Genomic DNA, 144,179 nt, shown 5'->3' on the forward strand with positions numbered 1-144,179 from the left:
CACACACACGTCACTGGGTCGTAGCATCGTCTCATGACTTTCATTAGTGCATCTTCATGTGTTGCAACCCTGAGAAACTGGGTTAGGAGGAACTGGCTGCGTTTCTAGTGGTTTCAGTCGGAGCGGCGCATCAACGGAGTGTTCATCTTTCACTTTGACATCTCGGTCAGTGAATGAATTGTAGCCGCCAGGTCTGATGTTTCACCCTGGAATCCAACTCGCACGCAACCAGGAGGGTGGAGGCCCTCGGATTACAGAAGTACAGTGCGGTAAATGTATTCTGCAATAAATGTTATTGATTTAAAATCATTGTTTGAGGTTTTTTTATGCGTTTTCATTCTTTCTTCTGCAGCTGCAACGTGATTACAGCGATGATAATATCGGCCTTCTCTCTCGACTATCAAGGCAACCCTTGAGCAAGGCACTCGTGTTGTGTGAGCCGATCGTTTCCTATGTGGATGAGGCCAAAGTTAAGAAGCACAAAAACCCATATTCTCCAATAATTTTATTCATAATTTTAATATAAACAGTTAATTGTTGAATAATTTACACACAGCAAGATTTTTATTTTCATATCATTGCAACATTTTTCTGTACATGTCACTACTTGGCTCTCCTTTGAAAACATAGAAAAAATAAATTGTCAAGCGTTCATTTAGTCATGGCACATTTTTGATCCTGTACAATATGCATGTATTTCTGTCTGTGTGAGTGTGTGTGTGTGTGTGTGTGTGTGTGTGTTCAACATGTTGATATCTGTGATACATAAAGATAATGGCACATTTGGATCCAGTGTGAGGGATGAAGCGATCTCTGTGGGTTTTTGCAGGGGGGGGGGGGGGGGGAGGATTTGGGTTTTTCTTTCTTTTTTTTTTCTTGACTGTACATACACACATATACCTGCTGTCTGCGTACGCACCGATGTCTCAACATAACGTATACACAACACATCCCCCAAAAAACAAATTAATACATATCAGCATATTCATCTGCAATAAAAACGACATTAATAAAAAGAGGTATCCTGCGAGACTACACACAGCATTCTGGGGGACCACCTATGTGCACTGAGGAGAGAAAAAGGCTTTGAAAGGACAGAGAGGAGGAGGAGGAGGAGGAGGAGGAGCAGCGGTCGGAGACGAAGGAAAAGCCGTGGCAAAGACTTCAACAGAGGACGACACGGACACAACTCCACGGATTAAAGACGACGTTCAGCACGGGGAGGACAGGATAAATATACGGTGTGTAAACTGGAGCAGACCACTGGACCGACAGGTGACGGGGGTCACCACACCTGCAGCAGCCCCACTGTCTCTCTCTCTCTCTCCCTAATCAATAACACATACGAACAGTTCATCATAACACGACTGGCAGACGGCGCTTCATTATTCATAGCCGTTTGGATGCAGAGACTCCTTACAGGGAAACGGTGGATGTTTTTTAGGAAACGTGCTCACTTGGTGGGAGAGAGCTTAGTGAGATCCTCGGCTAGCAGTCGGTTGGTAAGCAGCTGGGCTTAGCACGGAGGAGAAACAGCTGATCCTGGCTCTGTCCACGGATGACAAATAAATCTGCCTAACTCATGGAAAGCTCGTTCACTAACACGTTTGTTTTCTGACATAAAAAGGGGGGATCGCACACCGGGCAATATCTTAGCCAGGACCCGCCGGTCCAGCACATACCCCTCATGAAAGTAGATTTATTTTACTGGTGGACAGAGCCGAGCCGGTTCCTCTTTCCCACATTCTCCCCCATCAAGAAAGCAAATTTCCCAAAAATCAACCGCTCCTTTAACACCTCCAGCGTTACGTCTGAACCTCAAACATGTCTGGTTGTTGAATGATCACTAAAGTTCTCTCTCTCTATATAGATTTTTGTTTTGTTTAGCTTATTCAGGATTGTATCACTCATTCAAAAGGATGTGCAGTGGTCTTTTCCAGTTTTTCACATACACAAAAAAACAAAAAAAACAAACACATTTTGCAAACTAAACACGTTTCTTTGTCAGAAACGAGTTCGTACAACAACATCTGTGATAGGTGACATATTTGTGACAAAACAAGGCTTTATGGGTGACGTGCTGCTGTGGCTGGGCGGGGCGGCGGAGATGCACGACGACGTTCAGGACATGCATCGGATTAAGAGAGGGTTGTGAGGCGTTTTCAGGCCACGTACTGTTTGTTACACAGGGGAAAGCCCTCGGACCGGAGATGTGCTGCTCCTGGTAAATACTTCCACTCTGCTCTTTTTTTTACTGTGTAGTGGGTTGTGTCGTGAAAAAAAAAAATCTATCTCTTTAAATTTAGAAAAAAAAAAGTTATATACACATCGATAACCATGTTAAATTCATAATGTACAAGAAGTAGTAAAAGTTTACAGTCAGAAAAAGTAATTTGCCCTCCATACTTTGGCTAAAAAAAATAGAAATCAACATCTCTAAAATGTAATACTTTTTCTTTAAAAACAAAAACAATAATACATACAATGCTTTGTTCTCACCCTGCGCCGTGTCACTAGCATGCTCCGTCCAACCGCTTTTTTATAGGTCAGAGGTCAAAAAAGAAAAAAAGTCCCTAAAAAGATCAAGTGCTTTCGTTTTCGGGGGGGATCTCCTGCTATTTACAGTCGAGAGCTTATTAGTCAGCTTTGTTGTTTCGTTTTTTTGTCCAAAATCACAAAACAAATGGAAATCCTGAATTGTAACGCAAATCGCTTGTTGCTAATCGTGGGTTGTTGTTTTTTTGGCGTGTGCTTTGGAGCCTTGCTGTCCAAACGGACTGATGACGAAAAGGGAAATCAGTAAACATCAAATTATCCGTCGATAGAGATAATTCTTTTTTTTTTTTCATGCACAAAGCAAGCCAGCACTTAGCAGAGTAGAGACACAAGTTCAACTGTCATAAAATACAAATTACAGTATTTTTCCCCCACCGAGGGGGAGAATGTTAAGAACACAGAATGCATAAAAAGAGAACTCCTGTGTTTTCATATCGTGTTTGGAAGGTGGAAAAATCCTCTTTATTGATTGGTGGAGACATGTTTCTGCTCTGAGGGGAGTGAACCGGGTAGGGGGGGAGAGGGGGTCAGGTGGGCCGTTAGTCTGAGCAAGGCACTATGGGGTCGGGGGGCCCTGTTTGCTTCGCCACCCCCTGACCTGCAATGTTCCCGTCCAACCGCTAGAGGGCAGTCCAAACCACGTCACGCCAGAGACAGAGGAGGATTCCTGATTATCTTCAAAGGGGGGAGAAGGATTTTGGATGAATGAAAAGGGCGTTTTTTTGTTGTTGGAAACTCGTCCTTGGACTTATCGTCTCCACTTTGCTTTTCGCGAGGATGCTGAGAACTTCAGTCAGAGAAGATTCAAAAGGTAGGTAGGTCGCTCTTCTTCCTCCCCGTCCTCTTCATCCTCCAACCACAAAGCATCGGGCCGCGCCTCCCTGAGACGAAAAATTACAATCTAGATTTCTGTTAATAGTTCTTATGGCACACAGGATTGTCCCAGTCCAGCTTGTTTTTTTTTCTCCTTTCCTTTGCAGAGGGGGGGTTCCCCCTCTTTAAAACTTTTTAACCAGCCCAGACGCCAGTGTCGTGATCAGCCGAAAACAGACCCAATCCATGGCATTGACAGAAAATAAAGGTCATCTCTTGATATTCACAGTAGAAAAAATATACATACAAAACACAAATCAGAAACAGAGAAAACAGGACAAATAAACCGACGACGACCGGAGGAGACTTGGGATTTTGAACGCTAACGGTTTTGACCACAGAGACAGATTGACAGACTGAAGAAGAAGAAGAGTAGGGGCTTCCCGCCAGACAACAGGTTTAGTCCAGATGTGATTTATAAAATAAAAAAAGCATGAGGGCTGAGCTTGGTTAGCCTTGGCTACGTGTAGATGATCACAGATATGCATTCAGAGCCGAGACTCTCATGTCACATCCTCAGAAACCAGCAGAGCCGCTGCTACATACAGTCCAGAGGAAAAACGAGGGGAATACACACATGATAAAGCTACGCCGCTTCTTCCGGCGCCCAGAGGAAGCCTCTTCTGAGTCATTTCATAAAGTGGAGCAACAATGAAAGGGATAGATTTTCCATAAAGCCAATTTACTGCCTTATGTTTACACATTTAATAAGTGCTTTGGGGTAAAACAATTACAGGAGGGGGATAATAGTTCATGTATCCCTTAAACTCTAAAATCAAGACGTTTAAAAACAAAATAAAAAGGCCCAAAAACATGACGCTCCCAACAATATCAACACACTGGGCGGGATCTTCCGCTTCCTCCAGGATACAAGAGGAAGAGAAGAGGTGATGTACGATTAAGTGATAACATTTGAAATGACGGGATATTGTGAGACTGACAGGTGATTTAGGCTCTTTAGACTGATTCCTCCATATGCACTGAGGTAGACTCTGGCCAAACACAAAGACGACGACAATTACTTACTTACTTTACTAACTAACTAGCTAACTAACCACTCCCGCTGCTCGCCATCAGCTACTCCACCTGTATAACAATAACAAACTAGGCTTTTTTACATCGCTCCACTCTCAAACACCTTAAAAACGCTCGACTAAAAAGCTAACTGTGTTCTTCTTATACAATGACAATGATCATAATAAAATAAATATCTGGTATTTCAAAGATATGGGCACCATCTTAATTAAAAATTGCATATGCGTGTGAAAAAACCACCACAAGATAAGCAACCTAGGTCGAGATGGAGTTGAGAGCCGTGTCCCACTTCCAGACCACATACTGATCCTAACTAGGTTCTGAGTATGTAGTGTATACAAAGGTGTACTAACTGCTAATTAAGATAAGAATTCAGTATTAGTATAGAGTGAGGAGTTGCGACACAGCTGAGGTCCACCATTTTTTTCTGTCATGTACGCGAAACTGAGGGGCATCCGATTTTTTTTAATATATAAATCTTTTTTTTTTTGTTACGCTTTTATTTTCCAAACTATGTCACAGATTATTTACAAAGTACAAAAGCCCCAAGAATATGACTCCTCCAAAATAATGAGCTAAAATCTACATCATAACCTCAGGCGACTCCGAGTGCACGACAGCACAGACTCTGGCCGATCCACAGTGTCGCCGCTAAAAGTACGAGTCGAACGTTAGTGTTCAAACATTAGCAACGAGCTGCAAGGAAAAATACAACAGGAGAGAGGAAAAAAAAAACTGCCCCTAAGACTTCCAATTCTCTTCTAGCAAAGAACGTTGTAACTCTACGAAGAAAGACTGACGCAGCTTTGATTTCTCTGCCTCATGAGAAGAAATACAGAGAGAGCACAGAAGCCTGTGTGTGTGTGTGTGTGTGTGTGTTACTAGCTGACATAACTAGCCTGGACGTGGCTCTGGGTTGGAGAAGGCACTGGTAAAATATGGAAGCAGCTCCTCTGCTTTCTCTGACTGATTCTGTGGGTTCTCACTGTTGACAGAACGCTGCCAACACTTTGGCTATACTATAAGTGCTGAATGCTGTTCGGCTAGATTGGCAACCACACTGGTCTGTGTGTCCAGAGAGAAAAAGAAAAAAAAACCCTGCTGACTATCACCTCCCACGCCTGCTGTAGGTAGAGAGCGACAGAGGATGGGTTTATGATCGTAATGAGAGAGACTAACTTTTCTGTGGCTTTGCGTTCGGGTTGACAGGAATGTTTTTGGGATTCCCGGCAGGAGGGACTTCAGACGTTCGATTATTAAGAAGGAAAAACAGTCTTTCATGTGTTCTCTGAATGTGATGGGGTGTGGTGATGGTTTGGAGACAGGCAAAAAAAAAAAAAAAGGGGGGGTGGGGGGTGGTTTTCAACTAAATCCTGGAATGTCAGACCTGAGTGAAATAGCTGCTGCACACCGTGTACTGACTGCCTAACTGCATGTGATAGCAGAGAGAATAATAGGATTAACCATCACTCACACACTCCCTCCCTCCCTCTCAACGAGATAGAGAGACTGCCCCCCCCCCCCCCCCCCCCCCTCTCTCCGTTACCTGCTGTGGACTCTGAACACAGTTGGAACTTTCCGTACGTCTCTCCAGCCCCTCGACCACAAAACGTGGAAATTTCCAATAGCCTGATTTTTGAGCAGTGAGTTCGGCAGCCAATGGGAAGCCTCGGGGGGGGAAACTGAGGAGGGAGAGCATGCAGGAGGTCGTGTGTGGTGCAGAACCATGGGAGGGGAACGTAATGTGTGAATTGAATTTAAAAAAACACCTTCCATCCAACACAGAGGTCCTGGACCGAGTCAGAACCCAGGTCGGATGGGGAGGGAATGCTACCGATCTATTTAAAATTACGAGGGCGCTTAGTGCTGGTCATAGAACAGACAAAAAGATGGGGGGTGGGCCTCATCGCTCCACCTGCATTTGGCTGAGCTGGTGTTAATTCCCAACCCTCGTCGTTACGGCAACACGAGGAAGGAGTTCTCCTCAAGGACGACTCGCAACCACCTATCACAAAATAAACCTGCGATGAGGAACGCATCTAGACCAGATCTGACCAGAGAGACAGCAGACACAGAGACAAACACACATCAGGTGCACTTCCACCTAGAAAAGACCTCATCCCCGTTTATAAAGCTTTTTTTTTTTTTTTTTTTTTTGGTTCTTTCTCTTCTCTTTTTTTCCATTGTTGTAGTAAAATTGCCTCCTCAGCTTTCAGTGGAAACAAGGTTTGTAAAAAAAAAAAACGATGCAGTGAGTTGACAATATTTCAAGGCTTTCTCCTTTCCCATCCACACAGACAGAGTACTCAAGGGGGACTGGAGGCCTAAGACACAGAGAGCACTGATGGTAGATTAGTGTGATTTCTGGGGCTATAAAAATAAGAAAATTAAAAAAACCCAGAAAGAAAAAACCTGGCAAAACAAAAATACTAGCAAAGCTTCTGATGAAAAATATTACAAATATGAACTATTTACAAAAAACATCAATATGCCATATATTATATATGAAATATTAGTACAGAAATACCAATATTCCATATATACTATATATATATTATATATATTTATATATTTCTATACCCACTAAAATATATCAAAGCAGCAGCTATTGGTCAGTCTGAGGAACTCTTTTGTCCAATTCTTAACTGTTTAAATATCCTTCAGCCATATAGTGAGGACACAGAAATACAACTGAGAAAGAGAAGAGGAAAACAGAAGAGAAAATAACAATAAAAGCAAATAAATTAAAACAAAAAAAACTATTCACCAAACACCCGATGAACCTGTGTGTAGTTTGGAATTCTGCAGAACCAAAAAAAAAGAAAGCATTCCTCTAGGAATTGATGTTTGCTCTAGGATCAAGTCTTTGAAAAGTCATCCCACCGTTCCAAACTGATTAAGTCATTGTTCAAAAGGAAATTAGTATAAGCGCTGATAGACACTTCTCTTTGTTTATAGGCCACATACAAAAAGGCCACTATCTGAGTAACGAGATTTCACTTGGAGAAAGAAAATAAAACAACAAAGCACAGAAATGTGGAAATGCAGGTCGGTGGGGGGAGAAGGAGGGACAAGTCTTGAGGAGGTTGAGCATAAGCAGCCTTCTTGGTTGTCTAAGGTTTTGTTGTGTTCACAGTTTTGTTTTGTTTTTTTCCTCGGTTTCCATCACAAGGAGTCCTGGAAACGTGGCAATAGTGAAAAAAACAAAAAAAACAATAGATAGTTAAAATCTGTCCGATGTGTTTTGGAGGAAGTTAAAAAAAAAAGAGTTACACCATGTTTGCATCCCTTGCTTGCCTGTGAGTGGCAGCCATGAGGAAGAAAATAAAAAGTCCTGAGATCTGGGTTTTTTTTTTTTTTTTTTGAAGGGCTTCTCCAAGAATAAAAAAAAAATCATTTAGAAAATGATGAGAGGAACATGAAAGATACAGAAAAAATGTACTGGAAGAGAAAGAAGGATGGGAGGGGGGGTTAAACAAGTTCATTTAGGAAACAGGAAATGTTAGGAAGGGCTGGATCTGGGCAACGATAAGATTCGTCCGTTTTTCTTGCCACCGTTCATGTGTGTGTAGGGGACATGCTCCTCATAGTTCCCCCTGAGGGCCACCGAGGGCCCGCTGTCTCTGCCTAAGCTCTCCTCTCTCTGGGAGTAGGAGGATGGGTCCAGTGGGATGCTCTCCATGTTGTCCAGGTCCAGGTCGTACTCCTCGGTCTCGGGGACTTTGTTGTCCTCGCTGTAGAAGAAGGAGAAGTCCTGGAAGGACGGGTGCAGGTCCTCCCGCAGCATCTCGATGATCTCTTGGAACAGCGGCCGCATCTTGGGGTTGTACTGCCAGCACATCTGCATGAGGCTGTGCCTGGGAACCGGGATGACAGGACGCAAAGCATTATACCCCAGGACTATATTATACCCTTAACTCCCTGGGCACAATCAAATATAAGGTATAAAGATATTTGTGATTTTGGAACTAGTTTTCCCCGTATTAAGGTCCAGTAGCAGTCTTCCATGCAGTGATGAACATTAGGAAACCTCTCCAGATTTACTATACCGCACTATATTTGGTGTTCTGATGCAGAGGATTCAAATGTTTTTTAGTTAAGTTGGGAAAAAAAGCTACCTTAAAAACTTTGTAGGGATCAAATGGATCAATGTGTGCTTTTTCTCCAGTTATTTCCTGAATTAATCAATTCAATACCTGAATTTAAATATCCGCTGATACAGCGACCAATACCGGAGCTCATTTTGCATAACGTTTAAACATTTATTCCAAAGCAATTCATTCGAACTCGTAGCTCGTGCAAACTGCGATGTGCACGGCAATGCATTATTAACCACGGTTAAGTAGACTTCTATTCATGAGTTCAAAGGGTATCACAGAATTGCAAAGAGCGCAGTAGCAAATTGATAAGTGCTTCGTAAGGTGACTCTCGGCGTCTGTCTGAAGAGCTGGAGGACCGTCGCCCGAATAAAACAAACACTGCTCATATTTATGAGTCGGACTGTCCTCAACTCACCATGTTGAGCACTTTACCTCCATGCTAAATACATTCTATACCATTAATATGGATTTATATGATGATGTGATGTGATACCAACATCAGAACAATATAAAGCATAATCAGAATTATAATGGGTTCCCCCATAGCAGTCATCAAGAAGAACCTTCAATCTGAAAGGTAAATCACATAATCCAGACGAGATTAATGGATCAAGACTGCGAAGGTAGACGTGTTGACTCACATCCTCTCGGGGCAGTTGTCCGGCCGGTCCAGGTATCCCCCATCCATGACGAACTTTAGAACCTGTTCGTTGGATAAACCCTGGTACGGCTGCTCTGCTAGGGTACTGATCTCCCACAGCACGACGCCAAACGACCTGCGGACGCGAATGCAATGGGAGGTCATTGAAAGGGCACCAGTGACGTCATCATGACCCCCAAAGACCGGCACCACATCTGCACTTACCAGCAGTCAGAGTGGGCAGTGAAGACTCCGTCCTTCAGGGACTCTGGAGCCATCCACCTGACAGGAAGTAGTCCCTTCCCTCCTTTGCGGTAGTAGTCGGTCTCATAGATGTCTCGAGTCATACCAAAGTCTGAGAGAGAGAGATATTTTAACTTGTAGCACACAGTAAAACATATTCACTTCAACACACAGCTAAGTGAGATGAACTTTAGTCGCATTAAGAACAACAAGGAGACACAAGCAAACTCGTGCAGCAGTACCTCCGATCTTGACGGTGAAGTCTTCCGCCACCATGCAGTTCCTGGCCGCCAGATCTCTGTGGACAAACTTCTTGGCGTTGAGGTAGGCCATACCGTCTGCAATCTCTGCAGCCATCTGGATCATCTCCTTCAGTGTGGGTGGCGAACGGCCTGTGGGATTGTTCTACACAGACACAGTTATGAAGTCAGTCGGTGATTTTTTTAAACGTCAACGCTAAGCATCCTTGAGATGGGATTTATGTGCGACGTACCTCAGAGTCCGGCCTGAGGCAACGCAGGTAGCTCTTCAGGTCCCCGTGGGTCATGAGCTCCATCACTACCAGGGTGGGCTGACCTTTGGACACCACGCCCAACAGACGGACCTATACAGAGCAAAGTAAAGAAACAAACATCCACTTATAACAGGATTTAACCTTACTTTGACTGGAAACAGTAGTATAATAAATTGAATAATAAACAGAGATACATATAAAAAGGACAATTCCCACTATCTGATTTTCACAGCTGACAGCACAACACACGGCCATTTAATTGGTGCTTTTTGATGAAATTATATTTGTAGGCCCAATTGCTTGCCAAGTGTTAACTTTTGTTTTTGGAGTCAAACAGAGTCAATATGGCAGCGTCAACACAACCAGCGAGTCATGATTCTATGAGTCACGCGTGTTCACGCTGGTTTTCAACAAAACACGATGGGAAAGCTGTAGTGTGCTACTTCACAAGTGTATGGATAGCTGCTCCCAGTGGGCCCGTTAGTCAGCGAGGTGAAAACAAACAGTGTTGTGGAGTTGTCGTACCACGTGGTGACAGTTGAACGCCTTCATGACGGAGGCCTCGTTCAGGAACTCGATCCTCTCCCGCAGGCTCGCCGACTCGTTGACCGTCTTGACGGCGACGCGCGTGTCCGGGTCTCCCTTGATGATGTCCTTGGCGATGCCCTCGTACACCATGCCGAAGGAGCCCTGACCCAGCTCTCTGAGCACCTGGATCTTGTCCCGAGGCACCTCCCACTCATCGGGAACGTACACTGCAGGAGAACAAGACACAAATCGCCATTTCGATTAAGCAAACGCATCACGAGGCTACTTCCCAATGTGAGCTAGTTATGTAAACGCTCTTCTTACCATCGTTGGTGCTGATGTACTCAGGGTTGGAGGAGGCGATGAGAGGTCCTGTCGGGCCTTCTGTTTGCCTGGAACAAGACCACAGAAAGCATCTAAGATGCTGAAGGCTGCTAGAAGATGTTCACAATATCCCTCATCTTCAAATCCCACTATAGGTTTACAAATGCAATAAGCAACATTCCCTGTTTGATGTGATCAGTCAAAGATCTCACCTCTTCTTGAAGATCACAAAGACTCCACATCCCACGAACAGCAGCAGGATAAAGCAGATGACAGGCCCCATCACGATCCAGATTAAACCTGGATCCGCTGTAAGAAACATCAGTCATCGGTCACTTCACTTGGAAGATGCAGAGTAAAGACAGATCTCCATGAGAGAATGTGTAAAAACGGCAAAAACAAGCCTTGGTTTATTAAATAGCTTATGACTCCTCCTTACGATTGGGCATGAAGAAGTAAGTGGTTTCCGTAAAAGAGCCGTTTCCCGCCAAGGAGGTGGCGCGGACCTTCACGCTGTAGTTTCCAGGTTGCACGTGTGAAAGCTTCGTGCCACCTGACTTGAGGTAGGCTGGTCGCGACACACACGCTGCGTGAACCTGGAAAAAACATGGGGAAAAAATGGTATTATCCTAAAGAATGCTTTTACTTGAATCACAAACTGTTTTCGAGCAGTTTCTAGTTTTCTTACACTTCAAAACGCTTATTGACTTTTAATAAACTCCTACATGCCTGCCTGAGGATGCTACAATCTTTTGATATTTGTCCTCCAAAATCAACATAATTTAATCGAAATAAGAAATAACACTTGTACTTTTAAATTAATTCTAAATCAATACATCATTTTTGACGATTGGGATACAAAATATAATGTTCACCGAACCAACAACAGCATTGTTGTTAAACCTTTTTCATATTTTATGAAGCAGGATTCAAAGACGAAAACCAGCAAACTTGTGCGAGTATATTCACAACTTTGAGCACGTGGGACTTGTCTGTTTGTCGGATGCGTTTAGTCTCGCCATATGCAATAAATATCCAATAAACCAAATCAACCATTTAAACCCTGACATGCTCTAAATGTCAAATAATCCCAATCTGCTTGCTGCAGCTGCAGGGTGTGTTAGTGACTGGTGTGTTTTCAGTGCAGTGCAGGAGATGTCGTCTGAGATGCCAGTCCATCCCTGCCACTGCATTAGAGTCTTCCTTTCTGCCTCTGTCACTATGGTAACAGAGCTGCTGCTGGCTCCTAGGGTCAGGCAGTGCAGCAATGAATAGCAATGAGAGATGAATTCTCACATTTACAGCAAGTAAACAGCAACAACACACACACACTGTGAAAGTCGAGCCCTTCTGCACAAACACATAGAAATAATAATATGCAAACGCACACAGTGGTAGCATGGGGGAGTTTGTAAACAAATATTTCCTTTGTTCCTCTCTCCATATAAGGAATAGAGAGTGTGAGGGTATACAGCAAACCTTTCCTGCAGCCTCCACTCCCCAGAGTCCATCATCCAGATCCCTCCCGGTTCTCTCTGCATTTCTTCCTCCCTCCATCCACGTGTACTTATGCACCCGTCTCTGACCTTTTCTCCCTGCATCCTCACTCTCTAAAAGTTCGGCGAGAGTTGATACTGACCTCTGAGTCTCCAACCTTCCTGTAGAACACCTCATACAGGATAATGAGCCCGTTAGGGGAGCGAGGTGAATTCCATTTAATCAACACGTACGGAGCCTCGGCCGTCACTATCTCATGGGTCACGGGGCCCGGGATGTCGTCTGCTTTCTCTGTAGGGACCAGACAATGTCAAACTATTAAGAAACACTTCATTTTTTGGGGGGGGATGAAACATATGAAGTTCATTCATATTTTAACTTACCCTCTGGCATGGTTCGAGCACTGACATAAGTAGCCATGCTGCAGCGTTTGATGTCAGTTGCGTGGTTGCAGGCCATGATCTCTATCTTGTAACTTGTAAAGTGGTGAAGGTTGGAGATGACTGTGGACTCCTTTGAGAACACCTTCAGCTCCACCTGAGCAGAAAAAACAAGAGCGATCTGTGGTTAAACTCAAGTCATATCATATACAAAACGAAAAAATCAACCATTTTGAGGCTACACTGAACAGGAATATGCTCTTCCTTTACTTTCTGTCTGGTTGTGACAAAAACAATAAATATGTGATGTGCTTTCAGTGATTCGGTGTGTAAATTAGGAAACATTTGGGGGGGAAACAGCAAACACTGGCACGAGAATGACAAATCCGTATGGTATTGAAGATCTAAAGTGTGCGAGACCTTTGATCCCTCCTTGTTCTGGTCTCCAGGGGTGTCTGTGGTGGAGCCAAAAGCCAGACTGGCGACTGTGGTGAGGGAGAAATAGGGCAGGGTGGCGTTGGCGACTCCCACTGAGCGTCGGCGACGAGACGGTCTGTACAAACGGGGGAAAACAGGTAAAGCCGTTAACAAAAGTTGAGTAGAAATGCCACTGAACACCTGAAGGAGGCAATGTTTTAGATGAAATGGCTCTCGGATAAGTCAGAATCGTCAACACAAAAGTCAGAAGCATTTCATGTGAATGACGTCCTGGCAGATGGAGTAGTGGTGTGTAGGAGACCAGCGAGAACCTATGTCCACACTAACCTTTACAGCGTGCAGCAAGCCTGACTGCATGACATTTATCCACAAATACCACCTACTGCCCTGCAGGACGCGTTACCAACCCTCACCACTGGGTGGTGTCAGTGAGCAGCTCCACTGAGCATTATGAGAGTAAACCCACCACAAAAGGCCATGAACTTAAAACTAGCTGAGACAAAGAAGACCTGCAATGCACCTCTGTGTCAGGTAGAATCACTGTCAACGGATCTGAAAACCATCTTCCTTCCTACATGAGTTAAACCATGAAGCGTATTTGAGTGGTACGCTTCACCCCAGACCGCTGCAGGGAACCCTCTCCTTCACTGTACAGGGAAGTGTAGTTAATGTTGAACCAATAGGTAGGAGAAAAAACACGACAGCTTCCTGCATCCCTTCGCGTGATGGAAAAAGAGAGCACGAAAAGTTCTTTGTGTACTACACTGTACGGCGCTGACCTTGGTCAATTCATCAGCATGGGTTCAAAATCCAGCTGAGGTGTGTGTGTGTGTGTGTGTGTGTGTGTGTGTGTGTGTGTGTGTGTGTGTGTGTGTGTGTGTGTGTGTGTTTGTGTCCAAATGGCAATCTGCATGACTGCACCCCTGACTGGCATGAATGATAATGGGCACAGTAATCACTCCCCTAGGGAAGCGGAGGGAGAGACTGCGGGTGTTTGTGTGTGTGTGTGTGTGTGTGTGTGTGTATGTCAGAGGAGAGGGTAGGAGCACCGCGGCCCAGACAATCAGCACCTCCCACCCTGAGCCCCCCACAATAGTGCCCAGTACAAAAACAAGGCGTCTACATAAACCGCACAAACACACGCGGATGGAAAAGCCAGAGTTGGCACGGAGCCGCGTTGAGACCATCACAGTGGCGGGCACAAAAGAGGAGTGGTTGAGTGTGGCTGGATCGAGGGGCTACAGTCACGCTGCTGCACCGACACAAACAGCAACTAACAAAGCAAGAAGCTTCTGTAGGTGCTACACTCCTCAATGTACACAAGCTTTTTAAACACACGTAGTAGAGTGTTGTTTAATCACAACCCGGGAATGCGTACCTGCTCTCAAAGACTTCATTGTGGAGGTAGTTTTCGAAGGTCTTGCGGTACTCTATCTCCTCCTGTTCCTTCTTCAGCTGGTTGTCTGTCTTGGGGCAGGCGCAGCACCTTCCCCCTGAGGTGGGCTCATCGGTGTGGTTCCACTTCTGCACATCCTCGCTGTCCATGTGGGTCGGCGTGCGAGACGGCAGCTTCATTCCTGGCGGGAGTAAATAGGCGTGAGGGAAAGCCACACACATACAGGGGTCACCTGAGCAGATTTGTATGGATCAACCTGTGGATAAGGGCTGTCGACTCTGACTAGTGAAGTGACTTTATATAGAAAAATAGTAAAACCAACATTATTGAGCGATACACATTAATATCTAGCTGTTGATGATTGATAGACAGTTTCTCTGCTTGATTTTTGTTGTTGTAAAAATAACTTTCGGTTCCAATTTCATAGTGAGATGCAAGATTTTTAAATAGCCATGTTGGTATTCATCATTAAAAGTTTATTTCATAACCACATTTTCCCGTCACTACAACTTTTCCACTGTGAGATTGGCAGTCGAGTCAGGCTCCTTAGATGAAATCTTCGACTAGACGACCTTTCGGGGTCACCTCTACTGTGGATACTGACCTGGTAGGCAGTAGTCGAACTTGTAGAGGTCGCTGTCCTCGGACTGCTTCTGACAGATGACGCGGTAGTGGGTGATGTTGCCGTTGGGACTGGTGGGAGGCTTCCACTTCAGGATGATCTGAGAGGAGGAGTTGGAGGAGGAGATGGGGTCCAGAGGCACAGAGGGTTCTGAGGGGGGGATGGAGGAAGACAACGGTCAGGACTTTATTGGTGATGTATGACTTTAGGCATAAGAAATGCGGCCCCTCATTTATTTGGATTGGCGACCTAGCCAGTGCACCAGACCAGTCATAGGACCTATATGCAGTTAGCCTGCTGTTATCCAAGCTTACATATTTCACTAATGGATCATATATTTCATTACTTTGAAGCAATTTAGAGTTTCAATACTATATATTTATTACATTTCATAAATATGTTGACATCATCCTGTTGGGACTTTAATTTAATTCTAATTATAGGCTAATATAATTCAGAATTTATTCATTCAGCCTAACAATATTACCATTCATTTAAAGACATCGACTTTCTTACAACCCTCAGGTGACGCGGCTTAAACAGCACTCGTTAGTTTTCTCCATTCCTTGGCTTGTGCAGATCCATTAAACCACTACAGATGTTAAAAAATAGACTTCTCTTAATGGATCAGGACTTCAATTATAGGACATATGGGACAGCCCACGTTGCCTTTTATGGGGCTTACATGTACAATTCTCATAAATGTGTGCTCATTTACAGCACAGGTGGCATTCGTCATGTTTATTTATGATATTCACAGATCATATCTGAGGCTAGGATTACTGAATCCGACATGGCGCACGTAACTCACTGGAGGCATTGGTGCGGACATAGATGATCTCGCTCTTGGCTCCGTGAACCTCATGTTCATCAGATGCAGACAGTTGGGTTTTGACCATAATGGCGTACTGGGTCCAGGGCTTCAATGGTCGGATCAGGTGCCCCGGTTCATCCGCCTTCTTGCTGTCCGTGGAACGGGATGGAGGATCCACGTCGGCAATCGCCCAGCTGTTGGAGCCGCACGCGTCCTGTCCATCGAACTCTGTCACATTCCTATATGGCCTGGAGCAGATTAGAAAGAAAGAAATCAGATGTCATCCGCATATGAATGATTATATATGTACAAATTAAAAAGCAAAAGGTCCAAGAATCGACCCTTGTGGAACCCCTAAGAAAATCTTACTTTCAGCAGATTTAAAGATACTGACAGACTGACAGGAGGCAGGCAGTGAGATCAAGCAGGATCAATGATGTTGGTTTGTCATTGTTACTATCCGCTGTTATTGTATTTTGAAATACAGTTTGGTATGTTTTCTGCTATGGTAAGGTAAAAAATCAATGGATCGATGTCAGATACTTACGCTTCTTTGTAAAGAACCATAAAGCCCAGCAAGTCTCTGAAGTCCAAGGGCCAAAAGGGCTCCCACTTCAGCATAATCATATTTGATGTGGTTTTGATCACGGTGAATTTCAGCAGCTTGGTCTCACCTAAGGGTGGAAACAGACGATGCTCAGTACATGTGTTTGGCAAAATGAACAGTTTGAACAAAAAATGCACAGAGTAAGGATGTGTTATATATTATTTTTGAGAGAAGGATGTCTATATAGATACGTCTTTTTATTTAATTTGACTAATTTAATTTGATTTGGCTGCTATGATTTGCTGCTCTGCAGTCAATTTACTGACATCAATGTGCATTAGGAGTATTCCAGTGCAACAGTTTACTGCAATACATTCAGCAAATTGACAAATGAAGCATGTATTCTCAGCCTTAAGGGCTTAAAAAGAGCAATGTTGAGGTAGTAAAAAAATAAAGTTTCAACTACAAGCACAAATAAACCTGCAGCTGATTTAATAATAAATGTAAGGTGGTGAATGATGACAATATGACGATCTGGTTGTCTTACATGAGGCTTGGTCGCCGTTGGTGCGTACGGCGATGTCGTTCTTTTGGTTGCGCTCCTTGGTTCCCGTTATCTCCTCCATCTTTTTGATTTCAGACATGCAAAGTTTGGAGTTGTAGTGGAAGAACGTACGACCACGATGGATGGTCAGGTTGTGCTTGGACCAATCCCACAGCTCACGCAGGTTCTGGTTGTCCAGCGCGTAGAAGGCGAAGACACTAAGAGAGATGGAGGTCAGACGGATGGAGAATTTAAACACTATTTTTATTGAAGGAGGAGAGGAGAGGAGAGGAAACTTACTCGGACTCAAGATGATTCCCCCTAATGCTGCGTAGTTTGCGGAGGAAGGAGAGGGAGACCAAGGCGTAGGCCCTGCGGACAGTCAGGTAGCCCGTGATTTCCTCAAGCTGTCCCAAACTAGCCTCCAACTCAGCAGCAATATTATCTGCAAAAAGATGGCAATGTGGTTATATAGATAGCCGGTAGATAATGGCAGAAAACCGGCCGATGGCCATACGGTTGAACGAACACACATTTGGACACACGTAAACTGTATGGCTAGAAGTCCTGGTAAAGACAGCGACACAGACTGAGAAACCTGAACGACGCAGGGGGAAGAGGACAGACGTGAGAACCGGAGCCTCCGCAGGAGGCCCAGCAGGTGGTGAGGTGTAGTAGTACTCACTCCCTCCGCGAATCTTGATGATCATGTTGCCGTGGAGAACAGTGCAGCCTCTCAGAGCCTGGGCTGAAGTTACAGAGTCAATCGTCTTATTTCCCACGCACAGTTTGGGACACAGGCCTGCACATGGCGAACAGGTCAACCTGTATCAGGGGAGAGAGTGAGATCCAGATTAGGGCCATCGAAAAAAAAACAACCTTTGTAAGCCAATGCAGTTATTAATGGCTAACACGGTAGGCAGAGAGCCTTATTGAAGCAGATCAATACAGACAAGAACATATGCATTGAGTCAAAATGTGCCGATACATTCCAAAGCTGCAAAACAAAGCGAGGTTGCAGTGATTCTGTGTGCAGATATGAGGCGTGGAATGATGCAGAATTGAATGGTATGAGGCAGGAATGCTCAGTGACGTACTGGTGTGGCGCGGGTCGGGACAGTGGATGACATGGCATTTTCAAACAACAAGGCTGAATCTGTGTCCGTGGAATTTAACTGATAAACATTTATTCTCCTCACTGAAATATTTTCAGTATCTTACGTGCAGGGCGGCCATCTTCATATTTGAGTTAGAAGTGTGTCCAATCTTGTTTTTACCACTCGTGCCTTATGTTCCCTCCCTTCCATATAAAGCAAATATAATAAACACGCTTCATTTCTACATCAAATAAGACTTTCTAATAAGCATAGTGGGAGCAGGATGTGTGCTAGAACAAAAAACTAAATAACAACAATGCAGAATTTAAGTTCTCTCAAACTGATCATTTCAAATGAAATCAAACAGAGCCTTTGCAATTCCACGAAGTAGCTGATGTATCCAGGAGATGAATCTGTATAATTATCTCAATTCATTTGGTAAGTCTCATAATGAATCCATAGGCTTTTAGGAGTGGAATTAGATTACACGATATCTCATCCACATCTGAGCCTCCTTCATTTTTTATTAGCGCTGGATGATGGAGGATAGACACACGCACGCGCGCACACACACACACACACACACACACACACACACACACACACACACACACACACACACACACACACACACACACACACACACACACACACACACACACACACACACACACACACACACACACACACACAAAAACAACATGACTGAAACACCAGCTGCAGTTCCCAACAGGCATTCCTATCTCTCAGCTCTTTGAGTGGCGTCCTCTCTCCACCAACAAACATGTGCTTGTGCACAAAATCACGTTCACACATATACACTGAGCAACGAGGCCTCGACAGTGCTGCCTTTCAGGAAATTCATTCACAAAAGGCAGGCCTTGTCTAGTGAGCAGCCGGGTACACGCCCGGGACCCGATGCTCGATTCACAAATGAGCACTTTTTTTTTTTTTTTGAAGCCCTCTTGAAAGAGCATAATCCCTCCCTTTAATTCCACTTCCAGCCTCGCCTCAGACGTAACTAAAATGCTGCTTTTTGGTTGGTTGTTCTGCTACAAAACCTCAACTTATTGCTGCTAACAACACAGAGTGATAGCAACCTATCAACGTTTGTTTGAGGGGGCTGCTCTGATGTGAGGTGGCCGCGCAACAAAAACAAGAACGCTGGGTCAAAATGATCCGTTTCCATGAGAAACACATCCACAGGTCAGAGGGCGGGCAGGGGGCGACACTAGTTCACTGGAAAGGGATTTTGAAGCAGTCCAATCGGGGTTTAAAATCTCAACGTAGGAGGAGACAATGACATCAAACGGCAGCCTTAACAGCCACCTTTTTAAAGCAGCCCCTGTGCCTGGGGAACGGCTAACAAAGGATGCTGTTGTTCGCTGCGGGGACCATGCGAGCTCTGCATGCGCTGCCATTTGTAAGCTCACCCTGACTTAATTCTATGTTTATGCAACTCTTATTATAATCCCCCTTTCCAGGAAACACACACACACACACACACACACACACACACACACACACACACACACACACACACACACACACACACACACACACACACACACACACACACACACACACACACACACACACACACACACACACACACACACACAGTCTTACCCAAATTGTGCCCCTACTTTCCCCATAAACAGCCAGGCCGTGCTATAGATGACATTCACCATGGTGACATGAAACATAGACTCCCATGGGTGTTGTTTTGATCCTTCTCTGGTTTTTCCAATAGACCCGGAGAGAGAGACAAATGACCCAACACACACCTGGCTTGTCCTAGTTTCCATCTTATCAAACTCTTAATCATTCACATCAATCAAAAGCCAAATTATTGTTTCCCCTCTCTATGACTTCTGGGTGAGTGGAAACACACTGTAATGATCTCTCAAAACAACAGTGGGGAGAAAAAAAAAAGAAAAGAAAGAAGATATTTTTTTGTGCATGTGTCTCTCTCTCTCTCTCTCCCACATGGAAAATCGTATATTCAGCTTCTCAAAAAGTAATGCTCTAGTTGCAGTGTAGAAAGAGAGAATGTTTTGGGCCGTTGTACTGAAAAACACAGACACACAGGCAGACAGGCTGGGTCCGACGGCAGCCTCTTAAAGGGACAGTGTTTATCTGTCCGGCTGAACTCTGTGACTCGGGCTCCAGGGTCTGCTAGAACCATCTACATCAGAGGCCGCAGCCGCTGAAGCCCGGGCTTGGTTTTGGGCCCGGGCCTGGCGGAACAAGACCAAGTGCACTCTCTAACACACACACACACACACACACACACACACACACACACACACACACACACAGTGGATTTCTACCTTTCTGTAGGGACAGGCAGACAGAAACGAAGACACAGAGAAAATGTATCCAAGTAAAAGATACTTCTCACGTGTCTATATATACATTATAGACAGTATATAGTATGTAAAAAGATGTCTTGTCATGAAATGTTCGCCTGACTGTTCCATTGCCAGAATTATGACATCGTAGTGTGATGATCTGGTTCCTCAAATGCTTGAGTCATTGCCTGTAACAACTGTCATAACACAAACATCCAGAGGAGCATCACAGATACTCAGATTTGCATAAAACTATTGACAGACGTCAAAGGGAAGGTCGGATTTTACTGTTCATCGGCGTCACAGAAAACCATAATGCAAATATTTTCCCGTACTCCTCGTCAGTCCTCATCGGTGTGTGCGTGCGTAGTCATATGTAGGATGTGTGTCGTCTGCCTGACTGGCTGGGTGCGTCTGTGTGTGTGTGTGTGTGTGTGTCTGTCTGGGCGTAGCTTCTGCCAGGCTAAGCCGCTGTGATGATGACGCTTGTTCTTGCTTTAACCAAACCATAGCAGCAGCAACAGACACGCAGAAAGGCACTCCTGATGCTGCGTCTGCGTCAGAATACCAATGGAAAGGAAAAGTTTTGTTTATCACACACACATGCATCCATATGCAAGCACACAAACAAACAGCGACAAAGGATACCATTCTGCCCCACGCCTCAGGCTGTATGACTGAGACTTAAAGCAATGTTCTTTTCCGTCTAAGCACCTGATAATCCCTGCAGGCTGGCAGCGTGCGAGGGAGAGTCAATCTCTCTTTTTACACACAAGACACATTTTGGAGAAAGTCATGATGGGTTGAAAATGCCCTTAACGTTTCCTTTCTGCGCATGTGTTATTTACCCGATAAATATATCTCTCTATATAAATATAGACCGCTCTCTATCTGGACACAGTGGACACAATTTCCCCCCAGCCTGCACCTGGAAAAAGTAGCCCGACCAAAACTCTTTACTTGGGAACGAGCTAATATAGTCACAAACATGTTCGGCACACACAGGCGCCCGAATGCATGGACGTGCACCCACGTACACGGGAATACCAGAAACACACAAACACCATCAATCATCCAGCCACCTGCGGCTTCGAGCGACGCTGACATCTCCAGAACACAACCTGCTCTTATTAGGACAAACTCGGCGAAACACACCTCTGCCTGCTTCTTTTTCAACCGCTCTCCATCTTTCTTCCTTCTCCACACACCATAAGCGTCTCCATCGGTCTTTACACCAACAGAAAATGGCCTCATGCTCAGTAAAAAACTTCTGCTGCAAGGCTACTACTACTTGAGCGTATGATGATGTTTTTAAATCAAGTGGCAGCTTCAAAATGTTGCATTGTCTGTGTGTGTGACTTTAGAACATGCAAGCTGGAGGGGTCAAAACATATACTTGGTCTCAAAAGAGGTACTTGTCTCGTCTAGTAACAGCTACCGGTGCTAAATGAAGAAGCCAGTGATGCTCCTCTACCCCCATTTACTCCAAGTGAGAATGCTAAATAAGGTCATGCAACTTGCTTGTTGCACATGCAGACAAAGTTGTGTGCTAAACAGGATCAGATGAGGTCCGGACCTTTTTTTTCCTTTCTTTTTTTGACGTAGCTGACACTTTAATCCAGAGGGAATTTACATGAAGATAAGGAGTTCGGTGTGCTTCAGGATAATTGTCTTTTAAAGGGATTTTGGATCTTTGATCTTTCACCTGTGTACTTTTAACCACCTTAAACAGTGCTGATACAGAGTGCCTATATGCTGAAAGCATTCCTCATCCAGCTATAAATGTCACTGCCCCTGTCAGTGAACATGTTACTCTAACTGGGTTTAAATACATCCACCAAATCCTAACCATCAATCAACAATTATTATTACTAATTTTCCATTATTTCAATGGAAATAATCTCATTTGAACCAGACAACCAGACTAAGTAAACAGGTCTCAGGCAGCTCAGGTCTTGAACACTGAATAATTCTTTCAATAGGAAAGTAATTGGCTATCTGGTGCATACAGTCATGGGCACATTATTTCACCCCAGAGCACCCTTATATGCTGTTTCCAAAATAATCTTCAGCATAAATAGAAACGTTCCATGCTGATATGGTCAATTAAATTGAATTTGATTTAAATCTGCATATGACAATGTTTGCAAAACTTTTCTAAACTGTTGTGGACACCTATTTGTTCTTTTCCTTCAGTTTGGGAAAGCTTGAGCTTGATACAGCTGTGCAATCACTCAGAACAGAATGTGTTGACGGCTGTGAAAATGGCAACTTTTGCATTTGCTACTGACTAACTTATCATATCAGTTTTTACATTAGAGCCATCGTCTTTTGTGAATTTGTACGGTATGCTGCTTATTTTAGGGGGTTGAGGAAAAAATGACAATCAATAACAAATCACATAACATCTAAATGTCAAAACATTATTATGTAAATCGTTCTTTAACAGACGATTAGCTCCCTAAATGCCTCGACTGAAGCGATTGACAAAAAATAAACCTGCATGTTTTGACAGCTAAACACTGTTGATGTTTGACCAACGACATAAACACAGGAGCAGGTGATGTTTTGCACCCCCTACAACGCCTGGATGTAATTTGTCCTTAGCAGCCCAGCTGCTCCTCCACCAAGAGGAGACTTTCCATAGTGGATAAACACTCCTGCCCTTTCTTCTTTGATCAACTTCCAAACGCCGTCATCCCCCCTTGTGTGCAAATGTTATCCAGTGTGCGTTGAGTGACCTCAATCCACTGTCGCAGAGGGGTGATTTGTTGCGGGTGACGGGTTACATCTCCGATCATGTAATGATGGCCACCATCAATAACACGGCGGTGTTGATGGTGGCATTAATGGTGTGTGTGTGTCAGACGTACGTAGTGGAGTTGATAGTGGTGTATCCAGAAGGACACTCTGGTATACAGGCTCCGTTGTGGATGACGTATTCGTAGCAGCCCGACTCCCGGTCCTGGTTCAACTTCCTAGTCTGCTTACACTGGTTGTGGAGATCCTGGGTTTAGAAAATGACAAAAAAACAATACAGTATATGAAGCCTCCTGTGTCTACGTTTGTGCTAAATTTGGAGTAACCTTGAGAATTTGAGTTATGACCAACCTGGCAGAAGGAGAAGCTGACACAGCGCCAGCCCCTGAAGACATAGTATCCAGGAGGACACTTCTCCAGACAGGTATTCCCATGCTGGAGGTTCCTGCACGCCACACAGCTACTTGCATTACCCGGTTCAGTACAGCCGCCCAGGCACTGCTCGTTGCAGCACTGGCCCTGGAGGTTGCACCCGCTATGCTTACAGTTGTCCAAGCACACTGAGGAAAAAGCAGAAGGTGAGGAGAGGCGGTTAATATCAGGTTTGACACCATCGTGTTTAGTTTCGGGCTCACACTACTATCATCGTGAAGATTGTTAGCCACTCCTGATTTCAGTGGGAGGTTCACAAAGACACAAAGTAATATAAAAACAAAATACCAAATATAAACAGCATGAAGCTGCATGTAGGCACGGATGTTTCTTGTTCTCAGTCACGCCATCTAACATTTAACAGCTCACAAAACGTTAAAACAAGAAGGGGGCGGAGAGAGCAAAACGTTGTGGTCCAAACGGCCACCAAGTGTTGGTTTGCTCCGAACCGAGAGCAGCGAGGGAACCGCATGCATGTTTGGTGTGTAAGTACACACACGTGAACAATAAACAGGTGCTTGTGGTTCCTCGTTGCCTTTTTAATGGGATGTATGTAATGATTGGATGAATATAAGCTACGACTGCATGACCTCCCTTGTGGGCGTCCACAATTCATACCTGATGATCAACAGCGACCTGTGTCTGCAGCGCCATGGAAACCACCTTAATTGCTAATAGGTTGAACATTATAGGTCATTGGCTCATGTCAGGTTTCATTTGACCTATCGGGAAACGGCATTTGCTGAAAGAGCCTGAGTGTCAATTGTGATTGGATTAGACGTCAGGTTTGACCTGTACCCTGTAATGATCTAATAAACTAGCTGTTATTACCTTGTCTGAGGGCCAGTAGAGTCTCATTACAGCTCACCTTATACCAGGCACTGACCTTTTTACCAACTGCACATACTGATCGGGGGCAAACAGGACACATAATCACCATAAACAACGGGTTGGCAGAGGTTTGCCGAGGCCATAAGTTGAGTCTAAAATGCGTTAGCAGGTAAAAGAACATCAATCATTTGTTCTTTGCTGCTAATCTACTTAAACACCAAAGAAATCAGCTACAAATATCCATTCACATAGATGATTTCATATCAGCTATGAGTCCATTATTAGGTGAAAATGTATAGCTTTAAGGGAAATCCATGCTATTTGAGTTTTCCTCACTATAAAAACGTTAAAATCAGAAAGATAGACCCCTATCATGGTTCCATAGGGGTTAAAAAATAGGAACAATTAATTGGTAGAGGAGTACATCATACTGTTAGCTTAAAAGTGCTATGGGGACACTGTATCCACGCCTTCTTGGGGTGCCATCACATTAGCTCTGTCAGGGATACATCTTGGACACCCCCTTCCCTGCATGAGAGGGCTGCCCACTGTGCTGCCTGAGTAAAAGCAGAGGACAGACGGGATGGGGCAGGGGGAGCGGAGGGGTGGCATAATAAGGTTGAAGAAAAGAACAATGAAGAAAGGGACCTGGGGTCAAAACTGCAGAAAGGGGGAATGAGTAATGTAGAAAAAAAACAACAACATAGTCTACCTTCCGGGGTAGTTCATGCAGGGGTCGCTCCACTACATTTTCTTTACCATGAGCTAAACCCACCACTGCACACGGCCGTCTCTGACCCACGGAGAGAGAAAAAAAAATGCACAGCTCTTCTCCAGCCCTCCCCCTCTGGTCTGTCTGCTCTGTGTGTACATGCTGTGACCACGGCATCACATAACAGAGGGAGGGAGGGCGGGGACTAGCGCGCAGGATCCGGCTCCAGTCGATGGGATCCATGCCGGAGTGCCGCTCCAGCCCCAGATCCACCCTCAGCTTCAGCCAATGTGTTTGCTGACTGGGGGAGGCAGCCATTCAATGGCCTCTTCCATGTCGGGGAGGAGAGACGCCCAGGGTTAACCCTGGCCTTGCTGGGGCAGACAGGGGGCAGACGCAGCCAAGTAGCCAGCATGCCGCGGACGACTGCTGCTTTGGGTGAATTAGAATGAGCTTAAGACTGGAGCTGGGCCAAAATAGATAAAGCCGTTCAATACAGGACCATGACAAAGAGTTGTTTACATCCCCGTTATACGAGAGAGACGTGTGATGCACACCCATGTTTTTATTTTTTTATATTTTAATTATTTTCTTTATTAACCTGAGGTATATTTACCCTTTCCCTCTCCGTTACGGAGTGATCCCGGCACTCAGCGGGCTCTACTACAGTAGCATAACAGCACCACTGCAGCAGCATTATTCCCCATTCTGCTCACGCAAGCGTCAGGCTACACAAGCTAGCTGCTATGCCAAACATTCTCCAGTCAGCTCACTCATTCATTCATCCCCTCCTCCTCCTCCCACTCCACTGTCCTCTCCTCTCTCTCCCTCCTATCCACCACAGCCTCACCCTGCCCTGCACCACTATCTATCTCTCTATCTGCCTGCCTGCCTGCCTTTCTAGGCCACTCAGCCCCTCCCACTTTCATTCATACAACGCCTTGTTTTGTTTTCATGCTGGCTGGATGGGGGGATGGAGGGAAGGAGGCATGGATGGAGGGATGATTTCACTCATGCTTTCAACAGCGAGAGGAGGAGGAGGAGGAGGAGGAGGCGGGAGCATCCTGGAGAGCTTATCTCTCATTAAGCTAAACACACACACGCACGTAAACCTCTCTGTGTCATTCAATAATTTGCTTCCTTACACACACACACACAAAGTTCCCGTAAGGGTTTTTAAATGTAAAGGTGTGTTGTGTTTACCTTTCATTTGGGCAAGGCAGTAAAGAGTCCTGGCCGCACAGTCCCCAGGGAAGGAACATGGGAGAAGCTGGGCAGCCAATAGCATGCAGCCACACACGGCAACACTTCCTGCTCTTAACACATAAAACCTCCCCTTTAATTGGCAGTGTTGTCTACAGGCAAAGTGCTGGGAACAATAACAAACACGTTTTTACCCCAGAGCCATTTACCCAGGAGAGCACATGCACACACACACTCTTACACACACGCACACATGCACACGCACGCACACACACACACACACACAGCTGCTGGATTCACGTTTACTATATTTGGCCACGGTGGGAGTCCTAAGCTTCAAAAGCTTTGCTATAAATGCGTCGAGTGATCTGATGTAAGACGTTCGCCCTGAGAGAGTCGCTAGAGAGTGTAAACAAAAACACACTGATTGCTGGGAGGGAGAGAGTGATACTGTCATAAGATCACCCAACACACATGCAAGCAAGTGCACACATGCACAAATTCACTAAGGCTGTTGGTGTTCACTATTATGGCCAAAATGAGAAAAGAGAGGAAGGAAAGTAGAGGGGGAATATGGTGCGCTTCTGACACTAATCCTGTGGAAAGTGGCCACAATGTATGGGTAGCAAGCAATATTTTACACAAGGGCATCCTGAGATATAGGATAGGATAAATAAAATAGAATACATTTAAGGGCTGTTCATATTGTCTTTTTTTCCCCTGTGTCTGCCATCATATTTTATATTTTTTAACTGTTTTTTTTTTACAGAGATGGGGCAAAACACAGCATTGTTAATGTTTTCAATGAGCTGAAAATTCAAATGTTTCAACGTTGAATGGTGTCAAAGTTGGTACATGCTAAAAAAAAGAAAGAGGAAGGACAGGAATAACAAAGAGAAAGTGTGGTTGGTGATGGTTCATCTTAATAATCGTGTCCTTTTTTTAATTTTATATATACACTTCTGAATATGTGCACACTTTTTCAAACCCGTATTAAAGGATGAATAAGAAAGGTAAACAGTCGTAGCCTTGCTTTCGCTCAGCAACAGCCACTCCCTCTCAGGGTTATTGACACACAGATACACAGCAACTCTCCGAGCACAGGAACCTGAGAGGTGTCAATGAGTTTACTCGTGTTCGTCCACATATCGAGATATTTCACTGCACGGAGGGGCAATCAGTTAATCAGTGTTGCCTCCGCGGTGACTCCGTGTATCACGACCAATAAAACATACAGAGAGCACGTATAGGAACGACAAAGTGGAAGTGAGTACAGACACATCTCCCTCCGATTCGATCGGCTCTATTTATATAATCCTGTGGAGCTGTCACCAAGACAATGACGATCATGACACTCTTTACAGCGCGTGTGACTCATACACTGAAGCTTAAATACAAAATGGTAAATGTTTGGACAAGACAGTTAATGCACAAGGACTTTTTCAAACCAGCTTTGTGCAGCAGTGTACACACACACACACACACACACACACACACACACACACACACACACACACACACACACACACACACACACACACACACACACACACACACACACACACACACACACACACACACACACACACACACACACACACACACACACACACACACACACACACACACACACACACACTCAGTAATGAGATTGGGTGGTTTACCATGCCAAGGTGTTTACTGCCCCGTTTCACGTCACTGGGTCACGGCGACGGCTTTATCGACCACATTGTATATCGCAGGTGGCAACGCGCAGACGACCACAAAGCCGTTTTACACAAACGCATTTGCATAGCCGTGCCCTTTCACTTAGTGATGTTTATTCTCTATCAACGATACGGGCACATCAGCAGCGCTGACAATAAATAACCTCCTCTATTAGCTATAAATTCTTATATAAACGTAAGTGACATCCGGGGAGGTCAGAGCACCCTGACAACAGATTTTTTTATGTTGTTTCAAAGTATCTGTGTCCTACTCGCTAAATGGCCAGGACTAAATTGAGTTACTGATGGTCAGAACTGGCTGAAAGAGAACAGGGCTTGCATCGCTCACACACACACACACAGTTCATGCAGCGGTCTCCTTTTAGTGTTTGGTTCACGTCAAGCTAGCAAACCACCCTCAGCCACAAACTCGATGACCTGCCCTTGGTAAGCAGGTCACTGCAGTGAAAACACTGTTTGTCGACACAAGTTTAATGCGTCTTCAATTACAAAATTCAGCAAGGTATCACGGTGCAGATCCTTTTCTCTCCTTGTCACACAAATGCACACAACCCCAGCCCTTTCACATGAGTACACCCGCCTCAACACGTCTAGTTGTTCCCTTACATAAACAGTAGCAGTCGGCCAATCACCCGATAGTGTAAACTTAATTAGCCTTCTTTATTTACTATCTAAAACGAAATAATCTAAATTAAAATGACAATACTTCAGCACTTTGCTACTTAATAGCTTGATTAAATCAATTAGAGGTTTCTTGCTTTGCTTAAGGACTAATGGAACAGTATTTGCTGAGAGAGCAGTATTTTCCTCCCATACAGAAGTCAAAAACTTTCTCTACTGTCACGTCATGATCCAAACCATAGAAATAATTTCTATGATCCAAATATGTAGATCACGAGCAACCTTCTCTGATCTCTTACCTGCTGCTGCCCTGTTAAGTCAAATATTTACACACGAGAGCAAAAAAAAAAAACGTTTATATGCAAAGGTTAGCTCTTTGTCGTCAGGTGCTGTAGCAAGAGATGCTCTGTCTTAATGTCGGGTCAAAAGGCAAGAGGGAACTGGGGGAACACACACACACACACACACACACACACACACACACACACATACAGACACACACACACGTAGACAAACAAAGTGAAAGGGTGAATCTGGCTTAATGAGGATGGTTTTGCTCCCTGCTTTGTCTGTCTGTTCATTGATTTCCTTGTCTGTGTCTTCCTGTGTGCTGGCCAGCCCTGCTGGCCCATCTTGTTACCATGGAGATGAGTCCAGACATAGACTGTCTGCAGTAATTAGCTGCATGCTCCCAACAGGCGTTTTTCTTAGATTCCCCTCTAGTCATCATTTGTGTCTTGTCGTTTCATCGCAGCGCTACACACTCTCCATCCCTCTGTCCCTTTATCCCCGGCTCCTGTCTCCTCCTCTTGACCCTCCTCTCCCCGTTCCCCGCCCAGCCTCAGTGTCTAGCCCCAGGTGACAAATCTGCTCCTCCAGAAAGCCACAGCCCCTAGATCTCATTACAGACGCTCGGGACGGAGCTACAATCAATACATCCCTCTAACGGTCCTCTTGGCCACTCCCTTATTCTTCACTCCTCCAGCAGCTCCGTCGTAACCACCCTCCCCAATCACCCGTCCTCATCACTCCTTCCTATGCCCTCTTCTGCGACACCCCCCCTGTGTTCACCCCTCCTCACCCTCCTCTCCTTCCTCCCCCTGTGCCACATCTTTAATTTTTTTCACACTGCCACCAGACGCAGCGTTTGCTGCTGGCTGCACTTTTTCCTGACATCTAGACACAAACATGAAACACACACAAACAAAGACAAGCTGGGACCACATACACGCACATGTATACATGCACGGATGCAGTCGACACAAACACTCTCTCTCTCTCTCTCACACACACACGCACACGTACACACACAGTTTTGCTGACTGGTCCGTTTGGTGACAGTGAGAAGGTGATGGAGGGAGGCAGCGGACGTGAACATCAATCTAGAGAGCGAGACACCTGCATCACTGGCCTCATGATTTTCCTTCACATCACCAACAGCTAGAATCACTCATACACACACACACGCACACACACACCAACACACACACATGCACACACAGGCAGGAGTCTCTTCAAAACATAACACCAGTCAACAGAAGACTGGTAGCATGCTCAGTCTGCTGTCACATGTAGTGGTCACTCTCTCTGGTCTTCTCTAAACATCGAGTCTGTGATTCATTGACGAGTCCGTGGCGTTCCCCGAGAGACGCATGCATGGGAGACAATCAGTGTCGACCATTTCAGAGCGGTTTGATGGGGGATGCTTAAATAGTTGCAGCATTCTGACCAGCAATCGCCTTCTGTGTCCCTTATACCAGTTCACCTACATCCACTTTAGATGGAGACTAGTGCAACATATATATGTGTGAATACTTTTCATCATGCAGACTCTCCTGCTGCACTGGCCGACCAAAGCAGTCAGCCAGGGAGAAAATAATTGAAGCTGTCCTGCAGTTCCAACGTCACAGAGGAAATTGAATGCCTGAATTAATTAAATAACACTAACCACTATTTTCTCTTCTAGCTGTAGACAAACCAAAAAAAACACACGCACACAAAAGCCACAAAGAGCTGCAGACGGTGATTCCACATCTTTAACTTGACACTCCTAAGTGCAGTTTTATGGATTGTAGTTGTGCTTAGATAAATACCCCTTCATCTGGGTAATTTAATCAGTGGCGCTGAGTGGCGGCACAGTCATGACTAAGGTGTTTTTAAGCTTTCCCTTTCTGTCTCAATGGCCCATTATCTCCTCATATTAGCCACAGAACGAGAGAAGGAGAGAAAGGCAAAGAAAGAACTCAAATATCTCTCTCTCTCTGTCTGTCCTCGGTTGACACAGAGAAAGTGTTTATCAAAGGGCTGATTGTCAGATTCCTCCTCTCCTCTTCCCTTTCTCCATCCTTCTCCTCCTACCTCCACCTTTGCTTCTCTCTTTCTTCCCTGGCTGTCTTGTGTTTCAGGGGCTTTGAGTTCAGCTTGCCCTGATGACTGGGACGAGGAATCTGCGTGGTCGGGGATGCCACGCATTTCTTATTCCAGGGTGGCGCTGAAGTTGGTACCATCTTGGATGAGCCTGTTTAAATCTCTTTTTGATTAGTCACTTCATTGATTAATCCACTAATTTATCCAACAAACATTTTGATATTTTAATGTTAATTTAAATACCTTTTCAAGAAAAACAAATCACCCAAACTCTAAAATGTGGAGCTGCTTTGCCTTGTTTTGTATAATTTGTAAAATGAATACCTAGAAATTGTACCTTTGATGGGCATATTTGCTGACATTTTGGAGACTAAATAAATCAAGCAAAATAATCAGCAGATTACTTGTAATATCTTTTATAGACTAAATCAAAGGTGTCTCGTTGAAAACTGCCACATAGATAAGGAAGGCAAAGAATACAGATGTGCAGGGGCAGCTAAAGATACAGCAACAAGAATACGGGCAAATGTAAAGACAAACAAAGCGTGCACAGATAGGAGAAACCAATCTTGGTCTGGCAAACACAAGCAGAGTCTCTCAGAAACGAGGAGATGAACCCGCGCAAACAAAGACACAGACGCATGTAAAATTGACTCTCTTCTGACACACAAAAAAACCCCCGCACACAAGCAGCTACGTGCTCCTGCGTATCTGCAGGCTGGCCAGCTGCACCATGCAGTAGGCACAGTGTGGGGGCTAGGGCGGGATGGCTGCAGTGCAGATGCTAGCTGCCCTATTTCATATTCACAACATAGCAGAACTACGGAACACAGGCAGGCACACACATATACACACACACACACACATGCATACATTCATGCACAAAGAGCAGAGCAACTGATGGTGAGAGGGGGAAAAAATACATAAACTACTTTAAATCCTGAACAGATAAAGCTTCCAAATGTTTGAAGATGTGGAGGTGATGGCACAAAGAGAGAGAGAAAAAACAACAACAGGTGCCAAATAAATCAATCAAATTAAATGACAGACATTACTTTTGTTCCGAGTCGCTGAGTTAAGAACACAAAGCTTTTTCAAAATATGACCAGATGTCATTTTAACAGCCCTTCCTGCTCTTTTGTATCGGACAAATCCGACCCCCCCTCCCATCCTGACCTTCTCCTCCCTCCATTCATTCATATCCTACAAGGCCTCAGGACGACTATTTATTCTGGACGGAAAGGAGGGAAGATCTCCATCATTACAAGGAGAAACAGGCTTGTCCAAAGGGGTCACATACACACATTCCCTTATGTCCATAACATACCAAAAATACACTGCGCGGGGTCATATGTTGCAGACACGTGAAGTTCTAGTAACTTTCTTTTGTTCAAAGCGACCCTCCCTTTTTTACCCCTCGACCCCTGACCTCAAGGCTGACGATAACATTACAGTTGCCAGCTCTGACTCAGACTGTATTCATCGGGAAGAAACATGTCAGCTACATGGTTAACTACTTACTAAAAATAACCCTCAGACATTGACCAAAATGGTTGCATTGTCTAACGGGTTTGAAGGGCCAGCGGTCATGAAACGCATTTGGGTTATAAAATCTAAAACATGTTGGTGATTATATAGTTATGATGCTGTGGTCATCAATTCACAGTCTTCCCTCATAACCTCACTTCAAGTTGCCGAAGCCCGAGTTTGACCTCGGTGAGACTCATCTTTCCATCAGCGGAACAAGCGGCCAAAGTAAACAGCCAAGAAGACCGGCCAGGGGTCTCCTGGGCCGGTGTGCAGGGACAGATTATGGAGAGTGTTAGTCATAAGCAAAACAGTGTAAACTCAAGATTCAGGCTCAAATGCGTCAAAGGAATTTAGAGAAAAGCTGGAGATCCCTCGCTTCTGTTTGGTCTACTATCCATCTGTCTGATCACGTCCCCTGTTCCCTTTGTCCTGGACTGGGAATGTTGCATGAAGTCTGTGGGAAAACTGAGGACTGGAACCAATATTGGGTTCTACTGGTTTTAAGGAGAGCAGGTCTGCATCTCTATGGACTAATTTATACCAAAATGAATGGGAGAAAATGAACATACATTGTTACAAAAGATAACATTGAAAATCCCTAAATCCAAAATCGCTGTCCCTTTGATTCGAGTCAAACAGCTGTCAAAAATACTTATTTTACTGTTATTTGTAAATAACAGACTTTGGAAACGAGGATCTCCATCAGAATAAGGCTGCAACTTCTTAAATAAGCTATTTTGGCTTCATCAAAGATATATATGGTATGGATATCTCAGGAGCTGCAGAAGAAAGCAGCAGACAGACATGGACGTTTTCAGGATGACTCCCTTTTAGATCAAATTCTAATGCAAACCCATTCGACAGGCGCTGACATGATTCAATCAATCATCCCGACACCTTGCGTCATCAACAGGAGGGCTCTCTGGCATCGGTGTGTGTGCGTGATCGGGTACCCAGAAAGAAGGGCTACTACAATGTTCCATTACACCTGAATGACGAGTAAAGACTTCCCAAACTCTAGGAACCCAAAAACCTCCCCGTCTAGCTTATGTAGAAATACTATGCATACCATACAGCTGATTCTGCCATTATCTGCTCCTTATTTGACAGGATTGATGCGTCCGTTACTGCTAGTTAGGATGATGGCTCACCGTCTGCCTGCCAGTCCACCCATCAAACACACCCCCGTTGCAATGCTAATGCAGCATGCACCGCTGTAAAACCCCCCCTAATTAAAATCTTCCTTCCAATAACTGCCAGACTAAAGAGATTTTCCATAAGCACACACTATTAACGGCAGAGAACGAAGGGAGATTATGTGTGTGTGTGTGAATGCGGCTAACACGCCGGTGACAAGCATTATATATGGCATGCTTGGACGATTGCAAGTCACAGCAAACACCAGAAATCCTGCACACAAGCATATTTTACACCTCCGTGCAGCAGCATCTTTCAGTGAGCTGGACAGGCCGTAAACATACGCTCCCATCTCCACCCTGACATGCTCTGGGTGGAGATGGGAGGGAGGGGTGGAGGCTCGGGGAACGGTGCAGCGTGTTAAAAAAAAGAGCACGATACACAAACCGAATGCATCGACAAAGGAGAGGAGTGAGTGGCGGACGGAGGAAGGGGGCCAGGCAGAAGGGTAAAGCTCAAGGAGAAGGGAAGGAGCCGAGAGGGCGAGCCAGAGAAAAGCCTTGATGCGAGGGATGACGCATAAAAAGACAGAGAGACAGCAGAGGATGCGGGCGCGTGGCCACTACGAGGGAAACAACTAGCAAAATAACACAAGTGATCAGCATAGAGGCAACAGTCCAGGTTAAAGAGCTCTCCGTCTCTGTCCTCATATCCCTCACTCACTCGGCCTGATCAGTTCGCTTTGTCAAACACCCCTCCCCCCAGGCTTGTTTTTCTCTCCTGGTACAGGAATTCACGGGGCGTCTCCTCAAAAACAAGATTAAACCGTGGACACATCAGGTACCCGAGGGGGGCCATTAGGGATAAGACTTATTATTCAACCATTCATGTTTCCTATCACAGTAACAACATTCCTTTCTTATATATATTTATATCTATTTTAAAAAAACGACCTTTATAAACAAGATGGTTATATTAACAATCATCTTTAATTAAGAATTTACATTTTAAATGTACATTTTTCACTGCATGTTTCCGTCCGACAAGCTGCCAAGTGAGAGACTGAGTAGGAACAAGGAGCTGCTTATTCACTGGAAGCACCCAGAGGAGAAAAGACAGTGTTTGTGCATGCGTTACATTTTATTTTATCTTGGATTTCACACAAGAAGCAAAAGGATGTGAACAAAACTCTGTCCTTGCAAAGTTAAGTATTGGTATTGAGGTTAATGTGAGACGAAAAACACAACTTGATTGGCCGGCTCTGATCATTGAGAAATGCTGTGTATAGGTTACAATATACAAATATAATATAAAACTGCAGCTCTACACAAAATAGGGCTGGATTATATGGCTAAAAGTGCTATCATGATCATCTTTTAAATATTGAGCAATTTGGATAATTAATTGTCTTGATATCTGTTAAATAATATTAATAATAACGTTCAATTTTGAGAATGTTCTCCTTAAGGCAGAAACTTAAAAAAAAACAGAGGGCTAATTATGGTTTATAACATCTAATTAGTTATTATTAAATCAGGTCAGGACGTTGAGGTTTCCTACCATGCAGAGGATATAAACAACACATTTTGTTGGCTTCTTGTTAGCCGTCTCACTGCTGCGTGCTACTGTTGGAGAATGTTAACGTGCGTGCAGAGATAGAACTTAGCCCTATGCTAACTTGAACATGTGGTCAAACGGTTTCCAAGAATTCAGATATACAGTATCAGAATTACACAAAAAGACTTCCGTCGAGACAAGATAACACAATGCTGTCTGCTCTACTGAACGGTGACCTTTAACAAAGAGCTGTGCCCGAGGCCTTGGGTGCCTTTGGGTGTTTTGTAGCTATAATTGACTTGATCATACCAGGGGCCTCCAACATTCCTGTGAGATCTTATTTGACAATATGAAAGTACGTCAACAATAGCGGACATGATTTCTGCATTCATCTTATGGTCCTTGCATAACGCTTCAGTCATCGCCACCATTACAATCCCTCCATAGGCGAAGGGCCTTTTGTGTTCATTGTGTGCCACTAAAAAAAGGCTGCGTCGGCCTTCTTCACCAGTTTAGCAAACAGAGACGGTTGTCTTTAAGCATCGTTTGCTCCTTTACCTTCTCTTTTTATAGACTGCTCATGCTTCCAGCTGCTGGAACCCATTTAATTGACAGCTCATAGCAAACAATTACTTTCTGTCAGGAGGGGCAGGTCTGTGAATTTGATTGGCTCGCAACACAAACAGGTTTACAAAGTGACTTTGTGTTATTAAGTATATAAACATATAGTGAGCCACTTAGAAAGAAGGGGAGTGGGCTACTGATAGCTTGAGATCTAATTGGCTTCAGCTTGAAATTTCCCTCAGGAACAATAAAGTAAGTAAGTAAGTAAGTATCTATCTATCTATCTATTCTATGTAATTGAAAGTGACCTAAAAGTGAATAAACAAACAAAACAAGATGTAGATTCCACCAGCTGCAACATGTTTGGAAGTGCCCGTCCTCGTGTTTGATACCCACATACACCCACTGCATCTCTGGCTGCGGGCGCTACAGCGGAGGAGGAGCCGTTTTATTCTGAAGGTGCACACAACCTACCGTGGCTGCAGCTGGGTCATAATAACGTGAACATGCGCGGCAGAACGCCAAGCTTCAGCTATATGCTCAGGCACACAGCGTCCCCCTTTTGAGGGATTGACTGAAAAACAAAAAACCCCAGCTGAGGGATTTGCACAGCGGGGTGAACGCTGGAAAAAGAAGGGTCCGAACACAAAGGAGTACCCGTTTGTGTGGCCACATGTGTGCGCACACATACATAATACATGTAAGCTAGAGGATAGGGCGACGAGTAGGGAACACATACATTAGGATGAGAAAAGCCCGGGGACTGAAGAGGCCCTGCTTATCCTTCGGGGTGCAGGTGTTGTCAACAGAGGCCCTCTTGCAGGCAGCCAAGGTGAGTGGGTGGGTGGCACACAAAGAGAAAAGCCTTCCACTGAAACAGCAGCCAGAGGTAAACAGAAACAAACCGACACTACATGGGTCTCAGGGAAAAAAAGCGTTCCCTCGCTCGCTGCTAATACAAGAGGAATAAATAAAGACAGCTTGGAGGGGAAAAATTACATTTTTAGAAGAAGCACCGCTGCAGTTTCAATATCTTGATTTTCTGTCTCTGCAACAAAACGCTGGCCGGTGTCCTCGCCAAAGCTCCATTCAAAATCGCATCAACATAACCCAGGAGAAGTGTGTGTTTACTGTTGCTGAGAGTGGGTCGATAGAGAATATGTGGCACGACCACAGTTTAATGTTGCCCCATAGGTGCTGTGATCCAAGCGTTCCACTTAAGTGTATACTACTGGCTTTTTTTTAAATTTCGAAATTCCTCTCTATTGTGTCTCCTCGCTTGTGTTGCTAAAAACAATGACATTTTATTCTGAAAAAGGCCAATTATAGCTCAACGTGCCCCATGTAGGAACAATGTCAGCAGCAGGCTAGCTGTGCTCTCACTAAAGCTTGTGAAAGTTCAGGCCACCACTAAGTCGCTGCGTAGGAGCAGCTAAAAAAAAAAAAAAAAAACGGGCTTGATGGGAATATTACTGTTGTGGTTTTTTGGGACTCCAGTTTCAGAAATGTATTTAAGACCTGGCCACCGTTTTACTCTATCAAGCTAGAGTTGCTCTAAAAGGAGTGAGAAGCGGTTAAATGAAGGTTGTCGGGGTGAGGAAGTTGAATCACCTGACTTCATATATTTAACTTTTAACAATTATACAAGAATAAACTGTATTGTGAATGACAACATTTACTCTCTGCCTCGTTTGGCTAAGAATACACGTACGCCTAACGTCTTACACTGAATGACTGACCCTGGAGCAGACAAACACAAAGATGCCCCGAGCTGATTTACACACATCAAGCAAACAATGAGGGATATATAAGAATGTTATCTCTGGATGGTGCCAGGGCAAATATAATGAAAGCAGCTGAGAGAAGAAGATGATGTCTGCTGCTCGGCCTCCTGCCCGACGTGTGTGTGTGTGTGTGTGTGTGTGTGTGTGTGTGTGTGTGTGTGTGTGTGTGTGTATAAGAGAGTGAGAGAAAAAACACTCAGTCACATGACTCTCATATCTAGGGAGCCGTTTGTGGAACAGTGGCCTTTAACAGGTGGCTTCCTATATATGTCACATGTGCTTAGTGAGGATGTGAAACGCGTCGATCCTTCCATTGGTTTGGTTTTTTTTTTTTTACTTACCAAAATCGTTAAATAACAAACGAGCCAAAACGAACCGCTCGATGAGATTTTAGTGTGCAGCAAACCCCAGTTTCTGTGGTCAGCTTCTAAATACGATACTCGCTTCGACGCCGCAACACCAAACCTATAACGGATGTGATCCTCGGCCACAGAACATTGGACGGGCGGAGGTAAACAGCCGCCTGTGTGTGTGTCTTTGTAATACGATTTTAAAAAGCAGAATGAGGGCTAAATTAAATCAGTGCAGAGGGGAGAGTCTGGGCGGTCAGGGGGAAAGAGGTAAACAGGAGACAGTAAACAGGTATCGGTGATTGATGCTATCAGCAGCCATAGGCAGCTAAGTGTTCACTGAAGGACCTGTTGACAGTGTGTGTGTGTGTGTGTGTGTGTGTGTGTGTATAGCAAATATTTCAATGGAGGAAATCAAACTACTACTATCTATTTTCATTTGGTTCATTTCACTCTATTTGGTGCGTTGCCATGAGCTGGGACTCCTTAAATTATTCACCTCGACTGTAACTAGGGATGCACATTTTAAGCAGCTTCATTCACCAATCATATTAATGATAAATATCATCCAACCCTGAAGAAGACGTAGGAAATTGGTGACCTTGAGCGATGGTTGATATATTCTGGATTGATCAAACTCTTAACTTAATTGATAATTGATGACTCATCCTTATTCCATTTGGGTTATGACAAATATAAGCAAAACAAGCAGTAGATAAACATGTTAAGTTGAAGCAAACAAAAAACTATGTTAAATAAGTGCTAATTAATAGGAGCAAAGCTTCTAATCACACCACTGCCAACGATGGCAGCTAACAAACTTGGCCGATAAGCTGGTGTGGGAGACACGCTCACCCAATCATACATCACCACAGACATTTTTCCCGCAGTCCAGAAAAGCACTATTGGCACATTTATCTCTGTCAGCGGTGCACATGAGACGAGGAGACTGGAGCATCTGTCTCAATCTACACATACTGTCCACAGTATGGAGTTATGGAGCGCCAGACAGTCCCTCCCACAGACATACGTCCCATCAAACAGAGCTGGGTGCTGAGAGTTTGTCATCCAAGCTGTTCTCTGCATCCATCGCTCCATCAATGCTATCGAGCCATCAGAAGGGCCACACACACACACACACACACACACACACACACACACACACACACACACACACACACACACACACACACACACACACACACACACACACACACACACACACACACACACACACACACACACACACACACACACACACACACACACACACACACACACACAGCGGACCACATTAACAGAGCCATTAAAGGAAGGCTGAGTTGCTCTAAAAGTGTTCTGCTGGACGTTCAGGCTTTGATTCAAACATCGGCTCACTTACTGATCACTTCATTTACACATCAATCCATTGATTCAACTAAATATTAAAACTTCTCTGAGCATTTACTCTGCCTGAATGAGGGATTAAATATTTATTCTGGAAACAATATAAGCAATCTCTTAAAAGACGTGATTAAAAAAGAAAAGAAAAATATGATTAAGGTTTGGTATTATCATTATCAGCTTTTACGTGGCAACTGGATTTTCTAGATGTGTGTGTTTTTTTTGTACTCATTCCTCATTATTTTCTGTTTGTTTGATCAGAGCAATGTGATTCAACAGGTCACATTATCAAGAGCTGTATCTATAATCTTATAAGAACAGTTTTACCTGGAATCATCAACAAATTTCTGCAACATTTCTCTCTCTCTCTCTCAGTTGGGCATCTCCCCCTCTCTGCTAATGTCAAACCCTCCAGTAAGGGTCGCACTTCCACTAATAGGAGCCCCACCCAGTTCCTCCTTTGGTGTTCCCATTCCTGCTCTGGGAGGAACTGAGGGATAAACACACAAACACACTAAATAGGAGCTCTGGCCTGCCTGCCTCCACACACACACACACACACAGATATTCACCTCTGCTCCCAGACTCCCTTCTACCCACAAGCCCTTGCGACCAATTAGTTTAGTGGAATTGGCCAGAGGGGCGCCCCTCTGCCTGGATTGGTCGAGGCAGGCGGCAGGAAGAGAGATGGTGGGCGATAAAGGGGACACACAGCAGCATTCCTCCTGGGGGCTTACATTTTATGTGGGTGACAAGCACAGCCATTTGTTATCAGATGTGTCAGAAACCTCCGTTTCCCCCACTTTCCACAAGCATTCAACTCCAGCACTGGATACAAAAGGTAAAAATCAGGTGAAGGAACGCGCGTCACCTCCGGTGTTTTCCTCTCTTTTCAGAAGCCGCCATACTGAGAGTAACAGCAGCAGCTCCAAAATGGTGGTCTGCGCGCTGAGCTGGTTGTCGGGAGACCTGCAGATGGACTGGTGTTGTTGTGTTTGTGCTACCGTCCGCTGCTCCTCCCTCGTGATTGATATGAATTACACTGGGTCACATGCTTGCTGTCCGCGCGCCAGAAATACTGCGGGTCCAGTTGATCTCATTAACCTAAATTCTGAGTTGTGCCGGTCAGATGTTGGTACAGTACAGCACACGCAGGCAAACTAAAAGAGGAAAACGGACAGCACATGACGGCAACATTCCTCACGGGAGGAGAAGAGAGAGAAGAAAAAAAAATCCTCATTCCACTCTATCTCCGTCAAGATAGGAATCGCATAAGGAGCCCGTCAGATGATATATGGGCGCACACAGGCGCAGGTGCACCACAGTTCATCCAAAAAACACCAGCAAAACATAGCTGCGAGAGTCATCGGTGTCATGCGTATGTGAGAGTGTGTGGAACAGACGGCAGAGTGCAGTATGTCTGGCTGACAGGGCTGCGAGCCGAGCGCCGGAGCAGAACCTTATTTAGTTGCAACAATGCCATCACAAGGCCCAGAGCAGGAGACACTGGAGAGAGGAGGCAGCGGCCAAGGCATGCAGAATATTAGCCGGGGTTGGACGTCATCCTGCCTGGTGATATACACACACACAAACACATGCGTTGTACGGGACTCGCTCACTAGCTCATAGTCTATATTAAGGACGAGCTGCGGGTGCTATTAAGTGTCATCTTCAATGCACTTATATCAAGAGGCGCACATTATTTAGAAGCGGACGTTTGATTTGAGTGCAGTCTCCTCAAATTGGCGGACTTCCATCCGGAGCGCCGAAAACTATTATAAAATTAGTTGGCATGTGATGAAATGGGCAGATAAATCATAGCACTCGAGTGCATCCGACTATATAACGGCTCCGTTTAGACACCGGAATGCGATTTAGTTCTGTTGCATCTTTTTCTAGAGGGCGTCATTTCAATTCACTTCATAATAAAGTTTATGGGTGTGTAGTTAAGATACTATTAAAAAAAACCATGATGCAGATTCATTCATACTGAGAATCATCTTTGCAAAGTTATTTATTTGAGCATTTATTACATTTCTTTTGTGATCGTAAACTGAATATATTTGGGGTTTGGAACTTAACATCTCACCTGGGACGTTTTCCCCTTTTTCCCCTGAAATTGTACCGAGCAGGAACGAGCCCCGGCGTCCGTCTCCAGGTGGCACACCCCTCGTTCACACACAAACACAAAGAAGACACAACGACAGCAGCTCGCGCTAACACACGTGCCCTTGAAGCCAAAACTGAGCCGGACAGAAGACTGAAGAGCAGAGGAAGAGCTACGGTCACGGATTACAGATGAAAACTGTGCCTGATACAAACAAAACAAAAACTGAAGTTTCACATTTTTGCCAAAAACACAAGAGCCGTGGACAAAACGTGTTATGACCAATCGCACGGGGAGTAACTCAGACGTGCACCAATCACAGGCGCACACACTGCCGCGGCAGCCATCTTTTGTAACAGGAGCCAGGGCTGACAAGTTTGGTCTATCATTTTGAGGCCCAGAAATTCCTGCATGTCTGCATACCACAGTGCAGGGGGAAGTGAGAGAGAGAGGGAGGGAGAGAGAGAGGGAGAGAGAGAGAGCACAAAGCAAAGGAACAGAGGGACAGAAGGGAAAAAAGGAGAAGGGAGGGAGTGCAGAGGGAGGATCTTACACATAAAGGTGGAGCAACAGGGAAGAGAAATGGAGAAAGAGACGGGGAAAGACCATTTCTTCTCTTCTTCACCACGCCGCTTTAACGGCGTCTGATGCTTTCTGCAGGCTTTTCCACACACCATTAGATAACTAGACACCCCCCGCCATGTTGGTCAAATTATTAACTGCATGCATTCCTCATGAGGGCAGCAGGACCGTCAAAGTGCAGTGAGGAGAGGAGGAGAGACAGACGTGTGTAGTGAATGCATATACAGCGACCGCAGTCTCGTCCTGTGCTACAATTCTCTACTGCTGTTCAATAAAGATGCTGCACCGTGAAAGAGAGATGGCGAGAGAGCGGCAGCCTTTTTTACTGCAGTCTTATAACTCTGTCACCACTCTGGTGTCATCATGGGATGCATTTAGGCAAAGAGAGAAAGATTATAAAAGCATTTTATATCTGTCTCACAAATATATTTTACCACTCAGGCCATCAGGAGGAAAGTGGAGATGACATGGGCAGACAAGGCACTTTATAGACCTTAATGTTTTTACAACGTCACTTTTATGCTGCGGGACCGTTGAGGCGTGATCGGGACAGACGAGTGAAGAGCCGGAATAAAAACGGCTTTCGAGTGAGTGAGGCCAGGTGTTCAGACGAAGAAGCAAATGATGGAGAAGAAGAAGAAGAAGAAGAAGAAATAGATGAAAATTCAGCAAAGGAAGTAGCCTTTGTTTTAAGACCAAACATGAACTACAGCATGAAACTTAAAGGTGTCGGTTTCATAACCTCACGCTGTGACCTCCACTCCGCCTTTGTCCGTTACCTCACAAAGGGTTCATATCTTCATATCCTGCGTCGCACACACACAGACACACTGCTGGAACCAGACATTTATCTGGTTTATTTATCTGACAAGTTTTGTTCACTCATACGTGAATGTCACCCTGTTCTGCACATTTTTTCCCTTCTGTGTAAACATTTCTAAATCGGGTTTGTTTCGCTATAGATTACACAGATTCCTCCTTCCCCCTCCTGAATAATGCCACAAGTCTCAACATAAACGCCACAACAGGAAGTACATGGTGCAGGTCAGAGGAAAGTACCCGTGTTTTTTCTTTCAAATTGGAGCTATGCCAGTCTGTGTACCGATGCCAACAGCGTAGGGGGTGACACAGCCGCTGAGTCATTCAGCACAACAGAGAGATTCAGACTCAGCTGACCGCTGTAATAACAATATGCTTCATGATTTCCTTAAAAAAGATGCGATAATAGATTTCTTCATGAGATATCCAACCACAACATTTAACGCCGATGTCTCGCCCCCAGGTGGTCCAGCTGGGTGGAGACGCCAAAGGGAAAGGAAATATTTACACTCGTCAAATCTTCATTACGGACCACTGAGCCAGTTAAATGCATGAAAAACTGTAAAATATGTATTATTGCTGTGGTGTAAGGAACAGTGAAACATTTAGGATAAATTATGTGGTGCAACCAATGTAAAAAGGTTAGTCTGGAGCCCTGTATTCACCTCTGACCTGGGTGGGTCAGCTCTGGGTCACGTTCTCCCTATAATGTTCTGACTTCTGAGAGCTTCATTTAGCAAACGCCTGTTCACCAGATAGAACCGTTTCGACTGTCCTTGCTCAACCAAACCAGGGCGCACACAGGTGAAAACAAAACAATACGTGGAAGGAATATTAATGATTTCCTTGTGTCAGGTGTCAGATAAGCATGAACTCCACCACCCCGCACACCAATACACTCTCAAACCTGTGGGAAACTCTGCTTTCCCAAGACGGTGACGTAACAACAACATTCTTGAGAATTTCAAAATGTCCAAACATCCCTCCAAACCCCTTCAGCTGAGCCGGTGTACCACCTCAAAGCTACGCAGGAAATTCCAAGTATTTGACAGAGCATAAGCATCGCATATTCCAAATACAGTACATACTCGCTGTGGTTACAGACGGCGTTAAGCCTCTAACATGCGGCACTGAAATCACGTATGCGTGAACATGCACAGAGCTTCCTTCCTCCACTAGAGCAGCAGCGTTTACAGCGAGGTAACGATGTGCAGCTAGAGACTGGATGTGCTCTGACCGAGTTACACAACATCACCTCACGCTGGACGGATGTTTGTTTATAGAGGAACTGTCGCGTAAACACCGCAATAAACACTGTTCATTTTATTATTTCCTTCATTCTTAAAATGTTGGAAAATCTTTATGGGAACCGCGAAAAATGTTTATTGAAGAGTTCAGATTTCATATAGCATGCGAATTCTGAAATAACCACCACAATGTGTGAGTATGTGATGTAATCCGGTGTGTGCATCCAAGTATGACATACATGAGTTTGATGAATGTGGCAGTGTTACGATGCTGACTTTATTATTATGGGATCTTGCAGCAGGTATGGGATGGGATTGGTCACCAAAAACATGCTGTTTATACCAGTTAGAATTTTTAAAATCGTTTCCATGTGTTCACCATACAATTTGATGCAAAACATTTGCCATTAAAAAACTGGCAAAGTGGTGAAATGATCAAAAGGACTTGGTGATCAGAAGATTTACAATAATCCATCTGACATATGCCATATACAAGTTTTTGGTCCCAGTATATAACTACATGATTACTTAAGAAAATCAATTAATTGCACCATCAATCACCTGGAATGTGTTGTTTTGTAAGTGCTAGGATCCTGGCTGCCATGTTGAGACTAGAACTGATGGAGCCACTGTTGATCAGATTGTGTCTTCACTTTCAAGTGTGTGTGTGTGCGCGTGTGTGTGTTGATGTCATCTGATCTGGCCACCTGAACACCTGAAAACAATCCCACATCCCCTTGACCAGAGGGCAGATCGTGTTCTTTCCCTCCCACACAAACACACACAAACACTTGATGCAATCCTTGCGGCTCGCCTCTCGTCTCAGCTGCCCGCATTCTAATTTCTGACAAACTGATTTATAACCTGGGGCTTTGCGTTCGCTGGAGGCTTGGCAAAGCGATTAATGAAATTAACATTTAGCAGCACTGTCTTGGCATTTCTGTTCGGGGGTTGCGGATCTGGAGTGCTGTGATCCATTCATCTAAACCGTTCTGTCCTTTCACTTTTCTCTCACATGTAAATAATATCACACACACACACACACACACACACACACACACACACATACACATACACATACACATACACATACACATACACATACACATACACATACACATACACACACACACACACACACACACACACACACACACACACACACACACACACACACACACACACACACACACACACACACACACACACACACACACACACACACACACACACACACACACACACACACACACACACACACACACACACACACACACACACACACACACACACACACACAGCCTTCCCCCTGAGTCCAGTTGTACAGCTCAGCAGAAGGAAGTCTTTTGGACAAAGGCAGGAAGTAATGAGGAAGTCCTTTCAGACAGCTCAGTCTGTAACAACCACTTGCCTGCCAACATGCTTTCCTCTACAGCTCACACACAAACACACACACACACACACGTCAAACCAATCGTGCACAGGGGGAGTCCAAACATTACCCTCATCAGGAAGGTATATCAGTCCCCTTCTCAATATGCCCTTCCCCTATGTGAACACAAGTAACGTGTATTCTTAAATAAATGCAGATGAAATAAGAGATAAGGAATCACTCTCTTTCTTGACGCCTCGAAAATAACAAAACGCTGTGTGGCAACGGCAGCCACGTTTTGTGCCAAGATGTTGGTATCCTCAGAAGCCCCCATCCTCTCCATACAATATGCTCCTTACACATCTACCAACAGCCAATCCCTGTAGTAGGCAGCAGTGTCGGCGTGCTCCACTTAGCCTCGTGTGTATGTTTTGCGCTCCACTTGGCCCTGTATGCAAGTGTGCATTTGTTGTGCACGTGCGTATCTGAATGTGTAGCGGTACAATTGCGTATACGCATGTGCGCTTTGTGTGTGTGGAGCAGGATGTGGGAGTGCCCGTCCATTGATGAGCTGGAGGAGAGAGGAGAGTTTTCCAGATCCCCCGGGGCGCTCGGCTAGCACTGCCTGCTCGCTACGGCGCTCGCTGCAGGAACGGAGCGGGTAGAGGGGGGAATGCACGCACACAAACACACACACACATGCATGCATGTGCACAACTGATGCCAGCTCATCAAAGTTAATTTGGATTGGTTAACAAGGATGCAAGCTGCCAGGAAGGAAAACACAAGAGCACAATTATTAACTCTCCCTCTCCATCTGTCTGTTTCCATCCTTCCTTCCCTCTTCTCTTCCCCATCTCTTTCAGTTTTTGTCTCTTCCTCTTACTCCTTGTCCCTCATAAGATATTCATGGTAATTCAAACACCTGTGTGTGTGTGTGTGTGTGTGTGTGTGTGTGTGTGTGTGTGTGTGTGTGTGTGTGTGTGTGTGTGTGCGTGCGTGCGTTGATGTAAGGCAAGCCACCACAGAAAAGCTTTAACTATCACAAATGGACAGCATCAAAGAGGCGCTTGTCTGTGTCTATAGCAATAAATGAGAGTGAGAGGAGAACACATGTAGGCAGCTCTCTCCACTACTATGTGTAAGAGTGTATTACTATCAGGACCACGGCACTTGTAATTCACTTTACTCAGGATCTGGAACGGAGACGGAAATTGGAAACGGTTAAAATACTATCATTCAAGTGTTTGCTCTCTCCTTTCTCCTGTTTGAATGAACAGAATAATACCAGGGCACATAACTTCAAACTGTGATCATAACAGCTAGAAAATTGTTTTGACAGCAGTAGTATAGCCCTGACATTAAGTGTGTCTGCTATATAAACATGCTTTATTATCCTATATGTGCGATTGGTACGTGTTCAGTACTTTGATTTCCTCCAAATCATAAAAACAAGCTCACGCTTCGAGGCAGCCGAGTTAATTCCAGTGAGGGAGAAGACGAGCGTTCCTAGCTCGTGTCCCCTCTCATTGGAAAAGCATCTGTGTCAAAGTTCAAGTGGCCTCGGGGCTCCAGGATGAGACTATTTGCTTGCCTTTTACGCCAATTTTTTTAGACGAATGTGTAAATGTGCCCTTTAAGGGATAGTTGAGGTGTTTTGAAGTGGGGGTATGCGTGGTACTTATCGACAGTCCGTGTATTACCTCGAGTAGACGGTGGTCGGCACGCCCCCAGCTTAGTACCAGGTACCAGAATGGAAGCAAAGCAATCAGACCTCCAACTACTGTAGTTAATACACAGTAGATATCCCACGGATAGCAGTGGATGGGAGTTAACAACTTAGAATTAATTTTAAATCTAAATGAAATTTAAGTTTCTCAAAGAAAGGTATTAAAACAAACTTGTTTTGTTATCAGAACCATGTGATCATGTGATCCCCAGTCCTATTCAACAATGACACAAAGGCTTTAATACAATAACTTATTAGATAAAATTACCTTTTGGTAATTTTCCCTCTTAAGTAATGCAAATAATGCATCTTTACCAACAGTCTCTCACACAAATATGTAGAAATCATGCAGCGTTTCTTCACTACTGGGACACGTGAACACCACTTAAACAGAGCGCAACACTCCTGCACCATCGGGCAGCCCGTCCCTTTGTGTTTATGTGTCTGTGTTCCCTGTGCCAATGAGCACTAAACGGCTAATTAACAACGGCAGCTTCGGGGGGGAAACTATGCCGTTTACTTTTCAGTAGAAACCGTAGCAACTGAACCAAAGGAAGATAGAAGAAGAAGAAGAGATGGAAAGAGGAGTGAGTGTGGAGCGTAGCCACTTTTACAACCCAATTAAGAGGCCGGGTTGGCTAAGTGTTTTTGTTTGGTTGTGGGTGCAGGCCAACAACACGCTTCACTGAGCGCCTCCATCCTTAATACTGTCATTTTCTTTCTCTCGTTCGCCTCCTCTCGCTTGGCCACTTGCCACTCTGGCAAAAAGTGAGTGTGTGTGTGGTTTTTGAGTGTGTGCCTCTGAGTGTACCTGGGAGCCACACTTGAAACTTGACTTGTTTGTTTTGCTCTGTTTATTTTTGCTTTGCCCAACCCCTTCTCTTCCCCCCCCCCCCGGCCTCCTCGTCTTATCCACATCGACTCTCCCGTTTCAAAATCGGTAGCACGGTAAACAGAACTCCCGATGGAAATGTCACTGATGATGGTTTCTGTTACCATGGCAACCAGGAATACCAGCTGAGAATGATGTTACGTTTAATAGCATAGTGATGCAGTTTAATGGCAAAATATATAGATATTAAAGGAATAGTAAGTGTAGAAATGACAATTTGTGGTTTTACGAGGGGTTATGTGTGGGTCTGCTTTCAGTCAGTGTGTAAATCTAAAATTCCCTCTTTGCATTTTGACAGATTTTGTTCTCATTCCTAGGATATGTCCTGGTCACGTCATGGAGATCTGATGCAGGGACACAAATACACACAATGACTAGAAAAAAGATACCTACTTGATTGAACTACTTGAACCATTAGTTCTCTTAACATACATGTGGTGCTTGAATTTCCTTCGGGATCAATAAAGAATATATCTATCTATCTATCTATCTATCTATCTATCTATCTATCTATCTATCTATCTATCTATCTATCTATCTATCTATCTATCTTGAGTATTGTTCTCACCTATCATTATATCATCCTTTCATAAGATGCAACTCTTATGAACAACCTGCTTTCTCACACTTTCACAGACTACCGTGACAAGTTTATCACCGCTTATACAGTACAGCTGCAGCTCCATGGAAATTAAGTTCCAGGTCCTGAGAATTACATACAGTACTGTAAACACCATGAAGTTCCGTTTTCAACCTTCCTCATGCTCTCCTTCCCTTGCATGACCACTACGATACTCTCTGCTTCCTCCTTTGTTTTTAGAAAAAGCTTGGAAGTTGCTTCAATGTCTTTCAAATGTAACAAAATTCAAGTCCCACCCAGCCTGTTCAGAGCTGGGCAGTCCGACCTGTGTTGACCTCTGGTCGGCAGCAGGGTCACAAAGCCTAGCCTGACTTACATCGGCCCATTAAGATCGACCACCAGTGTGGTTTTAACCTGTGCGACTGTTACAGTCTGCATGTAATGGAGAGAGGGCATTTTTCCCTCTGTGGCTTTTGTCACTGAGAGATGAAGCTGTGACTCTGTGTGCTGGTGTGTGTGTGTGTGTGTTTGTTTTGTGTGTGTGTGTGTGTGTGTGTGTGTGTGTGTGTGTGTCTGAAAACAATTGCAGCAAACAACAAAGCACGTAAGCACAGGCAAAATGAACTTTGACCTGAAAATCTTTCTCTCCTCCTGCTGTGTGTGTGTGTGTGTGTGTGTGTGTGTGTGTGTGTGTGTGTGTGTGTGTGTGTGTGTGTGTGTGTGTGTGTGTGTGAGTTGTGCAAGCACAGTGCTGGCTGGTGTCTGTGAGGCTGAACACAGTGTGCCAGGTCTCTGCAACAGACAGAGCCTTATCTAAACAGGAGATCGGCTGTTTGCTCCCATTCCCTCTTTCTCTCATCTGTGACTATTACCCTTACTTCCTTTCTATGTGTACTTTTCTCTCCCTTTACCTCTCATTTGTTAATTCAGTCCTTGGTCTCGTGTGCTTGCTTTCCAGCGAGCAAGCTGCCTTTGTATGCATCCACGATCCGTCCGTTTCTCCTCGGTAAATAGCGAGCCCTTTTTATACTCATTCTCTATTATGCTTTTGTAAATTTAACTAATTCTCCTCGGAAATGTGTTTCACTTCCATTTCATTCTTTTGTCCTACTAAAACCAATAAGACAGCAAAGAGCAGGAGACAGAAAGGAAATGCATTTCATTGGATTAACCAAACCAGGTGGACCCGAGCCAGTTTTTGCCTACACATCGTGTCCGTCTCATTTACAGCCAAGATGTAATGATCCGTGAACCATACTGATCTCAAACTTCCTCTTGCCTTCTAGATGTGTTCTTTGTTTTGCCTATCTGTTATTTCAGAACCAGCAGCAAATGTGTTATGTATAAATTATAAATAATTAGCGTCATTCTCCATTTTCCATAAGGGTGTGCCGTGTCAGCTGGAGAACGGCACGCGTAGGACTGGTAGGAATTCTCTGCTAGAAGACAGAACCGATTCAGTCCGAAGAAATGCCCACATGAAAAAACTAACTTGCGATTGAACGACGCCAATGAATTGAAGCTTGGTGAAGATTTGATGCCTAAAAAAAAAACCCTATTCTCCAGCACAACACAGCATGCATAAAGCAGACTACCATCAAAATACACTCTACTGTTTCCAGAGGAAAAAGCAAACAACCGCCAACATTCAATCAGGCAACAAATCCACAGTGACTGGTGACAGGTTGTAAAAGCTGGGGAAATTGCAGCCCGAGTGCACTTGACAAAAGCTACTACTGGACTGATCTCCGCATCCAAACAACTACCTGCACACAGCTGTAAACATACAGGAGGCACATCGACACAAAACGCATGTGTCCGTCTCACACGGACACATGCCAAGACGGAGAGAATCGCACCGGGCAATAAACGTCAGATCTCCTACACTCTCCAGGCTGTTTGGATTGCCAAAGAGTTACTTAAGGGCGCTGCACAGTTAAACATGACATGTCTTGGTTTACACACATGAACACACACACACACACACAGTGGTTTTCCTGCTCGTAAGGAGCATGCGTAAGATCAGAGGAATGCAGGCTCTCCCTTGGCTCTTACCTAAGGCAACTGGAACCCTGTAAAAAACACAACAAAAACAACCCCACAGTTTCCACTCACACATAAACTTTAATGCGCCGTCTAATGTTCCTCCGCCCTGCACGGGCACACATGTGTATGTGTGCATCTAAGTTTGTAAACTGTGAGTTTTTTCATTCACAGAAGCTCTAATTAAAGAGCCTACCGTTCCCTCACGCCACCACCCAGCACGTGGTTCCGCTGTATGTCACTGCACGAGCCGGGAAACCGCACATTTCTCTTCCCTGGTGTTCGCATTTCACATATTTCATCTCATGTGGGGGCCCGAAGTACGCCCGCATAGCAGTAAGCTGCGCAATGTGGTGTTTCAACACTCACCAGAAACAACACAAATACTGACTACTGCTGCTAAAATACGTTCCGTCACAGTAATTATACTTTTACTTACACGTGTATTATTCTAATGTAGAACAGCACTGATTTGACTGTCGGTGGAACTGTGGCTCTCACCTTAAGCACATGCATATCAAACCCACGCGAACGCTCGCAAGCATTTACAGTAAGTGTACATCTCATCTGTACATGCACAAGCCCCTCCCCCTTCCCAGGGGCAGACAGCCATTGCCTCATGTTCTTGAAATGGCTCCTTCTTTTGACACACAACTCTCGACTAAACCGGAGTCACATGACACAGAGCACGGCGTCATACCTGCTCAGCTAGCCTATCCGAAGCACAGGAGACATGAATGCACACGTACAACAGGTTGTTTGCTGTACTGTACAACCACTTCTCTTTATCGGGCGACACACTTTTCTTTTCTTTTTTAATTGTCAAGTGGTTTGTCTTTGAAATCAAGCCCGTAGTTGCCCAACTCCTCAGAATCACACTTGCTCAACGTAGGTGTAAATATATAAAAAAAGAGCTCTCTATAGGAGAAATGACCACATTGACCAGACAGTGTGAGTATGCACAGGAAGTGGAAACATGGTGTAACAGCCTATCAAAAGGTCAAATCCAATGCAAATAGTCATCTTAAAAGTACCACATATTCTGAATTATACAGAGCACTTACAGTTAAAGTACAACTCATCGTCTTCAGTGATGTTTCGTATTCACCGTGCTCACCGGAGTCTCTGCACTGCATTTTAAAATCTACTTTTAACCTCGGAGCTCTCTTAAATGTAAATATAACGTTTCTCAAGTTGGCAAGCAGGAACAGATGTGAAGGATTTCCACTTTTATCTTTCACAAAGTCCAAAAACCTTCTTTTAATAAATACAGACACAGGTCTACACAAATATCAACAAGAACTACTTTTCCTTTCATTTGCCTTACGTTCGAATTTTGAGCTCTTAGTATCTTTAGAAAGGTTTTCCAACATCTGGAGTACTGCACAACGCCTCCTCTGTAATGCTAAATATTGATGTTTTTAACCGAACCATTTATAACAAGTTGCATTTCTCTAAGGCGATGCATGTTTTTGAGTATATATATGAGTGGAGACAGAGACTGAGACACAAAGAGAGACATTTCCTGTATTACTCTCCCGACAGGGAGACCTGGCAGGAAAACCGAGGAGCCAACATTATATGCCGGCTGCAACAGTCAATGTTAAAGCATGGCCGAGGTCGTTACGCTTTGAACGCTCGCCTCTCTGTCAGACAGAGGAGAAAAAACAACACAAGCTATAATCGCCTTCGAAAAATAATAAGCATTCTCTCTGCGCGTCTTACAATAGAAGCCATTCTCTGTGTTTATGGTGGAGGAAAGACTGACTGGGTGACTGGCCGACATACTGGCAGCTGGCTGCAGCACCAAGCAAACCCACAACTCTTTTCTACCAAGAAGGAGAGAAAATCTGCACAATACCTAACAAACAAAGTGTAGCACAATGTTTATTCCTGTCCATCAGCTCCCTCACTCTAACCTCTCTTCCTTCTTGAGTCATTCCACACATCAAGCAGATCCCGAGCCTGTAATTACAGATCACTTGCCCACAAAGCTCTAGTCAATGAACGCTAATCAGAGGGAGTCCACGACCCCTGGCTGCAGATATTAGAAGCAACCCTCCGCATCACAGAAATCATTACACAAACCATTTGGAATGAAAACATCAGTCGTCTCAATTGATTTCTGGGAGGAAGAAGAAAAAAAAATCTCCAGTGCATAATATCATTATGTGTCTCAATGGACCACTTGAGCAGCGTGATGGATTCTGGAAAGGTGCTACGCGATCTTGTCAGCACACAACAGCCAGTTGTCTCCAATATGGAGATTTTTCCAGCTGATTTAAACACACGACGAGATCGACTTTCTAATTGAAAGTCGATCGTTGTCGGGGGAAATTTTACACAACTGCTGGGGATGTACACTGGAAGTATAATAATGCCATGGAGTTGGTTGGTTACTTCGCTGCAGGCCTGTTTTTTTACCCTGAATTATTTTACATTTGGACATATTAGAACCATTTAAAGCAGGGGTCTTAGACTCGATTTTGCGTCCCCTACCTGAAATCAAAGCTTTGTTTTTTTCTTCACTTTATCTGAGTCGTTGCCCTGTGCGTTTTGTATTTTTTAACACTTGTGGGCCTCCATAGCTCAGGCTCGTGACAACAACGTTGGTCACTTGTACCGTAATTTACGGACTATTGAGCGTACCTGAATAAGTATATAGTAGGAGGAAGTAAGAAAAGCCTAAGTTCTGAAGAACCGTTCATGTTCTGCATGTTCTGAATTGTTATTCGTAAAGATTGAGAAGATTGGATCGGTTGTACTTTTTTTGGAATACTTGAACCCCTTTTTATGTGGAATACTTGTGGAGATTCTACCTCCAGCAGCCCACAAGTAAGTTGAGTTTGAGACCCCTGGTTTAAAGAATGCCGAATTAGCAATTATAAGGAGCATATCCTCACACTGAATCCAAAATATGGGGAGGAAAAAACACACTTGACACACTTACTTCTCTGGCAGTGGTTCTGTGACCAGCATCGTCCCCTGAAGTGTCCGTTGATGGTGTTCTGATGGCAGCTGGGCTGAGCTTGGGCCGTGCCGGGACACACATCTCCGCACTCCCTTTCGTTCTTATTGAGCACGATGAAGTTGTCCTCCACCGAGTCCAGGATCTTGGACCAGTCCAGGGTGGCCAGGTAGCACAGGTCTGGGTTCTTCTCGATCCGCACAGCTCCCCGGGTAATATTCATGAGGCTGTAGAGGCCCAGCTCCTTCAGCTGCAGCATCTCGTAAATCACCAGAGCGTAGTTGAAGAAGAGGTTGTTTCCACGTATCACCGTCAGATTGGGGAATAGCTCGCTGAGGACCTCGAGGCCGTAGACCCTGAACAGCAGCACATAGTCGGTCACCACTCGCAGCTTTGGGTAGCTGAGACCCTTGAAGTCCTCGGTCTTGGTCTTGAACATGAGCAGGATCTTTAGGTGGCCCTCGATGATGGTGCAGTTCTCCAGCGACTGGAGGTTGGTCACATTGTTCCGGATGTCCTTGCTCTGGCAGACTGCAAGGATGAAGAGGAAAGGAGGCGTGAAAAACAATAATAGGCCAGTCATGAAAGGCAAGTCTTTTAAAAATCAATAAGTTGTTCATGTTCACTTTTACTATATAGTTTAGTGAGCATTGCCCTGCCTCTCATTTAGTATTTTAAAAATAATTCAAACAGGGAGCTCTAGTAAAACACACTTTTATATTAGATGACTTGCTCCAGAGCACATCAGCAAATATGCATTCGAAAACGAATGCAGTGTGATACAACAGCCCTGCAATAAATCCCACCTAAACGAATACTATAAGGTACAGTTCTATATATACAGTCTCACACACACACAGTATATATAGATATAGATCTTTATATACAGTCTTCGGGCCAAACAGGCAAAATAGTCATCTTCGATTTGCAACGGTATCAAAACAGCCGGATATTAGCGTCGACCTCCCTTTCCCCATTTAAGCCATGAAACCACTGCTGATCTGCATTAAGGAGCCGGGCCATTCATGAAACAGCCTCGCTGATGTCTCCTCTACAATCTGACCGGCCGCAAGCACTCTCTCCCACCCTCCCTCTGACACACACACACACACACACACACACACACACACACACACACACTCTTCTCATTGGCCCCAGCTTTATTTCTCCAGAGAGGAAATTACTGTATGGCACCGTCTGATGTGAATGAAGCAGACATGAAGGGGTTAACAGAGATGAAGCCTGGAAGCAAAATGCTTATCCACGCTCATTCATACTCTTTAGCTGCTCTCACAAAAGCCCACATTTGGTCCAGCAAATTAATACACACACACACACACACACACACACTCATTCGTAGAGAGAGAGAGAGAGAGAGAGAGAGAGAGAGAGAGAGAGAGAGAGAGAGAGAGAGAGAGAGAGAGAGAGGACTGCTGTTGCTTGTTACAAATGCTAAGATGCACATTTCCATGTATTTCCTCAGAAATTAAAGGACAATTATGAAGTGGTAGGGAAGAATACCTCATAGTTTAAATAAAACACTGCTAAAAAACTGAAGGGAACACTTAATCGTTATATAAACACCAAGTCAGTTAAACATCAGGGATCCCCATCTGTCCATTTAGGAAGCACATTTTGAATCAATTTCATTTTCATTGGAGAGGCAAAAGCAAGATAACCCCCCCCAAAAAGGGGAATGTTTATGCATGTGGAGGCCACAGAGAGTTGCTGTCTCCTCCTCGTCCTGACTGACTCTTCTCTAGTTTTGTGTTCTGCCATTATGTTAATCAAATATGTATATATGTCATCAATAAACGTTGAAATTATAAAAACTCTTAAGCTTGCATGTGGGGGTAAAATGAGCCTCTTATCACAGAAGCGATCTAATGGTCTCCATCGAGTGTGCCGCCTCCAAATCGATGACGGGGACACACACCTGCTGATCACACTCTGTGTTTTCCGTGCATCTTAAATGGCGTGAACCCCACCTGCTTGCCAACGCTCAATCTTCCACTACCACAACGCACACAAAAAATAATCAATCACACTCCAACGTGCATCTTAAAATAGAAAGAAAGCTAAAAAAAATCATTGCAACGGACTGCTTGGTCCCATCGAGTTGTTATTGACCGTCATTTCCCAGGTGTAAGCTACCTATTAACTTCTCCTTCTGTTAATGGTTAGTGAGACAAACATGTCAACAATCCAGGTACAAACTCTGACCAGCAGCACATCAAAGGAACGGTTTAGGAGACTTTTTATAATGGAGAAGAGCCAATAAAGCCTGTAATCATTACAACGCCAAATAAAATTGCTGTTTACTACAACAGCATGTTGTCAATAGGGGTGAGTCATGCAGCAAGGATAGTGTCAGAGTGTAAAAAGTCAACTCGGATATCAAACAAACAGTCAGGAGATTACTTAGTGCCAACTGAAAGCTTCTCGTTAATAACTTAGAGAAAGAATGTCTGGATCCGGGGGAAAAAACAGTCAAATTCAAATTATGTGCAGCATGTATATATGTGTGTATTAATGTGAATGTGTAAAATACATCATTCAGAATACTACTTTTAAAAAGCTTCACATGTCACTATTCCATCTGTCTGAAAATATTTAAACCGAAGAGAAATATACACACGATAGCGAGACTGAACGTCAAAAACGTTATTTGCTTCTGTAGGACACCTAACAAAAGAGGAATGAAACGCAGGTATGCTGATAACAGTTATCTTATTTGACATGGTGACAAAACCTTTGAGATAAAAAGGAATCGTGCAGGGGAGATATTAAACAGTAGTAGCTGTCAACTTCTCTCCTCTGTGCACAAGTGAAGCCATCCTGTGAATTATTGAGTTTTACACTTCTCAGCCGAGAAGCTGACTGGATATCAGAATACGTTCATATTGGTCATATTTGACGTGAACCACCATCAATTGGAAGAACTAAACCAGACCTAAACTACAACTGGGCAAGCCTACATAAAAAGACAACATAAAAAGACAACATGCGAGCAGCAGTGCACACAAACTTCAGGAGGAAACACACATTCCCAAAACTGAATGAAAGTTTATTTATAAAGGAGGATGAAATGATCACGAATACATAACTTGACACAGATCTCAAGTATATCAATATATAATAGACATGTAATGATTCATTCAATTAATGGATAAATTGATTGTCAGTCCTATAGATTCAACTAAATCCATCTGCTAAAATAAATAAATAATCGTTTTGGCTTCACCAATAATCCATATAAATGCATTTAATCGGATGAATCGTGATTCTTATGATTAATGTTTTAATACGTTTAAGACACTCTCTCCCCTTCCAACATGTAGTCTAATGAAAATGTTAATGTAATAACTAAGCATTACATTTTTGTATTCAGCATAAAATATTACGCAGGACTACTTTTTTTATAGAATAAATATGTTATTTTTTCACCTTTCAGAAGAATACAGATGAACTCGCTCCCATTATTGCATGTTTATTTAATGGATATGGTATTTTGGTTACAAGTTACTGAATCGAATCGTGGCCAGCTCAACTTCGCACGCTTCTTCCCGCAGCCAACCTTCGCCAGCCGCCATAAAACAACTCAAAAATAAGACAATAAAACCATCTCAGCTGTAAAGCATCTCATCAGCTATAGTAAAAGTCTGAAACAGCAACTCAATCACACACGCTAGCCACTTTGCCCTGGCCGCACCCTCTTTATTAGACACGTATCAGAAAGCAAAAGCGTAAAAACACACTTCTTCCTCCGCTATGTGGCAGTTGGTGTTATTCCCAGTGATAACAGCAACCTTACACCTCTCTGCCCCTCCTGCCTTATCTCCTGGACACATCAAACAGGCCTACAGGCCACCCACTCGCTGTCAGCCTGCAGCACTAACCGGATACCTATTGTGCAACACGACAGCATAACAAACTGTGTTACGCAACCCCAACGGGGCCAGGGTGCAACTCACCTCTGGCCACGGTGATCTTCAAGAAAAACACCAAGAGGACACAAACATGACCTTTTCACATGAGCGTATTTTATCCCACTGCAGGTGAGAAGTGTCTTACTGGCAATTAGCTCTCTTTCTCCTCACACAGCATGCAAACGGGTTAGTGCATTCACTACGTCTCCTGTTGGAGAAGCTTTATTGACACAAAGAAATGTTAGTGGGCCATGAGGGGAAGCAGTACATGGTGCTGCTGGGAGCTTCCTCCGCAAAATGGAGTCTTGTTTTCGACTAACAGAAACGAGAGAGAGGGGGGGGGGGAGGAGTGAGGTGATGGGGGGTGGAGGCAGGGAGTGGGGTCGTGGGTCATCGGGGGGCGAGGGGGGGGTGGAGGAGAAGGCGGGAGAGGAAAGGAGTGGAGGAGGGTTGTTATGTAGTCTGGGTTGTCTGTGAGAGCCACTGTGTCTTTAAAATAATGAGCTATCTCCTCCCTCTCTCCTCCCAGGTTTAGGAGCAGGGGGACACGGGAGAAGGAAAGAGCGCGAACAGGGAGATTGAGTCAGAAGAATACGGGCCGTGGGCAAAATAAAGGGGAGGGGGGGAGGAGGGGGGGGCTTAGAAGGGGTGAAGGGGGGCACAGAAATGATGGGAGGGGAGTGAGCGGGGTGAAAGTGTAACCTGAGCTCAGGCAGGAACGCAGGGTGACGTAAGGGACCTACAGGACGGTTGGTGATCACATGCATGAATGGAGGGTCGCTATGGACCACTGTTACATGACACACACACACAGAGAGACACACACACACACACACACACACACACACAGAGAGAGACACACACACACACACAGAGAGACACACACACACACACACACACAGAGAGACACACACACACACACACAGAGAGAGAGACACACACACACACACAGAGAGAGACACACACACACACAGAGAGACACACACACACACACAGAGAGACACACACACACACACAGAGAGACACACACACACACACACACACACACACACACACTAACGAGGAGAGACGAGGGGGGATATTTGCTACCTACTGGCGATAAACACAACAATAAGTAATATTCAACATGTACTCAACAAACTGAGCTCATGACTGGATGCATGAGGGGACAACATGGGACAAAAAAAACAAGAGGAAACAGCCAGAAAGAAAAAGAAGACACATGCTGCACAATTTTCAGTTTTTTGTCATCTGAGAAAGAAAATTGTCAAACAAACACTCAGGCACAGTATTTACAGTATTTAGTTTACTTTCTGACTCGCATAAAGAGAGCTTCATATTTCCCAAAAAAACTTCTAGACATTGTTTGGGGGGGCGGGTTTGGTGGACAATGACCGTGACCCCTCTGAAGCCCACCCTCCCACTGAGGACCACCCATAAGCAGACAGCTTGGTGCTCTCACTGGCTGTACAGGAGCTCTTAATTACAATAACAACCCAATCAGCCGCTAATGAGCCCGGGAGGGGCATGGGGGGGGCGGGGGGGGGTATATACAAGGTCTGTATCGGAGCAGAGAATGGAATAACAGAGCACACACTGGAACGTACTGTACCATACTGTGGATCTCTATAGGGAAAATGTGGGCCATCCACCCGCCTTCCCTGTCTGTTTGACACTTAATTTGGCAGCAGGAATGAGAAGAGGAGGAGGAGGGAGGTATAGAGGGGTGTCAGAGGAACAGAAACAGCAGAGGAGAACGCTTGGAGATGGAGCGAGGTGAATGAGTTTAAATCCTCGGGAGATTAACAAATTGCCTTTTCAAGACTGTGCATGAACATTTTTGAGGAACTGCATCCTCACAAATGTCACTTCGCTTGATAACAAACACGTCGAACGAGATGCCGTCTAGACATTTGTCCCCGTCTGCCGCTTGAATAGTTATGAGGCGTTTTCACACATCCGTGCTGTAACTGTAAATTGAATAAATTGCCCAAACTGTTCCAGTGAAGGCTGGAGCTTCTGTTGTTCACACAGGCAAAGCCTGCATGTTACTTTACACTAGGTGTGCTTTGTTGTGGTGACCACTCATATACCACCAGTACTGGTGCGTCCTCCATGCACAGACAATAGAATATAGTGCATTATGCCAGGATGGCTTAATGATACTGGGGAAAAATGCCAATTTAATTTATATTATAAGGGTTTTTAACACTTTCAGAGGGAATGAGAAGCCGTAATGAAAAGGGATTTTTTTTTTTATAGGTTTCATTTGCTAATTAAGCAGGAAAATTGTTCCTTAGTTTACGATGTGCGTCTAATTTGTACATTGCAATGTACGCTTGTGCGGCTATAGCACATAGTATCGGTTGCATATGTGAAAACGCCTATTAAAGTCAAGCTGAAACAGTATTTTCACGTGTTTCCGAGGGAACAGGATAGGCACGACGTTGGGATAGACTTCTCTAGCTCTGTGCAGATCCGAGGTTGCATTTTGATTGAATGATGGATAGACGACATGATATTATTGATTAGTTGGCACTAGATTATGTAAGCACGCATCATATTTTGTTTTCCCGGAAGAAAACAACATTGGATTTTGATTTTAAAATAGATTTTTGTAATTCTTTCGGCATTTATTGTTAAATGGGTGCACAGGGTGACTGGGGGTGTGATCTCAAAGGTTTTCATCTGAGCTCACCTTTAAACACCGAGCATCTAAAGTATGAATACTGTATAGTGTTGCAGTGTACATACTGTATCATCCATTCAGCCCTTCTGCTTTCCATGACATGTCATTTGAAACTGAGATGTCAAAATAGCATTTAACGATGTTGCTTAAATCATAATAATATTGGCTCTGAATCTTAATATTGACTGTTTGTAATAAGCAAAAAAAGCACCCCCCCAATTTGCACCCTCTACAAACATCTGTTCAATGGCAGTAAATATTGTCAAATTTACTTTAGCTCCGAAGCCATTTCAGTACATCCTCTTTTTATTTCGTCTGCTCGTAAAATATGAAGTGGCATTAGCTCACAGAATAAGCTCGCCATAATTACAGCTCCAGCATTACTTGAGCATGACCGGTGCAACTGAGGTCATACCCATGGAACTGCTATCTCTGACAGAAACTGCCATCCCCACTATTCAGCGAGCACCCACAGCTGCAGCCTCCGTTATAGTGTAGCTACAATTTCAGATGGATTCTTCTCTTATTTTTAGAGTTGTGCTCCCTGCAGAGAATTTAATATGCATCAACTAACAGTAGCTGGCTGGCTGGCTGGCTGGCAGTGAGAAAGTGGATCACACTTGCACTTTCAGAAGGTGAGAGTGGAGCCCTCTGTGGCCCGGGTACCATCCTGCCTCTGCCTTTCACTGTTGCAGAGGACAGCCTTGCGTTAGCTTAGCGTGAAACCAGACCTGTCTAGCATGAAACCAGGTGGCGGCTAACTCCGGACAGTGAGAAGTTTCCTCTCTCCGTCACGTTGCCCCGATGAGGTGATCTGCTGATAATAGATTTGTCAACAGCTCAGTTGCTGAACAAACCCCCAGGAGAGAAAATATGCGGCGGCGTTGCCAAGTGGACTGCCAGTGGAAAAAATGCATTTGTTTGTTAATATAGCTGTGGAAAGTCCTGCGAAGTTACGCCAGCTCAATGTGCAGCCACTGCAAAGCTGCGGCTTCTACGGTGAAAAATGATGCTGAGAAATTGCACGAGAGGCATTTTGATTAACACGTACCAACTTGTACCTCCAAAACAAAGAGAGCCGAGGACCAAAATAACAACATGTGAGCCAGGAAAAGACGGAGAAGGGGGAGGGGGCAGTTCGGAAAAGTGGAAGTAATCTCGGCGTGCAATCGCTTAAACCGCACAGGAAATATTTTTTGAGAAGACATCTTCTGTAAACAACGAGAGGGAACAATGACCATGTGATACAAGAAGTGAATGTAACGAAACATCTGCACCATGACTGACCTGTACTTCCACATTAGATAAAATGTTGGGGAGGGGGGGGGCTTGGGAAGGGAGGCAGGCGAGAGAGAGAGGGAGTGTGTGGGTTGAAGCACCTGTTCCTCCATTGCCTCAGCTTCCCATTGAGGAGCATGGCAAGGGGAGCTGGCCTAGCCTATTTATACACAACGTTGGGTCCCGTTACAGCTCTGGCACGGGGCCAAGCTGTGGCAGATTGAAGCGGGTAGAAAAGAGCAACATGCAGGCCCTGCACCGTCAGATGGCTGGCCAAGAAAAGAGAAGCCTAAATCAGATCACACTGGTGACTTTGGCTCGCCTCCTTCCATCTACCTTCCGGCACTGGCAAAGGAGAGAGGAAGGGAGGGCTGGAGGGGGGAGGATAGGTACAGACAGAGGGAGACAAAGAGGCAGAATATCAACAGGGAGAAAGAATGAGGAGGAGAAAATGGAGTGAGGGGGGGGGGGGGGAGTGACTTGTTTTTAAAAACAATGACTCACTATTTTCTTGGTTTGACCTTGGGTTTCGAGGTTGCTAAGAGAGACGAGAGGAAAAGACAGGTGTAGGAGCCAAGTGGAGGAAAAACAGGACCGAAGACGCCAGACCAGAATGTGTGGGGCCGGCCTGTTTGACATCGTCTTTGAGTGACAGGATACCTGATGTGAACTGATCCCTCGAGTCCTCGTCCACAACCCCAAACACCAAATATCCACCACATGGACGCGTGTAGCCTGACAGTGGAACACGTCTCGTGTCCATCTTCTGCGTGTGATTGATATGAGATAAGATGGTCTTTTTTTGGCCATCCCTTTCACACTCAACAAGCAGAACAAGGGGTTAACAAAAGGGCTTACATTTGCCATGATTTTACAAGACAATTCAAATAAAAGTGTATCTGGTGCCCTTACAGGTTGCTAGTCTGACACTGGATCTCTAGCATACTGTTGCACCTACAAACAAAGGCCAAGAATGTAAAACCCTCAGTCCATATGTAAAGCAGATAAGATGTCCATTGTCTTTGTATCTGAGGTTTTTCCCCTTATAGGTCAGTTCCTCATTCCATTTCCAGCCCGTTCGCCTTCCCTCTGTCTTATATCCTTGTGCAGCACAGTGAAGGGCAACTTTAACCCTTTGAAAAGAAACTCACATGTGAGAATTTAAAAAGGCAGATGCAAACTGCGTCTGTACACGATGGAACCCGACATGTTCGCCAAGACGGATACACACACACAATCACACAAATCTATTCGGTCTTTCTGCTCGATTCCATTGGCCGACTGCAACCAACATGTTCCCCCGTCTAGAAAATAATTGGACAGCTGGTAATACACAAACCGAGAAAAGAAAAATCCGAAATATTCTGGCTACGCCTTACAAAACAGCTAAACCAGGTGGTGCTCCACACAAATAAAAAGCATGTTGGGGGGGGAGCAGCATTCCTGACATACCCAAAGCATTTGGGAACAGACAGAACTATGAAACAACAGCAGGTAATCAACTGCAGGCTTGGACTGTGCTGAAGATATAGTGCAAGACAGACAACACACACACACACACACACACACACACACACTCACACACAGACAGACTAGAGTGAGTAATACAAAAAACATCTGATGCTCCTTTTCATCTTCCCACGTTAGCGAGTGGAGCGTCTTGGTGTGGTGAGCCTCGGTCTGAGAGGGAGGCAGCTGGGGCTCGGCTCCTCTGCTTGACTTGCAGCCGCACAGCAGCAGCTGAAGGGCCCGGCCCCACCAACGGGGCCGGGCCCACAACCAGCTCCACACATGACACTGGACAAGCTACGGCTTCTTCAATCCCATACGCCTTTCCTTCTTCCTCCAAATTAGCCTCTCTTAGACCTCTATGGCTGAACAATGGCTGTGAGGCTACATTTCCAATCCTATCCTGCTTCCTGTAGTACTGCAGTTTGTACTTTAGCCATTCAGCATTCAGACCGAAATAGAAAAATCAGGATGGTTCGGACAAGAAAGGGAGCGTACGAGAGCTGCGATGGGACAGCTGCCCAGGCTGCAGCTCAACATGGTTACTCTTTCTTTTGACACCGAGTAGTTTTTTTTACCTCCAGCTAAAACAGTTTAGGGGTTTAGTGGAGGTATTCCCCGTGTGGTGAATGGACGAGTGAGCTCATCCCAAGCATGGTAAATCCTATTGATTTGACTGGATCGCCGCGAGGCTGCCAACTCGGCTACAGCGGGATCCAAAATTTGATGCAAACAATCAAACACCCAGAGAGGAGGAAATAATTTGACTCTAACAGCCTTGAAATGAGACTCCTGTTGTCTGTGTGTGTGTGTGTGTGTGTGTTGGTTACCATAGGAAATGCAAGAAAGAAAGAAAAAGTAGAACTTGAGCGATGAAGAAAGCAAAGTGTTACAGGAGCAAACAGAGAGAGGCGGGGGAGAGTTGACAAACCACGACGGAAAAGAGGGAGGCTGGAGGGGAGGCTGGAGGGATGGAGAGCAGAGGGGCCAGGGTCAGTTTAATGGCCCGTTTGTCTGCACTGTTAGACCACCAGCTCTCACTGGCTGCTACAGGAAAACCTCATACACGCGCACACAAACATGCAGACACACACACACACACACACACACAAACATGCAGACACACATCTTTCCATATCTCCCCCTCCCTGTACCATTGCCATTGCTCAGACCTGTACTCAGCTATGAGAGCACCTCCTTCCATATAAAGTCCAACTGAAATCAAATAGTATTTTTGTCTGGTATATCATCGATATCTGATCCATATACAGGATTTTGAGCTCATCAAACGTGCCAATCAAATGCAACAAGAATCTTTGCAGAAATCGGTTATCCTCCACAACAAATGAAGCAGCAAAGTACCGCCGACATGTTATCTATGAACATTTAGTTGTCGGTTTCTGATTGGGGGGACCATAACTCCTCCGCCTGCTGTTTGTTTTTCCACAAAAACCCCTTTGCAGATTCCCAAAGACTTTGGATCACTGCCCTCTTCTGTTGGTTTTTCCGTACAGGATATCCACGAGCATGCTAGGTATGGCATGGATGGAAGACTGACGTCACGTTAACGTTGAAAAGGCCCCCCCAGTCAACAAATCACTCGCTGTTACCTCCCCTTTGACAGACAAGTCCCTGGAGGGGGGGGGGGGCTGTGGCTACAGCGGTATTGTAAAATTACTTCCATTCATTATTCTGTCATTTAACAGCAAGGCATGATTCAATATGGGCCCCCTTTAACTGTAAGTGAATTAGGAATGCTTGATGCACGCTCATAAACTAAGCGCAAGCTCTTCGTCCCTCTCTCTCTCCCCTTTCACTCCATCTTGGCACGAGTCCCTCCAGTGTTTTCTCCCAGATGGAGGTTACAGTATCAGCGTTGCCACACACCTTCCACTTCAGTCTGGCCTCAAGTGTCTGTTTTCCTCACTTTCTTCAAGAGCAAGACGCCTAATGGCCAGTTAAACATTGCTAAAGCAGCAGAAAGGCACGTGATGGACACACACACACACACACACAGACCAAAGCATGTGTCAACAACTATCCAATGACATTAAAAAAAAACTAGGTCTGACCTGAATGCTAAGACTTTGGTCTTTGCTAATAATTTCCTAAATTGTAAATTGCATTGCAGACATTTTAGAAGACGAAAAAACAGTCAATTTCCTTGTCTATGAAAAATTGATTGATTCAGTCCAAGTCTGAGTGATCTGAGTGGTAGTCTGGCATGAACGAGGCTGTAAGTGGGTTTGTTATTACATGTATCACTTACAAGATGAGCCACTTACAAGATGAGCCACTGTTCAATACATAAAACCCAAAATGCAAAAAAAAAAAAAAAAAAAAAAAACAGCCGACTCAAACCAAAAAAAAAAAAAGACTGTTCATGAAAATCATACACGCAAAAATTCTGGGATTAAAAGAATACATTGACTGCTTAGAATCGGTGGGCAAGACAAATTGAGAAGAATAGGTGCTTTGTACATCGTCATCCTGTTAAGCAGGTGGCTTCCATCTCCCTCTACCCCTGCCATAATGTTGGTGAAAAGCAGTGAAGGTTGTATACGACGGTACATGTTGTGAAAGCAGAAGAGGGCTGGAGTGCAGTGTTGCTGGGGTGAGTAACGCAGCAGATTGCCAGTCTTGCGCAGCACCTCTGCAAATGTCTGATGCAAAATTGGCACGTGACTCGCGAGTGACATTATGGATCAATAGGAACACTTTGATAACTGTTTTACTGTAATGAGTGGGTTGATTTACACCCACGTAGTACAGGACGTACTGATTGGCAAAAGGCCCCGACTTGATTGCAGGTGTTGAGACTGAATTCTCGACACACAATCAGGGAAGATCATGGTTTGTTTTCAGCGGATACCGCTCTAGGGGTGGAGAGAGGGAATAATCAGCAATGACTGTGTCGCCACTGGCGATGTTAAAAATCACACTGCAGCACTTCAATAATATGCCACTATAGACCAAGACAACTATGCCTCAAATTATGATTACTTTCCGTCATCACACATTAAAAAAAAAGTTAAATGTGAGTTAAATGCAGCGATCTAGAAGTGTATTTATATAGGGGAGGAGAGGGGGAGCACTGTACTACCAGCGCAGCTAGTACAGTCACCATAGTAACCCATCTCAGGCTAGTTCATCAGGACAAAAACAGAGAGAGAGAGACACACACATTACACATTACACATACAAGCGTGAGTGCTCATAAAAGGACACACAGCCGCAGCAAACACAACATAATCAGAAAGGGCCATGTGACTGGGTGTTCACAATTTGCAGGTGTACATGTTAAGCATCACTTAGGCCAGCTGGAGCAAGCGCGCCTAATAAGAGACGAGAAAGCTAAAAACGCAGAGAGCGAGAGAGAGCGAGTGCCAGAGAGAGAGAGAGAGGTGACAAATGGATGGTGTTCACACCTTTAAGAGGTTTGAAAGGGGAGGCTATCCCACCCCATACAGAGCAGGATTAGCAGGTGTGTGTGTGTGTGTGTGTGTGAGACAGGTCCGCAGGCTGTGCGCATCTGCAGTGTGAAAGAAAAACAAATCAGTGGATGAGAGTGAACCCTCTTACCCCTGAACGTAAAAGCAAACGAGGGAGGGAGGGAGGGAGAATGAGACACGGATATGGGAGGAGACGGAGCTCCAGCATGAAGAGGGATGAGGGATAAACAGCTGAGAGAGAAAAGACCTGGATTCGGTAAGGAAAAGACGCAGTGGAAGTTGTTATGGCGCAAAAAAACTTAAAATCAAATTTGTTGCGTTTTTCCTATACAATGCACCAGAAACAACCACGTGGTCAGAGACGTGCACGAATCATATACAGTGTCTGATGAGGGAATGATTAACAAAAGAACATTAATGAAAGCAATGCCTCTTTTTTCACGTTTCCTTACTTTGAAAGGAATTTTTCCCTCACAACAAATGTCTTTCCAACAAGCATACATCATTACATATTGGACGATGATTGATTGTGGTTCAAATATGATTTCTCATAATTTCACCAATTGGTAAATCTAAACAATTTTAAACACAACTGCAAGCTACCGCATTGCGACAATGCGTGGCTTAGATGAAATTTGTGTGAATGTGATCACAAATGTCAACAGCTGCCTGGGTCTGTAAAACCATGATGTTTGAATTACTTTGACATTTATCGTCAACTAATGATTGATTTTTGTATGTCATATTCATCATCTGTAGCCAATAATCCTTTACTTTACTGCTTGAATCTATTCATAACAGTTATCAAAATAATGATCTAGTGTGTGTGTGTGAGATGAACTGCCAAGACGCTCACTGGGTTGTGTGTCAAATCAAATGACCACTTTTCAGTCATGACTGTCCTCTCTTTTAATTTATAAAAGTTAACAAATTAACAAAGGTTGAAGATTCATCTACTCTGCACGCTGTCGGTCTGTTTAACTCTTGGTTCCATCGCTTCCACAGCCCTGTCACGCCGTAAACAGGAAGCCGTTTCTTCACATTTCCTTTCTTCACAAACATACGAGCTTTCGTCAGCGAGGTCGGACGGAGAGTCAGAAACGGCTGGAAGATCCGCGTCCAGCAGACAGAGATGGACACGTTTAACTGCTGTGAGTGTGACCCTCAAATTACAGGATGCTACTTCCAAACTGTAACCACCGAAGCACAGATACAGATTCCCATGTGACACAAACAGTCCTGCCTTCCCCTCTGAACTAATGTAGATACATCTGGAAACATTGTTTGAAAAGTCAAAAAGTATTCTGTCTACACAGTTGCTCACATAAAAAAAAAAAAAGTCTACCATCCAATGAATTGCCTGGGCAGGCGTCGGCCAACTGAGTCAGCAACTTTATGCCATTTCTACTAAAGCCATTTCCACTGCTTTTGAACCGTTGTTTACGAAGCGAGGGCGAACGACAAAATGAGTCGTCATGTGTAGCTCAAGCTTGGATCACATGATGTATGCTCAACATTTTAAAAGTTACATTTTTTCTCCATCACAAGCAAATCATGACAGATTCAATCAGCTTTGGACAGCAACTTCACCTAAAAACATATATTTTGGTTCACTCCTGTAGATGGAAAGCCAATATGAAGTCAAAGGGGTGGATGTTCACTTCCATTAGGGCATGGACGGGTCCTCAGCCAGACGTCTGGTGCTGCCTGCAAAAGGCCCCCAAAAAGATCCCTTTGCTGATCCCTGAATTACAGGGCCAGCTCAACTTGGATTTTACTGTGTGAAGTCACCAACCGTTAAAATAGGGCAGAGCCAAACAGCAACAAGGACTATCAAATCAGATTGTTGCAGCATGGCGTAACGGCGCTCTGTGTGTTGGTGTGTGTGTGTGATCCCCGCATCCCATCCATTCCCTCCCAACTCAGCCACATTTCTGTGCAGTGAGCAGCGGTTCACATAAACAGCCGCAGTTCTCTATCTAGGAATGGGAGTCAGAGAGGAGGGCATCGGCTAATCTCCGCATTAAAAAAAACAAAACACCCAAGATGAATGCACATATTTCAGCCTCACATGATGCCGTGTTGGATATGAAGAACTTTGGTCGCTGTGTTCTCAAATACACAGAGTAGCTTGAACCGATTCATTTATCTGGATCAATTTGGCGATGACTACGTTTTCAGAACAGCTTACGCCAGATGATTATGGCATCACAGCAATGGACATTGAGGTGTTATTTATAGGAACATTCAATACACAGTTTAAGTCATTTCTAATTTTTAAAAAAACAACAAAAGTGAAACTAATGGCCATAAATGCCCCTTTCGTTTCAGTTGTAATGGCTATTCTCCTTGTTTAACTTTCAATATAATATATGGTCGTGCTTAAATATGTTTGTTTGTGGATTAAAAATCAAATATGATGTAATGTGTGGTTAAAAATGGATTAAAGTAAATAATTGTCCAACCTTCAACCTGCCTTGGATGGGTACATTTCTCCTTCAGTTGGCTATTCATGACTTGCTGAGAACACTGTGCACTAATAATTATTGTCTCCACTTTCCAAAGGCTGAATTCAAACAACCCTTTCAGCCTTTTTCAATTCATTATAAAAATGAAAACAATGTTAATGTGGCACTGAGGCGTCTGTCGAAAGCAGACAAGAAAACTGAACACACAAGCAAACACGCTACAGGAATGTATTTGCTTGTCGGCTGATCAAACTGACTTCAAACTGCGGGTCAAAAGGTCAGCTTGCCCTTTTCGTCCTCTGCTTGTGTTGTTAGAAAAGACTGCAAGGAACACACACACACGCACAAAAACGGCTTTGGCAAGTTAGGAGAAGTTGTAAGGGATACTTGGAAAGATAAGAGCAGAGGAGGAAGCACTTATGAAAGGCACCCCAACAGTTAATTTCCTTTCGCAGTACATATTGCCTTCCTGGCCAACGCTCCAAACGCAGCACACAGCTGGTGGAGTCCTCAGTTCGTGACCCCCATTGTCTGCAGGCTCTGTAAACATGGACTACCCAAACGTACAATGTGCAATCTGCGTTCAGCGGCACGGCTGCGTTTTGAAAGCCACAATTCCGCATGTAGCTCGTTAATCATCCAGTAAAGCCGTTGTAATAGTGAGGCCTGACAACAATATGCAATGGTCAACAACAACAATACAGCAATGGCACGAATGTTTAATGTATTACATGTTTTTAATAGTAAAAAAGTAAATATGGATATTTAGTATATAGGTTCAATGCTACGTTAACACGTTTTTTATCAGTGGCAGGTTTGTTTATATCTTGGTTTTGCTAAAAACAGGTTGTGTTACATGTTTTACCCAAACCCTCACCATCGCCCTGGAGCAGTTTTAAGCTTCATCTCATTATCCGTTGTTAAGATAATTGAGGAGGAAAATCTAATTATCCAAATGTCATACCACGGCCACAGAACGTTCTTGTTTCTGATTCATTCATCAGGAAAAGATCCAGCATTGTCCTCGTCAATAATGTAACCGCTAGAGATGATACAATCAACGGCTAAACAAAATGTAATTGGTAGCTAATTTGACAATCAATTAAAGCATCAGGGAGTATTTTTTATATAAAATAGATATAAGAGACGGCTTTAGGAGCCAACAAACTTCCTTCTACTAGCCCTAAGCAGCTTATAATACATCATTTTAAAGCTACTAATGCCTTTTTATCAAAGCAAATATTTAATAATACAATAATTTTCCTAATTATTTTATTGTGCACATATAAAAATACCCACTATAGATGACAATAACCAAGTACTGTACAGCATTGTGTACTGTTCCTCCCACTCCAGTAAAAATATGGCTTCCCCTAATGTTTTCAAACACTGCAATTAGCATGTAATGTTTTGAGGTAAAATAGAACACCAAATAACATCAGACCTAAAATGTAATTCTTTTATTTAGTGCATAGATTTTAAAAGTAGCAGAAGAAACTTCTCAGTGGCAGACAAAGAAAATGTCATGTTCCACAGAAGCATGCAGTGAAAAACGTTAATTTCAGACCCTGCTATGGACCATTATCTTGATGATGCAAGCCTCAAAAACGTGGCGTCAGGCAATAAAATCAACCTTTACTTCCGTGTGGGCTAAACTGACCTCAAATAAACTTTTAGAAAATTAATGATTATTTAGATATCAGAATATTTATCTTATGTGTTCACTAGCCATCGTATCAGTACAATAAAGCTCTTTGATCTGAAATAAAGCGTGGCATGGCCACTCTGCTTTATATAATTACATTTCCACTTCAGCCTGGTTCTTTTGTTTCTTCCTCGTCATACATTAATGCTTGCTAACTTCGTAACAACACGCATCGTGCAGCTTGTCCGTTTGATGAATTGGATGTGTGGCGGGTCAGGGGGGGGCCACTCAAGGAACAGGGGGCTAGTGGTAACAGGCAACCCACTCTTGAGCCTGCCGCTCGGGTACACACTGTTCTGATGCATGACCACCTCCTCCGAAAAACACACAAACACGCACACAGGAAAAAATGACATTGCCCGGAAGTGGGCAGGTCAGGAGCTGAGAGATGAGATCCTGCAGACAGCTCAGGGTAGCTGGGGTGCATATAGATATGTGTACACACACACCCACACACACACACAAACACGCACACACACATGCACAGGCACCTACATGGTGGGCCACTTCAAACACATTCCACAGCATGCACAGCATTGTCGGAAAATGCCACTGTGCACTTCAGTGAGGAATGACTGAGTATCCAAATGGGCTACAGACAAACTCATACACACAAACACACACACACTAACATCGAAGGCTTCTCTGGTTGTCCTATTTTTTTTTTACAAAATCAGCATGTTCCTCCACCAGCGGAATTGGAGAAAAACAACTAGTCACCTGTAGTTCCTGGATGAATGAGACCGCTATGGACATTTAATTCACATAGTCATGGTGGAAGATTCTTTAGCGTTGCAGTTTGTGTGACAGATTTGGTTTGAGAAGCATGCAGACTATGGAAAGCATACACTCCACATGCAGACACACATGCACACTGCCCCTTCCCCAACAGTGCTGCGCTTACAAGCCTGAGAGGAACAAGAAGGGGGCAAGGCTCCCAGTTGCACAACTTGTTTTTTTCGCGAGTTAGACCAGGAGACAGCTCCTTACTTCAGAAAAAAACGGACGATAACTTATGACAGACTGAATCAGCCCCAATCAAAATCAACTCACAACAAACGCTTTATTATTAAATTCTCCACAGAGCATTAAGCAGATGTCGGCCGCAGAGCGTGGGTTAAATATCTATACGGCTTCCTCTTTCCCATGACTGAGGCAGAGATGTCAGGAAGCGTGTTGATTCAGAATGAAATATTTTAAGTATTTTAGGCGTAAACATCTCAAGAGTTCCAAATATGGTCACTTCCCAAGGAATTAAGTAAATCAGGAACCTGAAAAGGCCAATGATAAGGACGCTCACTCCTCAAGAGAGAGAGAGAGAGAGAGAGAGAGAGAGAGAGAGAGAGAGAGAGAGAGAAGAAAGAGGAGGGATACCAACAGCCATGTCTCAAAAGACCCCCTTTCAGGGGCCTCTGTTCTGTCTTGCATACATGACCTGTGTAAAGTAGCCAGAACATTTCCTTTGAACCTGGCCACTGAGACCATTTTAAAAGCAACACAAACAAAGTTTCAACCGCCACAATGTTCAAAAATAACAAACAAAATTAAATATGAGCTCCAAACAAACACTATTTTATTAATGGTTTTATTAAGCTATCGTTTCCCCTAATTGCAAACTGGTGTAATGTCTCACTTGCTCTATCCACATGCACAGAGTTCATGTACTGACACTTTGTGGACTTGGGCAACACATCATCTAAAAAACACCAAGCAAAAATCTCAAAAGCACAAATGTAGGCCAAAGGTTAAACCACTAATAAACCAGTAAAGTGTGCTTTAATTAATTCCCCTGCATTTGTATTACAGCTATTCTTTTATCTACAATGGACATGTTTTCAATTGAGACAGTCTATCAAACTGAGATAACACCAATACGTTACCACATGCTCGACTGCAATGCAGTATAAACACTTAAATTAACAAGGTTGTTTTTACTTCTTCTTATTCGATTCTCCCCCACAATGTCAATTTAACCAATTTAATAATATATGAAGATTTAACCATACAATTCAGTCAATTTTACAACTGAAAAATATATTTCAAGTCAGTGTTTTTCTATAACTCGGGTCAATCTGGTGTTTATAGCTTAAAAGTTTAAAATCCCATTCATCCTATAAAGATCTTTCATAGTAAGATTATAGATAAACGTTTATGCCAATAAAAACACAAAATGTTTTTAATGCGTTTCCTCCGTTCTATGACCGTTTGAATAAAAACAAACGCATCAATTTCAAAACAACAAACGTCACGTGTTCATTCGGCTGTTATTATTGAGGCGTTATAAAACGTGATCGTTATCTCCGGCTCTGCCTCTCTCTGGCAAAGCGTCGAGGCTCCGTTTGTGTTTTACTCGCTACGATCAAAAACATAATTCATTGATAAAAAAAAACACAACAACAACAACAACAGAGAAGCTATCCGCCAGTGAGGGAGACCTTCATACGTTTACTGCGATCTGCTAAAGAGCAAATGTAGGCTAATCCGCCAAACTATAAAGAAACTTCTTAGCGTCGGCGGCTAATTTGTTTACATCCAGGCTGCAGCAGTCGCGCGCGCGCGTACGTACGTGCGTGCGCGCGAGCGCGTCTGTGTGTTGTTTTTGGTGAGTGTCTGTCGCCATGAGAGGCCTTGCTGCGCTCACAGGGCTCAATCCTGCTACTCCCAGTTTAGACTCGCTGCAGCGGACCACACTCGTCCAGTCCCAGCGACTAATCTGGCCCTGGGGCTGACGCATCCAACACAGGCCGCTTAAATATGTACCTTTAAGAGACGGCGCGCGGGGGGGGGGCGGGGATATTACTCAATACTTTTTTTACGCAGGAATATCAATTATTAGCGCTCAGCTTCTCACACGCAACCATCGAAATTACTCGCCCCTTGATTAGACCCCATATGGAACTTTTACGCATGCGCCAGAATGAAGGCGAGAAGCCTCGTGACTAAAATTACAATCTTAATTGATAAAATGAAGAAGAAGAATCGTAGTATTTTCGGAGCTTCGTTAGCCCCACAATATTTACCACCCATGGCAGCCATAAGACAAAAAAACTTTGCTTAGAATATTCATAACAATATTCCTTCTTTAATAATGTGTCTATGTGGAGCTCTTTGCTATGTTAATGGCGTCTTATATTTAAAAAAAATGTTGTTTTTAACCCTCCAATGATGATACATTCTTAGATTTTACACGTGTACCACATCCTGTATTGTTGGTATTTACTTAAATCAATAACATGGTTCTTTCTTCCACATAATACACGAGGAAACTGTAAACAAACAAAAATAAGCGTTTAAAAGAAAAAGGTAAATACTCACTCTCTCCGTTTATTAGTCCACACTGGCATATAATGCAGGTGCCGATGATAAAAAACACAAGTTGTGCTCGCAGCTTTAGCGTCCACCGTCTCATTTTGACTTGAAGATTAAAAGTTGTGCTCTCCTCTTGAAGCTTCTCAACAAAAACAAACGTTTATTTAAAAAAAAAAATGGTTGGAATATCAAAAGTATTGAACAAATTCTTGATTAAAAAAAAATAATAATAATAATAATTAAGGTCCAATACAGCCACCAACTGATTCAACGTTGCCCCCCGTGAGCCGGGGGGAGTAACGCATTTATGAGTCTCTTCCCAGCCAAGTTTGCGCTGCGGACTGGGACCATTAAATAACGTGATCCTGGGTTCTGGTGACACACGTGCGAGTGAAGATCTTCATTTTCCATAAGCGAAGGCGACAGTCCACGTTCATTTGTTTTTAACGGTGAAACAACAGTGTTATTGTTGTTATTATTAATACCCCACATGCAAGGAGGAAGGCGGGGGCTTAGTGTGGAGGTCCACTGGCCCCGGGCTCATTTCTCTGTAACGCGCCACTTCAAAAACACTCGGTAAGAAGTGTGTTTTTTGCTTCCTCCTTGTCGGTTTCTCCGGCAGAAACGAGCCGAAGTTGTGTGGATACACGAAGTGGAGTTGGCAGCCTCCCTTCTGAAGGTCCACAGGTCTCTATGTTCGCTGGTATCCTCTCAGAAGCTTCACCCTTTCTTCTTCTCTTTTGAAGACAAGATTGGAGCACATCCCAGGAAACTCCTCCGAGCAGCTACGTGCGGGAGAAACGTGCAGATACACAGCTTCTTTTCTTTTTTTTTTCTTCTCTCTCTCCCTACCGCGACCTTCCTCTGAACTCCCTCACCCCCGCTGACCACCACGCCGCAAACGAATGAACACCCATAAAAAAAAAAACGACGACAAAACAAAGAAATGGAGGAAACTCGGGAGGTAAACGTTACTTCTTCCCCCCGTGTACCGCGGAGGAAAACAACAGCGGCTCCGTTTTGAGCAGCACGCTACGAAGTGAGAAAACTCTCCGCCACCACGCCGCCCGTTGGTTTTCTTCCTTCTCTCGGATAAACGTTAACGTTAGCTGCTAGGAGGGGAGAGGGGGGGGCAGCTAACGTTAGCTAGCTAATCCAAAACAAACGAGGGTTTCAGTGTCGCGGATAGTTTAAAAAATAAAACAAAACACTACACGGAGATAAAGTCAGTGTCCGCGCGGGCGACAGTCACAAAAACGATGAGGTAAACAAACGTTAAAAAAAGACGACGAGTCAAGTGTAAAAACTTGGATTCTCGTTCCGTTCAGCGGTTGCTCTCCCTCAGGTTCCCCCTCTTTCCGTCTCCTCTTTCTGCGAGTCTCTCTCTCTCCGCCAGTAAACAAGTCCTGCCAGTCACCTCAGCTGGGCCACACGTGGTCCGCGGGAAAACCCGGAGCGGAGCGCGCCGTTTAGCCAAAACCGCCGGCGGTTGCGGATCTGGACTGTCTGAGCCCGATCGCTGCTGCCCGTTGGTGTCAAAACACCGGCGCTCTTTGTCAGAGTGGGAGGAGGCGCACGCGCACCATCGACGCCTCTTTTTTTTTTTACACTGGAATATAGTCAAATACGACGGGCTGCGCGTGTTCATGGGAATAAATACGTCGAGCTGTCTGATAGCGCGCGCGCGTGAGTCTGTGCGCATGCTCAAGTGGAAAATCACCTGCTAAATTGCACTGTGGATAAAATAACAACCACAATAGTCCTGCAGTAATTTTACAGTTTAAGGCTGCAGACAACAGCATGTTGCTGATTTCGATTAATTGCAGAATCTGACAAAATTCCTATTATAATTTTCAGATATGAGGAGTCTAAGTGGCTTACTGTTATTCAATTAAATGTTATTTATATTGTCATATCACAACAGAAGTCATCTCAGGACACTTAACACATTGAGCAGGACTAGAATATGCTCATGATTTTCAAACAGTGGCGAGAAAGGCAGAAATAGTATCAATAATATGTTATATGTTATATAGTCTAACAGAAAATCAGAACATGAGATCATGAAAGCATTTGAGGAAGTAAAATTCAAGATTAATTGCTATCTTTGTTCTTGTTTTTTTAAATGACTCATTAAAAATACATGCAGATTAATGTCATTCAACCGGATACAAAATCAACTCATATGTATTAATCATTTCAAGACTTGGCTTTGATTTAATTGGCTTAATTGTATCCAGTGATACATATTCTGAGCATCTTGGAAATCAAACCGTTGTTCATTAAAGCCACAGGTGAAGTCAAGATGACGCAATTGTTTGATGATGCAAATGTCAACACTGAACCTAGCAAGCACATGACAGTTGATCAACCCTCATAAGAAGATATTGCACAACAGGAACAACGTGCAACTTTACATCTTCAGTGGGAAAAACAACATTGCTCCGTGTCACAGAACGGCGTCGACGTTACACACTTGCCTCGGCCCTGCAGCTGGGAAGCAAAACACCTGCCTGCAGCGAAGAAGCTACACACAGTTCTCAGATTTGCATAGCAATTATCCTTATAATGAAACCTGTCCTGCTGATGGGAACTTAACTGCACACGGTACCTGGGAGTTTTTTCCCCTCCCAAGGCTGCCTGGGGGGGGGGGGGGGGGGGGGGGGCCGGATCTCGCCCCAGCTTTCACCATAACACAGGACCGACAGAAGATAATTTGATCAGAATAGGGTTGAACATTTGCTTCTTGTTTATGGCATATGGGGTGCAGTTTGTGTGCTCGGATGGGTACACGCCGGTCTGCTCGGAGCTCGTGGAGCAGGCTTGTTAATCTGAGGAATGTTGTTACCCAGTGAACAGAGTAAATGAGGTCTTAGTGAGATTAAATGTCACAGGTCTGAAGGACTAAGGGTTGTGGAATCTAGTCAAAACAGATCTCTTTGTGGTAGTCACGCTGTCTGACGCCAACTGGAGGCACACACACACACACATGCAGCCTCTCTTCTCTTATTCCGTCCCACTTCCCCCTCAGGTGCCGCGCATAACACCGCATTTCTTTCCTTTTTTCGGTGGGTGTAGAGGAAGTCAAGTGAATGGCATTTTATCCCACTAACCTACCGAGAGTGCTATTATGAGTCTACACATGCAGCACTTGTGCAGCTCCGCCGCTGTTGTACTACGACTTCATTTCAGTAGGTGGCACTAAAAATAACTCCAGTCAATTCACTTACTCCAAATGTCAAACCGGGACAAAGGGATACAATGTTGTGAATAAATAGGATTAAATATGACCAGAGAGAACAGCGTAGGGAGCTTTGGGCTATGCCAAGTAAACATAATGTGATTCTGTCAGCACATTCACGGTTCCGTGAGGTGGTGGGGGATCCACTCCTTTAAATGATAACTGCAAATGAGGAGTTTTTAATTGAGTATTGTAGGTTTTTTTTTTTATATTTCACTAGTTCTGCCGCTCACAAAGGCAGTCTCCTCCACTGGAAACGTGGATATCATAAAAGCCGCAGCGCCTGTCATGAACATGTTGACACTTCTCCTTTTATCACAAGCTCTGGGGCAGAATTGGGCTGTTTCCACCTGATATCTGGTCGTTTGTTCAGACTGGAGGATATGCCGATATGTGAATGACACAAAGATGGTTGCCAGTTGAAGAAAAAGCTGCAGGGTCAGCACTCAATTGTGTAAGTTGTAAAGCTGTTCCTCAAGCCCTCGATGTTTCAGTGTATATCTTCCTTAGTGTTTTCTGGCAAAGCAGTATCTAAACATCGTGAGCAAATACATACATTTCTTTTCGCCAAGGTCTCTTCTGTCTCTTGAGGTCCAACAAGGTATTGAACATATAAATAAGAAACAAGTCAAGGGACTGCAGCTCTCTAAAGCATCTCTGAGTTTGCTACACTTCATTCAGGAATACCTTTGGAAATGACACACAAGCAAAACTTGAATAAAAGAGTAAAACCATAATGAATGCGGATGCTTCCACAACAGGGGGTCGCCGAAAGATTTCATCAGGGATGAACTGCCCCGCCTTTTCTCTCCCTGTTACCGACTCCAATACCTCCACTCTTATGATATCTTGATCCAACTGAGCAGTCAGGTAACAGCTCCTCGGAGAGAAGCAGCATTTATTAGTATACAGTTGGTGTTCACACATACAAGTTAATGAATTGCAAATGCATACATTTGCACCCTCCATACATTTCTGTAGCATTAACACCTACTTTCGTAATTTGTCTGTTTTTCCTCACACTCCTAGACAGATACAGCAGAACCCCCCACTCACATTCTCTCTGCAGTAACCCTCTGCCGCAGCCTGTAAATGGAGGGATTAATATGTTTGAATGGAGAGTGTCTCTTTCCTTTGTTGGCGTGGAAGGCTCAGTAATTAGCTGCCTGGGGAGCCAGGAAGCAGGAACCTCCGTTCAGCCTGTGTGTGTGTGTGTGTGCATGAGGGCATCCGTGTGTGTTTATGTGTGTGAGATGTCCAAGGAGAGGGTCATGAGCTTAAACAGACAAAGCGTTCCTGGATTATCCTCTTCAAACGGCTCCCCGTGTTAGTGATTTACACTTTTAGCACTTGTTGTTCCGGCTGGTTGGTCCCCGCAGCCTGCAGCCGAGACAAACAACTGCATACCTCTCACTGTCTTGATTATTCTCTCTCTCAATCGCACAATCACGTGCACGGCATGTTGTCATTCGCGTGAGAGGGTCCACACCTATTCTCCTCTCATGTGGAGAAACTTCACATCGCTCCTCTGCAACCTCTGCACAAAAAAGGGGGAGATTACAGAAACATGGGGTGATACACTGCATTAACTGTGGCAAAAGGAAGTTATGTGGGGTTCTATTTTCAGAAAATAGCAGTATAGAATCAATGAAATGCCTGTGGGCGTTTCATAAAGCAAATGAGGTTCGGATGCATCCTGCATGCAAAATGTTGTATCACACTGAGACTGTAGCAGGTCTGCGATGTGGAAACTAAGACTGTAGCAGGTCTGCGTTGTGGAAACTGAGACTGTTGCAGGTCTGCCATGTGGAAACTGAGACTGTAGCAGGTCTGCCATGTGGAAACTGAGACTGTAGCAGGTCTGCCATGTGGAAACTGAGACTGTAGCAGGTCTGCGTTGTGGAAACTGAGACTGTAGCAGGTCTGGGATGTGGAAACTGAGTGTAGCAGGTCTGGGATGTGGAAACTGAGACTGTAGCAGGTCTGCGGTGTGGAAACTGAGACTGTAGCAGGTCTGCGATTTGGAAACTGAGACTGTAGCAGGTCTGGGATGTGGAAACTGAGTGTAGCAGGTCTGGGATGTGGAAACTGAGACTGTAGCAGGTCTGCGGTGTGGAAACTGAGACTGTAGCAGGTCTGCAATGTGGAAACTGAGACTGTAGCAGGTCTGCCATGTGGAAACTGAGACTGTAGCAGGTCTGCCATGTGGAAACTGAGACTGTAGCAGGTCTGCGTTGTGGAAACTGAGACTGTAGCAGGTCTGCCATGTGGAAACTGAGACTGTAGCAGGTCTGCCATGTGGAAACTGAGACTGTAGCAGGTCTGCGTTGTGGAAACTGAGACTGTAGCAGGTCTGCCATGTGGAAACTGAGACTGTAGCAGGTCTGCAACGTGGAAACTGAGACTGTAGCAGGTCTGCCATGTGGAAACTGAGACTGTAGCAGGTCTGCCATGTGGAAACTGAGACTGTAGCAGGTCTGCCATGTGGAAACTGAGACTGTAGCAGGTCTGCAACGTGGAAACTGAGACTGTAGCAGGTCTGCAACGTGGAAACTGAGACTGTAGCAGGTCTGCGTTGTGGAAACTGAGACTGTAGCAGGTCTGCGGTGTAGAAAGAGACTGTAGCAGGTCTGCGATGAGGAAACTCAGACTGTAGCAGGTCTGCGGTGTGGAACACGAGCAGCGTTTCCTCCTGTGCAGGTGCTGTGGCTGTGGGGGCGTATGGATGGGGGTTGGTATTTTGGGACTATGTTCTCTTTTCATTGTGAGGTTCATTTTCTTTATAGTAATATAACCGGAAGCTTGCACTTTCATTTGTGCGTTGCACCTCCTTTTTATTTAATTCTTTCTATTTATGACTTTGTTATATTTTTTATAGGTATGTTTATTTTACTTCATGAACGTTGACCATATACACTGCTGTCTTTATCCACAACACTATTAATTCCTTTGGGTGCAATTTTTTGCTTTATTTGTGATTATTTTGGTCTCATTTTACTTTAAAAATACTATTTATGTTTTTTTTTTCATGCTTCATTTTGCATATAGAAGATGCTGTATGTATCTCATCACCTTGTTGTATCTCTTCTAGTTTTTAGCCAAAATGGTCAACTATCAGATGAATTGCCCTGAGCTTTTGGACAAACATTCGTCTTCCAAGATGAACCCTGCTGATCTGTGATGACCCCCTGACTTTCTTTCATCACACCAGCAGCTTGACTTTTTTTCTCTGAAATCTCTAAATTAAACCTGGTTCAGACATTCGTGTTACTCACATGGTGAATCTGATAAACTTGGGTTGACTTTTCATCTAACGGCACCATCGGCTCCAAATGTTAATTTGTCCAACGCTATTTATGGCCAATTAGCAACAACATAATTATGTCATCAGACCATATTTATACTCTGTAAGGTTTATGAGCCATGCAAGCAGCTAATGACTCCCTTTCTTGTTGTGTGCTAATTAGCATAATGTTAGCATGCTAAAACACTAAGCTGAGCTGTTTAATATGGTGAACGCTATTCCCGCTCAACATCACTGTCATCATTGGGAGCATGTTGTTACTGTCGGCCTTTAGAGAAACATTCCCTCTTATCTCGTCTCTGGTTTGTGAATGGAATGGGGGGGTGAAGCTGATTGGCCCGAACCGGCGATCCAAGTGATTCAGGTGAAGTGAAGGAGCGAGCGGCCCAGTGTGAAACCATTTATGTGAAATGGGAACAGCGATGGAAGATTAGGGGGGGAAGCTGCTGACTATAACAGTAGATGTCAGACTAAGCCATTGATGAGGAAGACTAAAGCTTTTGGAAAGAACACCGCGGTCAGCTCAACACTGTGATTATGTGCCCTATGATGCGTTCGGTGATCCGATAAATCTCCCACATAGACCACACAACTCATGTTGATAATCCATGTTGATAACGGCTGCCTTTCAGGTCGACGCATTGATCCGGCGAGCTCCAAGTTTGCCCGTCTGTCTCCGTTAGGCCGTCTCGCTTTGATCAATCACGTCTGCCACTAATGAAATTGTAACCGTGGGTTCACCGTGCCACCTATAAAGCAGCTTGATGTGCAGTGCTGGGGATTTATGAATAACAGAGTACATCAGCGAGTCTCTTCCACAGCTCAGCGCTCCCCGAGTCTCAGATTCAGACACATGCGTGCACATTGTCAGATATTTAAAGGACACCTTTTAGGTCTATCTGCTTTGCCCACTCTTTCACATTCATGCTCCTCAAGGCTTGAGATGTATTGATTTTGTTTTACCATGATGAGCTAATACAATTTAGCAAAAACACAGTATAAAACTTTCACAGATGTAATCCTGGAGTCATGCCGAGGAGAGATTTCAACCTGTTTCCTGGAAAGTCTCTCATTTGATAAGATGAGATGCTGTAAAAACACTAGAAATTCACTAATTGCTCACTTTTATATTGTAGGTAGTAGGAAGAAGCACTATGCTTGTCTGGTCTCACCCCAATACAAACCCATCAGCCACTCTCTTCCCCAGCGTCCATCTCCCCACAGAAGAGAAAAGGAAGCCAAAAATCACCATTTGCATACTTGAAATTCTGCTTCCTTATTTCTGTACCTCACAAAAGGATTCGTTTTTACATCTTTTTGTAAACTGTCTGATATTTTGCTTCGTTTGATTCCTTCGTCAGTCCATTCCAAAAATATATATATAAAAAAAAATCACCCCATATAATCGATGTATTTGTTTCTCCATCTTCCTATCTTCTTACCTTTGAATATTCGGGTTTGAGTGTTGGACAAAATAATAATACAATTTAAAAAATAAAAATGTATTTAACATCTGTCCATCTGTATCCAACAGGAAGCTGCTGCTAATGGTGAGAGGCTGTTACACAACTGTCTGTTGCTCTCTGCTGTCTGTTGCTCTCTGTTGTCTGTTGCTCTCTGCTGTCTGTCTGTTGCTCTCTGCTGTCTGCTGCTGTCTGTTGCTCTCTGTTGTCTGTTGCTCTCTGTTGTCTGTTGCTCTCTGCTGTCTGTCTGTTGCTCTCTGCTGTCTGTTGCTCTCTGCTGTCTGTCTGTTGCTCTCTGCTGTCTGTTGCTCGCTGCTGTCTGTTGCTCTCCGCTGTCTGTTGCTCGCTGCTGTCTGTTGCTCTCTGCTGTCTGTTGCTCTCTGCTGTCTGTTGCTTGCTGCTGTCTGTTGCTCTCTACTGTCTGTTACCCTCTGCTGTCTGTTGCTCTCTGCAGTCTGTGGGTGACAGCAGCTACAGTGAACGTGACAAAAGCCACTATTTGAAACACATGGCCTCCCGACATGGACTTCCTTCGGAGCTATATGTCACGCTGACCCAGTGAGCTCTCCGATCACTTTGAAGATAAAGCGAGACATCGGGCAGTTTATTTTCTAGAGGAAAGGTTTGACTTCCTCTTTCAGACAGCTCCATCTGTGTCACAATGTCCTGAACTGTAGGACCCTTCAGTAAACCCGGCCTCCGCCCTCGTTACGGCCCCGCTCCGTCATGTGCGTTGTCCTTGGGAGTTCACCTCCGTGTAAGACACTTAACCCTGGGTGACACAAAGACGTCCCGGAGAGGCCAGTTTTCCCACACATGGACCACAACACACTTATCTATAAACAGATTAGACCGCCAAGGTCACCTCTGCTGCCCACACCTCTCTTTCCATGCACACAAGCTCCCGTCAGCTGCTCTTTTTCCTTCACGCTCTCAAGTCTGAATCCACCTCCATCTTTGACTTTCTTCTTTCCCCCCTTTTTTCTCTCTTTCCTCACCTCGGTGCCTCGTTTTCTCTCCTCTCTCCTCACCCCCCCTCCTCCTCCACTCCCTGTATTTGTTCTTTTTCTCACACTGATGGGTGGTTCAGGGGGCCACGGGGCCATATGCAGGGCTAAAGGATTAGCTTTATCACTGATAAGCGACTGGGGAGGAGCTTTGCATGGCGAGCGTGAACCTAACTGCCCTTCCTGAGAGGATGTGTCGGTGACAGATTTATTCACGTATTGTCAGAGTGACAGCGACAACAACACATCCAGAGAGCGAGAGAGAGAGGCCCAGTAAACACAGAGGGCGGTCGAGGGCGGGTCAATGTCACAGCTCCCCCTCGAGTATCGAGGGCTCAGGAAGACCGTGCGTGCTGCACAACATCGGAGTACGGCTCTCACACTTCCCCTCGCACCGGGAGGAGGAAGACACGGGGACGCCGTCGTTTTGTTGCTTCCTTTCATGCACGCACACGTGCGTGGAGACGCCTCAGTTCTTAGAAACCTCTGGGTTCTGTCGTGGAAGTAAGGAAGCCATGATTCAAAACCACATTGACATTTGTAACTACGCCAATAAGATCCAGCAAAAGAGCCTTTTCCTAACTGTATGTTTAGATAAGGAGGAGATAAGAAGGTTAAAAAATATATCGTCGCTTAATCAATCCATCCATTGTCTGCCGCTTATCCTGTATTCAGGGTCACGGGGGTCCTTGGGCGAAGGCAGGGTACACCCTGGACAGGTCGCCAGTCTATCACAGGGCCGACATGTAGAGACAGACAACCATTCACACTCACATTCAAACCTACAGGACATTTAGAGTCAATGAACCTATCCCCATCCTGCATGTCTTTGGACTGTGGGAGGAAGCCGGAGAACCCGGAGAGAACCCACGCTAACACGGGGAGAACATGCAAACTCCACACAGAAGGAACCCGAACCCGACCCGGGAATCAAACCCAGGACCCTCTGGCTGTGAGGCGACAGTGCTAACCACTACACCACCGTGCAGCCCTGCGCCCTGCTTATACAATGTAAACGATTTCTAGTGCTTACATACTAAACCACAAAACTTCAATTTCTTATCAGCTGCTGTAGTGGATGCCAGTTTCTCTTAGAATATGGAAAGTTAAGCCGAGATAGAGAAAGAGAAGTTGCATTGAATTACATGAGCGAGTGGAAATGTGACTTCAGGCCTCACCTTGTTATATATTTATCTATGCAGGAGGATCATGCGACCGGTTACGTGTGCGTCTCTGCGTCTGTCCACGGCTATTCTCACATTCTGCCGCAGCAAACAGCAGAATATTTTGGACGCCCTGTTATGGGCGCGCACGCTCGAGGTACTCTTGTGGTTGCGGTGACTCGCGCTTTTCTCAAAACACATTTTTATTACCTGGTACGCCGCCACTGAGTGCCCGCTGACTCTTTACTCTTTACCCGGCCTCCAGCCGGTAAGCGATAACACGGCTGAGTGCATCTCCGACCACCGGCCGCTACGCTGCGCCCACAGTGGGGGGATAACCGTTTGGGTTGTGTTTGGACAACAGAAGTGTGAGTAAACACACCGATGCGTACCTCTCCGCCAACCGGCTTGGGAAGTGACCTTAAAGCCCGTTGTAGAGTGTTGCAGGAATGAGTCCTAAAACCCAGAAAAACTGGGTCTGTCTTTTGCCTTCATTCTTAAAAATCAGAATCATAAAACTGCTTTCATTCATGAAGATTATCAGAGCGGGGGATCAAAGATTCCCAGGATTCCAGTGACACGGGGAACTGACAATGACCCTCTGTGTCCTCCCTGAATGAGTACATCCAACACTCTAAGGATTTAAATGTCCGTATCCAAATGATCTGACGAGTGTTAAAAAAAGATCAGGAAATCGCTTGAAAATACGTGACGATTGTATTTGCTGTCAACAACCCCATACAAGTAGAGCAGAGATGTACCATACAGGGGGGAAAGGTCAAGTAAAAATGTTATTAATGTATTTTCTCACTGACACACGGATCAACTGGGACGAAATAAGAAAACTCTGCACTTTGCAGCATTCATGACACCATCAGTTACAGGGGAGCAACAGAGTAACTGCAACTCTCAGGTAGTAACCTGGCCCGACGTCTGCAAACCCCCCTCTAATCCTTGATTAGTTTCCTCTTCCGTCTGCCTTTAACTATTGTTATTGACCCTGTGGAATGAAGCCTAAGTACCGGCCCCGAGCTCTTGTCAGTTGTTTGACAGAGAGGTTAGAGTGTGCGTGTGTGTGTGTGTGTGTGTGTGTGTGTGTGTGTGTGTGTGTGTGTGTGTGTGGCCTGTTCTTTTCCGTCCCAGAGGAGCAGAAGTGGGGAAGCCAGGCATCAAGGCTTTAACTATTCTCTCTTCCCAAGTCCTATTTCCAGCCACGGCCCTGAGGCATGCGACTTCAACATCCTGCGACTCAGGCCAGACTGACCACGGTGCTGCTCTGTGACCCCCGAGGGGAAGGAGGGGGGGGCTAGTGCCCTGGACGCTGAGAACGGGAGGAACCGGGGAGGCCATGTTGTGTCTTGAAACTTCCCAGATTGACAATAATAAAAACAGCGTTTGTTTGTGTTCTCACAAGAGAAGGATGGGGAAGTTCGGGATCAGGGAAGCAGGACGAGTGTAGAAGTTCAGCGAGGGGTCCGGGAGTCAACAAACAAACGGTTGCTTTGGACTTACGCAAGCTGGAATTATTGTAATGTAATGAAATTTACTTGACGGAGTGCAAGTGTGTGTGTGTGTGTGTGTGTGTGTGTGTGTGTGTGTGTGTGTGTGTGTGTGTGTGTGTGTGTGTGTGTGATGATCGCATGCCAGAAAGAGGCCCGCTGCGTGAGAGTACAGTGTATCTAGTCACTATAAATAACCCCCAGTTTGAAAACATGAGAGAAAAATAGCCCAAATTAGGACATAAATATTCAGAGCGTGTGCAAAAATAACCAATCCCATCAAGCATGCAGGCTAAGATTAGACAGGTGATGATAGGGAACATGCTGTTACTGTATCAGCAGGACATGTCCCTGCATTTATGAAGTGGTGTGTGTACTCAGTTTAAATTGTTTGTGTCAGAGGTCAAAAGTTGACATGCATTTGTCAGGGATGGTTTTCCTTTTGCTGTGACAGAATGACGTTTCTTTTGTTGTACGTAAAATAATATATACAAATAAATATCACCTCTATATATTATAAATACTTAACTTCCTGTAAGTGATGATGATTAACAACAGCTTGTTTGACTGCGCCCAATATAACCACAGCCATCATAATAAAAACCCAAAGAGCTCAGTGCAAATCTGAGAAAGTGACAGGAAATGACACTTGTGGTCGTCTAAAATCAGCTTCAGGTCCCAAGATCATCATCCGGGAAATAACTGAGGACTCTTTCAATGGTGTGAAAGAAAACCAGAGTAATAATAAGTCATCTAGGACGTGTGTCACAATTTCAAGGCAATCCATCTTATAGTTGTTGGGATATTTCCATCTTTTGGTCTCGAGCCTAAAAACCTTCTGGGGGTTAGTTCTGTTATCAGATGGAACAAAGAAGGAGCTATTTGGCCACGAGGACAGGAGGTATTTGTGAGGAGGAAGGGTGAGGCATTCAACCCTGAGAACACTATAGCAACTGTCAAGCATGGCGGTGCTGGAGGTGGTGGTGGAGGTGGTGGTGGTATCAGGCTCCGGGGGCTGTTTTTGCTGCTTGGTGAATTAACGAGGAAGGCAGATTACCTCAGAGTGCTTCAGGACAAAAACTTAGATGCAGGTGGATGATTTGGGGGTTGACTAAATCAAGCTAAAAGTCAGGCTTTTGGAGTGCTTTTCCCAAAGTCCTGACCTCACCCCCCCCCCCCCCCCCCCCACTGAAAATATGTTTACTGCACTGAAAAGACGAGTCCACGCAAGAAAACCAGCATGGGCTCCAAATCCACCAATTCTGCCAACAAAAGCAGAAGTTTGCTAGATACCATCTGTAATCTTGTTATACTGTCAAAAGAAAATATGAGAACAATAATTCTAATCCCAATACTGCCATTACACACCCTTACAAGGAAGCTTCTGACCGTACTCATGTGGATTTCCTGTTGTTCGGCTGATAAGGATAGTTGTTATTCGAGCATCCCTGAACACGATCAATAGCTCTGCCAGTATTTTTCCTTGCCATGTCTCCTGTTCAGACAACAGATCAAAGCTTTAATTTGCCAGCGTCAATCACAGGAAAGTGAACCGCCACACAATAAAAAGCACAAAAAAAGACATTTTCGATCCCACTGACATGCTGCATGGTTTAGCTGAAATGTCTCTGAGCTACTAAATAAAAAAAAACCTCCAACACTTGATCTCAAACATAACGACGGCAGGTCAAGGTTTCTCACAAGCTTCTCCCTGGTGCTGTGATCTTTTATTCAGAGGTAACATTTTATGATAAATGTAAATAAGAAAATGAGAGAGAATAAAATATCAGTATCTGTAAGAAAATATACCAAAAAGTAAATATAAAGCAACGCGTTCCTGCCTCAGAATCCTGACTGAACTGAGGCTTAACTGATATCTAATGCACATTGTTCCTCCTCTGAATGTGGTGATACGTTACTCCACTGTTGTGCAAAACTGATTCTGACTCAGTCTTCTTCTATTTTATCTATTTACATTTTTTTGCAGCAAAAAAAACATCCACTCCGTATTCCCACACATGGAGTTTTTGTCCCACTGGTTTCCAGGAGATCACAAGCTCTTTCATTAGACCTTCTCTACAGCTGAAGACGCTCACTATTGTAAGCATCCTCCAGCCCGTCTCCCCCCTCGGAGACATCCAGTCATTTAACAAGGCAGAGAGGAAAGAATCAATAGTTAAGTACAAAAGAACTGGAGTTAGACCGACAACCCAACAAGCAGCATCTCTATCGATCTGGTTGGGTTGGGATATGATGGATTTGAGAGGGGGAGCGAGGTCTGCTGGACAAAACGTGGACGTGGAAATATGATCCAACTAAATATGTTACGTTTACAAAACTATACTCCTGTTTCAGCAGAGGAAGAACGGCTGGTATTGAAATCATAATCGTTGTTTGGGCTGCGAGTTCTCAGTGTAGCCACATGTTCCTGGAAACCTTGGAGGAGATTTTTTTTTTTTTTTGCCAAAATGCAGCAGTTTTGTATTTGTAATTAATCAAGGTCCATCTGGTCGGCCTTGACATACCGACCGAGTGGACAAAACATGTGATGAATGACGTGGAAACCATCCTTGAAAGGAACCTTGGTCTCAAACATCCCCACAAATAACAGCTCAGCCAAGGATTCACACCTTTCAGCAACAACACACACACACACACACACACACACACACACACACACACACACACACACACACACACACACACACACACACACACACACACACACACACACACACACACACACACATCTAATCCGATACCTTGAGGAGCCTCCCTTGTTCCAGGAAGGGCCCTGAACCTGCTGTGGCATCTTGGGGGCCTCCTGGGGGAGAACGTGGAGGAGGCTCCAACTTATCACTTTTGTTAAACAGCACATTATTCCAGGGACGGAGCTCCCGGCTCCTCACCCCTCATCCCCCCAGGAGACATCCCAGTCTGGGTTCCAGCCTCAGGCGGAGCCCAAAGCCTCAGCTGTTCCTGCTTCACATTGTCTACAGCACCTTTAAGTCCTTGACAGTTTTTTTTTCCCCCCCTCAAGGACTCCTCCCTGTCTGAGCAGCGATTCTCAGCCCAAGACTGAGAAAAACAAGGAAGACACCTGCAAATTCTTACCTCAGTCCCAATTCTGGTTTTCAACACCAGGAACAGTCGGACATTTTAAGGGAATACACGTATTTGCTTCTGCCTGAGAGTTGGATGATGCCACCCTTGATGTAATATGAAGCTCCAGCAAGCAGCCGTTAGCTTAGCATAAAGACTGGAAAAGCTCACATGGCTCTGTCTGAAGTATATGGTTGCAAATCATTTTCATTATTTATTCATGTAGCACATCTTTTTTATTTATCAATTAACAGTCAATAAATGCACATCACAAGTTCCAACAAAATGGTTCAAAACAAAAACTTTGCATAATATAAAGCATAGAAAAGCTGCAAGCTGGAGAATATTGCTTGATTAATAACTGTTTAATCGATTATCAATAAAGTTGCTGGTTTCTTTTCTGAACTTTAAAAACTTAAGTGTAATAGTGAGATTATGCACTGGACTGTTTTTAGTCTTGGAGCAGTAACTTCCTTCAGTCTCGACGAGAGAAGAATGTAAAATAGTAAATTGACATGTTTGTCTACATGAAATAACTGAGATAAAATGTGTTCAAATGGGGCTTCAGAGATGTCGGTAGTGGTGGGCTGCAAACTTTAGACGTTTAAACTACAGTATAGCTGTTTCTCCTCGTTTCCAGTCTTTATACTAAGCGAAGGTAACTGGCTCCAGGCATCAAACTCTAGGCAATAAAGCAACAAAATGTCAAACTATTCCTTCAAGTCTGCTGTCTTATGATCAGACAAGTGGCAGACAAGCTTTTCCTCTCGGTGTCAACCCACAAAGCCTCCCGTAGTACCAGCAGGTCTACAGTCCTGTCCCCTGGGAGACCCCGGATCCTTAAAAAGGTGAAGGAGCAAAGAACCGAGAAATGAAGCCTCTCAGCAGCCGAGCTACCTGGGCCCTATACATCAAAAAGCTGAGCAGGAACCAGCGGGGAGATTTTTCCCTTCACTGACGACTCTTTCAGCACCACGCTGCCTGACAAATAGGCTGCAAGTATGGGAAGCTTCAGCGTATTAACCCACATGTTGACACTAGGCTGCGGGTGATGGAGGGGCAATAGGGGGCTGCAGAGAATGACATACCGGGTCTTTGGGGTGCAATAAATATACATGCATGGTCAGGGGAAAACACACAGACGTGCAGACACACACACACCAAACAGACAGCAGACAGACGTAGTTTATCTGGGATCTGGATCAACCTGGATCCAGCAGCTGTCACCGATACAGCAGGAGAGGAGAAAGTGTTGTCGGTGTGAGGGAGGGAGCTCCGAGATGAGCCCTCATTAGACCGAGGAAGAGCCAGAGACACAACACAACCACGCGGACAGACAGACGGAGATACAGAAACAGTCACACACACAGGGAGGCGGGGCCTGTCCAGGGAAACAGTAACGGCAACGTGAAAACAAAACAAAACCTCCACAGCACCTGTGTAGACAGGAGAGATTAAGAGATTGAGATCAACAGTGGTGCAACTCTGATCTCAGAAGACACTCGGGGGTGAAGAAATACTGGAAACTACGAAGTAAAAACTGGAAAATGAAACCATAAAAGCAGCCAGTCGATGAGAGAAAACCAAGTTAACTTATTGACTCACGAGGCTCTCACCGTTAATCGTATACATTGTGTGCCGTTCCAAACCACGCCTCAGTGACTGGGTTAAAAGGCAGGAGCAGATCGGGACTGTTTTCCATGAATCAGAGTATGCCTGCGCGAGATAGTGAGTCACATTATAAGCTTAATAAGTGCAGCCTTTTATGCTCCCATTAGGTCATTAACATTACGGCACATTCAAAACTTTGGCAAGAAGAAGAAGAAAAAAGTCAAGAAAAGCCCTCTTTACCCTTTTGCTCCCTGAAGGAAGCACATGGAACAAAGAGAGAATGAAAGGAAAATCTCCTTCATCTCTGTAGGCAACCTAAATCCTGACTGTAGCTGCAGCCAAAAAGTAAATTAAAAAGACTGGAGTGTTGGTGTTTAACAGCCGCAGCGCAGCGCCGAGACGGGATGGAAGTTCCCTCACGCTCAACAATTCCTCTGCTCTCTGTCATATTTAAATACATACTCACACACACGCCATGTTTCCTTCTCCTAGATGATGATTCCTTTATTAAATCACAGAATTTACTGTTTTTTTTTGGAATCCCAGGTTGTTAAAAATCCCTTTATCCACTGCTGTTTATCCTTTACCCAAAAGTTGCTCTCACTTATGGCTTATAACTGATCTATAAAGCAATAGAAAATTATAAATTAACCATTAATAACAGCTAATGAAATATATATCGAGATATTTTACTGAAGGGAGTAAAAGCCCTGCATTCATAATTCTTCTTAAGCATAAAAGAATAGCAGAATAGCTCCTATATGATGTCATTGCATTATTCATTAATGTTTCATCATTTCTGATGCTTTACTGCTTCGCTAGATTCAATGTTGGGAAAGTTTGGATACTTAAATCTACAACAATGCCTCAAATTCTATAAACTGATCATAAAGTTGTGTGCAAAATGTGCATTATCAGAGTAACAAGTAACCATCACACTCAAGTAAAACCACTGGCTGTGTCTTTGTAAAGGGTCTTATTATACACGGGTACCTAATTAATTCTAAAGCTCCATTTACAACAGAGCGCCAAACCCTATTTTCAGGGTGTCCCGGTGGGAAAGGAGTGCAGGAAGGAACCCATTCAGGTTTCCGAGGTCAGAGGTTAAAAAGTGCCATTAATGAGCCCCACAGATCTGGAGGCATTTGCTGACGATAGGAACTGGTTCTTAACACGTCCCAGACTCTGGAGTCGGCGTAGGAAACTAAGACGAAACGGTCTCTTTAAGCTAACGGGATAATACGGCCGTAATGAACGCGGGGGAAACCACAGCGCTGATGAAGTCATGTACTGTAGCTGCAGTCTCCGAGAGCCGATCACACAGCCGGAGCATTAGCATGAGGCCTGAGAATGGAGGCGCAAACAGCTGTGATTTAACTGAGGGATGATGATCCCGCCGCAGTGACACAACCTCATTTGGTCTCCTGGTGGCCTGCATACCTCGGCTTCCAGCAGGCAAAACACCCCCCAGGGATCCTAAAATACACGGCTGGCCGGGCCTCGGCCGTAAAGGAGGGGCAGCAGCCGGGGAGAGGGGGGAGCGAGAGGAAGGGCCAGCGGCGGGGCTGCAAGCCTAGACAAGCTAGTCAGCTCCACAGTCGTCAGACGGGAGTCAGACAGACAACGCAGCAGGAATGTTAACCTCCACGAAGGCTTTTTCACTGTTTGTTCACATGAAAAACAGCAGTTTCCTAGCAGCCATCCCCACCAAATGTCATCAGGCTAAATGAAGGAGGAACAAAAGCTGACAAATGCACAGATTAGCCAGAAGCCACACATGGCTGTGGTGGGCTTTTTCTGTGGCCGACGGCTTTTATTTAGCCACTCTTCGGTCCACAGATCACTTCTAAATGAGTAGCGGGGTTAATTTAGAATCCATGGCTTCATCAGGCCATCGGGGTCACGGAGGCCGTGTATCTGCTCACGCATGAAGCACGTGACTGACACACGGTGGCCACATGGAGGCACTGCATCAGACGTTTCCAACATCACAGGGTGCAACTGGGATTTTAATAATTTACCTTCATAGTTTGCTTGTAACAAACAGCCTGAGTGATATGTGATACGGGGGGTTAACGGTCATTTTAATGAGAACAAAATATTACTTCATCAACATCAGCAGTCATCACCCAGATAAAACACATCATCACCTGATGGACATTTATGGACTCAACCACCAACAACACACGGACTCATAAACAACTAACAGGACTGAGGATATTGGACATATGAGGCGTGGTGAAGTAAATATCTGACGGCACATCGAACGTCTCCAAATCTTAACTTGGAAGATTAAACAATTAAACTGATGCTTGGATTTGTTGCAGCAATTTCCAACAATGTTATTTTAATAAAACGCTTTACTTATTCCCCAATTCATAAGCATTATATCAACGTTTACATCTATCTATCAAACCGACTTCTAAATGCCAAATAGGGGGAGTTAAGTGTTTCCTATTCTAAGTTTTAGCTGTTGATCACTTATAGACATTTAATTTCATTTAGTGTTGATGTGTGGATGCTGTACAGTAGATGGCGGACGGTTTGGGAACTCTCTAAGATGTATGCCTGGTGAAAAAGAAAAGTTTCTACAAAAGATGATTCAGCTTACGTACATACATGTATTAAACATACCTGATGAGGGATTCAAACAATTAAGGCTCAGTCCCTGCTGTCTGGGTATTAAGACTTACGCTGCTGCTCGCCACAAACCATCCAACCACAAGCTCTTCATCTCCATTCAAGTTCTGTCCCGCTTAGAAAAAAAAAAAGGAATAGCGACGCCTCAAACCACGTTTAACTTCCATCAGCCCGTTTAGAGGAAGAATTTCTTTTTTTTTCAAAAGTGCAAATGTTTCAGTTCAAGCCGAGTTGTTTTGGTTTTGACCACTACTGATCTGTATCTCACACACACACACACACACACACAGAGCAGCGGTGTAGATCTATGAGGCCTGCGTAGCTACTGCTCTGTCAACACAGGAGGATGGAGGACTAAGAGTTCGGGATCGCAGGCGCTCATCATCGGAGCCTGGGGAAGATTCTGATGAAGAGGATCATGCTGATGAAGGTGAAGGAGACCAGGATGAGCATCAGCCACAGCAGCCAGTTGACGGACTTCTTGGTGTGCTGCTCCAGCCGCTCCGACTCCGTCTTCAGCTTCTCGAAGTTCATGTCTGCCTGGCGCATGGACTGGCTGAGAGTCTGGGAGGGGAAGGAACACTCGGTGGATGATTTACCTCGGCTTTCTTATTCAGAAAATACTTTTTTTATGTAGTGAGTTTATTGGTTATTTGTCTTATACTGCCCACTTGTGGTCAGAATCAGCTTAGACGTGTGGCATCAGGATATAAAGACAAAAATTCAAACATTGCTCGGTCTGTTAATTAATTAAGTTAATTTGCTCATCTCTGCATAATGGTTGGGTAATTATTAAAGCAAGAGACAGTCACATGCCTCCGTCTCCTCTTGCCTTAACGTCTTACCACAGTCTGACATAATTACTGTCTTTATTTAAGCAGAAAAGTAACGTCTGCACATTCACTCCACATCACAAATATGTGGCATGGAGTAAACGATTCTAATCTACCCCCGTCTCTGTTGAACAGACGGGGTGAGACATATGACCACATTAAAGTTAGGCGTCTATGGCGTTACCTGGTTGTCCTGTTTGATGATGTTCTGTGCCGCCAGCGTGTTGTTCTTCAGGTTTCGGGCCAGGTTGAGCATGTCCTCAGCAAGCTTCTCCTGCAGGTTGTGGTGGTGGTTCAGGACGGCCTCCAGCTCTGCAGCGGACTGACGCTCATCCAGAGGAACACCTCTGCACACAGTCGGACAGCGGATTTTATTTGACTGTAGGCTGATTTGTGATTAACAGATCCCAGAACTGTTCAGAAGCAGCGACTGTCTGTTGTATAAATACATATAAATATACATAAATAATGAATGGTAGTTCTTTGAGACAAGAAAGAATATTTTCAGGTTTACCTTCTGTTTCGCAAGTCTGTTTCCGAAATGCCTACAGAGAGGAAAGAAGAATGTCATCTTTCTAAAATATCACTCAAATGACAGCATGTTTAAATATTACTTATTTCCAGTTAACATTAAATTGAATTAAAAAAAGAAACATAAACTCTTACCTTTGCCTGACAGCCCCTGGAATGACACAAAAGAAGAAAATGTTCAAATTCGACAGAAAGGAGACTTTATTATTTATTCTCTAGATCTCTAAAATACAGTCCATCCTCGGGGCTATAAAGGTCCAGATTTTAAAATGGTAACCTCATTGTGAATAGACTAGTAGCTGGAGGTGGAATCAGCAGTGAGCAACACAATGCAGCGTTAAATAAAGTGTGTAACTCTCAGTGTAGAAGAGGAGATCTCCTCCTACCGTGCCGAGCAGCTCGTCCCTCATCTCTCCGGTGCACCGGGCCTTCGTCTGCATGTGCACCGTTTTAGAGGCCGGCATCCTCTCATTGGCTATCGTGGGTGTACGTCCGGGGGCGAGGAACTGATTAGCCAAAGCCTTTTCTGTTGGTGAAGACTGTGAATGAGGACAGAGGAAGCATGAGATCAGAGCAATAAAACACAATAAAAAACAGGAACTGTTTGTTTCATGGTTTTAAGTTTTTGGGATGTAGAGTTATGATGGCAGAGATACATAGGAAAAAAAACAGAACAGAAATGTCAATAATCTTAAAAATTGTAAAATAAAGAAAAACAAAGCCACTGACCAGTTTCTCTGCCTCGAGAAGTCCTTTCAGAAAATCTACCTTTCTTGAATATTCAGTCAGTATTTCTGCTGTGGGTTTGCTGCAAAAAAACACACAGACGTTGTAATTCACTTGTGTTACAAATTAGCAATAAAACGTCAAATCAAAGAGTCATGAGAGCCAAGAGAGACGTTACCTCAGGCTTTTCCTCAGAGCCACTAGCATCTCCTCCAGGGCACCAACATACTGCGGGACAGAAAACACACAGACAGTGAGAATATGGACATTTGGACGAGTATCGAGCTGGGAACGGAGATGATCTTTGATGCCTTTTGCTGTTGTTTTGCTCTGAAGACCTAAAACCACTCTTCCTGTTAAAAAAAACCCCATGGAGACGGTAATCATGGCTGTCAACTATTTCAATAATAGAATAGAAAAATGAGAATAAATGATGATTAAATCCTTGTTTTTGTAAATGTTTTTAGGAGGTTTTGACTTCATGGTCATTCTAAAGACTGCAGTTTGTGTGATTGTATATAAATAGTGTGAAATCCTTGTAAAAGCAACACATTTCAACAGCACCAAAACATTTGCATCCTTCAAAATAACTACAAAATATAATAAAAAAAACATTTTCAACAAAACCTGAGCAGCATCTCTTTCAGGAATGTGGGATTTATCGCGGTTATGTTGACGATGCGTTCCCGATAAAGTGTGTTAAAGTGGGAATATGAAGCTGGAGCTGGGGGTCAGGACCGTTATTTTAACTGTAAATGTGACTTTAATGTGGTTTACGGTTCATAAGCACTGTGTGATAAAACCGTAGCTGTTAGCTGCTATTAACACAGGAAGCTAAATTAGCGTCGTTAGCAAACAACGTTCAAGTCGACTGTCAACGCTAGCTAAATGTCGTTAAAGGTGAACGGCACTGAAAATAAAACTATAAATCCTGTCGGGCTTGTCAGTGACGACGTGGCTAACTCAGCTGCAGCAGCTAACAACAACAACAGTCATGCTAACTTCAGCTGGTCCAAGGTCAGCGCTGGAAGCTACGACCACTTCCGCTTTCACGTCGCCTTACCTTTTCTAACCTCCATTCAGCTTCTCCTCGTTTCTCCGACGCTATAGATTCACAGCGGGACAATAACCTGATAAAATTGATTTCTAACCTAGAAGCCATGTTTGAAGCTGACGCACCGTCGCAGAGTTACGACGTCAAACGGCTCAGAGGTGATGACGTGTAGGGAGCGTCGCGGTGGAGTGCCCAACCAGCGTTATTCACAATTTATCCAGGGATTTTCCCCCTGATATATATAATCCAACGGGTTTATCCTGTGTTTTAACATTTAATAGGATTCTCAGTGAAATATGGATATACGTTAATAAAGTTACAATAAAGTTAAACATATTTTAAGGTTAATAAACCAAAAAACGTTTTCATGGGTGTATAATAAGCCTTTTCAAAATGACAAATACAATTTATTTTTGCTTATTTTGCCTGTGTTACTCATTTATTGGTTGATATGAGAGCTGCATAGTTTATTGATTTATTTTTAATGTGGATAATTTCCACTCATCATTTGTGACATAATTACCCATCAGAATAATCATATTAAAGTGGAGTAAAAGTAAGTCCTCCTTTAGTTAGGGTTATAATTATTTTCACAATTTAAGAAGATACTCTAAAGTCTAATACATTTACAAGAAATATTTGTAAAGGCATATCTTGTTTCTTATTTTTTCATTTATGTTGATTATATATATTTTTTGTATTCGCATATGTATTCTGATATATTGCATTGTTCAATACAAATAGAAGAAAAAGAATCACCTGGTTGACAAAGGAAATTAATAATAATAATAAAAAAAAACTGATTCCACTGTTATGTACTGTTAACTTCATGCATTTTGGATTATGTATCCATTTTTTTGTATACACTGTTACATAGGTGACATATTTCTTTAATTAATTCGGAGGTATTTGGTACTGAAAAAAATATATTATAAATTATAACAGAAACTATGTTTCTGACTGACAGCGTTATATGAGCTTTGTTACACCTGCATCATTTTTATTAGTCAATAGATTCCACTGACCCCATGTTATTATATATCAACAATTAAAACTAAGAACATAATTTTAAAAAAAACCCCTCAATTAATAAGGCATACCTGTTGATCCTGAGGGGCTTGTGTGCATCCCAACATTTCTCCTGGTTCTTGGCACATTTGTTTCAGCTTTGTTTACCCGTCGCTACACAAATTCCACAGCGGTGGATTGTCTTGTACGAGTCCATCTTCCATAGACAATGTCGTGCTGTAATGGGATTTTGAAAAATCTGAGCATCACTTCGTACAAAGAGGCAAACGTGGTTATGATTCCATGACTATAGTATTTTTTTTAAATCTGGAACAAACTCCTAAAATTCAATATTTAAACAGTCAATCCTGAGTTTTAATCAAAGTAAAATAACTATTACTCTTTTTCTTTTTTTTCCCAAAGAAAAACAGTGACGTTAGTTGTAACCATGTTTTAGATGGGAAACTCTTGATCATCAGATTAAATGGATGAAAATCTTCAAAACAACAAAGACTTTCATTCTGTGGTTCTTTCTTTTGATTCAACTTACCGGTAACTGTTTAACCTTTTCAATAACAGAATTTGTGTTACTTCAATGAACAAAGGATTTCCTGTGTGGCCGAGCAAAGCAAATCCCCCCACATGAGAAGTCATAAAATCTGCAAGACTGAACACTCGGGTGCTGCTCTTTTGTCTAAATCTACAAATTTAAGCACGTTAATTAAATTAAAAATAATTTATGAATGTGTTGTGTTGAGTGCGTCTGTAAACCTTGTTGGAAGAGATTCATTTAGAGTTCATGAACACACAACGGCAGATACAAGCATCACTTTCTGTATTGTCATGTTAATACTAATAACCATTACAGTTCACGTCATTCAGTCCCAACCACACACTCTCTGTTACACATTACACATCAGAACATCTTCCTCATAATCCAGACAAACTAACAGACATCATTCAACAGCAGTCAGAGAGGAACATTAGTATTACGTTTCAAATAAAGTTGGCCAAAAACCTGTGCTTCGGCAGAACTTGCTCATTATCGTTTACTTTGAATGGCAGGTATAGGAAACAGCAGAGTGAAGCCAAGTTCATTTTCAGAAAAGGGGAAAGCGAGTTCAAGGACTTGGAGCTTTGAAGACATCGTGGCACGGCTTGTTGCATCATAGCTGGGTTTGTGTTTTTGTTGTGTCAAAAGGGGAAAAAAAGTGGCGTGTGCTGCTCCCATTTCCCTTTGCTACGTGAGGCAATGACTTCCTATCTGGGTTGGTTTGGAAAGACGATGTTGTCCTTTGCAGCTGTTGTGAAGAGGCACCTTTCCAACAGTCACCATGTGCATGTTTAGGTCCTTGGTTCAAACCCGCCGTGCGTCGGATCAGTACAACAAACACAAAGGTCACAGACGACAAAAAGTACCCTCTCTCAATCCAAAATACCCCCCCCCCCCTCCCTCCCGATGTGAGCACGATGTGTCCATAACATGACATGAGAAATGAGTTTCTCTTACTGTACATTACCAAGGCACTAGCTAACGTTTCAATGAGCATGTTTCACTCATAAGGAGAACTAAGAAATGAAAAGTGCGGCTGGAACCTGCAATCTCTCCTCCAATTAGCAAATGTGTTTAAAAAAAAAAAAAAAAAAACAGGAGAAAGAAAACAAAATTGCCGGTCCATTTTTTATGAGGCTACAGAAAACACAACCTCTATCCCAACTCTTCAACAGTAACCACAATATATTAAAATGGTAGAAAAGCTACTTGGCAACATCTTGTCCAGTTATTTTTTTACTGTCAGAGACGACAACAAGACACATTTGCAGTTCCTTGATGAGTTCCCACTGACGACAGCGAGTGGGACGGCCTCCATTCTGTGCCACTGCTGTTCAGCTTTGTAGATCCACTGCGAATACTGCACATCTTGTCACATTCACAGGTACAGGTGACGTTCCTCTACTGCGATTCTTGATTCTTATCGTCCCCCCGGCTCTCTACAATCCATCACTGTCATCCGCGACTAGTCGGAGGTTGTCGCCTCTCATCCCCTTCTCTTCTCCGTCTTTTTTTTTTGCTCTGCCCTGTTCAGACGTCATCGTCCATATAAGGTATGTCCGGGTCAGAAAAACGTCTCTGGCCCTTTGGGGCTTGAGTGTCGGGGTGCTGGTGCTGAGGAGAGGGCGTTACCACGGTGATGGAGGACGAGGAGGAGGAAGTGGAGGGAGGGCAGGAAGAAAAATGCAACAACAGGTCACACACGGGGCTGTCGATGTACAGGGATTGGGTGCTGTCTTTACGGCGGCCTGGTTGCTCTCTTTTCCTGACCAAGTACTTTAATGCTTGATTGGCAGGAGGGGTATGCGTCCGAGTTGGACTCACTACTGGAGAGTGGGAGATGACGCCGTGCGGGAGTTTAACCGTGCCTGGGATGATGGGGCTGCGGCGTTGCAGCGGATGCCTGAAGGAGGCGGTGGAGGACTCAGAGGTTGAAGACACACAGCTGGACAGAGAGGAGGTGGAGCTGGCAGGCGTGAGCAGAGAGGCGTGTCCACCGGGGACTTTTGGTCGCTGGGCCAGGTCTGATGGTTTGGGTGGACACACTGGCTTGCATCTCCTCAGCTGGGGTTCACCTCGCCCTGGAAGAGAGAGAGGAACGATAAAGAGTTGAGGAAGATAAATAATGTTTTCCCTCAAAATTCACACAACAAGAGGGCAAAGAGCAATGGAAGAGCATGCAACCATGTTAGCTACCCACAATCATGTTCAGTGAGGTACAATTAGGGCGCAATCACACTAGGCAATCCGTACCGTGCCCAAGCATGTTTGACCCCCAAAGTTGTGTGAGTGCTCTGTACCGTGCTCAAGCAATGTGAGTGCAGGCCAGCAGGGGACTGGGGAGGGGGCACAAAGGTGCTTCGGCACGATTCGGGGCAACTGTGCCTAGTGTGAGGGCGCCCCGGGGCAAAAAATCTGTTTGGATATACTGTGCCAAATGTTCAATTGATTCATTTGGATAACGTTTGAGCATGCTTCTGTGCCACACATGCATTTACATGCATACATGGGTGTGCCGACATTATGCACACAAACACACACACACACAAACACACAAACACGGTTGCTGTTCCTCCAACCTGCTTGGTTACAGAGCAGACGTCACCACCCCCATCACCATCACTGGTCCAGACCTGCGCCACAAAAAACAGGTCTGGTCTGATCAGAAACCCACAGGTGAGTGAGAGAAAAAGGAAGGAACGGCCAGACCCAAGCTTAATACTGACCTTCGGGCTCTGAGCCGTGGACGGAGGAGCGCTGCTGCTCGTCCAAAAGGCTCTCGGAGCTCAGGGAGGCCTCGGAGTCAAAGTTCTCCTGGTCTGAACCAGGCTGCTCCATCTCTGGCAGTCTGCAGGCCAGGTCCTCTCTGCAATGAAGGGCATCGGAGAAATGAGAGCTGGAGAAGGACGCTTCACTAAGATATTGTGAAATAACTCAGAACGCATCCTTACTTCTCCTGTTTGATGGACTTGATGCGCTCCACCAGGTTCTTTTCAGCCTCTGTGTCCGAGTCCAGAGGCTCGTTCTCAGGGACCACGCTGAGATCAGAACTGACCTTCTCATGAACCTGCAGCACACATAATATATGTAATGTAATTACTATATAAATGTAATTACACAATAAACATAAGCGACCACAAAACACACATGGCCTTTGACCCAAAGGTATTGTTAGTGAGGTAAAGAGAAGGAGCTGGATGGAGCGTTCATGCATCTGCACATCATTCCTGCAGCACATCTGTGAATATAAATAACTGAATATGCTGCCATACAAAAGAAGCTAGTGAACACATTTAAATCCTTTGAAAACATTACTGGTGAAAATAAAAACACAGTACTGGTGTAAGGCGTGTATGCAAACAGTTAATTGGCACTCTATTAAACGTTAAAAGACACATCACCGCAATCCAGAAATGTCCAACCACTCAACAATAAGTACAACATGACTTTCAGAGCTTTGTGGTCTTGGAATAAGATAGAAAGACATTGGAATAGCACAAAGAAAAAATGATAACCATCAAGCTTTGCAAGTCATACTGCGTTCAGGCATGTGTCTTCCAATGAGACGACATAAGTATGATCACAGCACCAACCCAGAACCATTTGTCCTCTTATGAGGAGAACAAGAATAACACACAGCAACATGCAAACTACTACTAGTTAGTAAGGAAGAGCCAAAAGGATTACGGGAAGATGGATTAAAAAAAAAACAGCCCGAGTGTCACCCACATCTAACATGCCATGCACAGGCGCCTTCTACACGGCCCACGACTACACACTACAGCTACTAGGAGAACTCGATGATACATACCACCACTCCTTTGTAAGGAGCTGAGAACCTGAGAGGTAAATGCCAGTAGTGCTAAAGAGAGACAAGGAACATTGGCCACGTTACCCACGTCATTCCTTTACATCCAGGCACGAGGCTGAGCAACAATCTGAAACGTTGCCGTCGCCGTGGTATTGAGACCACACTAAAAATCAAACAAAAGGTGATCCAGTTTCCCCACCGTGTTCTTTCTCTTGAGTTTGAGCTGGTTGACTGCTAGAGCTTCGGCATACTCCAGCTGCTCGATCTCCTCCATCTTCTCATTGTAGAGTCTGATCTGCTCATTGATGATCATCTCGACACACCTGCAGGCGGAGGAGGGAACGGCATGTCAGAGGGTACGTGTGCAGATTCACTAATTAACGATACAGAACGGAGTAATCCATATTGTGGAAAAGCAAAAGGCAGATTTAGTTTTTGTTTTTCTTACGTGGTGGTCTTGGCAACATCCTTCATGCTGAGCAGTGGGTCAGCGCTGTCTGGGCAGCGCAGGATACACGGGGCAAACACTATGGCCAACGAGTTAGGAGACATCCGGTTGTGAGCCTCCTCTTTACACACCCTGCAACAGTTCATTAGATATTAGCATGGTGTTCAGTCGCACATACATACTGTATCATCCAAGTTAAACCTGGGGTAAAGTGAATATGTATGGAAATGACAACCAATAAATCATATAAGGCAGAATCCCTACATGACGAGGTGGAAGACAAGTCTCTCCAATGTGCTGAAGTTGGCTGAAGGAAGCTCTTCCAACACTTTGTAGATAGCTTGGAGCTGCTCCTGCTTCTCTGGCAATTCTAGAGGAGAAAACACATGATAATGCAAACCCTATAATAAACCATAATCATATTTTTTATTAATTTCCGTTTTAATCGTGACCATTTTCAAAAACATGCCATAAAAAACGTCTACAACCGAGCAGGAGATAAGGAAAACTCTGAAAACCAAAGCTCAGTACTGCCCCCTGGTGGGGAACGTCTTCCTCACCAACTGTATGCAGGAAATCACTGTAATGGATGAAGGTCATGAGTGGATCTGGAAGCTCCCTCAACCACTGTTTCACCAGGCCGGTCACTGTGTGGATGGGATAGTCCTCGAGGCAGACCAGGTGGGGGTCTAAACACCATCAACGTCACATTGGCATGGGAGGAAAAAAAATACATCAATATAGGAGCCATGACACATTTTTATCAGTTATCTGTGAATGTCAAAAAGGTGTCTAACCGGTTTCCAGTCGCTGATGCAGCTCTTTCATGCGATTGGCCGAGCCAGACTTGCGGTAGATGCCCTCGGTGTAGAGGCCGTTCATCTCCACGTGCTCCAGCATCATCTCCAGCACCATGGGTACCGGGTTCTTATCGCTGACCAGGTGGCGCACACGCACGCCGAAGTGCAGACCGCCAGACTCCTCGTCACTCTGTTTGATTCAGACACACAGCAGGCTACTTATACCATCTATGCACGACATGGATGGAAATCACACATTCTTCACTTCAGTATCAGATGCTGAAATATAATCAAGATGAAGGTGTTTTTTTTCTAAAGTAAGACACTGTTCTTTGTTCGAATGTATACTATATACACAATATACAGGGACAAGTCCTGCCCCACTCCTAAAATAAACTAAAATGAGATACTGTAATAGTGAGTAATTTATCTTAGAGTGCAGAGATGAATTCTGCAATGAGGAGTTAATGACAAAATGTGCTTATTTGAGTCATGGACTGCCTTCACTGTATAAATCCATGCCTCATTACAAGCCCTTATAAATCATAAGCACGTTATTAATCCTGGCTTGTGATTTCTAAAATCGAAAACCTACCTTTTTGGTACAGAAGGTGGAGCAGTCGGTGACTATTTTGCAGAGGCACTTCTTGTGGCAGACCATTTTACAATCTGTAAAACCAGACCAGACTCATTTCTTCATGTTATGCTTCAAGGTTTATTCTTAATACTTGAACACAAACAAAATAATAAAAAAAAAAAAGATGAAAAAGATGTTTGTTAACTCACAGCTGCACATGTAGGCCTTCTCCATGCCCCAGATGTAAGAACTACACTGGTCACATGATTGCATAATGTTGACCTGATAGTTGACGAAAACGTGATCGAGGGGGCTTTCCATCTGACAAGACACAGTCGCTCAGTTAGAATTCATAATCTAAATTAAATCATTGATGAATGAATTGATGAAATGTTAACTTTAAACTGCAAACTTACACTTTTATCCTTTTTCCTCCTTTTCTTTCTAGCTTTAGCCGGCTGGAAAAACACACAAAAGAGCATGAATACATTATTTTTTCACATTATGACTAATTAGACAGAAAGATGATGGATGTTTTGTGTTTTCACCTTTGCAGGTTCAGCCTCCTCCTTCTTCATCTCTCCTCTAATGAAGCCATCCAGCACCGACTGGAAAAGGTTGACCACAAGTTGGACTTCTCCTTTCTGCTTGTCGCCTGCCAGGTGGATCACTTTGTTCTGGTAGCCGGTCATCAGACCTTTATAGCCAATGGTGGGTTTCTGGGAACGTTCAGGGGAAAGGAGAAGATGCTGAGGAAGAACATGGACCTGGACGTATTGTGACTGTGTTATGTCCCTGCAGACTAACTCACTGGGAGAGAATACATGGCTTTGATAGTCTCCCTGAACTGCATGGTGGCCGTTACAAAGATGGACTCTGTGGCCGACAGTGACTTCCCCCTGGAGCGGAAATCATTGACCTGTAAAGGGAACAACACAAAATAGTTCGGCGGGTAAATATGATACAATCACTTCCTACAACAAGTAAACATCTCGTTCATTTTCACTCACCTGGTTGCCCAGAAACTCATCGAGGTGCCGCAGCTCATTGGCGTTGGTGATTTCCCGATCCAGCGAGGCGTTCCACTGCTCAGAGACACGCGTGGCACGACTGATCTTTATGGTGGGGTTGCGGCCTAAACCTTTACCAGCGCGGTCCCCGTGTGGCCGAGATGGCTGTCCGGACGTTGGGGCTGAAAGGCAGAGAGAATGTTTTCATACGTATTTCACACGTATCGTGAAAGAATCATACTTAGAATACTTCTCTGCTTCTCAAACTGAAAGCAAACCTCTAATGCAGAATGTAAAGGATTAGAACTATGGAGGACACAAAACTCAGAGTAATGTTATTCTGTTTGCACTGAGCGTGATCCTGCACGGGTCAGTATTTTCTCAGAAAGCAAGCAACAGGATAAGTGGAGGCCTGAGAATATTAGTGATAATACAGATGTGTTTTCTTTCCATTTCTCACTTCATGAGGTGTGATGAAAGGGGACTCGGTAGTCCAGCAGTTCAAAATAACTACAAAATATATTTGACTGACAATGAAATATAATCAGTTGGATCATTTTTAGAACACTGCTGAATTACTCCCCTTTTTTTTTTTACCAGCTTTGGGAACGTGGCACCCCACAAAAAACAAAGCTCTAGTTAAACCTTCTGCTGAAACTACACAAAGATACACTGAATAGTATTATTTACCTTCCCCTCCTGTTGGCCTATCATTGAGAATCTGAGCAAGCGTCATTTCTCCGTTGTCTGGAGTTTGGGCCTCCTTATGTGGCCGCTTTTTCAAAATCTTGCTGAAGAATCCACCCGACCTGCAGGACACAGAAACACAGAAAGCTTTAAAGAATATTCTTAAAACTTGTTAAAAAAAAAGTAGTGTGAGACTCTCAAATGACATTTTTCAGTTCGTCATATCTCACAACATTTTTATCAGTAAAGTTTGTTGAGGGTTTCTGTTCTTAATCATATACCTGTTAGTAGAAGATACCATCAAACCTGAATCTTCCTGAACGAGATTAAATGCCACATATTCAACCTCTGCTCCAGCAGTGTCTCCATAGCAACGATGCAAAATATACACAAAACAGTCAACCCGATGCCTCGGTCTGATAAAACCCTAACCCTCACGAAGTGTTTATTTCTGGCATATAAATCCATGGAGAGTAAATTCAGCTATCAGGAATTTCCAGCTGTGAACGTGCAAAACCACAAGAAGACGAGGATGGTTTGAGGTTTCCCAGGAAAAATCTGATTCAAGAAGCATTGCAATAGGTTAAGATTACACCGAGGATGATTCCATGTGATGATTTACTTTTAATATATTTGTCTAGACAGTGAAAAACCAAATATTGCAACAATACTGATACTATAGACATCGTCTACTGGACACATTGTCCTGTGCTTCACTTCTGCTGCATCCCACTCCCTGATCACTCATCTATAGGCTGGTCCAGTACAGTTCAGTACCTGTCTGGTGTGGACGGCATGGAGTGTGCAGAGTCCTGGTGACCAGAACCATCTTGCTGTTTCTTTCTGAGGGAGCTTCCCTTTGAGCCATCAGGATGACTTTCTGAGGGGGAAATCATCTACAGAACGGAAAACAATTTGAAGTGATAACATATGTGCAGATTAACTGGACCAGAACCTGATTTCCAGTTCAGGTTATAACTGAATGTTTCCATAACAACAAATGAATTAAAATACCTCTCTGGATGAAAAAGCACCAGCTCCTTCAGAGCCCGGAGACAAACTGTCAATGGATGAGGAGGCTGTTTCAGTACTGCAGAAGAGCAGAGAGAAAAATAAAAATGCATGGCAATCACAACTTTTTTCCTATGTGGTTATTATTATGTCTCTTTGTATTCTTTGTCAGAAAGAACAAATGTTTTTCACAAAGTTGACATCTGTTAAAGCCGAGGTAAGAGAATATGACCAGAAGAGAAAACGTACAGTAGTTTCTTTTTCCTCCTTTCCTGACTGTTGTGAAGTGGAGGGCTGGAACTCTCAGAGTATTCTCCGTTACTCCTCCTCCCCCTCCACTTCTCCGGCTTCTCCTTAATTGCCCCGGGGCGGCGGTGCAGGTTTGTTGCTCCGACGCCATCACCTACACCGTTCCTGTCAGGCATAGGGTCAGCGATGTGCAGGGGTAAGGAAGACGGGCGAACAGGACCGGCAGAAGGCGGAGAGGCTTTCGCCTCCTTCTTCCCTCCTTTGTCTTCCTTCAGTTTCCAGGCCACAAAGGTGTACTGGTCCAGCTCCTTGCTGTCCGTCCGCTCTTTCAGCTTAGAGGTCTCCAGGCTTTTGCTCTTTGGCTGCGATGTTTGATCCTTGCTGCCTGCTGAGGTGGAGGAAGAGGAGGCAGCTCGTTCAGTCTCTCGCTGGTTGTGCTCCAGGCCTCTTCGTCTCCTCTGCTCTCTCTTCTCCTGGCTCCTGGATGACTGGCCTTTGCCGACAGCTGAAACTTGTGCACTCTTTTCATTGGAAGATGTGGAGGTATTGCTGGGAGTCTCTTTTTCCAACCCCTCGTCTGTAGACGTGGCTGTAAGTGTGTTGGAGGTGACCCCACCAGAGGACAGTGTGGAATCCGCCTGTTGTAAATCCTCACCATCTTCCTTCTCGTCCAGCTGGGGTCCAGCCTCAGCCAGTGTACCGTTGGTCTCCAAATCCAACTCCTCATCCTCATCTTCCGGCTCGTCATCCTTGCCCTGTTCCTCCTCTGCATGTGAGCTTGTATCAACCACTCTGTCTGACCCTCCTCTCTCCTCCTCTGTCTCCTGGACATTCTCTAGCATCTCCTCTGTGACCAGTTCTATATCCGGATCCTCTCTTGTTTGAGGCTCGCTTGCCAGTCTTTTCTCTGCCTCTTCTCTCCCTTTCTGTGCTTCTTGTGCTTTCCTGGCGGCCTCCTCCTCCTCTTCTGCTCTCCTCCTCGCTTCCTCCTCGTCGGCTTTTCTCCTTGCTGCTTCTTCTTCTTCTTCCATCCTCCTCCTCTCTTCCTCCTCCTCTGCTCGTCTCCTTGCCTCCTCCTCTTCTCTCCTCTTCATTTCCTCTTCTTCTGCCCTCTTCAGAGCTTCTTTTTCCTCCTCCTCCTTTTTGTGTTTCTCCTCACGAATGGAGTGGCACCTGTAATACACAAAACAAAAATATATTTTTAAACATTTCCTGTCCAACTGCGGTCCAGCTGACTTGTTCTGAACTGGGCTTTTAACATAACGATGTTGTTTACAGTGACAAACTCTCCTGTGTCGTTACCTTCTGCGTGCCGAGTGTCCTCTGACCAGGGCTTGTATTTTGGTAGCGCCCTTTCTTTGGCGGTGGAGCTCTGATCTCTGTCTGTGCCCTCTCCATGCAGCTTGGATCAGAGTTGCTGCCCGTCGCCTGCGCTCCTCTTTGCAGTACCTGAGCCATGAACGCTAAGCAGGAAACAGGACAGGATCAGTATCATTCTCTAATTGTCCCTTAAAAACTAAAATGGGGACAAAATGAATGTACAAAAAAGACAGCCCAACAAAAATAAATGTTTACCTGAATCAAGATGGCTGCCTGTCTCATGTCCAGGAACTCTTTTCGCTGCAGGCGACCTCTGAACCAGCGCTGAAGGAAGATGATCTTACGCATTACATCCTTGTGCAGCGTGTCCTGCAGCTGCTGTCGCACCAGCTCCTTCAAGAACACCTGAACAGAGGGAACGCATCAGAGTTCACATGCACAGAAACAGGACAAGGATACAGCTTAGGAGCAGTGGGCGGAGTTTAGTGGCGTACCTTAGTTTTGCCTATCTGGTACGTGGTGGGGTCCAGGCCCATCTTCTTGTCAAGCAGCGCTGAGATGTCCTCTTTAGAGGCAGCTGCATTCTTTGGCAGCAAAACCCTGAACTGCTCTATGAACTCCTGCAGGGTCAAGACAACAAAGATAATACAAATAAAGAAATGACTTGGTGGTCAAGAAAGGACATATCTGATTAAGATGAATTGTCTAAATACAACACCCAATATTAAAATAATACAGATATTCATGATATTTATGCCCATGCAGGCAATTATCTGCGTATAAATGCTTCCTTGCATTATATTTTTACTGTCTTTGTTTGTGGTATTGTTGCAGGTGATTGCAGCAGTTTCCATCCAACACCAGAATATGTTATCTTCAATGCCTACATTGGTGTGTGATTATCACATGGATTATCCTAAAGGAGGAGGAACTTTACAGTACCTGGAATGTGTACTTGGCTCCGTAGCCTGACCGCCTGATGCGAACAGTCTCCAGCATTCCTGTGTAGCGCAGCTGCTGAACCACCAAGGCCTCATCCAGATACATCTCCTTCTGCTCAAACGCAAGGACACAAGAAGCACATTCAGTTGAAGCCTTACTGCTTCAGATGTGAACCCCTATGAAATACTTTCAGTATAGATGTTTAACACATAATTAAGAGACCAAGGATGTGAAGAGAAGATATTGAAGAACAAACTACATATAAGTAATAATACCAGATTCTTACCTTCTGAGCATTAGAGCGGATACAACGGATGAAGTAAGGCTCTGCTCTGTTCAGAGTTTCCAAGAGTTTGGTCAAAGAAGTCTGAGGAAAACGAGGAAAAAGGGGTGTACTGAATGTTCAGGACTGCTGCGTGGAGGGCTTGTTTATGCATGTAACGTGCATGCTGTTGTAGGTTATGTTACCTGGAATTGGGCACTGATACTGGGGGTCTTCTTTTTCTTGTGCAGGTGGAGTAGTGACTTGGTGGTGCGATCGTGCAGCGTTAGGCTCACAATGAATTTCAGAGAGCGAGAATCCAGCAAACTCTGCAAAGCATTAATACAATAAATTAAATCTCAAACATAAAACCAATGGTAAAACTAGCAATATCATATCAACTGACAACAAAAACAATATATTCTCCTTATCCTTTGGTCTTTCCTCAGCTTTACCTTGGGAATGACCTGCCTCTGTTTGATGGTTTTGTTTTTCCTGCAAAGAATAAGAGGAAAAAAAGACACAGGGTGAGTTTGGAGGATTTAAGTGTTTCAGACCTGAGGATGGAACAAGAAGTAGGTGGAGTTTATGAAGGTGGGGTTAGTACAGACGGCTGACTTCTTCATGCAGTCATGCGTCAGTCTGTGATGAAATCCAGAGTTTCGCCTGGAAGATGAGATGATTAATGGGCAGAAATGAGGCATGAATGAGTGAAGAAGGTGAGGATGACGGGGAGGAGGCGGAGGGGAGGTTCCTGCAGGGGTTGGGATGTACCTCGGTACAACCAGCTCAGCAGAGACTCCCCATACACAGACAGACATGCTCTCTTGCCATCATCACTACATACTGAGTCTTAAATCCACGTTCAGGGTCTCTCTGTTACTTTCACAAGAAGTTCCAAAAGACCTCACATGCCAGCACAGTCTTCTGATGATGCTCATGCAGCCGAAGGTATTCAAGGCATTTAAGCTTTATCCTTCAAGAGAAAAGTGTCTATAAATGTGACAGCTATAACTATGTATGGTTATGTCAAAGTGGTGTACGAGCTGAACGTGGCTGGTCAGAACTATTTGAGGATACGCTACATTGATCTTGGGGGAGGGAAAACTTTAATCGGAGAATGTTCTGCATGAGCCAACTAGACTGGAGCGATCTGGAGAAGCACTGACGCCAGGTCTGTCTGCAGACTCACTGGAGGACGTGTCGAGGGAAGCGGAGACGACCCCAGGACTGCAGCAGCTTGCGGGGGTCCTCGCCATCCAACTGTAAGTTCTTAATGGAGCTGATGATCTCTGCGTGCATGTCTCTGATAGCACCAGACACGCACACCCAGTGTGGAGTGGGAAAGAGAGGAGGAGTACAGGGAGCAAGAGGAGGGAGGGGGAAAAAAAAACGACAAAAGGAGGAAGGAAAGGCCAGGGGGAAAAAAAAGTGGGGCGTGATATAACACCACTGTTAGGACACCTTAGAAGAAAACACACCACCGCAGTTACCAAAGACAAAAAGCACACACTGACTGCAGGATAGCTGGGGGTCTGATCAAAAGGAACATCATGCTCTGCTTATTCTCCATGAAGAATAACCCACCAAATATATTCTCCCACCACTGATTGATTGATGATTACGAGCATGAAAACCTCAAGACCACCCAACTATGCTGCCATATCTCTATTAAGAACTGAAAAAGACACAGGAAGAGATCGGGGCACGAAGGGATTGTATTCACACCCACATCCCTGCCACTGTGGTAGTTACATGCAGAGCTGAGCTGACGTTCAGTGTGGTTGGCTTTTCTTTTTCCATGCTGGGATTGTTACTGGCTGTGTGACTGTAAGTTGTTACTGGTGACGCGGTTGGATTTACGCTTCCTTTTAATTCGGGGCTGGTGTTACGCTGGACACTGGGTCTGGTGAGGTTAATATCGAGTTGTTTCTGTGTTCCAGAGCTGGTCCATGCAATCATTTTTTTATATACTTACCATGACTGAGCATGAAAAGAGAGGTCCAGGCAGTGAAGGAATGGGTAACATATACAGCAAAATGAGCCACAGTGAATCCGACCTCTACATCTCCACGTTTGCAGATCGGTTTTAGATCTGAAGGTATAGGGTCAGGATTCAGAGGGCCCAAAAATCTGAAAATATTCTCCATCGTTTGGGTCCAATCTGAGAAAGCTCCCCCAATTATTTTTGGCTATTTGATTTGATGCCTCTGTATGTGTATGAATACTTAGTGTGCTTCCAAGGTTGATGTAAGTAATCCGGGTGGCTAATCAGAAGAGGCCAGGACAAACACCTTCCTGTGCTCTATAGCAGGAATAATAAACGTGAGGAAGGAGAGAGATTATCACAGCTACAGTAAAATAAGTGGACTAAGTGAGGGAAGTGATAGAATGCAAGGTAAAGGGTAACTTTGTACTGCGTGTTCTGAACTTATACTTTCACTTTTAAAGAAGCAGACATCGTAACATGCTGGACCTTCTGTGATAAAAACCCATTCCTTCTTTGTTCTGGATTCAGCTTTATTAAATAGCTAAAAAATGATTTGTTTTTTCAGATGAGAGCAAACTCAGAAGATGGAGCAAACTGGTATCTATTACCCAAAAACAAAACACATTTCCTTCCTGCTTGGCCTCACTTCTTCATTCCTTTTTCCTGTCCACCAAATGCACTTACTTCTTACTCTCATAGCTAGCAAAGATGTCTTCAAAGGCCTCTAAAGGACGGTCCTCTGAGTGATCAAAGTAGAAATCGAGCATAGAAGCTCGTCTGTGGAGGGGAGAGGAGAGAACCGCACACAGTGGGGGGTCACCAACGGGTGGAGAGGATTGGGGTGACTGAGATGAGGTGAAGGAGGATTCATCTGTCAGGGTAATGAAAGAATAAAAAAAAAAGCCTGGGATTCTGTCAGTTACAGTAACTCAGCTGAAGAGACTTTAGGTGTCTGACATTGTCCTTCCTCATCTCATCCAGCACCACAGGATACATGTGGAGGTCCACAGTTCACCAACCATTTGAAACAGTTCCTTTACCTTCAACAAGGAGCATCAAACAGGAAATATGTAGCTGTGTAGTTTATAAGTGGAGGAAATGTCGCAGCTTCACGAAGGCTGCACATTACATTGATTCTATTTAACGTAACCAGTCAGCGCAAGCCATGAAAGAAAAGGAAGTCTGCCTCCACACCCACAGGTGTTACAGCAGACGGACTCCTCAGGGGAAACAGACCTGGCAACTGGAAAACCAGCCCAAACCCAACAAAGACCAAGTGTCATAGTTTTGTATTCAATTATGTACATTACTTACTTGTACATTCTGTCTACAGGGGCATTGGGTCGCTGGAGCTCTCCTAAAGGAGTCCTGGAGATTGGACGGACAACACCTAAAAGCAGAAAAATAACAAATAACACAATGTATTTATCATAAGTAGGCTTTTACGTAGAAAAAAAGGGTGATTAGAATCACATGACTTGAGCCGTTTGTTTTTATGGTTTTGTCTTAACCTTATTTAATCTTGTTAATCCACATAAAAAAAGGGCTGGTGCGTCATAGGGCTACGCCTGAGAGCACCAAAATAGTCTGGAGGATTGAGAGCTGCACGGGAAATATAAAAACCTCCTGATGCCTCACGTTCCTCCGTATTCCTGTCTGTGTCTGACCTGAGAGGCTTTATTACAGAGCAGAGAAACTGCAGCACTCTGAAGATGTGGTATAAGCTGCACAAGTGGAGGGAAGGCAGCTAGTGTGACACAATTGGAAATGTATCTACTATAATGAATCCACTTTACTTTTGCGTAAAGGTGTGTTTGCGTGCAGGCTGCCACTGTCACACCGATAATGTACCTGAAGTTTTGGCGGCCCAGGAGCGGCCAGCTTCATTAAAGGCAGCGATGCCTCTGATGGTGGCGCGCAGGATGCCCCATCGAAACATGGCCACCGGGTCCATGCCGATGAGCTGCCGTACATAGGCGCGGTCGCTACTCCGCAGCAATGCCACGATGTCTGGACGCATGTGGTCTGTGTTCTTCTCCCTGAAATCCTGGTGACGTCAAATAAAGGAAACACATTAGAATTGCACCATCAACACACAAATGTTCTCGTTTATAAGTGTAACCAGCTAAAATATGTCACCCGACGTCTTCTCTGTCCATCCTCCTTACCTTGATTTGATATTTGACTCTCCCAGCAAAGTGTTGAATGACGAAGGCGGGCTCCATGACTGGTGTGGGGACAAAGTATTTGTTCCCCTGGTGCTGCTGCTTGAATTTGGCTAATAGAGTCTCATCTGTGGCGTGTGGAAAGCTGGAGTACAGGCACAGAGAGGAGGAAAGGGGAACAAAGGATTAACAGAAAGAAAATATGTGACAAACTGAATATAACCAAACTTCATTCTACTTGCAACCATAAGACATGAATGAACCATGTGTGAATGTGTTCTTACTTGCTCTCCTCATCCAGCAGGTAGAGCAGGCCCGTGGGCTTCTTGCTGATGAGATGGATGCAGCCCACGTTGTCTGTGTAGTCGATGTTGTGCCAGGTGATTCCCTCTGCTTGGTACTCCTCCTGGTTGAGTTTACCACAGAACATTTGGTTGAATAAGCTCAATGTCATGTTAAGAAGTTTGGCAATTCCACTGTTAATCTTTTTAGCTGAGCTATTTAACCTTATGGTCTCAAATGTAAAAACAATACACATAAATATCAAAAACATCCAGAACAGATGTGATAATTATATGACGTATGCTAAAAGATGCAGCTGTATAACCTACTAAATATTTGAACAATAAATCCATTGCATTCCTGTTGTGATCAGGCTCTGAAGGATAAGATAAACTGATGTGAACTAGCGTGTAACCTTATCTCCCTTCAGAGAGGAAATGTTTAGATGAGTCACCGTGTTAGTATTCATTATTAACACAGAGCAGAGGAGAGCGTCGTTCGTTTGAATCACAGGGGAGCAAACCTTCTGACGATGTCTGGCTCGGTGACTCATGAAAAAATATTTGGGTGGAGTGGCAAACGAAACGAGACGACTCACCTGCTCCAGGTTGAAGATGTGATGGTTGAAGTAATACTGCAGCTGCTCGTTTGCATAGTTGATGCAGAATTGCTCAAAGCTGTTGGTTTCAAAGTCCTCAAAGCCGAAAATATCCAGGACACCGATGGACAAACACTGGAAGAGAGGACCACCCGAACACTAGTGAGGAGCAGGAAGGGGGATGCAAACCAATGATCCTCCCAAAAACAACAATATATATACCATTTCATGAGGTTTAACACACCCTTCAGGTATGTCAGCAGAGTAAATCTCAAACACTTTGGGTTCTGTTCTGTGTGTATGCTCATGTTTGTGTCTTACTGGGACAGATTCCTCCATATCTTTCTTGTTCAGCAGAGCGTGATTGATGCGCAGGACGATCCAGTCAAACAAGGCGCTGTACAGAGATTTGGCCATGGAGTCTCTGGCTGTGATAGCCTGGTGGGAGAAAGAGCAACTTGTGACGAAAACTTCAGTGGTGGAAAAAGTACTCCGATTGATTTGATTAGCATCAAAATATACTGATATTTCATTATAATTATATATTGATTGTATTTTGTTTAATTAATCTGAATCTACAAAGTAGTAGTAGTAGTAAAGGTATAGAATATATGTAATGTAGTGGAGGAAAAAGCGCTGTATTTCCATCTGAAATGTAGTATAATATAATTATAATAATGTAGTATAAGGTAGCAGACAAACTAAATACTCAACCACCATACATTTGTACTTAATGACTGTACACAATGTACTTACAATGTACTTAATGTTACATTCCAGCACTGCATTTCATAGTGTGCTTTAATAAAAGTCTGACGGAGGCAAACGTATGCGAGGGCTTTATCGAAGCAAAGAAAAGCAGAACATAAAAACACAGACAGGAAGAAGAGTGCTGTATGAAGAAAGAAGGTAGACGCAGACACACAAGGCCACCAATTAGTGTGCAGTTGGACAGCATTATAGTAATGACAGGATGCTGGTGCCGACCTCAGAGTGGCTGTAGGGGAGGATCAGCTTGTCGTTGACCGTCACCGTTTTCCTCTTCGTCAGCGCCTCGACCAGCAGCTCCTCTTTAACCTGACAGGGGAGCCACGCGGGTTAATGCTCGACAGCCAGACTGGCTATACGGTGAAGTATGGAGTCACACAGAACGCATACATTACCTTCAGCAGGTCAGACAGCGTAGCCAGGACCTCTGGTGGTCCCACATCCACCCCCTCATCTCGGCCTGTCGACTTCCTCCTGTAGGTCACGTTGCCTAGATACAAGATGGCCGAAAGCACTGAAAAGATCCTGCAACACAGTCCCAAAAAATTGCATGAGTTGAAGGCATTTGTCAATGCAGTCATATGACAAACGCCAGAAAAGTCCTTATTTTTTCATCTATTTAAGTTTAATAACAAGTAAACTGAATAGAAGCATTGTATTGCGATGCATCCGCACGCCGTTTCTAATAAACGGCTACATTAGCCAATTTGATGCAGCTATTATTGTGCTGTTGCTGTTCTAAACAGTCCGTCTATTATCATTTGTATTTTTGGTAATGTGACTCGACGTCCAGACCAAAATAACCTCGGTTTTCAGCGGAAAAATGCTTCGGGATGGATTTTAACCGCAACTTTATGTGTCTTTCCTGCATTACAAACGATATATTGAACACTGATTCACTCACTGTTTCTTGGTTGCAGGAAGGAAGCCAACCATCTCCATCGCCTGCTGCAGCCTTTCAAAGTCATGACGCAGGTCTTCCTCATCTTCTATCTTAAAGTTTTGCTACAAAGACAAGGACAAACAGTTAGTAAGAGGTGTATAAAGATGAGAAGACAGAAAAAAGCACAACATGGAGGGACAGGTGAAGGAAAGGGGGTAAATGAGGAGGAGGGTGAGGAAAGAGGGGGAATAAAAACGAGAGAGTGAACAAAGACTGCTTCATTAAGATGCAGTGCACATGTGCGCAGTGAGCTGGGAGTGTATAGAGCAGCGTATTCAGAAGCTTGACAGTCTTCATGAATACAGGGTCAGCTCACAGTGAATTACAGTGTTACCTCAAAGGTCAAATCGCACACAACGACAGACTGAACAGGGTAGAATAACAGAAAACGTATAGTTTATATCAAATGGACAGACAATAAATTGCTGGATGTGATGGGGGGGGGGGGGGGGGGGGCAGTACTGTACCTGCTTGAGGTAGAAGTAGTCTTCAGGCGGCAGTAGCTTGAACTCTTTCCTCTCCTCCTCTGAAGCTCCCAACAACAGGTAGTAAAACACGTGGTAGTTCCTTAAAAAAACAACACATTGTCCTTGAAGCCCGTGTTATACACAAAAATAGTACTCACACCAAGTAATTACGGCAAGAAAACATTATTTAAAACTGCCTGCTCAAAGGAAGAATTAATTAGTACATGATTCCATTGTTTATTTGTTTTATTACGTGGCAAGCAGTAATCAGTTGATATGAGCTTCATGTTTATGGGCACAAACAAGGGGGTGAAAGATTTTTGTGTGATAAAACAAGAGTCAACACATTGTAAAAAAAGCTAGAAAAAAAGACAATGTCTGCAGCTCAATGATATCAGTTTTCCACTTGTGCTATCAGTGGGCACAGGCAGGTAGATAGGCGACAACGCTTTGTTGTATTAGCACCCGGGAGTAATGAGTTTCCACACTTATCACTAAGAAACAATTACATCATACAGTGGAGTCACTCCCTGACTAGACGGGCAAGACACACAGACAACAGCATGTGTAGGCTAGGTGATTAACAGGACACTGAGCAGGCGGCTACGGTTACGGAGGCGGGCTTGTCCATGTAAGGGGACTACATTTTCCAAAACAAGCTGGTCAGGAAACGTGAATGTGTAACACTCTTCCAACTTACAGCTGCTGAGTGGTAGGTTGTGGTATTAAAGACTAACCCCCATGAGTGGTTTTGTGCATCTTTACCTGTACAAATCTCATATGGAAACCATAAGCAGGACTTGTGCAATTAGAAAAAAAGCCTTTCTGTGTCAACAACGGTTGAATAACGACCACGTTTACTGCATCTCGTACAGTCAATATGGAAACATTGTAACTTCTTTCTTTCATTGGTCTGTCTCTCTCTCTTCTTTTGACTCATTCATCAGTAATATATCGCTCTTCAAATGACAAGACGGTGGAGGAGGTGCTAACTCCCCTAACACTTTAATTGGGTATTAATCACACAAGTAACAACCGACCTGCAGTCTAGTCGCTAGTGAATATCACGGTGAGTAACAAAAGCTCACATGACTTTAAACATGAGTGAGTGACTACGTGGTGAGGACAGGAAAGGGATTTTTTTTCTCACGTTTTTATCTCGTTTTAATAGCAGCAGTTAATTCCAAACTCACACAAACCAAAGGTCACAACAGCAAAATAAATCAATATGATCAATCACTGCTACATTTATTGTCCTACCACTGATATCAGTGGGTAACATTACTCAGTTCACTGTGGACATGTGTTTAAGAAGATCTAAGCAGTCAGTTGAACCTCATATCCAACCATCAGGGGCATCCCATGTTTGCACAGAGGGCCCCACGAAGGTCAGTGGGGGTGAAGGGTCAAGACCCCTCCAGTTCTTCCTCACCTCTCGTTCTTCTCTCTGGAGACCAGACGAGACTTCTCCAGGAGATACTTCTCCACCACAGCCCTACGAGACGGAGAGAAAAAGAGGGAAGGGAGAGTAGAAGAGGACAGGGGAGGAAAAAAAAAAAAGGGAAGAAGAAAACACAATGAAGATGAATCACTTAACGCTAAAGGTCAATCAGCTTTGTCTGTCTGCTTTCAGGTCATATGTGAAAGTGGGCCGGTACTAAAAAATGAGGAGGTGTAGGAGGGGAAGTGAGGACAGATGGCCGAAACAATCACGGAGTGAACAAAGCATTCTGATACGGTCAGATGAATTGTATCACATCACGCACACACACACACACACACACACACACACACGCACGCACTAAAAGCAACAGTTACGCACTTCACCAGGCCAAGGCCATAAAGTTGTCTAAATCAGATTTTATAAGTAACAGTTGTTTTTTCTATATCCAGGCAAAAACAACGCTGACGCCAGTCCTCATGGCAGGCTAAGAATAGAGCCGTGCTGTGAGAAACATGGTTGTGTGTCCATCTGCTTAAACTGCAGATGGATTAACTGAGACCATACATCTACAGGTTTATCTGCCAGTTTGTCTTCTAGTCTGCAATAGTCTGCACTGCAACTTCTATGCAAAAAAATAATGTTGGGGTATGATTTGTTCTTGTTGTCATGGCCACACCCACAAATACTGTTTAATCTTAATTTACGAAGGGGAAATATTGATTGTTACCACACAAGTTCAAAATGCACATGCATAAAGAAGAATCAGATGTTCTTGACAGGACAGAGCCTTGAGGACTGGCAGGAATTCACATTACGCTGTCCTTCTTGAACTAGTTAGAGGCGTCCCATAAAAGCGTCACTGGGACAAAGGCTTTTGAAATATCTATTTTATTTAGAAATACAGGCCAAGTGAGCTTTCAGCGCTTGCTTGTTTAAAAAAAAAGAAAGAAAAAAAAAAAGCAGAAGTTCCCACCAACTAGGAATCTGCGTTCCTTGGAAGTGTGTCCAGTATTTCAGTTTCCTTACATGTGGAGGTAATTTTTCTCAGTGAACCCATTTCACATCTGAACCCTTTCCAGGATAGGTTCCAGAAAATGGAGCAGACGTGCAATGGGTCTCACTGACTCTCATTTTTACATCACGACAAATACATGTCATGTTTGGAGCATTAAAACCTACAACAGGAGGCAAAATACGAATGTGATCCTTCCCTAAAAGTTTATTATTTTCTATATAATATATATAACATGGAGAACAGTACGAGTCTAAAGGAATGTTGAAAGGAGCCTCTTTTCATACTGGTTATACAATATATCTGTCAGCATATACTAAAGAGTAGCAGAAGTGTCACAACATGTACTTTCTACCGTACATGTTCATGCTCAGATGTCTTTCACTGACACTCCACCTCCTTTCTACACTTCCTCTAAAGTGTGTTTTCATTCCCCCATTCTTCTGCTCCATCTCGCTACCAGTGAGGAAGGATAAGCCAGACAGAGAGATGGAGAAATGGTAGAGAAGGAGAGAGAGCAAAAGAGAGAGAGAGAGAGCATTAAAACAGCCTGTCTGTCTGTCAGTCGGTGCGCTCAGAAAGCAGCGCATAGTGGAACAGCAGCTTTCCCTTTGTTAATCTCCTCTATTGACTGTCTGAATGGCTGCCAGTAGAGATGGAGAAATAGACAGGCGGCCTTTGTTAGGACCACAGAGCTGTGATGGTGCTCTGGGTCCAACACTTGAGTGGTGTGAAGCAGACGGCCGCAACACGTACAGTGAGAGAAAACTATGGAAGGTGTTTTAGGTTGACGACATTCATAGTTTTCACCGTTTCCTTGTCTGAGTGTGTTCACTCTGTACCACAGGAAAGCATCAATCAGCTAAAATCAGCGGATTGATCAGATTGAATCGCTCTACTGATTGGATTACAGACCTTTCTCGGGGTAAGCAATTCAATAGAGCATGATGAGACCTGGTGCTATTAGGGGATAATCAGGTTGGGGACGCTCACTTCCTGTGGAGGTAAGCAGCTGTCGCCAAAGGCATTTACATGGTTCAAATCAAATTCTATTTCTAGTATCGGCCATTGGTCTGAATATTGTACCGATTATACAATGCGTCTTTGCTCTGTGTTCAGCAGCTGTTCGACCCTCTCCTGATGAGAAATGAGGAAGTGACACAGCTGACCAGACTTTGATACGGCGCCTAACCAGAGTGACTGCAGAGAAAAAGGAAGGACGTGCTGGTGGCTGAAAGTTTCAGTCCATATGAACACACATGCACGGACATAAAAAGAGCAAAGAGGAAGGGATCAGGTTATAGAGAGGTGGAAGACCCTGTTGACGAGCTACAGGAACAGGATACAAAACACAAAAGCAATTGTTTACATGTGCCTGTATGCTGTTGTACTGCAGACTAAAGTTAACAAGGCCACAAATAAATAAATAAATAAATCAATAAATACTCACCCTCTGACCACTCCACTCTCCAGGTAATTCACCTGGATGAATTTGCCGAAGCGGCTGGAGTTGTTGTTGTGCGCCGTCTTGGCATTCCCGAAAGCCTGACGGAGACAACAGGGGGAGACAGAAAGACCTGATAAGTGTCAGGGTATTGAGTCACAAGCATGCATGCATTACCAAATCAACCAACAACTTCTCAAGATTACTGCAACAAACGAAACGAAAATATGAAACCTAGAAGAAATGCATCTTTCGTCAAATAAACCAATGAGGTAACTGGTTCGTTCATGAAAGATAACATTTAAAACACTGAGAAGGAGACAGGAGGACAGTTTTGGACCAGAGAATTGTGTCCTGGAAACCATATCAGGCTTAATTTTAAGAGAGTCTTAACTGCTGAAGACACACTGGCTGATAGAAGCATCCACTACCGCCCCCCCCCGAAACAATTACCAACCCTTCCTACCAATTATCTCCACCAGAAGGGTCATGTAATTGGTTGCATGTGTGTCCGTACACCTTCGTGTCTGTCCACAGCTAATCATGCATTCTGTTGCAGCATGATATTTTGAGCTGCATGCTCTGGACCTCTCGTGGTAGAGCTGACTCACACTTTCTCAAATATTCCTTTTATTGCCCTGTTTATATTGCCCTTGACTGCCTGCTCTCTTCTTACTCACTACTCTGGAGAACCCCTGGACCAGTAGGAACACAACACAACTGCATGCATCCAACCCCCAGCCTCATCTCTACGCTCAGATCCACAATGTTTTTGCACATTGTTTGGCTACCAGCTAATGGAGCTACCAGTAAAGCGGGAAGAATGCTTTGTTTTTAACAAGATTATGTGAAACGAACTAAGACACCTTTCAGCCGACTGCATGCATATATCGTGGCTTGTTTTTGAGTTTGAATGAATGGCGTTTTATGACAGCCCACTGGTTTCACACCTTAGCCTATATGAAGGCGCAACTCAATCAGTGCCAGCACATGTATGAGCACCCGGACTGCAACAACAATAACAACAAATCACCATGACAACGAAAGAAATGAGTCAAGAGGTTAAATCTTGTTTATGAACAGCAGCTGAGATGGCGGAGGGGCCGGGGGCTGGGACTATGTGTGTGTGTGTGTGTGTGTGCATGTTGGGGGGCCCCTAGGAGGGGGTGAGCATCTGCAACTCGTTGTCCCCTCTTGCCCTCCTCTCACTCTCTTCTCATCCATCTCTTTCTTGTCTTTCCTCCTTCCAGACCTTTTTTCCTCATTATCTTGTTCATGCTGTGTGTGTGTGTTTGTAAGAGAGTGAGAGAGAGAGAGAGAGAGAGAGAGAGAGAGAGAGAGAGAGAGAGAGAGAGAGAGAGAGAGAGAGAGAGAGAGAGAGAGAGAGAGAGAGAGAGAGTGAGAGAGTGAGAGAGCAGAGAGTGCATAGATGATAAATGAGGTTGGGACAGGCGTTCTGTATAGCAGTGTCAAAGACAGAAACAGAGAGGACCGGGGTTTCTGTCCAGGGCTCGGTCTAATGCTAAGCCAGCCGTGGGCACACAGCGCCCGGCTACCAGGCCTGAGGGGCCCTGTTTACTGCATTGATACGGTAACAGAATAGCACTCTCTTTCTTCACGATGCACATGCTCACATGGTAACAGATAGACACACACACACACACACACACACAAACACACACTCCTCAAAAGGCCACCGAGGGGAAGTTGACTCAGTGCATGTTAAATAGGAGCCACATTGTATCTTCCAAAGCGGTTGCAGGGAGAATTTGATACAGTGTTGTTAAGGACTGATTGAACATAGGGGGCAAAAACACACACACCTACCTAGAGGGTCTGATAGAGATTCCTTGGGATGAACCCAATGACCTGTATTTCTTGTTTTTTATATAACATCTTATCTGCGAGCAGAAAGATCCATTTTTCAGACAAACCTGGACTTGCTCAGACAAGATTTTTACCCACCGTCTCACTCACACACACACTCTACCACACCGTTATTAATCTACATGCATGCTCGGTTGTTTAGTATACCAACAAATAAAGTATATTTATTTATTCAGGTGTTGCCTGTGTTTACAGAGTACAATGCCACCACTTCTATTCCAGGTTTGAGGGCCAGTAAGTCGGTTTTGGCACCGATACTCCAAAGTGTCTCACTGCTCAATGCTGCCCACTGTGACCAGCACTGTTCACTCTACAAACCTTGCACCCAAGAGCACAAAAACCCTGGGAAATCTCTGCAAAGCCCAGGCTGCTGCACCACGGTGGGAATGCTAAACATGTTACGGCATCATTCGTATTTGAACTTGCCCATGGGCGAATGCTATCATTGGCTGGAAGGCTCGGCAGGTATGGGGAAGTGGACCGACGGCTCCAGATTGTGTCCATGGAAAGGTCTAATGTGCATTCTTGTGAAATAGGGGTTACTTTCATGGAGTTTATGGATTAAAAAAGGAGGGATGGGAGAGTTTTGAAAGAGAAAAAAGAGAGAGGGGGGGCTCAAGTATCTGCATGTTTTGTATGCATATCCAGCCATCATTTCATGACGTACAACGCTGTTTTAACTGATTCCTCTGTGGTGAGCGGGCTTCTTTGGCAGCCCGTTACCCTGTATATTTCCACTTCTACAGAGCCAGACTTATCCGAAGTAGTCTCACATCCCCATCCAACCCCCTCACCCCCTCACTCACTCATATGCACTCACACACAAACTCACTTCTCCTTACACACTAGGAGAGTATCTGTTCAACAGTGAGTTGTTGAAACAAGCGAGTGTGGCAGAGACGAGAAAGTACAAATGATATACTTATGTTTGTGATTGTATAAACTAGCAAACAAAAACCTGCGTGAGGAAATGGTCTGATGTGTACTTCCCCCCAAGCTGTGTGTAGTCGCTTCTATAAGTCACTTCCGAGTGCGTTAGAGTTTTGAGCATTTTTTTTGCGGACTTTCAATAGGCCTACAAAATAAGGGAAGAGAAAAATACTCTTTTGTAACCAGTAAAACATGCAGCTGGTGCTTGGGTACTAGACCTTATTGCTACGACACCGAGGCACTGCTGCATCCTTTAAAGCCTCGCTGCTCAAAAGAGCTTCAGTTTAACGTTTCCACAGGCGCTGCCAAGGCCCTGACACTGACACCTCACTACAGACTCACAAAAGGACTCTAAAAAAGTCCAACCGTCACAAAGGACGGTTCCCACATTCACAGAGTGCAACGGCAGGCACTCGTGCAAACATTTATCAAAGCTCTAGGTAGATATTCTCATTCACTCACACAGCTGCAACACTTTACATGCACACCTATATGTTCTTTAAGTCAAAATCTACTCTTTAATTACACTGGATAAATGTGCAGCAAGATAATAAACTATATAATCACTGCTAACTCCAATATAAAGGCAAAACGCCAACGGTACTTAGCGACAAAATAATCACTGTTTGTTGTTTTCCTTGTTGTAAAAAATGCTTTGGTGAAATCACATGTTGGCAGTGATTGAATAAAACCACGTCTCTACACAGTTCCTCCTCTATGCTTGGCCTTGCTTCAAGCCGCCACTATATCCCACCGACTATACTTAAACCCCTCAAGCTCAACTCAACCGAATTATTAACAAAGCATTGATTCTTTGATGTATAATAATGGCATCAATAGCACCCAGAAGGGCTTGATGCTTTGATTCAAAAACAGTGAATTTTCCAATGAATGCGGTTGTACGGAACTGCCTGAAGGTCAAAAACAAATTATATTTCTATGCTCTTTATTTCTTGCCTTGCGCAGAATGACATGGCAGCACTGTTTTTTTTTTTTAAAGGGAAATGACTTGCAGTTAACTAAAATTGTGTAAATGTGCTGGATGACACCTTCACACTGCAGATGATTTGCATTTAAGGATTTTAGTTGATTGATACAAAAAAAACAATCAATCATCAAGCATAAATGCCAAATATTAGTTTGTTCAATTTTCACAAATATAGGATTTGCCTCTTTTCTCTGTTATATATATTAAATTCAACATGTTTGGGTTTTGGACTGTTGATTGGACAAAACAACCATGATGATGTTACTTTTGGGTTGAGAAATCTATATTCAAAAGATGAATTGATAACAATTGGTAGCTGCAGCCCTGGGGATTTAAAGTCATGCATATACAACAACATTCTTCTGACACAATAAAGCTTGTATGAAAAGTATACGGCCTGTTATCACATGACAGCTAACTGTAGTGGAAAACAAATTAACTTGTGTTGAATGCCAGCAGAGTGGAAATAAAGCAGTGGTTGTGGAGAAGAAGAAAAAAACAGTAATTGCTTCAGGGTGCAATGGTTGATTGTAATGGATGACTGTTATTATTAACAAAGGTTGGAAAACAAATCAGACACTTCAATGTACTAACTTTAAGGTAAATGCTGTGCTTAACTGAACAGCCTCATGGAGAAGAACTAATACTGAACATTAATCAAAAAAACATGGGACAAATAAAGCCTCAAGACAGCATTTAAAAACACTGATACACACACAGAAAACCACCAAGGTTATAAGGGAGTCACAGTACATAATCCATGTTGAGCCCAGTAGGAAACTGGAGCATACAGCATACTTTTTACTTCATCAATCTTGTGCGAGAATTTGAGCAATCCTCATCTTTAAGGCGTGTTTAGTCTGAACATCACAGGCCACACAGGCATTTCAACATCAAGAGTATACAACATGGACGGTGTGTCACAACTGATAACTTACTCCACTCCAATATGCAATGGCAACATGAACTAACTGTAGACTAACATATAGTCAGTCGAATTACAACGCTTCAGTAGCATTGCAATTTTACCCTGAACTCTGTTAAGCCTTTTGGACCGAATGAGAAACGAAACCTCTCATTTTCTGAATCCCATACCATTTAACAAATTCTCCTACAATACTGTGGTCTGCATTAGTTTTATTGTATTTGAAATGTGTCTAAAATTGTGCAGTTTGACCCATTTGTGACCATGGCACTGCATGTTATTCTGCAACTTGGTCACATAGACTCCTCAGTGCAAATCCAATGATGGGAAAGACGAACAGAATTCTTTGCCTGACGCAGTTTGCATCATCGAAGGGTATTTTTTGTGATCTCTCGAGTGTTTCTCTATCAATATTTAAACAAGTTTTCTGAAACATATACACAATACAGGGTCAAACCATGACGATGTCAGAGGTAAGAGATTGGAATAGCTGGAATAACGTTTTCTAGCACCAGTTTTGCTCCTCTTGTGGTCTTGTGTTTCACCAGACTGAAGTCATTTCGAGCAGCTCCACCCTTGTCTAGATGGGTACCACATCAAACCTCAGCCTGTGATGTGGTCAGAGTACCATGAATAGACCCTCAAGTGGCCTGAATCATGCTGCTACATGTAAGCTGCGTTTGGCCTGTAAGGAACAGCATACTCCACTCTTCAATATGAGTGGTATGATTACAGTAAGGCCTTTGTATACTGTATATGAGTGTGTGTGTGTGTGTATGAAATGAATGACATGTGTGCATGACGCAGTGATTTAATCTCAGTAATGCCAGTTTTTCCCAGACTTATACACAATGCCATCCAGTCTGACCAAATATAGCTGAGGAATAAAGGTGCAACCCATAACTAAGAGATAAACAATGGCTCAGCAGACAGAATGGCCAGCTACTCCTCTGCACTTCCTGTACAACAATACAATACTTTTGGTGTAGCCACGCCCCTCAAAGCCCTAAGCTAACAGCAGAGAGAACTGCTGCCATTACTTCCCGTGTCGTATCTGCTTCCTGTTAAAAAGGGTTCCGGATGATAGGAACTTCCTGTCTGAGGTTGTGAGACGGGCTGGCAAGGAGGCAGCTGTGGACTTAGAGGCAGAATATAATAGGAATATGCATAACAACTAGGAGGCTTTGGTTAAAAGGCAAGTCTGTAGATGATTTTCTGTTCACCAACTAAAATCAAACTTTCCTTTTAAAGCTTTGAGCAAGAAAACAGTTTTTTCACCCTAGAAGTTGGTATTATTCCAAACAAATAATTTCCATGATTATACCCTACATCCTGATGATGAAAACAATTATGCTTCTCAACCCTTTTCAGGACTGTAAGTACCTCTTCACTAATCACAGAGTTGTCAACTTTCCAAATTGTACTTTTAAGCAGCAATGTGGATTTTCAAACTTATTGATCTTTCTCCATGATTAAAATATAACATCACCATATTGTCTGCTATGTGTCAGCCAACTCTTTGCAATGGAGGAGGGCCTGTGTTTACAATAAGAATAAATAGGCTTCAAGAAAACAGAGACACCAAAAGAACCACGTCACAGAGGAACAACCAGTTGGACCAGTTCATAAATGACACACTCATTCAGATCTGGTGAGCTGTTCTGCAGGCGGTAGTCTTATTTGTACAAACTGAAGAAACTATTAAGGACAATGTCTCCTTTACCTGAATTACATTCAAGACAAAGGAGGGACATTTCTTGAAGTGAAAACAATACAATAGCATGTAGAATACAATAAAAAGTACAATGAACTAAAATATAACAGTGGCTTTGCCACATGCTTTCTGGTTGGGGCCATTCAATCTGCTTGCAACATAGCATACAGCCTGTCCAGCACCATAAAAGATGATCTCATCTCCTCAAAATGTGTGACCCGAGCTGGAAGACCTCCCCTATAGCTTGAAGAACCACACACAGCTTCCACCGCTGTGATCGGTGTCCAGGACAGAAAAAGAACCACATAAAATCCCTTTGCCGATGTAAAAATCCCTTCACTTTGGTATCTATAAATAGCATTCTACACTCAATATATAGAGATCGCCTGGAATGTGTCAGGAAGGAACCACACGAGGTAGACTATTTGTGTGGAGAAAACCGCAGGGAACAACATTTCAGGGGAGCTTTTGCTTCCTCTTTAAAGTGACTTTAGCGTCACGTCAGCCATCTTATGAGCTAGCTGCTAAAGCTGGTGGGTGTTGTTAAAACAGAATGCTTTCACATAAACAAACTAGGACGGGCTTCTTCGCATTGCAATAGTGTGGAAAAAAACGGCAACTGCCTCAGCTTTTGCCTTAACTGTGCAATGCAAATTTAAAGAAATTCTGCCAGAGGGTGAAATGTACAGCTGGTCCCACATGGAATCTAACCTCCACTTTCTCCACAGAGCGGGCCAGCAAGGACTGAACCCGTCTCCCTGTCTGCCCCACAACTGCAACCACAGCTCTGGACCATGCTAACATACACTCTGCATTCTGGGAGTGAACGGCAGAGTGACAGCGTGTCTGCCAAAGGGACCAGAACTCTGCTGATTGAGAGGAAAATCTCCCGGCCCCGTGCCCCCACTTTTCCCTAATCAGCCATGCGGAGCCAAAGACTGACAGACATCAGGGGACCAACGATGCACTTATTCAAACGCATCCGTAAGCGGCAGTAGTTCTGTGAGTGAAAGCTCCAGGCCTGAGTCAGGAGGGTCTGGAGACAACGGTGACATATGACTGATGGATACAACATGCCTGCACAGTACTGTGGCTGACCACCCTGTATCCTGTCAAATAACTAGCCAATAGCCTGTGGCCAGTTCGTTTCCATTTTGTTCCGTTCCATAGTATTGTGTCTTCTAATGAACTTACTTTCACGGATCAGGGAGTTTTACTTTTCAGCGCCGTTTGCTACTTTGAATAAACCGCATTCCACATAAAGCTTTTCTGGCTAAAAAGGTCTATTTTTAGCCACGTTACTGCAAAATAAAACAGAACAATCTGGAGGGGATTTACTTCCAGTTCGACGCTGCAAGTAATGAGTTAGCCACACCAAGGAGGACTATTAAACTGAAATCCAGTGCTAGGACTTCTGCATTTTGTCTACATGGTATTCCGATGATTGGGTAACGATATGGGGCTTTCCTGGGTTTTTTTACATCGCTAACAGGAAGCACTCAAATATAATATGACATAAACTTTATGCTTTGTCCTGCAGAGACAGACCACAGTGTTGAACATATACATCATAAGTGGAATCGAACTTCCAGTGATGGAGGTCTACACGGCAGAGCACAATGTGAAACAACACTCTTGCTTATGAGGGAGCATGAGAGTGGATGCTGAAAATGACTTCACAATAATAACCCTGCTTGAGGTCTGACCAGAGGTAAATTCTTCCATATGTGAAAGTGGAAGAGACCCCGTTTCTCATTACAGGAATGAAAAATAAACTCAGTGAAGTCAACTCTACTCTTTGCCATGTAGCTCAAGGATCAAACTCGAGCAAAAACAATACCGTGTCTCTCATGATGCAACCATTTTTTATTCAACAAAGTAAAAGCTAACAGATGTCCCCTTTTGCCTGCATGCATTTGTATGAGTATGTGCCTCCAAACCACTCTGTTGTCACCAAACTGAGCACACCAACGAGCCCTGGATATTTAGCTGCCTAAAGATAACCCTCAGCTGCCTTGCAGACAGAAGCCTGCACTCACTGGTGACGCCCCATACAGTATCCGTTTCTAAATGCATAGTCATTTACTTCACAGTCGACTGAAAAAATCCCAACATGTCCAAGTCCAAACTGCTGACGGGACAGGGCAAGTAAAAAGGAGTAAATAAATATGAATTTTCAATGCAAATGCATGAGAGGAAGGATATATATTTTGGTGGTGTATTTCGTCTGATAAGCACTGCCTTTTCTTGTGAGGCAGTTGCTCACTTGAAAAGCAGACAACTAAGCAAGGGAGACACTGTTTGGAGACTAATTCGAACAATCTGTCCGTCTAGAGCACCATTTTCAGCAGCTCTCATAAAGCTTTCTGTAACAGTTTGGCTGTAGTTTTTGGTTCATTTGTTCACGTCGCCAGTGGCAGGGAGCAAGTCAGTACAAGCGTTTCATTTCTCAGAGAGACGAAAGCAGGAAGAGCAGCAGTCACCTGACCCGACATGATACAATATCAGCTCCAAATTAAATTCATGTTGTTCATATTCTAAATGGTCAAAATCAGAACCCATGATGTTACGCTATCTGTTACCCAAAATACAATCAGAAACATCGACTCCAATATAGGTAGAGATAGAAAACTAATAAACAGCACTATCTTGTCTCGATTCCGACAGCTTTTTTTTTAAAAGCAAGAGGCCACATTAGGGGTTAAGAAAGCAACTTCCCATCCTCCTTTTTCATTTCTTCTTTCTGGCCAGACCATAGTCTTTATGTTAAAGTCTTTTACACTGCACACGGACCACCAAATGCTCCATTAGGTCGGCCTACGCACGGAAGTGCAGTGGAGTCACAGCCTGAAAATGCATTTGCTCTGTACTACTGAGTAATACGACTCACTACTGGGGATGTTTTATCATTCATAACCACTGAACAGGAGATAATGACTGCTCCATAAAATAATCTACAAATAAAACCCAGTGTTTTTCTTGTATCCTAACATCCATGCCTGTTTGTGTTTGCTTATGCATGCCATAGCTACACGATGAGTCACCATTGATGAAGCAATGTCATTGTTGGACTTAATCAAAAGAGTGATGCATTTCACACCCTGGCCACGGTGCAGCAGTGCATATTGCTATGACAGATCATTTGTGGTGAGATTATTTCCATGTGACAAATGAGATAGAGACGAGAAGCTCAGAAGCAGAAGGGGATCTAATAGAATAGCAGTATTAGTTACACAATCCACTGGTTTTTCTTCATTCTTTCTTTCTTTTTTTGGGCCCATTTACGAGACAGACACTGGCTTTTAAGCTGCAGACTTTATCCCACCTCTAATCTATTCACAAGTATCAACTCGCCTCCCCAACCAGAGCACTCGTTACACTAGTTGCCTAATTTCTAGAGGGAAAAAAACAAAATCAACCAAAGTGACTAGTGTAGAAGACAAAGGCCCAAAATTGCTGTCACACATGTACACATCTTACCTCGAGGACCGGTCCAGCTCCCAGTATGGTCCGCTCCACCCCGCTGGCGTATCCCTTCTGGCTGAGCGCAGTCAGACAGTGGATCAGGAAGTTCGTACTCTGGGTTTTGCCTGAGCCACTTTCCCCAGAGATGACGATGCACTGGTTGACCCTCTTCCTGAGCATAGCGTAGTAGGCTACGTCTGCAATAGCAAAAATATGAGGCTCCAGTTTGCCCAGCTGGTGGTTCTCGTACATCTTGACGTACTTAGGGTTATAAATGGGCAGGAACTTGAAGGGGTTGATTGCGATGAGGATGCTGCCTGCATAGGTGTAGATCTTTTTCTTGTAAAAGCGTGTGCGCAGGTTGTTTAATATGCTGTCCTCATTGAGGACGGGTAGGTTGCAGAGGTCTGCAAAGTCATCCTGCGGAGGAGGAAGAAAGCCCCTGGCAGCTAGCTGTGCCTCCTGCTCCTTAGTCACAGGTGGGAGGTGAACATAATGAATAGTGCCATCATGGTTCCTCTCCTGGATCAGAAAAAGAGTACAAGAAGAAAAGATTCAATTATCTTTCTCAGTTAAAACATTCTATGTCTTTAAAATGTCTCAAAACCAGTCAAAATAGTCAAGGGCAGTCCCAAATGGGATTGACTGAAGAGGGGTGAAATGATATTAGGAAATATTTAGCATGAGGCTAATTTAACTGTCCTTTTTGTTATATTATGTTAGTGTGAAATTTGTTATTGAGGTTGACAACTTGCTTGTGTTTTTCTCTGAATATGGCAAAAAAAAAAAAAGGGAAGTAAGAGCAGGAAGAGGCAGGATACAATAGTCAGTGGGAGGAGCTTTCTCAGCGGTCAACATCCACTCAGTGCGAAGTGCACTGTGTGCCATAAACTCTACCTGTAGTAAGAAGTAAAAGCCAAGGCTCTGAGGATGTTGCTCCTGGGCTTTGCGGGGCCACAGCAGAAACCGTTGTGCTGGCAGGTCTCCGGCCTCTAGCACCCATTCTTCCCCACCGCATTCCTTCACCTCTGCCAGCACATACATGCGGCCAGGGTCCAGCCCAAGTGCCGCCGCAGCGTCCGAAATCACAGAGGCTGCTGTTGCATCCTTCTGCACTCTGATGATTGGAAAAAAATGGACATTTCATCACAGCTGGGTGACAGTACTTTCTTAAATACTTCAACAACATCATAGTTTGACAAACAGTTGACGCTCAACGTTCTAGTCACGATGCTGTGGCACACTCACCGAAGGTTGCAGCAGGTGTTGGGCTGGGCAGCCAGCCGCGGGTAGATCTGGAGCAGGTATGAGCGGCCATCGTTATCGTTAGGACTGGCTGGCCTGCCTCCCCCCCCTCCTCCACCTGCGTTCGTTGCCATGGTGGCAGCGCCATCTCTGACACTCATCCTGGGCCAGGGGGAGTGGCCTCAGCATGCCGCACCCACTTATTCCCTCTCACCAAGCAGCACCTGAAAATGACACGTTGCTTCCATCAGTGTCAGTCATTTTCACTTGTATACACCAACACTGACTGATAATATACCCATATAGACACTGTGATAAAATGAGGTTGTCCACAGCCATAGCAGATACCTCTGTAGTAACAACATTTGGGATGAACGAGCCCGACCCTCATGCCTATTCTATCCCAGTAAACACTCAGAGCTCTGGTGTAAAGCCAGTAGAAACACAGGCAGTGAACGGTTTACAATATAAAGGATTGCAGCTTTTTAAAAGCCTAAACAATGGGAAATTGCAGCTCTGAGCGAGCATTTTAAAATGAAAACAAAATAGTTGATTTTCAAACACAGTCTCAAACCACACGGAAAGCTCGTCCTTGGTATTTGACTCTCTGAATGTTCATTCGGGATATAATGCTACTGCTACAGCATTATATTATGAGGTCTTAAGATAGCCTAGAAAAAAGGCGTACACAAATATAATATAACAGCTTAATAGGATAAAGGCCTTATAAATTAGCAATAGATTTGTGAGATCTGTGTCCTAGATCAAAAAGACAAAATTAAACTGAACTTCCATGCACATGAACCCGGGTACAGGGCAAAGATATGTGCATCAGTGGTGACTCATATTAACACTGCAGTGCATTGATGTCACTTCACATGTAAATAACCCGAACCGCTGAATCTTTATCGTAAATTGCAGCTGCAGAGATGCCGCACAGAAAAATAAACCCTTCCGCTCGACGATAGCAACCAAGACACAAACAACACAGAACACTTAAACCACAAATGATGCAATGACTGCACATTATTCACTCTCACAGACAGACAAGACACCTACACAGCTGTATGACATAGAACTTGGTGGCAGTATGACACGTTACTTTTCACCACAAAAACAAGCATCTCTCAATCCATGGATAACTCAACTTACTCTGCCTGGACAGGTCCCGACACAAAAGGCACTTGCAACATCACAGAGCACTGAGCAGACCATTAACCGAGAACAAAGTAGACATTTGTTCAGTCCTTACTAGGGATATCATTGATTTCCTGACCGGGGTAAGGCAGCCTTGAAGAAGTACCAGGATCTTTTATGAACTGAACCACAACAAACAAAGGGGGCAGGACAAACTTTGAACTGATGAACCACATGACTGGGTTCTATGCCATTAAACTCGCCGGAGTCAAGGCCGGGCACCAATTCTTTGAAAACCCTTTCATGTAATTGCAAAGTAAGAGTTTAGCAACACAGGGCCATAACAGGTTTGTATCCAAATGAATTTGAATGCACTATTTCTTGTTGACTGTATTAATCAGTCAAATTAGCTGATGTGGTTTTGAAAATGTGCATGCTTTCGGCCTATAGGGTATGAGCAGGAACTACCAGCGTTAACAAGGTTTTATCACAAAAGCCTAAATACAAAAGAATAGATTAAACCACAGCGTTTACACGCTGCTCTGTAAAAGTTGAGCAAGAGTTCACAGCGTGCTGGACTGCTGACGTCACATATTTGTGCCGAATCGCCTCCTGTTCTTGTTTCAAAGAAAACTACACTTTAAATGCCCATCTATAAACCATCCATGAACATATGGCTTTATGCAACCTTCACAGAGGTTGGGTTCATGTACGAGTAGCAGTTTTCTACTTTATAGTACTTCAGCGTCCGTTTAAAACCATGTAGGGCTCACACTTCCCACGTAATTAGCGCTGAAATCATTGCACAATCATATTTCTTCAAACAACTGCGAGTTCACTTCCACCCCCAAACTACTGACAGCATGTTGCTGAGGTTACTTTATCAGACATGATGGCAGCTTTACATCATAGCCGATAACAAGATAGTTTACTGATTCATTTAAGGCAACTCTTTGAAGTGATGCTGAGGTATTTCAGGGCAGTTAGTATAACAACCACTGGTATGGGATCTAGGTTAACTCTTCTAAATGAATGCAGAAGAGTGAAAAATAGTTGTGAATCACCAAGACAACAGCTGGGTAAAGTTTGGTCTAATGATGGATCATGTAGCGTGGCTCTGCATCAGTAATGTATTCTGTGAACATTGCAAGCCCCCCCTTGGGAAACGGGAACCTGGTATAAATCACTGTGTGGCAGGCAGGCTGCCCTGCTTTGGTAACCTGATCCCGGGTCGAGTCCCGAAAGCACCGAGTCCTACAGTTTATCACTTCTATCCTTCAAGCAAGAGACTGTTTATTTTCTCAGCCTGAAAAATAAGAAATGTTATAGTCTGCGATATGCTCCAAAAAGCAGGCCGAGGGAAAAGAAGCTCTCACAGATGTTTGCATGCGCAGAAATCAAGTTCTCCATTATAAAAAGGTTTGTTTTCACTGAAAACTTTCCATGACTGATTTAAGCAACGTGCTCTGCAGCTCTGCAGATGAATAATACACACAGACAACCTACTCGGTAGTCATTTTATGAATTAAGCTCAAAAAGCATGGTTTCCTCACTTCAATCAAGGGCAAAAATATCTAGTTTCATAATTGTGGTAAAGATAGTGTTCCGTCGCTTCTTCAGCTACTGTTTAACCGTAGGATCTGATCGCACACAATCTCACCAATCTTAAAAAGGAAATAACAACTCTGATCAATCGGTGCTCCTAGTAAATGGTGCCCAATATATCTGGGGATTCCTTTTGCAGTGTTCATGCCTGTTTCAGATAGTTTTTATTTTATTTTTTGCCTTTACAAACATCAAATTTGTTGTCTAACACACACACAAAAGGACAAAGACCACTACATACTATAAACGGAGCAAATACAAAAGTTAAACAACAAAGATATCTCAACAAAGCCAACTCTGGAATCATTTAGGTCACAGCAGAATTAGAGGAAAAATAGAACAGCTCGAGAGTCATGAGTTTGTGCCTTTGCCAGGCTAGCCGACCACAGTCCCAAAAACATGCAAGCCTGTAAAATGCCAAGGCATGCAAAACTGCAGACCACAAAAGACAGCATCATTATTATCCTCGATCATGGGCCATGTCTGGTTTAAATCTGTTACTTTAACTCCTGAGTCGCTCTCTCTCAACTACTTTCAAAAAGAACAACTAGAAAGTACAGTATATGTTGGTTCGTCTTGGTTCGTTCGCTGCGTGGGGGAGACAAAAAAACCTGAGGAAAAGGGTAATGACAGAGAGAAAACCGAACAGTAAAAAAAGAGTTGAAGGACAGAGAAAAGTAAACTTCTGAAAAGTGAGACAGAAAGGAGAGAGATCCCAGGAGACAATCGAAGGAGACGGAGGCTTTGAGATAATACAGCTTCCTCCCTGGGGAGGAGATCCTCTGCAAGGATGCCCAGCATTCCTCAGATAAGACCCGGGGTTGTCCGCTTTGCGGAGGCTTAGCCTGGCCCTTTAGCTGCTTACTGGGGGGCTGATGGGAAGACCCTGGAGCACAAGACTACAGCTGGGGGTAGAGAGGGACTCTTCAGCAGCTTTCTGCGTGCAGGAGGGGGCATTAACAACTAACAAGCTCCTTAAACCAGACCTTTTTTTTGTGTGTTTATGTTTTTGTAAATGCGGTACCATTCATCCCCCTTTGGACTCACCAACCTTAACCCACATAACTCCTCATAATCCAATCAAGGAGAATAGGCTTGCAGTAAATTAATTCCACTGTGAATTCATCAGGATAGTGATTTGCCTACACACGGAAATATGCTGCTTCCTCAAAATGGCAGAAATTGAACAATAAAATCCTTATAATAAAATTATTGAGGGTTTATTTTTAGTTAGGCCACACATGTTCAGGTCTGGAGTGCAACGCCAACTTTCAAACCTACGTCACAGGGGAACTATTAGGAGACAGTTGTCTGGGGGTAAATATTTCACTGAAGGTTATGGCCCGTTTTATACGTTATAATTCTGAGGAGCACAACATTAAAAAGACAGCAATAGAAACATGCAATGAATAAAAGTGTGATGCATGTGTGCGCACGTAACTGCCAAACTGTAGAGCATAAAACAAGCACTGCTTTAAGCTGGAGATGAAGGTATGAGCAGGAGTGGTTTGACAGTCACTGGCGGGAGGGAAATGAGCCAACCAGGTATTACTCATTTTCTCCCAGCTCCTCCTCTGCCGTCTTCACCCAACTTCAAAGACACCGTAAAATGCTCCACCCAGAAAAGAAGGAAAAGGAGGAGCGATAGTAAGGCTACAGTGCCAATTAGTGAAGGGAGCAAAAGGAATATTTTGCCTTTATAAGGAGAGTTGTTGTAATGTTTTATGATCTCACTCAGAGGTGTGTGAAAGCTGTGAGTGTTACGCTCTCCGTCTGTGCTACAGACGGTAAATTTTCTTCCCTAATGGACTTCACGCTATAGATGAATGTCAACAGAGACGCCAGTCAGAGCTGCGACACCAGCAGGCTGACTATCATCTGGCAGGAAGTGAATGACCCAGTGACACATCAGTGAGCGTCAGCTGGAATGCTCCACTCTAGTACACATTTCTCCGTGTTAACTCTCTGTCTCAGTCCTCCGGCCGCCGCCTCGGGCTCAAATAAACACATGTACACAAAGAGGTGATTCAAGAGGAAGTCATGATGTCAGCAGTGAGTGTGGACCGAAGATATGGTGACTCCCAGAATTCCACTTCGGGATGCCTGACAAATGTCATGAGTTAGGGCTATGAGGTGGAGGCTACTAGTCATTGACATGACAATGAAAGGCATTTACAGGAGCCAGAAGGCTGTTATTTTAAATTTGATGAAGTCAATTACTATGTTTTTCAAAAAGCTGTCAGGCAAACTACAACTTTGAATGTTTCTATACTACAGTTATACACTTAAATGGTAGATAATTAAAATATTATTTGGGAGACAGAGTACAGATAATAACTTGCTAATTGGGCTGAAACAATAAATCCATTAGTTCAGAGAAAATGTGTTGGCAAAATTTTCGATAAAACGATTTGAGCGTGCAATATATGGGATTGTTGCTCAATAGCACTCAACATGGTGACAGCTGGCTCAAAGCTAACAGTGCTAACAGTGCTAACCTTAAGGGGAACAGGTGGGTGGGTACTACTTCTTGTCGGCTGTAACAGTGGCAGTGCAGAGCAGCAGCCATGAGCTGTCCGACTGGCTAGCTCACATAGCCGACCCGGCTATGTCAACAAAGCAAGGAGAAGCCTGGATAACAACACACACGGAGGGACTCTGCTCAGGTACACATTAGTCAACGATATCTATATTAATGTTTTGAATCTGTGATACTTGGCCTGATGCTTTTCTTTGTTTTCTGTGACTGTGGGCTGCATATCTTTAGGTTTTGAAATGTTTAATATTTGCACAAACAGCATTTTTTTATTTAGTTGAAAATATTAGCATGGGTAAGAGGAGAAAAAGCTACTGGAATCCCTTGACCTTTGTTCTGGACGAGCTCTAATGAGGGTTGTAAAGCAGATATTTATGGATCCGACTCAGAAAGGATGAGCAAGTTAGCTGACGAGTGATTGAGACCATGTAGTAATGTGGGATGCATCACAAAACATTCTCTTACTTAAAAAATAAAAACCCTTAAATGTCAGACTTTGTTACAACACAATAAGCATGTCGGACTGGCTGAAAAGCTCATATAAAGCCGTCTTGAAAGCTTTGTTGAAGCTTAAATTTATCATGAATAATTTGTTCAAATCCATCTGCCAACGTTTATATAATTCCGATATCTTGGAAATCTTGAGACCTTCGAGTGGAACTTAATTAAAGCTCTGTGGGTTCGTACTGTGCTTGTTCCGACAACATGTGCTTGTAATGATGGTCCCACCAAAAGTTTTGCGGGAGTGGGGATGTTAACCATTTCAACATCTGTGCTCAAGTTCACTGTAATCATTTTTGTTTTACACTGAATTTCAAAAGCTTAAAAAAATCCCCGGGCTCACCTAGACCCGGGGGTACATCTGTGTGTCTGGCTGCTACGCTGTAGACCCAGCTCCTTTCCTCTCCCCGGGGGAAAGTGCAGCTGAGGGCCACTGAGGTATCCATCACCACTACAACTCTCTCTGCATGACCTAATGGAGATGAGAGGGGCTGGCTCTTTGCCAAGGCAGGCTGCATTGTCCTCTGGGTACAATGAGAAGCAAGAGCAAGGGAAGTACAGAATCTGTGTGTGTGTGTGTTCGTTCTCTTTGGGATTCATAAATGCACTCAGGACTTGTTTGATAGAGACAGAGAGATACTGCTGAGTGGTGGTAAATCAGCCTCACAGTTCTCCGTTCTCACAGAGGCTCTATAGGAAGTGCAGATGCAACCAAAATGGCTGTGAATGGATCAGAGCCCTCCCACTGCAGCCATGTGGTCTATTCAAAGATGCAGCCTTTTGTTTAAAAGGGTCCAAAACCTCAATCAGTGAATAAACTCATCCTGCAGACACCAACTGGGTTCAATAAGACAAACTCAGATAGAGAGAGAGAGAGAGGGAACTATGAAGAGAGAGTGAAGGAAAAGGAAGAAAAGGATACTCAAAGCTCATCTCCTCCCCCCGCGATTTTTTTTTAAGTCTGCTCCCAGGCTGGCCAGCCTTGAACAATAAAACCAGAGCTGAGGAGCATCTGCTGCCTCCGTCTAAAGATGGGGATAAAGGAGAGGGGAGCCACGGGGATCCAGTCTTTGACTTGTTGATATTATCCTGCATTCAAAATAGAGACCAAGCTCATGTTCAAAATCCTCTTCTCTGCCACAAGTAAGCTGCAAGAAAAGGAGTATGGAGAGAGACATTGGTCTTACAGCCAAACTGCACAGTGGCAAGTCTTTGAGAAAGATACACAACACCATTTGATATCTGCCCGCCATCATGACAGCTTGATGTCCCAAACCATAACTAAACTCAAGCCAGTCGGCTGCCTGTCACAATAAATTAATCCCCCGTAACTGCCACGGACGAGGCTAATCAATTACAACATGGTCATCTGATTGCACTCCATTGATCTGCCACTCCCAATATCATGTGTCTGAGTCATGTATTGACAAAACTGAAGAGGGCTGCTGTTCATTTGACATCGCTCGGAGGTAGGTATGACCCTGTATCACACACACACACACACACAGATCAAGCTTTGTTTACACTCACCAACGGCACCGTGGTGCGAGCATCCACAGATGGAGCGTGAGCTAAGAGCACACACAAAGACGTTCAGGCTCATTGTTGAACATTGACACGGTGCATTGCATTACTCTCTGAAACGGGAGTAAAAACTAAATATACTGTGAAGAAGTGTTGAGCAGCAAAACACTATGAACCAGTGAACTATTTGTGACAGTTATGACTGAAAAGCCCTTAGCATGCAAGCCCTGGTGACGTCGTTTTCCAGGTGTTAACACACTGGACTTGAGATCACCATGGCTGTATGACTCCTCCACATGTCGGCCCATTCTGGTGCTCGAGGCAACCCATCATTACTTTTAGCCACAACTTTATGAACTCTTACTTTATGTACATTTCACAGCAGGAGAGTAATCCAAGAGGCCCCGGGTACAGCCTTACACTACTCCCCCAAGTCTCGCCACCCCGTCTGCCTCAGCTGGACTGCTTCCCTTACTCTTTTCCCTGCATCTCTCCTGTCATACCACCGTCTTTAACTGGATCTCCCCCGATGCCTCCCGTTCGACCCCCCACCGGTCACCCCCACAGCCTAACATTTGGCACTGTTGCTTTAACTCAGTCCAGATGCCAAACCACACTCGGTAGAGGTGAGTGGAGGAAGTAACCCACTCAAAACAAAAATATGCCTTGGTATTATTTTTGGTTTACACATGAGGCCACTTTATTATTCTGTCATCCAGTAAACCAGACATGAGGGCCTCAGTGAGCAAAGTAGAAGCACCAACAAAATAGATTTAAATGACGTGCTTTGCATTTCGTCAAAATCACTCAAAACGTGAAGCAGCGAGCTGCAGCGGAGCAGTAATGCAAAGTCTCCCCGCAAAATATTCCAGCCTTTGACGCCTGTCAGGCACAGTGAAGAAGTCCCAGGGTACTTCCATCCAGAGGTTAACACTGGACTGACATGATGCATAGCAACCAAAATGGTGTAAAGAAATATATGTTTCCAATCAGCGCGATGAGCTGAAACTCTAGATTCAAAGCAGCGGCGTCCGTATGAAATACACCAGACCGGGGAGGCCATAGCATGTCTGACTTAATGCAACCCAGAAGTTCTCTGCCGAGTCTGATTGGCTGTTTGGGGATTCCATGCTGGTCGGTGGTGACAGGGAATTCCACAGGGTTTTCCGGACCAGTCATCTCAGCCATGTTGGACTAATAATGGACTGATTTAAACCAGCGGTTGGGAAATACAGTTAAATGTTGCAAATAGGACACTGGTGTTAATAAAACAACATAAACACCCGTACGATACACAGTAATGTATTCCTCCAATCAATTTGTAAAGCTCCAATGTTTGCAGAAGATGTGAGCAAATAAGTCATTTGCATACCAGTATATCAACATTTTATAGATTAAATTATTAATCAATTGTTCAAAAATACAATTGTTAAAGAAAATGATTGTTATTTGCAACCCTATCTGAATTAAACCTGTCATATCAAACGCTAACATTTGCATAATGTGTTGGTTTCAGGTGCGTTTGAGCTCCGCTCAGAATGGTCTCCAGTAGGGGAAACACTTCCTTCCTGTTCAGCTCGACAAACCACATGCACAAACACACACACACACACACACACACACACACACACACACACACACACGCAAACATACAGTACGTCGTCTGGAGATGTGGGCCAGCAGCCGGCAGAAATCAGGAAGAGGAGAAAAGGAAGTGAAGGAAAGGAGGCAGACAGAGGGGATTATTGTACACGCTCACTCATGTGGGCTACCCTGCTCTAAAAAACATTTCCCAAACACATGACTCCATTGTAGCACCAGAATAGTCACGGCAATGCACCGAGTTCATACTTATTTAAAATCTCTTAGCCCTGCTGCTGGTCTCACACACACTCTCACACACACACAGGCATGCAGACACTTTTCTTTATTCTTTATTTAGAGTGAAAAGGTTGAGACAGCAGGGTACAATGCCAAACTGCTTTTGTGTGGAAGCATGCATCACAGGTAGTAAGAAGACACTGAGCTTGAACCCACCTACCACCTACTAAAGCTTCCATTCTCTCTTATATGGCACTGTGTGTTTCAGTGTGGGGAGGTAAAAAGCAGTGCCAAATCACACTACCGACTGAGAAACACCTCAGCGTTGGCAATATTACTCATCCTACATTTTATACTTACATTGACCCCAGTTTGAACTTAAAATTGGGACAAAAAGCAGCAGGAGGGCTAACGAAAAAGCACTTATAATGACGAAGGATGTGTAATGAAGGAGAGTAACAAAAGGGGGGGAAAGCATAATCGCAGACATTCTAACATACAATAGATTATGTGCAGCTAGAGTAATCCATTGAAACAATCTTCCCTGTGGTTTGTCCTGATGATGTTTGGGTGGCGTGCCAGATTCACCCGCCAACATGTGGATAAGCATTTTAGAAAGGCTAAAGTCGTTCCAACATCTAGGGAACCAATGGGAACCTTTTTCTACAAATGTACTCATCTATATTGTTTTCAGAGAGACAGAAACAGTAGGAAGGATCCAAAATGATGCTATGCTATAAACACAATTTAGAGTAATAAGACAAAGACCCTAAAGCTATTTTCCCAAAACATTTTCTCCGACTATCCCCCGTTTTTTCCGCCGTCAGCACAGATCACATCGTGTCTCTTAATACTCCCACCTGGGCCGGACTTCCTGAATGATTTCTGTCAGATGAAATGTAACTTACATATGGAGCCATTTATCAGGGACCACAGTCAGCCTGCACAGTAAAAATAGAGCAAGAACAAACAGAACGGAGCAGAGCCCAGCCAACATAGAGCACGTAGCCAAGGTCTACTGTTCCCGCTTCATCTCACTCCCTTTCTACCCTCAGCTTGTCTCTTTCTTTCCATCTCTTTCCCCCCATCTGTGCCTCCCTTGTGTTTTCTCGTCTGAGCTTTGCTTTTTCTCTTGTACTTCCCTTGTCACTCTCCACAGACCTTCAGGCATTTAGTGGCAAGACGGGGCTGCAGGTAGCAGGCGAGAGCACAGAGTTCAATCCTTAAAGTGCTGGAAAAGACACTCCTTTTATAGAATATAGTTGCAAAAAAAAATATTATCAAGCATCATCCCATAGTAATCGAAAACTAATAATTCCCAGGTTATATTAATGGCTATGTTCAAAAGAACACAATTAATGTGATTAAATTGTCGAGTAAACACTTTGCTCTATTTTGGTAATGCAATTTTATGTGATGTAATGCAATTTTAATCTCAATTTTGAAGCCAGTTTCAGCCAATAAGCACCATAAACTGACTTAAGATCCGCACCTACAAACATCACATGCTTCAAGTGGCGCTGTGTGGACCTCGGCCTTGTTCTCTGTAACACGCAGGCTTGCTTCTGCCCTGGCACATATAATGGAAATGTTCCGTCACCTCTGCCGCCTCGCCTGGCAGAGAGTATTCATTTTTTCCTCACGTCATTTCAAAAAGGCGTTTCATTGGAAGTCTACGTCGTTGTCCGTTACCTTTAAAACATCAGATGTAAACAAATCCAATCCAATTTGTGCCGATATACACCTTCAAAAGAGGATTTTGGTGGACTACGTATTAGATTAGGAACTATATCATTCCCTCTATAGTCTTAGGACTTCATTCTAAAATCTCTTTCATCCTCTGTTTGCATCTCAACAATATTTGTGGGAGATTATGGCAGTGCACCTGACTGGCTCCTGTAAGCTTACCTAATCATTTTTGACGGTCACACTCAGAGCTGGACTATAGTGCAGAATAACAGCAAATGGAGCCTCGGGGTGTGCCCTCTCTCAGCCCATAATCCAGAGCCAAGGGACGGGATCAGTGACCGCAGAGGATGGAGGGGGAGGTTATAGCACTCACCACAGCCATCAACACACACACACACACACACACCTTCCTGAGGGTGACCACTGCAGCTGAGGGGGCAGGGAGCGAATGACAGAAATGCTTCAAACCCTGCAAACGGTTGCATGTGTTGTTGCCCAGTACTGATTTCGATGCATGGAACATTTATTGGTATCCGAAGAAACTCAAATAGTGGAATCATGCAAAAAGGTGTCATAATCTATTGTGGACAGTAACATGATTATTTGTGTGTGTTTTTGTAGCTGAGATGTTTTTGGTGGCTCTGTGCGGCTGCTGTTCCTTGTGTTGCAGGCTCTCGCTGAGAGATCTGCAACCACAGAAATATCTGCACTAGATTAAGCCCATGCATCAATAAAAGAGAGAGTACCACCTCATGTCAAAAAAACATTCAATATTAAAAGACTGAAAAGCAGGACTGTCGAGCTAGCATAGCTGGAAAAACTGGGTTATTGTTGGCATCTCTCACTTAATAATCCATATTTTAATGTGACGAAAGCAGGTAACGCCAACACTGTAGGGTCACTACCCAAAAGAGAGTTTAACCTAAATTCCATATGAAGCCATTTGTGCTCAAAACTCCCTGAAAGTGGTTAAAATGCGTCTTCCATGACGTTGACGGACCACTTTTCACCTCACTGTGGAAAAATTCTTGAGTTGTATATTTTGGTTAAAACCTCTGGTTGGCTTATAACTGTGCCTATAATCAGAATGTAAACAGGCAGATACGGTATAATCACAATCGGTGCAATCGAGCTTTGATCCCAATCATCTCGACTCTGTGTGTTTGGGATCCTGCAATGATAGCCGAGTGAAGACTCGGGGCACAACAAACAAAAGCACTGTAAGTAGGCCATCCCTAAACAGTCGGCCTGCCTTTTCCTCACTTATACCCCATCATTACAGCTGGCTCTATTTATAAAGCCCATAAATTTCTGCCTGCCACATCGATGGAGCCAAGTTACCAAGGAGTTTGTGGAATTGATGACTTTAAAACCTCACCACTCTCCCTCTCTTTACCTCTCCTTGCTCAGTCGCTAACTTGCTTTTGCTTTGCAGCCTCCGTCTGGTGGTCCGGTCTCTACAAAAACACAGGTCACTGCGACTCCACGCTGCAGAGCTCGGCTAGCAGCTTTCTGAAGAACGCAAGGCTATCTTTTTCTTCACCGTCTCTTGCCACAGAAAGGCGGACCCTAGAGCATTCCTGTCACGTTATTCTACGAAGCGCTGACGCACTGTATGTACACAAAAGCACACACAAACCGGTGTCCCATTTCTCCTTTCTGACCTCCTTCTTTCCATTCCTCTCTTCTACACCAACCAGCTTCTTGAATAGTTGTACTCCATCCTAGTTTCTACCCATTGTTTTAACTCATAGCAGAGAAATCAGTTGTCAACATCTTTGATAAAATGATAGATATGAAGCTCTTTCAATGGTTGAGTGAGAAAAAGATCTTAGATTCTGCTCTCTGGAAACTGCCCACGTGTTTTTAAAAAGGCAGAATGACATCTAACCCAGCCCATCCTAGTATTCTTGAGCAGCAGTGTAAGTAACAGACAGATACAGAGTGATACAAACATATTTCTGATGAGCACACAAGCCTCTACACGTCTGAATTTCCTGCCAAGCCCTTGGCAACGAGCCCTTCACTATACCTCAAGTAGTTATAGCTCAACGCTCGCATCCTACTTTCCGAGGCTGCTCTGCAGGGTCTGCTCCATTTCACAGGTAG

At 44.1% G+C, this 144,179-nt stretch overlaps 3 protein-coding genes across 5 annotated transcripts in view; all 3 read right to left on the reverse strand.

Moving 5' to 3' along the window:
- Positions 1 to 490: 490 nt before the first annotated feature.
- insrb (insulin receptor b) lies at positions 491 to 75,496 on the reverse strand. Its single transcript, XM_084011232.1, has 23 exons — positions 74,145 to 75,496; positions 53,782 to 54,330; positions 23,614 to 23,822; positions 23,376 to 23,509; positions 17,737 to 17,876; positions 17,352 to 17,496; positions 17,055 to 17,269; positions 16,508 to 16,634; positions 15,958 to 16,208; positions 15,129 to 15,296; positions 14,507 to 14,705; positions 13,111 to 13,243; positions 12,694 to 12,847; positions 12,453 to 12,601; positions 11,253 to 11,409; positions 11,026 to 11,122; positions 10,814 to 10,881; positions 10,487 to 10,716; positions 9,941 to 10,051; positions 9,690 to 9,852; positions 9,430 to 9,559; positions 9,206 to 9,340; positions 491 to 8,321 (listed from the first exon to the last, which is right to left on the reverse strand). Exons 1-23 carry the CDS (start codon positions 74,236 to 74,238, stop codon positions 7,967 to 7,969), a joined length of 4,113 nt encoding a protein of 1,370 aa, XP_083867358.1. The 5' UTR covers positions 74,239 to 75,496; the 3' UTR covers positions 491 to 7,966.
- A 15,536-nt stretch (positions 75,497 to 91,032) lies between these two features.
- use1 (unconventional SNARE in the ER 1 homolog) lies at positions 91,033 to 96,455 on the reverse strand. Its single transcript, XM_084011918.1, has 8 exons — positions 96,322 to 96,455; positions 95,437 to 95,486; positions 95,262 to 95,340; positions 94,919 to 95,071; positions 94,668 to 94,683; positions 94,516 to 94,546; positions 94,186 to 94,348; positions 91,033 to 93,732 (listed from the first exon to the last, which is right to left on the reverse strand). Exons 1-8 carry the CDS (start codon positions 96,418 to 96,420, stop codon positions 93,550 to 93,552), a joined length of 774 nt encoding a protein of 257 aa, XP_083868044.1. The 5' UTR covers positions 96,421 to 96,455; the 3' UTR covers positions 91,033 to 93,549.
- Positions 96,456 to 99,400: 2,945 nt separating this feature from the next.
- LOC311014567 (myosin IXB) overlaps positions 99,401 to 144,179 on the reverse strand; it is a 48,212-nt gene continuing 3,433 nt past the window's right edge. The window contains exons 2-44 of one of the 3 annotated variants that reach the window (XM_084011228.1): positions 131,261 to 131,481; positions 130,910 to 131,129; positions 130,028 to 130,534; positions 120,110 to 120,204; positions 117,636 to 117,698; positions 116,204 to 116,303; positions 115,698 to 115,798; positions 115,189 to 115,318; positions 115,013 to 115,102; positions 114,347 to 114,463; positions 114,026 to 114,160; positions 113,430 to 113,551; positions 113,149 to 113,290; positions 112,832 to 113,027; positions 112,295 to 112,370; positions 111,665 to 111,757; positions 110,183 to 110,296; positions 109,446 to 109,485; positions 109,197 to 109,319; positions 109,015 to 109,095; positions 108,729 to 108,839; positions 108,281 to 108,406; positions 108,042 to 108,191; positions 107,769 to 107,929; positions 106,467 to 107,639; positions 106,221 to 106,296; positions 105,984 to 106,102; positions 105,210 to 105,328; positions 104,520 to 104,701; positions 104,321 to 104,428; positions 104,058 to 104,228; positions 103,926 to 103,967; positions 103,719 to 103,830; positions 103,528 to 103,601; positions 102,930 to 103,122; positions 102,693 to 102,821; positions 102,397 to 102,502; positions 102,133 to 102,264; positions 101,884 to 102,007; positions 101,685 to 101,735; positions 100,825 to 100,940; positions 100,600 to 100,739; positions 99,401 to 99,954 (exon numbers count right to left, since the gene is read on the reverse strand). In XM_084011228.1, the coding sequence (XP_083867354.1) occupies positions 99,404 to 99,954; positions 100,600 to 100,739; positions 100,825 to 100,940; positions 101,685 to 101,735; positions 101,884 to 102,007; positions 102,133 to 102,264; positions 102,397 to 102,502; positions 102,693 to 102,821; positions 102,930 to 103,122; positions 103,528 to 103,601; positions 103,719 to 103,830; positions 103,926 to 103,967; positions 104,058 to 104,228; positions 104,321 to 104,428; positions 104,520 to 104,701; positions 105,210 to 105,328; positions 105,984 to 106,102; positions 106,221 to 106,296; positions 106,467 to 107,639; positions 107,769 to 107,929; positions 108,042 to 108,191; positions 108,281 to 108,406; positions 108,729 to 108,839; positions 109,015 to 109,095; positions 109,197 to 109,319; positions 109,446 to 109,485; positions 110,183 to 110,296; positions 111,665 to 111,757; positions 112,295 to 112,370; positions 112,832 to 113,027; positions 113,149 to 113,290; positions 113,430 to 113,551; positions 114,026 to 114,160; positions 114,347 to 114,463; positions 115,013 to 115,102; positions 115,189 to 115,318; positions 115,698 to 115,798; positions 116,204 to 116,303; positions 117,636 to 117,698; positions 120,110 to 120,204; positions 130,028 to 130,534; positions 130,910 to 131,129; positions 131,261 to 131,418 (6,969 nt within the window). In that variant the 5' untranslated portion in view covers positions 131,419 to 131,481 and the 3' untranslated portion in view covers positions 99,401 to 99,403. The remainder of the gene's footprint in view (positions 99,955 to 100,599; positions 100,740 to 100,824; positions 100,941 to 101,684; positions 101,736 to 101,883; positions 102,008 to 102,132; positions 102,265 to 102,396; positions 102,503 to 102,692; positions 102,822 to 102,929; positions 103,123 to 103,527; positions 103,602 to 103,718; positions 103,831 to 103,925; positions 103,968 to 104,057; positions 104,229 to 104,320; positions 104,429 to 104,519; positions 104,702 to 105,209; positions 105,329 to 105,983; positions 106,103 to 106,220; positions 106,297 to 106,466; positions 107,640 to 107,768; positions 107,930 to 108,041; positions 108,192 to 108,280; positions 108,407 to 108,728; positions 108,840 to 109,014; positions 109,096 to 109,196; positions 109,320 to 109,445; positions 109,486 to 110,182; positions 110,297 to 111,664; positions 111,758 to 112,294; positions 112,371 to 112,831; positions 113,028 to 113,148; positions 113,291 to 113,429; positions 113,552 to 114,025; positions 114,161 to 114,346; positions 114,464 to 115,012; positions 115,103 to 115,188; positions 115,319 to 115,697; positions 115,799 to 116,203; positions 116,304 to 117,635; positions 117,699 to 120,109; positions 120,205 to 130,027; positions 130,535 to 130,909; positions 131,130 to 131,260; positions 131,482 to 144,179) is intronic. The other 2 variants (XM_084011230.1, XM_084011229.1) reach the window with 2 other exon arrangements.

Source organism: Eutrigla gurnardus (assembly GCF_963514095.1).
Source record: "Eutrigla gurnardus genome assembly, chromosome: 6".
In the NCBI taxonomy this organism is placed as follows: Eukaryota; Metazoa; Chordata; class Actinopteri; order Perciformes; family Triglidae; genus Eutrigla; species Eutrigla gurnardus.

Coding starts and splice junctions, on each gene's coding strand:
- insrb (XM_084011232.1), bottom strand. CDS start 74,238: ATGAGACGGTGGACGCTAAAGCTGCGAGCACAACTTGTGTTTTTTATC. Junction 9,853..9,940: donor GCCTCAGGCCGGACTCTGAG/GTACGTCGCACA, acceptor GTGTCTGTGTAG/AACAATCCCACAGGCCGTTC. Junction 9,560..9,689: donor CTTCACCGTCAAGATCGGAG/GTACTGCTGCAC, acceptor TCTCTCTCTCAG/ACTTTGGTATGACTCGAGAC.
- use1 (XM_084011918.1), bottom strand. CDS start 96,420: ATGGCTTCTAGGTTAGAAATCAATTTTATCAGGTTATTGTCCCGCTGT. Junction 95,487..96,321: donor CTGAATGGAGGTTAGAAAAG/GTAAGGCGACGT, acceptor TCTGTCCCGCAG/TATGTTGGTGCCCTGGAGGA. Junction 93,733..94,185: donor TCATCAAACAGGACAACCAG/GTAACGCCATAG, acceptor TTCCCCTCCCAG/ACTCTCAGCCAGTCCATGCG.